This window comes from Polyodon spathula, chromosome 2 (assembly GCF_017654505.1).
Source record: "Polyodon spathula isolate WHYD16114869_AA chromosome 2, ASM1765450v1, whole genome shotgun sequence".
Taxonomy (NCBI): domain Eukaryota; kingdom Metazoa; phylum Chordata; class Actinopteri; order Acipenseriformes; family Polyodontidae; genus Polyodon; species Polyodon spathula.
Window position 1 is genome coordinate 49,247,473 of NC_054535.1, and position 115,036 is coordinate 49,362,508.

At 37.5% G+C, this 115,036-nt stretch overlaps 5 protein-coding genes across 10 annotated transcripts; 2 read left to right on the plus strand and 3 right to left on the minus strand.

Annotated features, from left to right (window-relative positions):
* The first annotated feature begins 10,564 nt into the window (after positions 1-10,564).
* On the plus strand, positions 10,565-15,483 carry ing2 (inhibitor of growth family, member 2). Its single transcript, XM_041223743.1, has 2 exons — positions 10,565-11,054; positions 14,128-15,483. The coding sequence occupies exons 1-2, from the start codon at positions 10,916-10,918 to the stop codon at positions 14,811-14,813; spliced, it is 825 nt and encodes a 274-aa protein (XP_041079677.1). The 5' UTR covers positions 10,565-10,915; the 3' UTR covers positions 14,814-15,483.
* A 5,578-nt stretch (positions 15,484-21,061) lies between these two features.
* LOC121297430 lies at positions 21,062-44,881 on the minus strand. The gene is made up of 14 exons (XM_041223754.1): positions 44,773-44,881; positions 42,332-42,663; positions 39,817-39,950; positions 37,646-37,774; positions 37,004-37,251; positions 36,303-36,471; positions 35,482-35,683; positions 34,383-34,513; positions 33,861-34,027; positions 32,918-33,072; positions 29,365-29,571; positions 28,913-29,007; positions 26,709-26,833; positions 21,062-22,216 (listed from the first exon to the last, which is right to left on the minus strand). The coding sequence occupies exons 2-14, from the start codon at positions 42,500-42,502 to the stop codon at positions 21,951-21,953; spliced, it is 2,199 nt and encodes a 732-aa protein (XP_041079688.1). The 5' UTR covers positions 42,503-42,663; positions 44,773-44,881; the 3' UTR covers positions 21,062-21,950.
* Positions 44,882-45,004: 123 nt separating this feature from the next.
* Positions 45,005-67,620, minus strand: LOC121326717 (NACHT and WD repeat domain-containing protein 2). The gene is made up of 18 exons (XM_041270132.1): positions 67,053-67,620; positions 66,143-66,270; positions 64,314-64,379; positions 63,802-63,924; positions 63,367-63,444; positions 63,158-63,277; positions 62,598-63,021; positions 61,675-61,874; positions 60,976-61,388; positions 55,924-56,078; positions 52,455-52,663; positions 51,633-51,772; positions 48,077-48,187; positions 47,805-47,963; positions 47,522-47,645; positions 47,217-47,420; positions 45,698-46,578; positions 45,005-45,155 (listed from the first exon to the last, which is right to left on the minus strand). The coding sequence occupies exons 2-18, from the start codon at positions 66,266-66,268 to the stop codon at positions 45,005-45,007; spliced, it is 3,684 nt and encodes a 1,227-aa protein (XP_041126066.1). The 5' UTR covers positions 66,269-66,270; positions 67,053-67,620.
* A 1,966-nt stretch (positions 67,621-69,586) lies between these two features.
* LOC121297439 (RWD domain-containing protein 4-like) lies at positions 69,587-78,358 on the minus strand. Of its 4 annotated transcripts, none has more exons than XR_005947171.1 (8): positions 78,235-78,358; positions 76,410-76,537; positions 75,564-75,644; positions 73,799-73,949; positions 72,780-72,875; positions 71,399-71,441; positions 71,274-71,276; positions 69,587-70,312 (listed from the first exon to the last, which is right to left on the minus strand). XR_005947171.1 is itself a non-coding variant. In XM_041223770.1 (6 exons), exons 1-5 carry the CDS (start codon positions 78,256-78,258, stop codon positions 72,816-72,818), a joined length of 444 nt encoding a protein of 147 aa, XP_041079704.1. In that variant the 5' UTR covers positions 78,259-78,358; the 3' UTR covers positions 69,587-71,613; positions 72,780-72,815. The 4 variants fall into 4 exon arrangements, 1 of the variants encoding a protein (XP_041079704.1); XR_005947170.1 differs by having other exon boundaries at positions 71,399-71,613; XR_005947168.1 differs by having other exon boundaries at positions 69,587-71,276; positions 71,399-71,613.
* A 710-nt stretch (positions 78,359-79,068) lies between these two features.
* LOC121297455 (trafficking protein particle complex subunit 11) lies at positions 79,069-107,208 on the plus strand. 3 transcript variants are annotated; one of them, XM_041223795.1, is made up of 30 exons: positions 79,069-79,175; positions 80,956-81,182; positions 83,223-83,392; positions 83,650-83,720; positions 83,992-84,106; positions 84,337-84,436; positions 85,059-85,132; positions 87,439-87,535; positions 87,947-88,080; positions 88,464-88,611; positions 89,162-89,255; positions 89,806-89,885; positions 90,758-90,836; positions 92,145-92,199; positions 92,412-92,557; positions 92,900-92,961; positions 93,419-93,551; positions 94,275-94,405; positions 96,603-96,758; positions 96,912-97,099; positions 97,447-97,595; positions 97,684-97,805; positions 97,893-98,012; positions 99,502-99,567; positions 99,833-99,989; positions 100,173-100,284; positions 101,214-101,305; positions 101,541-101,674; positions 105,544-105,711; positions 106,657-107,208. In XM_041223795.1, the coding sequence occupies exons 2-30, from the start codon at positions 80,979-80,981 to the stop codon at positions 106,693-106,695; spliced, it is 3,396 nt and encodes a 1,131-aa protein (XP_041079729.1). In that variant the 5' UTR covers positions 79,069-79,175; positions 80,956-80,978; the 3' UTR covers positions 106,696-107,208. The 3 variants fall into 3 exon arrangements, with proteins under 3 accessions (XP_041079729.1, XP_041079740.1, XP_041079722.1); XM_041223788.1 differs by having other exon boundaries at positions 79,070-79,175; positions 106,651-107,208; XM_041223806.1 differs by lacking the exon at positions 99,502-99,567 and having other exon boundaries at positions 106,651-107,208.
* The last annotated feature ends 7,828 nt before the right edge of the window (positions 107,209-115,036 follow it).

Consider the following 115,036-nt stretch of genomic DNA (forward strand, 5'->3'; position numbering starts at 1 on the left):
AGTCGCCTAGGCTCGCACCTCTACTGCCTGCTGCACCTGCCCCGTTGCTAACCTGCGCTCCCGACACAGGTGTATAAAAAAGGAATCACAGGTGTTAGTGGAAATTAATGGCGCCTTTGGTGAAGGTTAGTGTTTGTGTTGGTGATGTGTGCTGTGCTGTGCGTTAATGTATTGAATATATGTACAGTAGCTTTGTTCATGTGTTTTGTAAACCTTTTGTTTTGGCCACCGCGCCTTTTTGTTTGATAATGTGTTTTTGTCTAGTTGTTAATAAACGTGTGCAACAGCACTTCAAACCTGCAGCTTCTCCAGTCTGTCTCTCTCCCTGAAGGAAACAGCCTTGCCAGTGATGCTACCCTGTCACAGCTGAACATGTTTTCTGGCAGGGAGGAATTTAACCCCCTCTCCACCAACCCAATATCTCCCCCCCCCCCCCCCCACACACACACACACACACACACACACATGCCTTATACTGGCAAACACAAAAAGAATAATTACCAAAATGCTAATTAACATTTAATTAAAGAACACCTTTTAACAGTATTAATATAGATAGTTTTTTATGTAATTTTTTTAGCTTATTAAGATATAATTGCATTATATTAGATTTATCTTACTAAGATGCTCCTTTGTAGGGGCGGAATCATTTTCTAGGCTAGGGAAACTGAATAATTCATTTTATTACCAGCCGTGGGTAAGGGAAATTTAGTTGTTTACCGTTGATGGTAGGAGTGGGTTGTCTGAATAGCTTCAATAATTACTCAAATGTGGGTCCCTGTGTGACTCTGGTAGTCATGTGGGTTAGAGAAGGCAAAATTATCAGGGAGTGTTTCTCCTTAATATGCTACAGCAGACTCTGATGACCAGCCATCCGATGAGCTCAGACAGACTGGCCCTTATCCTGTCCAGCATCTGTACTCAAACTGGGGTGTAATTGACTTGGTCAGAGGATCGGTGGACACTCACTGACCATCGGTTCTCCTGAGCTGTTGTGGTGAATTGCTGCAGTGAGAGAATATAATTGGACAGTCTAAATTGGGGAGAAAAACAGGGGTACCACTCAAAATTATTAACGAAAAATTAAAATAATTACACACAATAGCAATGTCTAAGTGGCCACATCTGTCTAATTGTTTAGTATGTTTGATGCACTTTACATTTTCCTCACATCACTGTGCAAAGGTTTCTGAAGGTACAGAACATTATAGAGGAAATAAAATAAGGCATTATCCAAAAAAAACATTTGTCTATGTGATTGCAATTCTTACTAGTTTTACTGTTTCAAGTTGTACAACATTACAGAGAAATCTTTTCCTTCATGTTGGCTCAAACCTGGTAGTTTCCCATACTTTATTTAAAGAACAGAGAGTTGCAGTGAGAATGTCACTTAACATGATGTGCCGTCCTGCTTCACTGAAACTGTGGAGCAGGAAAATGAGAAATAGTTAAAGCATTTCCTATAATAGGAACTGTCCAGTATGGGGAGTTTTGGGAGCTAATACCTGGTGACAAGGACTGATCTTTAGCGATGTTTAACAGTTGACAGAGGGTTGGTAAAAATGGTAGAGAAAATAATAGGATGGACCATTAGAAACTGCACCAGTATCATTTCTCACATAGTTAAATAAATACATTAAAAATCATAAATTCTCCTGAAAGTAAAGCTCATGTCTTAATAAACTTTTTTTTTTTTCACTCAGATTACTGATTTCAATTAAAATGGAGGTTTTCTTCAAAGGAGTAAAAACTAGTAAACTGATGGGAAACTTCCCTGACTTAATCTTTTGCTTCTTTGAACTTTAGGTAGGGCCTACTTTCTGCAGATCATCAGTGACACTTCCCAAATGTCCAGAATTCAATATTAAGCCATATATACAACTTTTTTGAATGCCTATGGTTGAAGTCATGCCTTGGGTCTCTTCTTTTCACATTATATATATTGACAGAACTCAGATAAATAAGATTATCAAGAGAAATATATTCCATATACAATTCTTTGAAAAATCTTCTTACCTGCTGTGTTGAAATGAAAGCAGTACCATGAAGTAAACAAAAAATAATAATAATGTTACATAACTAGATTTGACAGCTTTCATAATCAGTGGCCTACATTTATATTAAATATATTATCTATATAGAGATGTGTATTCACTTCTATTACAGAGTAATTGAAGCACAATACTGTATATTATTTACACATCTTCAGTGTTAAAAAGCTTTTTAAAAAAAGACGATTACAGTGCATATATGAAGTATTCAACCCCCTTGGATGTTCTCACAGATTGTTGTGTTGAAATCTTGATGCATTTAAAGCGATTTTTTTTTCCTTTGATTTACACAACCTACTCAACACTTTCAGTGTGTGAAAAAATTGGGGGGGGGGGGGGGGGGGGGGAGTGAAAAAACAAATCAATTAAAAATTCATCCATTATCATTAACTACTTAATTCTTTATAAGGTTGTGTTGAGCCAGAGCCTAACCCAGCAAACACAGGACTCCACCCTGGAGGGACATGAGGAGTATATGCAATATCCAGACAGACAGTCTGACTGACCCCTATGCTGAAATTGAACCCAGGACCCTGGTGCTGCAAGATAGCTGTGCTAACTGCCACGCCACCATGCAACCCATCAATTAAAAATAAAAACCTGAAAAGTCTTCATTAGATAAGTATTCACCCCCTTGCTATGACTCCTAAATAAACTCAGGTGCAACCAATTGCCTTCAGAATTCACACATTAAGTTAAACGGAGTCCATCTGCGTGCAATAAAAGTGGTTTACATGATTTCAGATTAAATACACCTGTCTCTGTAAGGTCCCACAGTTGGGTAGTGCATTCAAAGCAAAGATACTACCATGAAGACCAAGGAGCTTTCAAAACAACTCTGGGATAAAGTTATGGAAAGGCACAGATCAGGGGAGGGGTATAAAAAGATTTCAAAGGCATTGCATATCCCTTGGAGCAAAGTCAAGTTGATCATTATACAGCACCACCCAGAATCTTCAGATGGGAGAAACTGTTCATGTGTCAACAATAGCTGAGGTACTCCACAAATCTGATCTGTATGGAAGAGTGGCAAGAAGGAAACCATTTCTGAAAAAGTACATGTAAAACCCCACTTGAAATTTGCAAAAAGTCATGTGGGAGACTCTGAAAAGATGGGGCAAAAGATTCTGTGCTCTGATGAAACAAAATTGAACTATTTGGCCTAAATGCAAAGTGTTATGTCTGGCGCAAACCCAACACAGCACATCACCCAGGTAACACCATCCCTACTGTGAAGCATGATGGTGGCAGCATCATGCTATGGGGATGCTTTTCATCAGCAGGAACTGGGAAAATGGAAGGAGCTAAATACAGGCAAATCCTTGAGGGGAAACCTGCTTCAGTCTGCAAAAGACCTAAGACTGGGATGGACATTCAACTTTCAGCAGGACAATGACCCCAAGCACACAGCCAAAACGACACTGGAGTGGCTTAAAAACAAGAAAGTGAATGTCCTAGAGTGGCTCAGTCAAAGCCCGGACTTGAATCCGATTGAGAATCTGTGGCAAGTCTTGAAGATTGCTGTCCACCAACGATCCCCGCCCAACTTGACAGAGCTTGAACAATTTTGCCAAGAAGAATGGGCAAATATTGCACGATCCAGTTGTGCAAAACTTGTAGAGACTTATCCCAAAAGACTCACAGCTGTAATTGCTGCCAAAGGTGGTTACAAAGTATTGACTTGGGGGGGGGGGGGAGATACTTATCTAACCAAGACATTTCAGGTTTTTTTTTTATTTTTCATTAATTGTTGTTTCACAATAAAACTTCTCTTGCCTCTTCAAAGTGTTGAGTAGGTTGTGTAAATCAAAGGGAAAGAAAATCCCATTTAAATGAAATCGGCGTATAGCCAATCAACAACGGAAAACAATAGAAAAAAAAACTACTACAAAAATATAACATAAACAACATCTTTCCCAGTGCAGATGGGCAATATCCCTAATTCCTAATTTCTATGTATCATTGATTCATTCTGAATACTTTAAACCCATCCCAACTACTGAGTGGCAGCACATTCCTACATTTCTATTGGAGACTCAGCTTGCGAGATTTAAAACAAGATTACAATTAGGAATGGAGGCTTGTTGGCGGGATTTAAAGTTGTGGCACACGCACACCTAAATTAAAATTTTGCACAATTTTTCGTCGCATATGCAACCAAATTAGTCGCACTGTAGAGCCCTGTTAGTATGTTGTTTTATTTCCGATTTAGTTCCTGAGAAGAATAGTCACTGCAGCAATTATTGATATTGAGGTGTACTTGCCACTCGCTGTGTTATTGTTTTCTCTAAAACATTGATATCCTGTCAGTTAAGAAAAGGCTTAATGCAAAAGCTTGTTTTAACATTGTCTTTATTATGCTGACCAGCGACCAGCGCTTACAATTGTATTGTCATACATTCTACATTTTCTTTAAATTCTTAAATTAATAAATCAAAACCTGAGTAGTAAAAAGCGGCTACGAAGGGGGCATGCACCGTCGCAGCCACTGCCACAGTGGCCAACACCTGGACACCAGCTTGTCCTGACTCCCTGTCTCGCTTTGCCCAAGGATGCCTGCCTCGCTTTGCCCAAGGATGCCTGCCACGCTTCGCCCAAGGATGCCTGCCTGGTATTGCCTGAGGTTGTGAGGTTCCTGGGGTTGCTGGCCGCTCCGCATCATCCGGGGATGCCTGTCGCTCTGCATCGCCTGGGGTTGCCTGTCACTCCGCAACGCCTGGAGTTGCCTGTTGCTCCGCATCGCCTGGGGTTGCCAGCCGCTCAGCGTTGTCTGGGATCACTGGAACTGCATCGCCTTGGGCTGCCTGTTGCTCCGCATCGCAGCAAGAACTACTGTGGCCAGAAACCCACCATGGGGAGCTGCCGGCCACGAAGAAGGTGGAGGAGGTCTGGAGACCACCTTTGTGTATGTGACAAAGTGTCCGCCCCTGTGTGTATTTTCTGTATATGTGGCGTGTGGTGTGTTAGATGTTGGTGTATAGGCATTGGTACACAGGATATAAACGGGTCTGTGTTTCACATTAAAAATGTATAATTGTATTTAGGCACGGGATTGTACATCACTTCACGTGCATTTAAAGTATTTAATATGTGAGCACAAGGTTGCACATAATTAATTCACGTGCTGGGATTCAAGTGAATAATTAATTGGTAATTGAATCCCAGCACAACAGTATATATAGATGCACGTTTTACTCACTCAGGGTTGTTGGGTGTTCGGTGAGTAGGGAACGGGAGAGAGAGGAGGAGAAATAAAGTTGGAGTTTGAAATCAATTGCTATTGCGTGCTGGTGGGACCAGCACGATACTTGTTTATTTAAAACTCACCGTGTTTGTTAGTGTGTCTATCTGCTCACCATTTGTTAAGGGTTAGTCCATTTTTGTTTGTATATTTGTTTTGGTGTAAAGTGCTGTGTCCTGTCTTCTGTTTGTTTAAACCTTTTATTTACAATAAACCAGTGCAAGCAAGCGTCCTCATCATTTCACCTCATCTGTCCTGTCTCTGTGTATTCATTTCCTTGTTCTGACGTCACCACTCGGCCGTCTTTGTGACAGGGTGTCACAAAGACGGCCGGAGTGGGGGACATCAGACCAGAAACAGGAAAATAAACAAAGAGAGAGGTGGAGTTTGGTGGAGCTGAGCGAATGGCTTTGCTTAGCATTTAAAGAGTGAACAGAAAGACAGAAAATAAACGGTTGTATTAAACAAAAAACACAGGACACGGCACTGGTATCCAAAATAAACAGACAAACAAAACGGACTATACAGACAAAACACGGTGAGCTTCTTTTTAATGATTATTACTATTATTCTCTTTACCTCCGTCTCCAATCCCGTTCTCCACTCACCGAACACACAACCCTGAGTGGGTGAAAACATGCTGCTTTTAGGCAGCTGTACCGAGACTTGACTGCTAATCAATCATTCAGTTGGAGTCTCGGTACAACTGCACGTGAATTAATAAAGTGCAATTCCCCGTGCTCACATACTACATTTTACTTGCACGTGATGTGCTGTGCAATCCTCGTGCCTAAATACAAATATACATTTTAAACACTCGTGTTACACAGACCTGTTTATATCCTGTGTACCGATGACTATACACCAACATTAAAACACAACACATAACACAAAATATACACAGGGGCGGGCACTTTGCCACACAGGGTTATAATGGTCTGTCAGTCTTCCTTTATTGATTGCTTTTTTCTCGCCATTATGTGAGCAATATACTACTTCCTGCAGTACAATACTGTCCAAATAATGCTTAAGAGCGTGTAGTAACACAGTCTGTTCCAACACTGCTTTTATACAGACAGAGGGTTTGTAAGTAATCAACAAAAGTTGGGACACCTGTAGGAATTGTTAGCATCAACTTTCAAGGCCTAATTTACTTCCATTGCTGCAGAAAAGCTGTAAGTTGTTACTTGTTCCCTGAAAAGGGCCTTTTTTTATAACTCTGAAATGTACATTATTTTTCAGTTTTTGGTAACCTGAACTTTTTTTTTAACCTCTGGCAGTTTACCGCTTACCTTTGTACCATTTCAGGTTATTCAGTGGGCTTAAACTGCTTAAATTTAAATAAAAACTGGAAAAATGGGGGTGTTCTAAAACTTTTGACCGGTAGTGTATATATATGTTGTGCTGCGGGGTTGGAGAGAGCTGGAGTAAGCCAGGGAGTAAGACTACCGAGATGGACAGAAAATTGGTGTCAGGACTGGAGGTCGTACAGAGAGGGGAAATACAGACGAAATAAAGGCAATGCTGGTGCAGTTGCTACACAGTCAAAATGACTTAAAATCCGACATACAGAACAGCACTAAGGAGGTCCAGCAGATTTGCCGAAAAAGTCGAAATTGCAAAAACTGCAAGCCAGCTCCGCAACGAAATGGAAGAGGGTCACAGAAAAATCGGGGAGAAATTGGAAGGCTTCGAGTACAAATTACAAGTGGATCGTAATGCCGCCGTTGGTGAACAGAACCTGCTGAAGGAGAGGAAAGAGCAAATAGAAAGACTGCCGACTACAGCGCGCTCCAACCCCGCTGCACAACAGAGTCCGCGGACCTCGCTTCCTGCTGGTGCTTCAGGATCTGCACAACAGAAAGTTAAACCAAGCAAGTTTAACGGGAAAATGGACTGTGCAGCATACTCGGGACCCTGACTCACAGCACCTGAGCCGGTAGCCACTTTGGGGTAGAAAAAATCCATGGGGAAGGTAAGGGAATGCTTCTATTGGGTAAAGTGTTGGCAGGACTGTGAGAGGTGGTGTAGGAAATGTACAGACTGCGCAGCGAGGAAGGGTCCACGGATGTGGGGCCATGCTCCAATGCAGCAGTATGTAGTGGGGGACCGGCTCCAGCGTGTGGCGGTTGACATCGCTGGCCCATTTCCAAGGTCTGAGTCTGGCAATCAGTATCTGCTGGTTGCTATGGACTACCCAACTAAATGGCTGGAAGCCTTCTCCATTCCTACCCAGGATGCCAACACAGTGGCCCAGACACTGGTCTCTCAGATGTTTACTCGATTTGGCATGCCCGGTGAACTGCATTCAGACCTGGGTTGCAATTTTGAATCAGAGATTTTGTCCAAGGTGTGTCAGCTGATGGGTGTGCGGAAGACAAGCACCATGCCACTGAGGCCTCAGTCTGATGGCATGGTGGAGAGGTATATAAGTACTCTGAAAAACCAGTTAGTCCTTTTTGTAGAGCAGAACCAGCGGGATTAGGATACTCACATCCCCTTACTGTTGTTCGCATATAGAACGGCTAAATATGAAATGTACACCTGCACTACTGATGTTTGGAGAGGAGCTCTGTTCACTTGTGAGGCTGGTTTATGGAACCCCTGACACCTCTCTTAGCTTTGAGGATCCCTTGGACTATGCTGATTGTCTGCAGCAGTCTCTTGAGCGGGTTCACCGGTTTGTAAGGGAAAACTTAAAATCAGCTGCTGACCAGGTAAAGCGGCGTTATGATGTAAGATGATATGAGCTGTGGATGATACTTATGAAGTGGGAGACAAAGTGTGGTTTTATAACCCGGCAGGTACAAGGGTAGGTCACCTAAATTGCAAAAAGATTGGGAAGGGCCATATACAGTGTGTAAGAAAGTAAATGAGGTGGTGTATGGCATTAGGAAAGATAACAGGTCCAAGCCTAAAATTTTTCATCAGGACCGCCTCTGGAGGTACAATGGGGAGTGGCCCTGTAGGTTAAAATAAACAAATAAATCCATACAAAGGGTAGCAATGTGGTGTGAATGCAATTGGTGTCATCGGGATGATTGACCCTTAAGGAGGGGGTATTGTTATACTAGTGGGGTCTAGTGTATGTGACTATCCCAATCCCGTTGGTTCTGCTCTACAAACAGGGCTAACTGGTTTTTCAGAGTGCGTATATACCTCTCCACCATACTGTCAGGCAGGATCCGATATGAAGACTGCAGAATCTGTAAAGCGTCAAAAGGAGATGACAGTAGAAGCATGACAGAGACTGCGATGGTTCACTCTTTAGAGGGGGCAGTGTAACGACCTTGGGATCTCCGTGACTGACAGGTGGCGGAAGTGCTGACTGGAAGGGACGCGAGCACTATGAGGAGGTATCTACTAAACGAATTCTCGGAAGCAAGAGGGGGCGGGATCCTATATAAAGTCTGCAGGCTCTGTAAAGTGTAAAAGGAGACAACAGGTGAACTTACCAGTAAAGAGAGGCCAATAATAAGAGAAAGAACCAAATAACAACATTAGCTGCTGCACAGTCCCCTTATTCACGGCTGCATGACCCCACTGGAGCCTCCACTGAGGGAAGCGAGAGAGAGAGGGGGAGAAGACGGACAGTCAGACAAGGATAAGGGTGACTGAGAGAGAGAAGGTAGACCGGACTGCTTTCTGAGAGAAGGACTGACTGTCTGTCTGTCTGTCTGTCTGTCTGTCTGTGTGTGTGTGTGTGTGTTGTGATCCTTCCCCCATCCTTCTGTTTACTCTGTGCTCTTCCCAACTCTATTTATTCACAATTAATTAGGGCTGTTATTCCCTTTTCCCCAGTGATTAATAATAATTATATAATATAAAAATCACCTGTGGAAAAATAATTGTACATTCATTTTTTTTTTTTTAAATCTACCAGCTTTGGTTCCACTGACATGCATGCAAACTGTGTAACCGAAGGAAAAAATAAATAAAAAATGCTACAAATCAAAAGAGGAAAATGTGCTATTTGCACTCACACAAAAGTTTATTATAACTGACAGTATACACCTTTTAGCCAGAAGAATCAGTCCATAAAAAAAAAGATTTAAAAAAATTTGCACTTCAGAGGGACCGCTTCAAACTTACCCATGATCCTCCAGCTTTCATAATCTTAACCGTTTATGATAGAAATGTAATAATATATTTTTTTTTCAAACGATAATACTATAATAACCTAACGTTACGATGAATAATCTAATATCCAGCTTGACACTTTAACAGTTTCCTTCTGCATAAACGGACATACATAATTGTGTGGTATTTGTATAATATATTCCTAAACATGCTCTATTGCATTTTGTCGAACTAATTCTTAAGAAAATAAGCCAAATTGCATTATGTACATTGTATTTCAAAGATTACAAACTACACCAATGTCTATCATTCAAACGGAAGGAAAATATATGACTTACTTTTACAGTATCTCTCACCACGGCTGCAATATTTGCACTATTGTTGGGGGTATTTAAAAAGACAGAAGGTTTGTGTTTTATTTTTTTACAGGCATTCTCACGTCCTGTTAACTGGGCTACTAACTGAGAACGTTTATCTCAGTAACTCTGCCTTAGGGGGAAAGTCCGCGGACCCGTGGCGTGGCAGTGTGTGCCATGTTTAGTTGCATTTGATCCTATTTTCGTGCTTGCATCAACAGCTAAGAAGTCCTTGGGACTGAGCAGGTGAGAGCAAATAGGATCCTGTCAATGTAACGCAGTAACACAGGTGATGTATAGTTATACCAAATAAATGCATCAACAGAACGGGGCTCACTCCCAGAATGTTGCTTTTGAGAAAATGCTACTAACATGCTTAGTTGTGTGGTGATGCATTTAGGGTATGTTGAGTTCCTTTTCAGAACTGAAATGTGTTTACAGTATGAAGTATTTTGACACTGCTATCTTATGGAAGTAATTTGCAGACAACTCCTGTATTATTTGAATCAAAAGTATTACAGCGCTATATTGCAGTACTTTTCTAAGGGTTAATATTTACAAACAAACATCTGGTATTCAGACTTTAAATGTCGGTATTTCACTTGCACGGTGAAATATGTGATTTTTTTGTTAAAATATAGAGGTTTGTTTACAGAGTTCTAGCAATGTGCAGTAGTGGATGAATTTCCCATTTATGACTAAGAACATTAATTTTGCTTGCGCGGTGCTTCCAACTTTTGTGTCAGCTTCTCCTTTCTATTATATTACTTGTCTGTAGTCATACTTGTGGACGATTTAATTCATAGAACGTCTAAATTTATAAATTGCATTACCTATTCGATAGTTGTTAAAGTACGCCACTGCTCCTAATATATTTTACGAACACAAGTAGGCGTTTACTTTCCCTTTAAGAGAGTGGCATCTGTGAACTTTAACCCGAAAGAGTACAGCCCAACCCCCTGTCGGAGAAGCTGCGGGAAAATGCAAAAACGCGGTGCATTGCCTTATAAGGCATTTCCCAGAGCATGCGTAGAAAAGAGAGTGTTGTTTGAAGTGAATTGCAGTTAGTCAAGCAGATTGGGCTGCATAGAAGCAATAGTACAGTATCCTTTTTAGATGCGTTTTTGTGAAGTTATTTGCTCCTTATTTTCTATATTTGTTTTTTTGTTTGATGCATAACTATAAACATGTTAGGGCATTATCCAAACGTAGAAAAGAGCCAGCTGGTCAGTTATGTGGAAGATTATCTCGAATGTGTGGAGTCTCTCCCTTTGGACATACAGAGGAATGTGTCTTTGCTACGAGAGATCGATACAAAGTATCAAGGTAAGTGCCAGTTTTAATAAATAGATGATGTTTGCATCGACTGGTTTGCTTTATTTAAATTTTTAGTATTCTGTGCTTTGTTTTCTTTTTGTAATGCGGTGCAGACTACACTAGTACCGATCTGTAGTCTGGATACTTAGAAAGGGACATTGTGTTTTTTTTTGGTTTTGTTTTTTTTTCTTCTGTGACGAATTGCAATGTAAACCCTTGTGTAAACTCCTTTGAGAAGCAATAGTGTAGCTTTTGAAAACGCGACTCTTCTGCGATTTGAAAAGGAGGTGTTTTCCAAAGTGGAAGAGCGATCAGCCATTTTGGCAAGTGGGGGGAAAATAAAACAATACAGAATAATACAAACTACAGCGTTGAAATACTTATAAATTGGCTCGATTGACGTGTTTGTTTAAATCGAAACGTTATACGCGTAAATGAGTAATTTATGTATTCTTTGTTTTGATTACTACTAGATGTGTGTGGGAATGCGGTGTGCTTGAAGTATATATTACTAGGATCCTGGGGAGACTGCTGAGTCTGCTTCAGGAATCCAGCCTTAGGAAGCAAAACGTAGCCTACCCGTTAGCAATTCAGTCGTTAAACAAAACAATCCTGGAGAAATTAAGTGAACCGGACAGCAGTAAAGATATTTACTGTTACTGTTTGGCTGCTTGTCTCGGGGTCATTCTGGTTTTTAAGTGCTACGAGAAAGTTGTTGTTTTTTTTGGTCCTTGGATTTAACGATCTCGTTAGGTTTCGAATTTAATTTCATAAGACACAAGGACAGCCTGTTTTTTTACAATCTTTTTTTTGTGTGCTTTTAAACATATTTGAATTAATTTGCTTACAAAGCAAAAGAAAATCTGTCGTCACTTCCTGGATGTTAACAAAACCTGAATCAAGGATAATAAAGTATCTGACAAAGTGGGCGGGGCTTAGATTGGAGCCCACCGTGCTCAATGTAAGTCTGTTGCGGACAGAAACACGTTGAATGGGCGTTTCGTGTTTGATTTATATTATTAAACCAGATTTAAGTTTCGCATCTGCTTTTACAACGCAGGCTTTGCATACGTGTAAGAAAGTTGAGGGTTTCATAAACTCTGTTACTGTTTGAAGTGGTTGGATGCTGAAACATTGTGGTCATTACTTTTACAATAACATGGCTGCCCCTAACATTTATTTAGTTGAATGTGTTGCATCCGACCTGGCACTTAAGCTTGAAACAAAAATGAAGGCACACCTTGCATTACGAACACGAGTATGTTTATTTTCTACTGGGCGAAACAATCAACAGAACGCTTCCCTTAACGCAGCACATTTACAAATGTGGTAGGCAGCAGTACAAACACAACTAAAGCAAGGCATAAACCACACAGTTTTACACTGGTAAGTTAGTTGTGTCAAGCCCTAGAAATAATCATACATTTAAAAATATTTAGGAGTAAAAAAATATAAATGAAACGGACATGTTTTGTGGTTTAGTTGTTGTAGATTAATATTGAGTTTGAAAAGAGATTGTCCGTATAGCGAATATGGTCAAGTGTAATAATTGGCGCGTAAATCGTTATTACTGCCCTCGCGAAAATAAATACTCATATCAATTTATAGTAGCCCATGGTTGAAAATCATTGGTTACATTTTGTGCATTTCTTAAGATCGTTATTATATACACGCACAGCGTACACATTCAGCATTGCTCGGCAGGATAGTCTGAATGCTTTGGATTGTGAAATATTTATTATTGTTGTTATTGGAGGCGCTGTACTCCAGACACTTGTACAAATTGATCACTACAAGTAACACCATGCACAAAGTTAACGTTGAAGTTCGGACTTTTAAATGTTTGATCTGTTACTTCATTTGAGGAATTTGTGTGGATTCAGTGGATACGTTTTCATGGATTTTTATTATTATTCGCAAACTGTGGATACCCAAAGGTAAGTGCCACTTTACCTTTCTGCTGTGCATTACTTTAGTATTATATATTAATAATGTTGTGTTATGTTTTACAAAGCCTGTACTAATTATTCGATTTTGTGTTATACTGCAGTTAGTATTTTTTAAATAAGTTCTTTTTTTCTTCAATTGCTGTGCAGCTTTTAATCTTAATATTTATGACATTTTTTGTTACAACATAATTTTAGTGTCTTTTCTGGATGAATAGTGTGTAAGTTAAGTTTGTTAATAGCGAAGTAAGTTGATAAAAAAAACCAAACAAACAAACACGTTAAAAGCAAGTCCAATTAGTATTTTCTTGTTTATTCCCATAGACATTATTTATCAAACAGATGCAAATTAAAATTATCGCCTCACACATAAAAATCAGATAAACATAAAACTTGAACATAAAAAATTGCATAATACATAACGTTGAATGTTTTATTTATTTTATTTTATTATATATTTCCGTGTGCTCCCATTGACTTCTACACACAAATGGGCTCCAGTAATGGCGCATGTGATTTTAAACGCATAGAATTATGGTTAAACTTGCTCGGAATTATGGGAGTCTGTCTGATCCTTTTTATTATCTTTGCCTTGAATACGGAAGTGGATGTGAGCGGAGCACACTGGTGTCTGTAGAAATCGCACATTCTGTTCATTGACTAACTACAATAACAATGCATATAAAACAGTTTGCTTTTCTGTTGTATGTTTAGAAAAAAAATATTGATCACATTGAAACGACACGTTTTGTTACAAGCCACTATTTTTATTTCTGTTCTCAATTTACAGTAAGAGGCAATTAAGTGCGTATTTTAAATACAAACTCCAGAACATCTCTCTGTAATCCGTTCATGACACTAACCCTATCTCTAGTCTGACGTTAATGCCATTTACACCAGTGTTTTTTTTTTTTTTAACTGATGCGAACTATAATTTAACCAGTTGCTTCCCCTGCTCTTACTGTTTCTATAAGACATTTATAGCAAGAGAATGCGTGAATTTCTTGGAGTAATAGTAAAGTACCAGGTAAGGTGTTGGGACCTTAATAGTCTTACAAAATTACAGTGCAGGTAATAAGCTGTAAAATTGTACATCACTTTGAAACTATGTTGTACTTTTTTTTTTTTTTTGGCAGAAGTTTTGAAAGAAGTTGATGATGTCTACGAGAAGTATAAAAAAGAGACTGACCTGAGTCAGAGGAAGAGGCTGCAGAATCATCTCCAGCGAGCACTGATCAGCAGCCAGGAGCTGGGAGATGAGAAGCTCCATGTGGTTACTCAGGTGATGGAACTGGTGGAGAACCGGGCTAGGCAGATGGAGGCCCATTCGCAGTGTTTCCAGGAGCCACAAGAGGTCGAAAAGCCTGTGGAGAAAGTGAAACCAGAGGCTGTCCTGCCAGAGAGGCCTTCAACCAGACGTATCCGCCGGCAACGCAACAGTGAAAGCCGCGAATCGTGCCACATCGCCAACGGGGTGGCAGTGCAGGAGGAGGCCAGTGAGGAGCAGACTCCCAAGGAGAAGAGATCAAAATCGGCCAAGAAGAAAAAACGGTCTAAAGCCAAGCAAGAGCGAGAGGTCTCTCCGGTCGAGTTTGCCATCGACCCCAACGAGCCCACTTACTGCCTGTGCAACCAAGTGTCTTATGGTGAAATGATAGGGTGTGACAATGAACAGTGCCCCATCGAGTGGTTTCATTTCTCATGTGTTGGACTCACCTATAAGCCAAAGGGAAAGTGGTACTGTCCCAAATGCAGAGGGGATAGTGAAAAGACAATGGACAAAAGCATTGAGAAAACTAAAAAAGACAGAAGATCGAGGTAGTGACGTCCATCAGCACTTTTTTTTTTTTTTGTATTGTTGCATTTTCTTTGCAGGTAAAACATTCTTTTAGAACAGGTGCATATGACTATGCAATACTTTTTAATCTATAGTATTAATGAAATATTAAAGTTGTTGTACTTTAAGTCTTGTGGTTTGTGTGTTGCTGCACTTGTCCAAAATAATGCAAGTTGTAACGGGGTGCTGTTGCGACAAAATAGAACAATGCATCATAGCACAGACCAGAAAGAAAACATCTCCATTTAACCTTAAGATTACAGAAGGAGATGTTTTTAAAAATAAAGAAGTGCTGCCATTACTTTCTGTACAGTAGGAACTATTTGTTTGGTCAGATTCACTTTTTGTTTAAAACTTTATGAAGAGGCAGTAGATGAACACAACTGTATGGGCAGAACAGAAGTAACTCTACACAGTGTACATTTGTTTGTGTACTTCATTATTGGTGGAAAGCACAAGGTTACCAACTAACTTGCATTCACAGTATTTATAGATCATGATCAAAAGACAATACTCCACTTTTTTTTTTGTAACGTTGTAAAACAAATCATTGGCAATTTTTAATGTCTTCTGGCAAACGTCACTGTTTTAGTGTATTGTTTGGTATTCACTAATTTAATTTTGTAATTTTTTGCAGTATTTAAATAAAACTGTGCCAGTGATACATTTTTCTTAAAATTATATATATATATAACACAGAGGTGGGTTTTGTTTTTCAGAAGCCATATTTCCATTAACTAACCTTGCTTGGCTTTACCCAGATTCATATAGGACTTCTATTGGTGAATTCTAGGTTTTCCTCTCCTGTCACTTTATCCAGTCTCATTTATTTTACTTCAAGCGGTCACTAGAAGGAATGCAAAAGACACTGAAAACACAAGAATTGCTACTCCATGAAAGTAATTTGTAGGCAACTCCAGTGTTATTTTTTGTGTCCTAGTAGGCATAGGGCAAAGCAGTGATTCCGTACTCTAAGGGAGAGCTAAATTGTGGGAATTCAAGGAGTTGAAGATCCTACAGATTGCAGTAACCAATTGCATTTCTGCAAATTGCATTTGTTTCAATTGTGTGCTCCTTTGTATTACTTTTATTTGAACTGCAGGACTGGAATATGTACAAAGATGCTGGCTAATTGTATGTTCATCAATTGCCATTTAAAAAATGCTAATGTACAGTGTTTCACATAACTTATCATTAGGTTCTCACATGAATAACAGCAGAAATGGTTTTGTACTCACCAAAATGAAGGGTCATTGTCCAAGCTGTCTCGCTCCATCACCACTTTCTCCAACATTTCAAACAATTGTGATGTCAAGGATCAGGGGTGTAAGTGTGGATCTAGATTCTAGTGTCGGGGTACCTCCAGTAGCGCGAGTGACAATTCCAGACAGTTCTGGTGCCATTTTTAATTTATTGTTATCGTTATTTTTGTATTTGTTAGCAACAAACAAGTGATAGTTTCTCATTGGGTCTGGACTACTCAAATGACTCGCCGACACTCCTCCACAAACACAGGAGAGAAGGTGTAAGGGAGGCTTGATTAGGGTGTTATCTGGTTCTAAACTTTCAAAATGATTGCACCTGTCACAGAGGCTGGATTCAGGATCAAAGGTTTCAGTGGTCATCTTGCACATGTTCATATCTATCAGAGCAGAAAGGCATGAGGCCGATACGTGAGACTGAGTTACAGTACCAGTCAAAAGTTTGAGTACACTTGCTGGAAACTTGTTTTTTTTCATATTTGACAGAGTTTTACGTTGTATACGTTTCTGTAAAAACTTGAAAATGAAAACACGTTACAATATACAAAACATAAGGAGTATCAAAGCAATGTTCAAGAAAATAGAAAATTGTCTCTAAATCTTGGATTCCTCAAAATAGCCACCCTTTGCCTTAATAACAGCCTCACAAACATGAGGCATTCGGTTAACAAGTTTCAGCAGGAAATCACCCGACATGTCTTCCCAGCTCTTCTGCAGCAATTCCCAGAGATGTAGGGCACTTGTGGGTAGCTTTGCTTTGACTCTTCTGTCCAGTTCATCCCATACAAGTTCTATGGGATTGAGGTCTGGAAACGGCAGGCCAGGTCATTAGATTGAGTTGCCCTTCACTTTCCTTCACCAGGTCTTGCACAACTTTGAGATGTGTTTCGGGTCATTATCTTTTGCTGAAGAATGAAGGACTGCCCAACTAGCCATAATCTTTATGGAATGACATGCCTCTGAAGTATGCTATGATAGCCATGCTGGTTGAGCTTGCCATGTTAACGATCACCAACTGTCACCAGCAAAGCAACCCCAGACCTTGACACTGCCTCCTCCATGCTTGACGGTGGGAACCATACATTCAGAACTCATAAGCTCACCCTCTCTGTGTCTTACAAATACTCAGTGGTTGGACCCAAATATTTCAAATTTTGACTCCTCGTTCCATAAGACCGACTTCCACTCCCCAAACGTCCAGTTTGTGTTTTTTGGCCCAGGCAAGTCTCTTCCTCTTATTCTGCAATCTTAACAATGGTTTCTTTGTAGCAATTCTTCCAGTTAGGCCAGGCAATCTCCTCTGAACAGCTGATGGTGAAACATCTGTACTTCTAGTAGCATTTAGGTAAGCTTGTATTTCAGAGGCAGTTAATCGCTAGTTTCGCAGACTTGTGATTCAAATGAACTTGTTCTCTGATCACCCTTGGTCTGCCTGAACTTGTTCAGTCCTCATGAGTGCAAGTTTCTTCAAATCATTTGATGGTCTTGGCCACAGCAGTTAGAGACACTTGCAAAGTTCTTGCAATTTGTCTTAAAGATTGACCTTCATTTCTTAAAGTAATTAGTCTTTTTTTCTTTGCTTAACTGAGTGTATTTTGCCATTTTCTGCTCCCTTACATTCAAGAATGACAAACTTGTGCCTATACTACCTATATTTATAGTAATCATGGACCCTCACCTGTTAACAATATTTGGAATGACAAAAGGTTAATTGGGTAATATGCTAGTTAACTCAGAGAACATCTAACAAGGACACTTTTATACGTAGGCCAGTGTTCTAACACTGTGTTATACACATTTCAGACTTTTAACTGGCTTTGGCTTCAGACTGAAATCCCTGTGCTTTGGGTGACCATTTCGTTGAAATTGACAAGATTTACATTTTTATTTAAATTTTTTTTTTTTAATGCAATTCACTTATGATTACACTATGTAACACAATTTTTGTTCCTGGGTAGTAAGTGTTATTTCCTAATTGCTTATGCCTCAAAAGTATAGAAAATGGCTATTATTCCCCACAAACTTTGCTTTTGTGACCAGGACAGCGATATTTCAAAATATCACTATTTCCAGTGGGAAAACGGGCAAATGTGTGTCTTTTCGTTCACAAAAAGTCAGAAAAACAACATATGAATCCAAATTAACATGTATTTATACTAAAGTAATACAAAAATGACTACAAAAGATTTAGAAGCGAGTAGTTTTTCGAGATTTACGATTATACTGTAAATTTACAGTATAATCGTAAATCTCGAAAAACTACTCGCTTCTAAATCTTTTGAATCCAAATTAACATGTATTTATACTAAAGTAATACAAAGATGACTACAAAAGATTTAGAAGCGAGTAGTTTTTTGAGATTTACAATTATACTGTAAATACAGTAAATACAGTATAATTGTAAATCTCGAAAAACTACTCACTTCTAAATCTTTTGTAGTCATCTTTGTATTACTTTAGTATAAATACATGTTAATTTGGATTCCTATGTTGTTTTTTTTCTGACTTTATGTGAACGAAAAGACACATTTGCCCATTTTCCTATTGGAAATAGTGATATTTTGAAATATCACTGTCCTGGTCACAAAAGCAAAGTTTGTGGGGAATAATAGCCATGTTCTATACTTTTGAGGCATAAGGAATTAGGAAATAACACTTACTACCCAGGAACAAAAATTGTGTTACATAGTGTAATCATAAGTGAATTGCATTAAAAAAAAAAAAAAAAAAATACATAAAAATGTAAATCTTGTCAATTTCAATGAAATGGTCACCCAAAGCACAGGGATTTACCCTGGAACAAAAAAAAAAAAAAATTGTTACACAGTGTAATAATACACTAAATCATTAAAATACATTTGTTTTTGCATTTTTATTTCTTTGCTTTAGGCTCTATTTATTGATGTTGTTGAAGTAGTGGATTCAGACGCTTGCAACCACGTGGTGTCTGGACTAAATCCCATCAGAACTGAACAGCTACAAAACGACCATGTTACACACAATTGTAGATTCATATTGAATATAAACTAAATGAAAACGCATGGCGCACTGAGGAATTAGCATATACGCCTGTGTGAATCACTTTACAAAAATAATGTTCTTTATTACCCTGGTACCTGGTACCTTGTTTTTTATTTTTGTGTGTTCAAGTGTTGTTTATGTTATTTTGACTAAAGGTATTTAGAGTGTGTCGCGCTATGCGAAGTGGCCGAGAATAGGGAATTTTTAAAGATTTTGAGGAAAATGTTGGGACACAGGGACGTCATCCTAGTCACAACCAGATTATGTAAACAACGCTTTCCTGTTAAAAAATGTACTGACGGTACGCATTTGCATCTTTTTATAGGTGCGCATGTGTACCTGGATACCAGTTGTGGGAACCCCTGCTAATGTAAAATGCATACCTGCCAAGTCTCCTGATGACTTAAGAAACTCCCGATATTGTATATTGCCAATTGTAAAATGTTATCTAACAAATGCTCCACCCTGCCTGCTTGCTGTCAAAACTGAAAGATCATAATTGGATAAGTCTCCATCCCCTGAGTCAATACTTGGTGGAAGTACCTTTGGCAGCGGTTACAGCTGTGAGTCTGTTGGGATAGGTCTCTACCAACTTTGCACACCTAGATTTGGCAATATTTGACAATTCTTCTTTACAAAACTTCAAGCTCTGTCAAGTTCCTTGGGGAGCGTTGATGGACAGCAATCTTCAAGTCATGCCACAAATTTTCGATTGGGTTTAGGTCGGGGCTTTGACTGGGCCACTCAAGGACATTTACCTTTTTGTTCCTTAGCCACTCCAGTGTAGCTTTGGCTGTGTGCTTTAGGTCGTTGTCATGCTGAAAGGTGAAATTCCGTCTCAGTTTCAGCTTTCTTGCAGAGGGATGCAGCTTTTCCTCAAGGACTCTGCACTTTGCTCCATTCATTTTCCCTTCTATCCTGACAAGTGCCCCAGTCCCTGCCAATGAGAAACATCCCCATAACATGATGCTGTCACCACCATGCTTCACAGTAGGGATGCTGTTCTTTGGGTGATGTGTTGCGTTTGTGCCAAGCATAACACTTTACACTTAGGCCAAAAAGTTCAATTTTAGTTTCGTCAAACCACAAAACTTTTTGCCACATGGCTACAAAATCTCCTGCATGTTTTTTTTTTTTTTTTTTTGCATACTTCAAATGGGATTCAAGGTGGGCTTTCTTGAGTAATGGCTTCCTTCTTGCCACCCTACCATACAGGCCAGATTTGTGGAGTGCTTGGGATATTGTTGTCACATCCACACTTTAACCAGTCTTGGCCATAAAGGCCTGTAGTTCTTGCGAAGTTGCCATTGAAAGGGGGTGTAGTCTTTCTGTAGGCACTGTATATATCTTAATAGAACCCTCCCACCCCCCCTTGCTTGCTTGTTTGCTCAACAGCAGAAACCCCCAAACCCCACCCCTAGCTGGCTCAGGGGATACTATAAAAAAAAAAAAAGGTATGTATGTATCTTAATTCAGCACCCACTGTCGCATGAAAAAAAAATCCCGATTTTGTATTTTCAAAAGTTGGCAGGTATGAACATGTATGTGTGTCTGGCCATACAAGAGAATTGTTAGGTCTGTGTACTGTGGCTTTTGAAACACTGCATATCGATGACTGAACAAGGCTAGTAAAGACCATTCAGACCGTTCCATCAGGATAGCTAATTCCACTTTGTTACATTTTTCAATCAAATGTGGCCATTTAAGCAGGCTAGCTTTACACACTGTTACAGCCTGACTGCTGTAAACCTTTCTGAATTGCAGTATTTAAGTGGATCATAACCATATACGCTACTTTTCCATTTGTTTGCACTAAACATTGTATGGGAATCTTGTAAACACTGCAGCAAGGACTGTGGTTAAAGGTTTTTATTTTACTTAAATAGGTGTTGATGCTGGTTTTGTTTTATTAACATGCTGTAACACAATAGCAACCGAATGCATGGCTTTTACAGTTTTGTTCAATGGCTTTCAGCACCCCCACTATAAAAATTGTTCCAGTGCCACTGTTTGAATCTGTCAGGATATCCTATCTCTTGTATAACATTTTTGTCCCAGTATTGCTCACTGTACAATTACAGTACTTCTGTTTTAGAACTCCTGTGACCATGAAATGACTTGTACCTGTTGACAGCACAACTCAAAACCGACTGCCAAATGGCAACATGCCTCTAATGCAAATACATTGTGTACAAGTACACAGTTTCTGATGTGTTGCAGTCCTCAAAGCCCCACTGCTCAATAGTGCTCACGTGTAGTTAAGGAAGATGTAAGCCTCTACCTGGATCTATGTGCCTGTTTAAGCAGTAACATAACTTTATTTTCATATAATTTAAACATATAATTATTTGTTATAGTAATTTCATATTAAATCACAAATACAGTGTGTATGAATTATACATCCAAATACTATCATATACAGTAATTCATATTCAGTATTGTCTTTTTATATAACATGAATGTATAAGGGTTAGTCCTGCAAATTTTTTTAATGTAGTTGTGGATGCACAAACCATAATATATATATTTTTTTCTTTTAATAGTATCTCAGTACACAAATAACTGTTACAATTCATGGGCTTAAGGAAACAAAATGCTGTAGAATTATACAGACACATACACACAAAAAGAAATAATCGGTTGAAAAATACCTCATCCCATTGTAATGCTCCTCTCCATGGTACCAGACACACCACAAGTTCACAGTTTATATTTATGAAACTGAACAAAAATGGGTAGAATACAGCAGAATATGGCAGTTCCATTTACTTTGCATTTGTTGTTGTTGGTGTGTGCTTGAATGCAGAAACTTGAGATGAAAAAGCCAACACAGGATTCTTTAGGCACTCAAGGCTGGGTCTTCGCCACTCTCATCTTCCTCTTCATCACTGCTGCTCGATATTTCCCCAAACAAATCCATTCCCTTTGAACTTGTTTTCATGATTTCCTTTGACATCAGCTTCATGGTGATTAGGGCCGGGTTATCGCTCATACCAAGTAGAATCGTTTCCTTGTCATGTGTCAGAGACAGACATTGGATTTTGCTGTCTGGAGTGAAGACAGATACAACAGTGCCACCCTTTAGGTCCCACAGGCTGATGTCACCTGTGTGAACAAAACAGTCCTATTAATGAAACCCACGAATGCTGTACTAAACAGGTAATTCTGCAGTGTAATTAATCATCACTAGTTGTTACTTTCAGGTCACTTACCACTTCTGATCAGTTAACCCTTTCAGACAGGTCTTTTAATGAACATCTAGAAATGGTTGACATAGAACAGCGACACAATTTAAGCAAGACTTACTGATACAACATATAATCGCACACAGTGGTAAAAAAAAAACAAAAAAAAAAACAGGTAGCATATTAAAAGTTCAAAAAGTGAGTCATTAACAAAATGACATGCATTTCAAATTAAAACATGCCTTGTACCACACTCTGTTCCATTAATCTCTGTTTCTTGCTTTGATAACCTTACACTTTTATGGTCTTTTCACCTGGAGAATAAAATGGTCCCCACTCCTTCAGGTCCCTCTTTCCTGTAATGACCCCACTACAGCTGTGGACAAACGTTTTTGCATCACCCTATAGAATTAACACATGATGCTGCATGAAGTCGAATGAAACCTGCTGAATAATGTTACGTTAACAAATTGAATTACATACCGCTTTGTAGTTTTCCAAATGCTTAATGAAAAGCTGACCAATTAAAAAATGTGACTTTGAAAAGCGAACATGAAATACTGTACTACTATCATGATTTCCGCTAGATTTTTTTGCGATATCACTTAATTATTTATTTATTTATTTTTATTTTGAGGTGAAATGACCCAGGAAGTACAAGTGTAACAAACTTCCTGAAAGGAAAGGCAAGAAATCTTTGAACTTTCTATATCCTAGTTCCAAATATTATGTTCTAAAATAAAAATAAAAAAAAAAAAAATAGAAAATGTACCTAGCAGCCATATCTGCTTGCCACGTTCCCATCGACTCAGTATCCTTGTGCGGTCATATACTGGCGACCCGTTTTCTAAAGGGTGCTCAGTGGTTACGTCCTCATATAAAGGACGTCCTCCCCGAATGGAGTCTAGACATGGTACTGGAGGCTCTCACTAAGGCCCCGTTTCAGCCCATTGATACCATAGAGCTGAAATATCTCTCTATGAAGACAGCCTCTGTACACTGTTCCTGTATGTGTGTTTGGGACAATGGAAAAGGTATCGTTGTGCAATAACCATGTTTAAGGAGATTACAGCTTTTCACTTGAATCAGTCTGTGGAACTAGAGGCTTTCCATCCCCCTCCCTTGGCGGAGGTCTGGGCAATGAGATGCTATGTGGATAGAACGAGGTCGCTGCGCCAGTCTGACCAGCTCTTCATTTGTCATAGCTAATGGACCCGAGGTCAAGCCCTCTCTAAGCAGCCACTGTCCCATTGGATTGTGGACACAGTTTTGACTGCATATACCAAGGCCGGCCTACCCCCACCACTGTAGTGGGCACTTAAAAGGGAGGTGGTGGATACTGATGAAAACTGACTGAAGTGCAGCATTAGTTTGTTACCAAAATTGCTACTACCAGCTGTATCAACCAGCTTAACAACAAAACAAGGTGTTCAGGAATCAGTGGCTGCCTGCGAGACAGACGGAGAAGGTTACCAGTGTTGCCAAGTCTCACAAGAAAACAAAAGTAGCACTGCCTTTAAAAACAAGCCAAAAACAAGTGAACCCATGTTAGAGTATGGGTGTTTATGCACATTCCGACCCGTGACTATAACTGTGACTTGGCAACTGTGAAGGTTAGCTCAGCCGCCAGTTTCAATTGGACAGCAGCGATCTGAGGAGGCTCATACAGTCAGATATTCTCTCCTTACTTTCAAGTTGTGTTGGATTTACTGTTGTGTTAAATATTACCTACAAGTAAAACACAATCAGTACGATCATTTGCAATTTTATTTAGTCAGTTCTGAGAGGGCGTCAACTTGTTGGAAGATGTTGTGCTGTTTTGGGCGACTGAGCTGGCTCATGACATCCAGTTCACCAACTATATCTATTAATGTGGAGGGCAGACACATGTTGTCTTTGGACATAGCTGCACCTGCTATCAAATTTGCACTTTGCCATCACAAATCCATTAAAATTATATTGAAATACATTCAAAATGAAGAAAAGAGCATGAAATTGGGTGGGATCTGGATACTAAGCGGGTGCAAGCATTATAATGTGATACAAGGATTTTGTCTTGCACTTGGCAATTGCTGACCATCCAAAAACTTTACACCTCTTCTTACAATGTGCAAGGCACTGTAGAAGTGAGTAACTAAGAGCTGTATAAAAGCACACACCTGCAGAGACCTGTCACTGGCTTCAGGATGGCCGATGTCGTACACTTCCTGATGCAGGGACACTTGGCACTTGTTAAGGAGACAGGAACACGTTCGGAGGAGAAGGGCAAGACGAAGAAGACCCCACATATTCAATCCCAGGGTCACTTTGTTTGGGATGCTGGAGGATGTGGTGCTAAAGCATCATCATCTCACTCTGCAGGTCATCCTTGACTTCATAGCTGAACTGAGGGATAAGCTTAACCCCAGCGTCGATCTAAGGACTGCTATCCCTGAACATGTGAAAGTGCTTATTCTCTGCACTACTTAGCCTCTGGTTCCTTTCAGACCACAGTTGGAATGTCTGGAGGGAGAGCCCAAACCACCTTTTCCAGAGTGCTAGGCAAATTTCTGGATGTCATGCTAAAAAGGGCAGGCCAATACATATAATATATACAATTTCCTAAGGATACCAGCACAACTGATGTTGGCTGAGGGCTTTTCCCAACAACTGTGTTTCATGCTGAGTGACCTCAGCCGTAAGGGCTCTCAGCTCCTTCTCAGAAAGCTTTTCTTTTCTTTTCCGTGCACCAAGAGGACTTTGCTGCGCTTCCTCTGACATTTTTCTTTGGCTTGTATTTTCGTGCTCCACAAATGTCATAAAGCGACTACTGCCCTCTGAACTCCTAACTGCAAGTGTGGCCACTACATAGGTTGATGCACTCATTGAGACCCTCATTATCATAATTGTGGTTAATTACTTGTACATATTGAGTAATTTGCATTGCTAAGGGGTGGATTGCCTGGATCAGACTATCTCAGACTGAATCCTGGACTGACATTTTTTTCCGTTGCACAGATCGAGATTCAAATTCAGTCATAGATTACATTCCAATCGTGGTAGTAGGTGGATTGAGTCTGGATTCCTGTGAAGATGGTTGGTTAATTTGGATGGTTACATTTGTGATCGTAGCAATCCTTTTATTGAATATAGTGATGAAAGTTTTATACAAAGAATCAGAATGAGAAAAGAAAGGATAACAGAGCTGGTTAATATATTAAAAAGACACAGAGACAAAAAAAGACCCTCTTCCTTCACTCATTAAACTGCTACTTGAGATTTCAAGTTAAGAGCCATCGTATACAGCAAATGTTTTTTGCTTTAGACTGCATCGAGACAGCAGCTGCTAACACAGTTTTTCACCAATTAAACTAGGGTAAAATAACCGATAACTATTTCACTGATACACGTGAATTTGAGCTATATTTGCACTAGCGAATTATTGGGGAGGTAGATACTGTAGTTTTTTTTTTGATTATAAACACATGTTCACCAGAATGTATTAGATTTGGAAAAAAAAAAAACATCATGTAAGATAAAATAGTTACAAGTGTACGGTATTTATTATTCTGCACAAGTTTATGTACAGTCTCTACTGCTTATTCCTCTCCCTTTTCAAAGCAGCTATTCGGCTTCAGCTGCTGCTTCTTTCAATGCGCAGATGTGCATTTTCAATGTGTGCTCTTTACGAGCTATCTCCAGAAGGGCTGCGCCAGGGTCAGCCGATTCACATCCCTGCTTTCTTACAGGCAGTGAAGCGACAGTCGGCAGGCCTTTCTCTGTGGGAGCAAACTAGTGGCTGAGCTACAGACAGTGGCCGGGCCAGTATCAATCAGTCAACTACCTCAGAAAATGTCTGGTAAATAAATAGATGTTCTAGTAGTTAATTCATAACACAAACATAAATGGGTTAATCAGCACATAGACTTACATAGACTATCAAGGTAAGTTATCTTTTTTTATTCTCTATATAATAATATCTTTACAGTTATCAAAAATTAAATCTGATAAAAGGTTTTTCTTACAGAAAGAAAACGCACAGGTTTTAGTAGTTGCCATGGTTATGCTCTGATTACCACTCAGATCAATCAGCGTCACAGACAAGCTGAATCCACGATTAACGTGTGTATTTTAGATTCAATCTTGGATCCGCAGATCCGCCACCAGTCTTGATCTGCACAACAGAAATTAATCCAGGATCCAATCTCAGATTAGTCAATCCTAGATTGGGTTGAACCTCGATTTCGATGTGCGCAATCCACCTTTAATCTTACATAGGGAGCAGTGCAAAATAATTGCCTGGCTGCAATGCAATTAGAATTTTGTATCCGCAACTATTTGCACTGCGCCTATACTTACACAATGCTGAAGAGTCAAGATTTAGCAACCTTGGTGTCAGCAACAGGAATGCAATGTTAAATGTGCCAACAAACCTGCTAGCAGAATTGCCCTTTCTCCCCCATCTGTGATATGCAGCTTGCTGTTGTCTCCAAGGGTTAAGTTTTCATATCCAAAAATCGTTTTGTGTCTTTTCTTAAAGGGATCCCAAACTTTAAGCCTGGTGACAAATAGAAGAAACATAAAATGTAATGTATTTTGCCATCTGTGTTATTTGCCTCAATCACATGATTTGCCTCTTTTATAGCTTGATGCTGACTTAAGCTTAGTAGATCTGTTCCTTCGTCTCTTCTCTGAAACGGTAATGTGGATCAAAGTGATAAAACAGTAAGTCTGTACTGAATTGCAAACTCTCCTTGTATTTATAAACACAAGCTGTATATTTCCACAGTGAGTATACACTGTAGGCTGATTGTATACCAATATGTATCTTTCTTTGATTGTACATACGACCACATACACTTCTAATAGCGGATTGCAAATTATTAGTGAGACACTGTGCCAAACAAAACTAAGAAAATCGAAATACACAAGAAGCCATCAGTCTCGCCGATACAGCATCATTAGTAAGAGCTCCTGCCATTTCAATCACGCACCTCTAGAGGTCAGCAGAACAATGGGCAGAGAACTGCCGAGAAGTTTTTTTCCCCATTTCACCACAACACTGTACAGCTGCCTGAAAATCATTCCAAAGTCAATTCTTGGGTAGATGTTTTCAGTGTTTTGGGGAGGAACTATGACAGCAAAATATGCTTAATAGAGTAAATATTTAAACCTTTGTGTAAACACAAAACCATTTAAAGTATTATACACTTTTCAGTGAAAAGATGTAGCTTTTTTTTTTTTTTACTTTTGTATTTACTAAAAAATGCATACTGGTTGTCACACATCAGTTACAATGGTTTGCAACGCATCACACTGAATTAATAAATTCCGATATGTGAAAATCAAGACGAGATTCTAATAAAACAGAACATTTTCAAATAGATGTTTACCGGTTAAACATTTAAAACTTTACAATTTAGTTGCCAATATCTCTGCTTCTTCTATTATTCAGTATTATGAAATCCTACACAAGTTGTTCACAGAAACAAAAGCAAAGCATGCATAAAATAAAGTATCAAATTAATTTATATTTTAAATTTTGTTTATTGAAATAAGGGTATCATGTGAACAGTCCCATTCTTATCTATTTTATTCAATACAACTACAGCGAAGTCTATCGTGAATATGGGAAAATTGGTAACAGCAGAAAGTCATAGGTTGAGCAATAAATCATCCAACATACATACCACTTCACAGAAAAAACACTCACAAAAATAGTTATATAGGCAGCATGGCTTCCTCAAAGTACTTACTGTCTTTGCCATTTCTATTGTATACAAGTGTAAGGTTCTGCAAGCAGGCAATACAAATGTCCATTATAAATACCATATGGGAGACACTGAAATTGAAGAAAGAATCTATGAAAAAGATCTAGGAGTTTATGTTGACTCAGAAATGTCTTCATCTAGGCCAGTGGTGCCCAATCCTGGTCTTGGAGTGCCGGTGTCCTCCTGGCTTTTGTTCCAACTGTCCCTCATCTAGAATATTTCGCTCAGTTCTGGTCATTTTGCTACAAAAAGGATACTGCTACTCCAGAAAGAGTTGCAAGGAAGAGCGACCAGAATTATTCCAGGTTTAAAAGACATGCGGCGATCTGATTCAAGCATTCAAAATTCTAAAAGGTATTGACAATGTCGACCAAGGGGACTTTTTCAACTTGAAAAAAGAAACAAAGTCAGAAATGGAGATTAGATAAAGGGGCATTCAAAACAGAAAATAGGAGGCACTTTTTTTACATTGTGGAGGTCTGGAACCAACTCCCCAGTAATTTTGTTGAAGCCGATATCCTGGGATCTTTCAAGAAGCTGCTTGATGAGATTCTGGGATCAATGAGCTACTAACACACAAACGAGCAAGATGTCCTGAATGGCCTCCTCTCATTTATAGCCTTTTTTATGTTCTTATGACCTTCATTCACACACACACACTTGAGTCATATTTTATTAATTAACAAGTCATTTATAATAAGAAATATAGCCGTTATTTATTTGTTCAAAGAAAACAAATGAAGCTGTGTTATAATTAATTATCTGAAGTGTATAATATTCTTTTATTTTAATTAATTGAACCATAGTTCAGACAAGAAAATGCAAACAGCTTGTCAGCTCACAGGAATGTTGTGTTTGCAACTTACTTGTTTGCTTCCATGACACCAAAGACAACGCGGCTTGCATCATCAGTGACTGCCACACAACAAACACTGGGCTCATTCTTCAGTCTTTTTCTCACCTAAAAAAACAATAGTTGACAAAGTTGACAAAAGTACTGCTATAATTAATATCGCAAAACAAAATATAGTTCTATAAATTGTATACCATTGGAAAACTTATTAAGAAGTACTGTATCTTAAAGAACAGAAAAAAGAAACCTAGTATTGTTGGTATAAAAATATTATAAAAAATGTAGGCGTCTTAAATACAATGCATCCACAGAACAAGCTTTCACCAACATAAAAACTGCCGTGTGGGTAATTTATTTGAAGTTAATGATGACCTCCCTCTCCATATGGCGTTTCTGTATCTTATACCAGCTGCCTTCTGAAACCCCCTTACATTACAGGTGGTGAACTTATTTGGATATGCATACCTTTCCATTCAGTGTATCCCATAGTGTCACGTAGCTGGTTTTCGTCTTGTCGCTATAGTTTGAAATGGCCAGATAGTTGCCACTGTAACTCAAAGCAGCGTTGTGGAGGAAAAGCATTGAAGTTCTGTCCTCCAGCATGTGGATGTGAGAATGAGATTCCAGGCTGAACACATTCAGATGGTGTGCATAATAGGAGCACACTAGTACCTAAACAAAGAAAGAAAGTCAAGATTAACCATAACAGCTTGGAAAACAGCAGAACAGATTCCACTGGAAAGGGGCATGCATGTCTTTTAAAAATGTTTTAAATGTTGTGCACATTTCTAAATGATTTTATAAAGGGTGATTGCTACTATAAAACACTATTTCCTTTTTTGGGGACAGGTGGTGGGGAGGGTGGATGCATTTAAGATCCTGTTGATGTGGTTTTCTTGTGTTGCAGTGTTACTGTGTCTATTAAACTAATTCATAACTGGCAGGTACCTGTCATACATAAAATAAGCTCTTGTGTCATAGTAAGTAGGCAAGTTGCTTTGCTGGAGACTGTCCTGAATGCAAGGCTATAATGAATGCTATAAATGAAAAAGTTAAAGATAAACATTTTGTGAGAATAATATTAATTACCATTGCCTTTTGGATTGTTTGCCTTGGTGCTTGTCAATAGATCAAAGCGTAATTGTCTGAAACAATCCAAGCTAGATATCCATGAAAAAGCAACGCCAAAGGTAAACTTTTTTGTTTGAAAGGTAAACGTTTGTTAAAGTGTCTTCAACATACAGTGCCTATAGAAAGTCTACACCCCCTTTCAAAATGTTCACCTTTTGTTGCCTTATAGCCTGGAATTAAAATGCATTAAAATAGTTTTTTTTTCATTTATCTACATATCCTACCCCACAACTTCCAAGTGAAATAAAAAAATTCTAGAAATGTGTAGGAAATTAATTAAAAATAAAAACTGAAATAGCTTTGTTGGATGAGTATCCACCCCCTTGTAATAGCAATCCTAAATTAGCTCAGGTGTAACCTATCACCTTCAAAATCACACACCAAGTTAAGTGGCCTCCACCTGTGTTAAACTGTAGTGATTCACATGATTTCAGGATAAATTCAGCAGTTCCTGTAGGTACCCTCTGCTGGGTAGTGCATTTCAAAGCAAAGACTCAACCATGAGCACTAAGGCGCTTTCAAAAGAACTCCGGGACAAAGTTGTTGAAAGGCACAGATCAGGGGATGGGTATAAGAAAATATCAAAGGCCTTGAATATCCCTTGGAGCACGGTCAAGACGATTATTAAGAAGTGGAAGGTGTATGGCACCACCAAAACCAGGCCGTCCCTCTAAACTGGATGACTGAGCAAGAAGGAGACTGATCAGAGAGGCTACCAAGAACCCAATGGCAACTTTGCAAGAACTACAGGCTTTTATGACCAAGACTGGTCAAAGTGTACATGTGACAACAATATCCCAAGCATTCCACAAATCTGGCCTGTATGGTAGGATGATAAGAAGGAAGCCATTACTCAAGAAAGCACACCTTGAATCCCATTTTGAAGTATGACAAAAAAAAAAAAAAACACTTAGGAGATTCTGTAGCCATGTGGCAAAAAAAGTTTTGTGGTGGCAGCATCATTTTATGGGGATGCAAAAACAGTTTTGTGGTGGCAACATCATTTTATGGGGATGTTTCTCATCAGCAGGGATTGGGGCACTTGTCAGGATAGAAGGGAAAATGAATGGAGCAAAGTACAGATAAGTCCTTTAGAAAAACCTGCTGCCCTCTGCAAAAAAGCTGAAACTTGGACAGGCGTTCACCTTTCAGCATGACCCAAAGCACACTGGAGTGGCTAAGGAACAAAAAGGTAAATGTCCTTGAGTGGCCCAGTCAGAGCCCCGACCTAAACCCAATCGAAAAGTTGTGGCATGACTTGAAGATTGCTGTCCATCAACGCTCCCCAAGGAACTTGACAGCTTGAACAGTTTTGTGAAGAAGAATGGTGAAATATTGCCAAATCTAGGTGTACAGTTAGTAGAGACCTATCCCAACAGACTCACAGCTGTAATTGACACCAAAGGTGCTTCCACCAAGTACTAACTCAGGGGGGTGAAGACTTATCCAATTATGATCTTTCAGTTTTGTATTTTTAATATATATATATATATATATATATATATATATATATATATATATATATATATATATATATATATATATATATATATATATATTTTTTTTTTTTTCTCAATAAAAACTTTTTTTCCCCCTTAACAGTGTGGAGTATGGTGTGTAGATAAGTAGAAAAAAAATCCTAATTTAAATGCATGAAACTCTGAGGCACTGACACAACAAAATGTGAAAAAAGTTCAAGGGGGTGTAGACTTTCTACAGGCACTGTATGTGCTTTTTGTCAGCTACAACATTTGTGAAATATAAAAAGCTCCAATGTTGGCATGGTGGTTAGTTATTTATGACTTATTCAGTGTGAATGTTCTTGGTAGTGGTACAAATGTGCTATTGTTGGCATGGTGAGGTCTCCCAGAGCATTCTGCTGTCTTATTTCCTATTCATTATCTCAGGTAAATCAATAACGTTTCTGTCTACTATAAAAAGACAGCTGGAAAATTAAATAGCCAACAGTGCTACATTAACGTTAAGAAAAATGTAAACAAACTTGCTCAAGCAATGCTTGCCAGTATGCATTTGTAGTACCTTATGTAAAATTTTTGTTTTGTGAATGTAGTGCTCGTGAAGGTGACAATGACTCATTACAATTAGGCAAAGTACAGTTAGAGACCACAAGTTCTGTTAGTGCACCTCATGGCTGACCTGAACATCCAGCCTGCACATTTGTTAAGGCTTTTTTTTTTTTTTTTTTTAAACTTTAAAATTTAGTAGCGGGCAATTATTTTTATTATTTTCTCCCAATTCAGTATATCCAATTATTTTTTTTAGGCTCAGCTCACCGCTACCACCCCTACACTGACTCGAGAGGGCGAAGACAAACATATGCTGTCCTCCAAAGCGTGTGCCATCAGCCGATTGCTTCTTTTCACACTGCAGACTCACCATGCAGCCACCTCAGAGCTACAGTGTCAAAGGACAACGCAGATCAGGGCAGCTTAAAGACAAGCCTGCAGGCGCCCGGCCAGACTATAGGGGTCGATGTTGCGCGGTGAGCCAAGGACACCCTGGCCAACTTCAGCCCCACCCCCCGGGCGGCGCTCAGCTAATAGTGCGCCACCCCCTGGGAGCTCCCGTCCACGGTCGGCAGTGGAATAGCCTGGACTCGAATTGGCGACATCCAGGCTATAGGCCGCATCCTGTACTCCACACAGAGCGTCTTTACCGGATACGCCTCTCAGGAGCCCGTGTCAAGACTTTTTGATGTGCACTAAATTCAAAGTGGACGCCTGAACTGGATTTAAACCCAGACCATATTTATTTGCTACTCTTTCTGTTAATACTTACAGGACAGAATTCAAAACCCATCCATAGTCCACATTCTGTTAATCCAGCACCATTCTAAATTCAGCGTCTGTGTTGCTTTACTTCTCACCTGCTCGTCCCCACTGATTAAGTACTGATCAATGCCGTTGTGTTTCTCATTATCGATCTGCTGCAGTTTTTCAATTTCCCTCTTCATCTCCTTCTCCAGTCTCCTGTTTTTAGCTGTTTTGGTCTCATTGCGTCTTTCCCAGGGGGTCATGTGGGCTTAAAACATGATAGAAGAAGAAGAGTTAAACAATGACGGAATTTTGTAGCAGGAAGCTTTTCTGCAGCGCTGTGGTAGCAACAACCAATTATCCAGGTATTATCCATGACCACAGCAGCTGTTTATATGTAAGTGCTGTAATCTGGTGGGTGGGGAACAAACTCTTATAGGCTCATGAACCTCTCTGTCAAACATATTGTAGTTCTCCCTAACAACATAAGTTTGGTAACCACTGTAGCATACTATGATTAAGGCTTCTATTTAATAATTCAATTGACACCTGTTAAGCCATTTGTGTATCTCAATCACAACAGAGAAATGTATTAGTAGTAAAATTGATTTCATTTACAGGTTTTTATTTTTTTTTTTTTACGTGAAACAACCAAATGGGCTTTTAATTGGCCAAACAGAACATACAAACAAGATTGCAACATGTTAATATAAGTGACTGATCTTTCTTAAAGCTATAATGAAAAATAAAGTATTTTAAGCTGGACACACTTTATTACAATCGTTTTACGTAGCTGTATTTACATTAATAAAGATCAGTCACTTCTGCTTTTAAATGAAAAAGTAAAACACAATTTAAAAGCCTTTTTAGTGATTTCACAGAAAGAAACCTGTAAATGAAAAATGTTTTACTATTAATGTGTTTCTCAGTTATGATTAAGACGAATGGCTTAACAGGTATCAATATAATTTTTAAAAGGAGAGTAAAAAAGTCAGGGCAAAACACCGAAAATCAGAAGCCCTAACTATGATGAATGGCATTCATATTATCCCATACCTTTGACTTCTTTTGTACTGCCCATTTTAGACAAGAGTTCCTTATAGTGCTTGTCCTTTGGCCCAAGTGATGTTTGAAGCATGTTTGACAAGAGTTGATCTTTGTAGATTGGTCTTATTCTGGTTTTAATAAATCCTGTTTCAAGGCTCCACACTACCATGTGATCTCTAAAATGAGAAATTGCATTAAAGAATAGGCTTTCAAGATTTACTGTGCGTTTTTGAAACTCTACATTAGTGGAAGAAACAAGAAAAAAGAAACATGTGGCAAGGTTTTTGTCAAAATACAGCCTCTGTTGTTCTTCATAATATTCTACACCTGGGAAGAACTGCATTGCTCAGGTTCTGTATGTTCTGTGGCTATAACATGTTTGTCTCATGGGCTACCATAATTACTCAATAACCTGAACAGCTTTTCTGGTTTCTGGTAAAATTCCAGTGCTGATGGATCAGATTGGAGATCTACCTGACCCAGCCTTAGGGTTTTTCCTTCATGCTGTATTTTATGCAGGTAAATCCTCACCTGTTCTCAGAAAGCCCCAGTAACAGCCCTCCCTCAAGAATCTGGTATTCATGCTTTTGACAAGGAATGATATACAGCCCAGTCTGCTTTTTAATATACTTCTTCTTCAGGAGATCATAGACCAGCAATGTCTAAAGGGGTACAAGAAGCAGGGGAAAAACACTGAACTCAAAACAGGAAAACGTCATAGTTGGGGCTGTGGGTGGGGGTCAAACATCTTAAACTGTGCCATTTATGTCAAATGACAACTCCCCTTTAAACAACACATTTGTCAATTATATACGTACAGGTCTGCATTTCATTAAGGGTGAGAAAATTACCTTAATTGTTCGCTAAACACATATATGCCAAAAATGAAAGAGTACATACTGGTGCTAATTTCTGTTATGTAGGGGCACATCTTGGGGTCTATGTTAATGCTCTATACAACAGGGGATCGAAATACAACTGCCCTTTAACTTTCCCCAGGCAGAGGTTTATTGAATACTTTATTACCATTAGGGTGGAAGTATATCCGCTGACTGCTTTTTCAGTCATTAACCTAATAGGAGAGTCTTTTCATTATGTTTACACAAGAGTCTTCAAAATACAGACAGATTCATTCTGCAATCCATGACAGATCATTCCCATCATGGCAACCTCTTGTCTGGATTTGAAATTAGCTTTCCTATTCGCTTCAGCAGCCATATTTATCGAAGGGTCTTTAATATTTTCAAAGCAGAATTAAACCAGGTATAGGCAATCACAAGTTACCATGGATACTCATTTAATTAACGACAAATGGTTGATTTTAACTAGACAGTTGACTAAGAGTCACAAGAAGTGCTATAATTATCACAGTGACTTCACTATTCAGTTCCCCACTGCAGACAATGGCCTGCATGTGAATCATGGAACAATGACAAAGGCGTATGAGAAAAATCAGTCATATCCTTTATTTATCTAGAGCTAACCTAAGAAAACAGACTTTGAGCATTGGCGCTACTAGAATTGCTTGTATGAACACAGTAATATGAAATTACAATTATATTTTAATTCTAATTTAGGAATGAATGACTAAATAAAAGAAACATTTTAGAACTTGTAAAACAGTTCATACCTGGAAAATTGGCCTTGGTGTCTCAGTGAAGGCTGACACGCCTTTGTCAGTAAGGATATACAGCTTCATATCTCTCACTATTACGACATCAGTGTTTTCATAAAGTCCACGCTCCACTCTCACTGCTTTGCCTTTATAATTTGATTTCACTATGTTCCAGACTCTTACAACTCCAGGGTTTAAACTTTTGCACACGACATAGCTATAAAAAATAAAAAATAAATAAAAAAAGTATGATGCTGTTATGTTTTCGGACGGGTAGTGGATTTGTGTCTGAGTTACGTTACAGTATGTAAAGGGTTGTGTGTTTTCAAACCTACAATACAGACAGGAGTAATTCCATGGTGAATGCATTCAGGGAATAGATATTCAGTCTTATTTAAGGGTTTATTAGCAATGAAATGTTTATTCCTAATTTATGATAAGCATATATATGCCAATATGGGCCAAAAGGGTGACATATGAACGGATGTAGACAGGCAGATACAACCCTACATATCTCCAGAATCTAATATTCTGAATAACTTAAATATAATAAATGTTAATATTAAGTTTCAAGACAATTGGATAGGTGGTTTTCCAGATATATGTTCATCTCCTTCTCAAAATATACCAAGCACTTATTCTTTTCAACTAGATGTCCATATTTTGCAGTAGTTTCGCTGTCTTTGATATTAAAAAAAAAAAAAAAGTGATGTCCGTCATATTTAAAGGTAATAGTGTATGTGTTCTTGAACAAGGTTCTACATAATCTAGCAAAACACTAAACTATAGATGTTCAATGAACTTCAGCCACCTTTCCCCAGTTCTAGTGAACCCACCTAGAATAGTTCTTCATGGGAATGATTTCCTCTGTTCCATCAATGCTCTTTACTTTGTGCGAATTAAAAGACAGAGACTGGTCGTTGATCTTTGAAGCTAAGTTCCACTTGCGGATGTGATTTTCTTTCCTACAAACAGCCAGGCAGAATCTCAGGTCAATGCAGGAACCTAAAATTACAAAACATTTTTGTTAAAATCATATGTTCGTATTTGGTGGATGTTTAGATGTTACAGTCTTCAAGCAACAGACGGACGCAGGTTTTTAAAAATGATTTTGCAGCAGGGTCGCAGCAAAAAAGAGACTTGGAGGCAAGGAAGCTGCAGTTTAAGCGTTAAAGCACACATTTAATAAACAAAATAAAACAAAACCCAGGAACAAATAAACAGGCAACGGGCCAAAATAAACAGTTAAACAAAACATTAAAATCACAAAAAACTGCTGTCAGGCTGGGCATTCGCCTTCACGGAAAAGAGCTACAGAAACACAGATTTAATTAATAAATAAATAAACAAACAAACAAACAAACTCCCTCTCAGACACAGAATTTCTGGCTCTTTATGTAGGTGTACCACTCTGCACTAGCTGGCAGAGACATTAACCCTGTCCCTGCCAAAGATTTTAAAATGTTTTTTCTAATGGGTACTAGATATTAGATACGGTACTGAGAGAGCTTGGGTTTGCTCCTTTGTTATTACTGACCTCCAGTTACAACAGAGGAGGATTTCACTATGTGTTTGTGGTCCTCAGTCTCTAAGTTCCAAGTGACAATCTCAGTGGTGCTGGTGTCAGCGGAAGAGCAGAAAGTGACAACATGAGTGCCCGCTCGGGTTACAGACAGGACAGAGATGGGGTCATTGCAGCAGCCCTTTACAGAGCGGAGATATTGAAAACTCCCAGTGCTGAAGAGTTCAATATGGACGATTTCATGGAGTCTCATGTATGGGTATCTGGAATGAGAATTTATTACAGCAATACTGCCATCGTTACTTGAAGTTTTAGAGCACACATTTGTTTGACGAATACAATATAGCATTACACGTATTTGATACCCAATGGATATTCTACCACTGTGTGCTATGATGTTTGGGGTACATTAGATTCCCCCGCCCCAACATTTGGCTGCTCTTCGAGAAATGGAATTATTCCCAAAATTACCATCCACAGGATATCCAGTAGCAATATATTCAATAGTACTTATTAAACATAATAAAACATTTTATAATAACTAAAATACTTCAGTTACATTTTAGAAACTAAATACTAAACAAACAATATAGAAAAAAAGGAATTACAAACACAGTAAACTGTTTAGGCAGTGAGGACCCATTTTGGAATATGTACCTGCATATGAGAAGGAAGTATTCTCTAGTCATATCAACTCCTTGTACAGAGGCTACAGGCTCATTGGCTGGTAATTTTGTAATCACCTCTCCCTTCCTGGCACTGAATACCATGGCTTCCTTACCACTCCTGACACATTGAAAACAAAAGAAAAAGAGCACATCAGAAATCACTTCAAAGGGACCCCTATTAAAAGTGGATTACCATATATCAGTTCTTATTGTGGCTGACACTGTGAAAGGGAGTAGCTTGCATGTAAAAACTTTTACAGAGCGCTGACTGCCACGATTTCTGCCCTCACCATAGCAGCGGCAGGGCACCCAACCATCAAAGTGAAAAAAAGAACACGGCAGATCTATATTATAAATGATTCAATAGAAATCCAGTGCACTTATGACATTTAAAAATTGTATTGCATCCCCATAGGTATAAAACAATGAACACTGTCTGTTTCTGCTGAACTGAAACTTCTCAAATCATAAAATCAGATAGGAAAGTCACCTTAGCTCATGGACCCTATTCACAGAGCTTTAACTCACAAGGTATTTAGAGAAGGGGGAGAGGGGTCCTAATATAAAGATCTAATGTGGTTAGTGATGATTGCCGCCACAGCCATGTATGTTTAAGCAAAGATCTGGCAGGCTTTCTTTGATAGGGGACAGCTATAGACAATAATGAGTTATTGCGCTTCTTATAATATCCTTCCTCTAACCCCAATACAAAGATTAGCATCTATGATTTTAAAGTAATTTACCAGATGACTGTAGCTTCAGTTACCTAAAGAATGTGATCCATTACTTTAATCATATTAAGTGTTGAAAGCTGATAGCTGATGACAATCAGGAAAATGTGCCTCCCTGGCCACGGTGCTCCTTGGACATGAATGCAATGCCACTCTATTCTTAGCTAAACACTTTGGAGATACAAACTTTGTTTCCAATCCTCTATTACATCGCTGGGATGCCAGGAAAAAAAAAAATCAGTATTAATAATTTAGCATGTATTCTCTTACTGTCAAAAATTGAAAATGTTTTAGCTGTCAAAGGAATCAGATTGCTTGCTTCACACCTTTAACAAACTCAGCAGTAATCCTATCTCACAGCAAGCAAATTATGCAGCCGAAAGACTGTATGTGTGGGCTGGACATAGTTTTACTTGCAGATTTAGCTCACTTCTTTGACAGTTTAGTTGTGGCATTGTGCGACTGAGCCATTTATCATTCACCACCTGTCTCAGACGATCGCTACGAATTTCATAAAGTTTCATGTCCTGTGTTTTGAAGTAGAAATCAATTGGAATCAAGCCGTTGCACAATCTATACATCTATATTTATCTATCTATTTATCTCAAATTTGCTTGCCATTCTGGGGACTAAAGCTATTGCTCTTGTGCATTATAATGTCACCATAACCTTGATGCAAACAATAACCTTTATCACCCAGAAACCAGTCACATAACCCCCAATATAGCAGCTATCTTGGTCAAAGTGATGGGTGCCATTGAATGGATTCCTGGGGTTTCCAGAACATTTTGAAGTTGGATGCTATTCAAGTGACAGTGGTGGCTACAGATATAAAAAAAATAAATAAAAAAGTATATCAGCTTACCTTCACAGGGATGCTTATACAACTGTTAGGCAATACATTTAAAACCTTTTTTAAAAAAAAATAATATACAAAATTACATAAAACTGACTGAAAATACTACTGAAACTAGACCCATGGGGCATGCTTTAAACAATGGAGTCTTAGCCTGTCACCCAATTTATCTTAATTGCTGTCAACTTGCTGCCTTTGTTTGGATACAGAAAGAGTGTGAAGAAAGCAGGCTCTTTTGTTTGAGATGTCAACTTTCAGTGATGACGAATTTGAGCAAAACACCTCCCAGGCTACAAACCGGTTACATGTGTGCCAAAGAACTGTACTTAGGCCCCTTAAAATACTTTTATGTCGTGTAATTTGACAAGTGCCTAACAAAATGCCTCTAGAAATAATACAGCAATTGGTGGCAGGAATTAAAATGTAATTACATATTAGGTGAAATGACTGGCCCTATTGACAAAACTTTGACCGATAAGAAAGTCTAGTCATATTAATGTCAATGCTAAGGTCACCTGAGAATTCTGTCTGAGCCCTATAAATCATTGTTTAGCTAAGAGCTAATTTACTGACCTGTAGGCAAACAGGACATAATCTTTTACCGAGTTCTGTGATACCAAGACGGAGCGGTCTTTGTGAATGGGGTTGTCATCTGGAGTGATCTCCACCTGATGGAGCTGTTTGCAGGAGGCAGCCAAATCAAATACCTGCAAAGTCAACCACAAAGCTTCAGGAACTGTTTTTCCTCATCTATGCACCAATCATTTACCTCTATTCCTTGTATATTTTTGACTTTCCACGAGATGCAATAATTTACTTAAAAGTTAGTAGAATGTTCAAATAATTTAAAACCACAGATGGTTTTATTATGATGTGGCGGATACAATGTGTTAGTGTATATTGTATAGGTTATAAGGATTCCACCAAATCTAAATGTAACCATTGCACTGGCGAATTCTCAGACAGAGTGCAGACTCCTTACCTTCCTGAACAAGCAATAACCTTATGTAACAGGGCGAGCAGCCCTGTACAGTGTTTATTTTGTATTGATGTATTATGAATTATTTATTGTATTTGTAACTGTTAGCTGTTAATTTGTTTTGTTAATGTTTTATTTTTATGTTTAAACGTGTTCTGGCAGAGGCGAGGTTAGTAAACTCGTCCTCTGCCAGGAATGATTAAAAACCTTGTGCAGAAGGTGGACAGCTCCCGAATGAATTAAGTGGTTAATTTGTTGCTAAATCTGGAGGTCACCTGTATATAAACCTGCAGCTCTCTGCACTCTGGGTGGGTGTTCAGAGGAGGAACGGGAGAGCGAGAGGAGAGAGAGATTTAAAAACAAAACTAAAAGAAACTCAAAGGATCAGTGAAGGCGATTGCCCAGCCTGACTTGGGCTTTCTCATTATTTTGTGTTCGAGATTTGTTTTTGTTTATTTCTTTTATTTGGGCTCTGTGAGAAAGTGCTTTTTTGTTCAACCTTTTATTTTATTTTTGTGTTTGAATAAACGGCGCACAGTGCGTCTTTTGCCCTGCAGTACTGCCTTTGTGTTCTTCCTGCTTCTGGCCTGAAGTCACCACTCAGGCATAACCTGTCATAACTTCGTTCATTAAGTTATCCTTTTCATTATGTATATTTATTTGGTTTTATCCATAATCTAATAATAACATATCATAAAGTCAAGACACTTAGTCAACATTGGTCATTTTTGCCTGTCCAAACAACCTGGAGGCGCTATTTTTCAGATTAGATTAGTTAATTTGTGCTACTGGTAGGCCATTTTGAGCACAGGTGCAGCGCATTTAAACATTTAAATGTGTCAGCTTATGCCGTGCCCGATTGATTTTGGGCCAGTTAATACATTCGGGATGGGGTAAAATTTGTGCCGCGGCAAAGCACTACTTTACACTCCGCTCAATTTAGCGCTGTGTCGGTCCATCTTGATACATGTCCCCCTGAGTCTTTGGAAGATTATTCAAAGTCTGGCTCACTTGTGGGCTGAAGATATCTGTTCACATTAACAGACTGTATAGAGCTGTATTCTGAGTCTAACAGACAATGATCAATTCTGTTTATTTTCAAAGTAACCAATGAGTTGGATGCTGTGGTGTAGGTTTGTTTTACAAACACCCCAGATTCGATTTGAACCAATCACTGATATGAGTTCTGAAGCCACCGTAGCTACGTGATTGGAAGATCTGGACAGAAAACGCCTGTTTGGGAAGTTTAAAAAATCCCTGTACGAACAGGATCAAACTCTTCATTCTCTCTTGTTCTCTTGCTGGCTGTACTCACAAGGAACATGACCACCATGGAAAAACAAAATGTCCTTCTGAACACCACTGCAAGCTTCCAGCCTGCCACCTGACCTGCCTGTGTCCAACTTCCAACTAAAATGAAGCTTCATCCTTGTATCTTGCTGGACATTTCTACCAACTATCTATCTAACAAGGCCACCACCAGGAAATAATTTCTTTGAGGAAATCAACAAAAACAGGAAAACTAAACCTCACTCTTTGGAATTTGCACAATCTTTTGAACCACAAGGAGTGAACAACTTACGAGACTCTTTTAAACCTATTTCTAAATTAAAGTTTGGTAACTATACGAAGATTTATTGAATTTTTTGGTGCATAGATATTTTGTAACATTGAAATAAACAAAAGTAAATTTACTTTTAAACCGAGTTGTTTGATTTGTTTTTGGATGTTAACTGTTAATATATTAAGTTAATGGAGAATATTGTTTAAAATATTAAATTAGCTATATACAACAAACATAAAAAAATACGTATCACATAAATCATGGTATTTTAATTGAATGTATACAAATTGACTAATACAAGTTGGATAACATTTCCTTTTGAGATGCTATAATTAATTTATATACTAACCTATGTAGTTAATATCCTCTACAATGATAGCCACAGTCTTATCTTTTATCTCTTATTTTGAATGCTTGGTATGGATATTTATCATTTATTAGTGGACTTAGTTCACACAGATGGAGTTTATTAAATAGATAACTATAAAGATGTCAGCATTTTAAGAACAGGTACATCTTGAAGCTCATTATTTTACATGGCTTACTTTCATTGTATGGCTTCCATCATAGAATGCCACAAGGAACTGGCCATCCATGGCTGTCGTTAACACTGGGATGTCAAGTGAATCGTTTTCTGAGTAGATCATCCTCCCTGAAGAAACCTCCCAGACCTGGAGACAGTGGTCCTCTGTGACTGCCACCAGAGTGTTGTCCATACACAGGACAACTGACCTGATGTTTCTCCCGACTTCATGAACAGTTTTCACTGCTCTCCCTGAGGCCAAATCCCATATCTTCAACGTCCTGTCCCTGGAAGCAGTGACTGCAATAAGGTCCTTATTTGCCCCTGTGAAGGCAGTGATCGTATCTGTGTGTCCTACAAATGAAAAAAGAAACCCTAGTCTGTCAAGTGTTACTCAAATACAATATAATAATTAGTTTAAATAATGATAACATATTTTGCTAAGGATTATTGTGAATGCTCAGGCACTGCCAGGTGTACATTTTCTAGATGCTAGCATGTTCACTGCTTATGCATGCAAGGATGTTGTTTTTGCTTGGATCAAAGTGTTCTGTGATGTCAGCAGGCTATGCTCCAGGTTTTTGCTGAACATAAGGTAATGTTCGGTAACTATTGCTGGTTAGATTTCTGATAACAGTGGCCATATAAAAAGTTGCTAGAATTTATTTTACTGTCTTTGTTTGTTTACCTTTCTAATAAGTTATTTTTTTTTCACCTCTGTTTATAACAGTCATAATAAGGTTAGAGATCTTGTTTTACACAACCCCAGGACGTGTGCATACAAAATAGGGGATTTACAGCTTAATCCTTGCATTCTACTTTTTATACTAGGAATGCATTCAAGATCACCATTCAACAATCATAGTCTTCAATAGGGCTGCTACAAACCTCCTGCAATCTTGCATGATACTAACTGATCTTGAACGCACCACAGTTATCTTTTTAATAAACATGCTATAAACTCTACCAAGTTCCGTGCGAGGCAGCTCATCTGAAATCATGCACAACAGTTATTTGATTAGATATGTGTGTCACTACTCCAAATACTGAAAGGAAATTTAATTAATGTAATAGCCCTAAGCTTTGTAATAAAAAATAAATAAAAGGAAAAAAGTCAGATGTCTATTCTTTAGCCAAGTTCTGAGAGAGTGCCATAGAGGCAGGTACTATCAGCTTTCTCAATCAAGCTAAAATGTTTTCCTTTTGCCAACTGCTGTAACTACTAGATGAACTGTCTTCTAATCTACCACAATCCAAACAGCCAGACTCTCTAATATAATACTTCAGAATGCTTATACTTTACAGCTAGTTCTTCAGATTTATAGATAGAAGACAGGCTTTATGATATCTTTACTAATCACTGGTTTAGTTCCGTGGATGCAGAGTTTCTTTTTAACTACCATTCCAAGTGTAGCCACCATTCAGAGTAAGAGCAGAAACGGATATATACACAACAATGGTAAATAGACTGACTTTAATTCCCTTGGTTGTGATTACTGATTTAGCACCTGATACACAAGGTAAAGGGTAACATGCAGAACATTTGGTATCTGAAATCAATTTACTTCTTCCTGCAGTCGGTGCTTTCTTCTGTATATTAGCATCCTTTACATAGGTCAAGTGTCAACTTTGCTTCAACTCACTGTAGAGTGTTATGAAAAGTAAGTTTTTTTTTTTTTTTACATTAATGTTCAAGGGCCATTTCATAGTTATAGATCTGATTAATAGATTCATTTTAAATCTGGCTCCACTTAAATATGCTACATGTCTACAACCAATAGCATCCATCAAGTCTGAAGCAATGCCACACTTACTATCAGCTTGATGTAGCTTTGGTACAACATAAAGAAACATGATGTAATTACTAATGTTAGAATTATCATCAGCTATAACAAGCCATTCTACCAGAAGAATTGCTTACACAGGTCATTTAAAAAAAAAATAATAATAATTAAACAGTCCTATTTTGTTGAGAGTACAGCAAGTAATTAAAGGCAGAGTTTGAAGCGTCTTTGTCCTGGTCTCCGATGACTGAGGAGAACCATCTCATTAATAATCTGTAATGACCTTTGCTGTAAAGTCATTTAACAGCAAACATTTCACCACACGTGAGTTTAGAACGCTCTCAATAACCCTACATTCCTCCACTTGTCATTTTGAAAGGCATACAATACATGCTGAAAGAAATGGTTACATGTAAGATTTTGTCCGTGTTTTTCTTTCTTGTCAAGCATCACGTGTACTTTGATAAGAACATTTAAGATAACTGAATGTAATATTAACTGTACCACATGGAAACAGTGAATAATTCAGTATCAGTGCCTAAGCGTGTATTATAACACTCATGGTATGCACATGTGAGGATTACATGAGAGCCACCACAAGTTTCTAAGAAAATAAACTGCAAATAAAGAAACTTCATGTGCCTTTCAATTATAACAATTAGAAATTATTTTGTCTTACCTGCCAGCAGGTCATACAGCAGCCCCCCTGGAGGGAGAAGACAAGTGAAAGAGGGTACCAGAACAGGAACAGATGAGCTGTAGCACTGTGACAGCAAGGTGTGAAGATAAGAGAAAGGATGAAGTCAAAAACATACTTCAAAATGGTTTACTTCAAATAGCAAAATAAATAAATACATAAATAAAATAAAAATCATATGTATATCTGACCCACATGTCATCTTTACTATGGATTAGGAATTACCTGGTGCCACTGGTATGTCAGTGGAGATTATCTGATTCAGACGGCCAACTAGCTGAGAGGCCAACTGACATGGGTCCTGAAGAAGGACCTTCTTTGACAACTGGAGAGCCTCGCTTAACACATCCAGGTCAATAAGTTGTCTGTAAAAAAAAAAAAGTACAATTTTTTTTTTTTTTTCCCCTTTCCCCCCAAAAAATCTTTACAATAAAACTGTAAATTAATCAATACATTTGGCCAATTGGGTTACTACATTTTTAATTGAACGGCAAAATAACAGCCCCATACTTTTCAGGTTATGGTTGCATTAAAAAGTGAAATAGCTTAAAATGTTATTTAAATATAATTCTTATCCATTTCTCTAAGTATTTTATGGGCTGAAGCTGATCTGGGTCATTTTAGTTTGTTATACTTTTTTTTCTAAATCTCCTGTTACTTGGCTTAAAGCTTGTTTTGAGCTGGGCAAGAGATTCTAATTACCTATACTGAACACTTTTCCTCATTTCATTAAAAACATATGACAATATGACCTTTTTAACTCACCGAGCCCCATCTTTCTATAAAAGCAGAAATTGACTTGATTAGTAACTTTTGCTTGTGTTTATAATAAGGGTTAGCTGCAGAGGTAGAATTCTCCCAGGATTCAGGATTCCCAAATAACATTGTTTTAATTAAATTAACTTACTTCTCTGGTGTTAGTGCTGCTTTTATGTCCTCCTCCAAGTGAACCACAGACAAGCCCCAGGCTTTGTGCAGGAGAAATTCATAGTTAAACAAGCACTCCGACACCAGAGTTGAAATGGAATTGGATTTAATCAGGTGGTATGTAACTCCATGAAGTTGTCGGATGTTGAAAATGTAATTCTTCACCGAGTCTTTTTCCACGACCCATGCCAGTGGCTGAAAACCATGGCCATTAGCATTGCTGACATCTGGGGAGGTCCTCTTACCTAAGTAGTATCTGGCATATTCTGCATGCAATGCAATTTGGACATCTCTTGTTTTCAGGTACCTCTCCTCACAAACCAGCTCTAATGTGGAGTGTGCCCAATTGAAAACATATGTGTTGTCTGTTTTTTGCTCCACCAAGTGATTCCCTAAGTCGTGCTGAAGCCTAGCCCACAGGACAAAGGGAAACTTGGACACGGTCAGCCCATGAGACTGTTGTATTTCCTGCATAACGCCGTGATCCTGGGACAGCAAGTCTACCAACTCCTCCAAAGTGATGCCATTTCTAGATAATGTTATGAAAGAGGCAGCTTTCTTCACAAATTGCTCTCCATGTTCCTTCTCCAGCCTGGCTAGTATGGATGTGTACAGTTTGCAGAGGTCTGCAGGCAGGTATATCTCATCTGGTGAAGTGAACGAAGCCCACTGTTTGGTCTCCTGATAGGCACTCTGAAGATACAGAGGGGAAGGGCAAGCCAAACAGGCCTCAATGATGAGCCGCCACTGACCAGCTTGTAATCTCCTGTGGTCTCTCTCCAGCCAACACCTCAGTATCTGAGTGACCTCTGTAGGACTGAGCGCTGTGATGTGCACAGTGTCTGACATTATTGTCAGCTTCTGTGTGAATAAATTGGTTCATTGTTAGTTCACAAAGTTTTTTTTTTTTTTTTTTTTTTTTAAATGCTGAATATTGTTCCACATAGATCAAAATGTAGTATCAATATTTAGTGGTAAAATATGCTAAACAGTAATTTAACAATATGAGTTGTTCATTATAACAATAGTATACAGTACATAAGATAACAATAACACACTACAGGGTGGGCAAATATGGCCCAACATCTGCATGCCTTGGGGTGTTGTTTGGCCAAAGGTAAAGCCCTGGAGTGTGTTATTGTTAAAATGGCTCCCTCCCCCACCCAAAGTGAATTTGTTGTCACGGGAATCATGGAATGGTACTAAAAGTTCCAAGCTGTGGCGGTATGGTGACATGACTACACAGTCTGTAAAAGTTGCTATCCAATGAGATTGCTCTCTCTATTATTGCATTACTATAAAGCACCACAGACATGAAAATTATATACAGTAGTTTTCATCCTTCCTTTTTAAAAACATAATTATTTGCAGCTTACATTGAACTGCAATTTTGAATATTATTCTTCTCTTTCCTGTGACTTTATACATGTACTTGTTACATATCTTAAGAGAAACCATGGAAAATATTAATAAAAATACACAGTAGAGCAAACAATTACCTCTGATATTTTCAAACTGCTTGATTCCATTGATGTGGATACTATGAGATACACATGCTGAGGTAGGGTAGAAGGAAGCCAAGAGACGTCGGTATTATGCTCTTCAGAGAGTTCATCAAGACCGTCAAGAATGATTAGCAAAGGGCTGTCTTCAGATGCAAACTCAAGAAGAGCAATAAACTCATTCATGAGTGCATGCAGACTCTAAAACCACATACAATGGCTGATCTTTATTAAACAGTACATATTGATGAATCAGAAAATGCATGGCTTGTTACAATACATTCATATAGTTGCCTAAATACCTCTGATAAATTGGCCTTCCCGTGATAAATCTCTGCAAGCTGGAAACATAAACTCTGAAGAAGCAAACGGACATTTCTGCTCTCTCCAGTAGTTCCCACAAAGCGCACAATGGTCTTTAGCTTCCTGGGAATAGAATAAAAGCCAATAAAACATTATACATGCAGCTTAGTCATCTCTACCAGTGCAGAGTGAAGTTCAAAAATGTTTGCTTTACATTATTTATGAGTCACAGGGCTAAAGCCGATAGTGATATTTCTAATGAAAAGAAATGTAAAAACTTACCCTGGTATCCAGTTAGATGCCAGAACTGCAGCTTTGGCCATTAAGGTGCTCTTCCCACATCCCTTTCCTCCATGCAGTACAATCAATTTCTGCTGTGAATTTTTTATCACTTCACTCAGGTCAATCAGGACTGACTCCCTCCCAATGCAATGCCCTGCCCTGGATAAAGTTTGCATTTATAAACCACTAGTTTACATATTTCAAAATATAAAAACAGCCTAGCAGTTAGGTTCATATCAAGAAATAGGACACTGAAATACTTTGGAACTTACAGTGTTTGACAGTGGCAAATGTGTTCTAGAATCTCTTCCTTCACTTGATTTTGACAAACGTCTCTTCTTCTGACATCAGGTGGATCTTTACATGCACCTGAACTGAGGAATCTGAAACAATTAAGAGAGCTGAACTGTGAAGCCTGTAAACAAACCTACCTATCCCACTCCAAAAGCTATCCCGTCTCAAAGAAAGTATTATTCAAGCTACTCCAATTTTACCTACATATCTATCTATCTATCTATCTATCTATCTATCTATCTATCTATCTATCTATCTATGATCTATGCATTATAGATGGGCTTAATCAAACTGGGTATTATCAGGTATTTAGCATTCAAATGATTTAAAAAAAAAAAAAAAAAAAGAATTTTTATAACAGATAAAGGACTTTGAACTAATATGTTCATCTACTCCAGTGGTCCTCAATGTGGTGCCCGCGGGCAAATTCATGCCCGCGAAGCCAGGCCATCGTGCCCATGGCAGCTGTTCTTAAATTATGCATCGTGGTCGCAGCGTGGGAAAATAAATAAAGCTTTAAACACGTTTTCCAATAAAAGCGTCACAGTAATCTGTTGACAGTGCTGCTCGCTTATGCTGTGCTTGTACGTACTCGATATTTATTTATTTTTTGTGTGTGTGAAGGGCCTCTGTGATACGATCAACCAATTGAAAATCTACATTTTCTCTGCAGAAGCCCAATCATAAGTTAGCTGGATGGGTCATAAACTCTGTCTGTTTCAGTTGCAGACACTGACAGTAAGTTTAACCAATAGTAGAGTCAAATTTCTACCAGGTTTTACACAGCTGTCCAGTCATAAGCAAGCAGAGGCCTTCAAGAAATGAAAGAAAATTGAGTAACCAATGGGAAAGTGACAGATCTGACAGCTGTCCAATCATTCGTGAGCAGAGGCAGGGTGTTAATATGCCGGATAAGCACTGAATTTCGCCACTGTTATTGAGAAAAATAATAGAATTTAGAATTTAATTTTCTCTCTCTATAATTTTTAATTTCACCAGAGAAGGGAAACATAGTAGTATATTTAGTTATGAATCCACTTTCTCTGAATAATTGTACTGAAGATGAGCGATTTGTTGACAAATGTGCCAAACTGAAACAAAAGCGAGACACTATCTATTTAGTTTATTTGTGGTTATCTGTGTAAACATGCTATTTATAAATATTTGAATTGCGTATTTTATATAAATTATTTAAACAATAAGCACAGCATGCACAATTACTGCCTGAGACTTGGCCTTATCAGAGTGAGCCAAGAATAACCCACTAAAACTCTTAATATAAGAACCTATGCAATAGTCAGCGTGCCCGCAAACAGCCAAGTAAGATCAATTTATGCCTGTGCCCAAATTACTTTGAGGACCACTGATCTACTCAATGTGTTAACATGTTTGTAAATTACTGATGGCATTAATCATATCTAATACTACAACACACTGGCTTCTTTCAACATCACTGTAACTGAAACATGCTGTGAAAAGTGAACTGAAAACAGTTCAGTAAATGTAGAAGTTTTGCAGATGGATGACATTTCATTGTTGTTTCTTGGTTTGCAAGTAAAAATTGGTTGTAGGCTTAAGGTTTTTATATAAAGAACCAGCTCAGCTTTTTTTGGCAGAATATAGTCCAGCCACACACAACAGTTTACCGCATAGCTATAGAAAGTCTATACCCCCTTTCAACATTTTCACCTTTTGTTGCCTTATAGCCTGGAATTAAAATACATTAAAATAGTTTGTTTTTTTTCATTTATCTACACATCCTACCCCACAACTTCCAAGTGAAAAAAATATTCTAGAAATTTATAGAAAACTTATTAAAAATAAAAACTGAAATAGCTTGTTTGAGTAAGTGTCCACCCCTTTGTAATAGAAATCCCAGATTAGCTCAGGTGTAACCAATCGCATTCAAAATCACACACCAAGTTAATTGGCCTTCAAATTCAGCCATAGGTTCCCCTGCTGGGTAGGGAATTGCAAAGCAAACACTCAACCATGAGCAGCAAGGCGCTTTCAAAAGAACTCCAGGACAAAGTTGTTGAACAGTACAGATCAGGGGATGGGTATAAAAAAAAAAATCAAAGGCCCGGAATATCCCTTGGAGCATGGTCAAAACAATTATTAAGATGTGGAAGGTGTATGGCACCACCAAGACCATGCCTAGATCAGGCCGTCCCTCCAAACTGGATGACCAAGCAAGAAGGAGACTGATCAGAGAGGCTACCAAGAGGCCAGTGGCAACTTTGCAAGAGCTACGGGCTTTTATGGCCATGTCTGGTCAAAGTGTGCATGTGACAACAATAACCCAAGCACTCCACAAATCTGGCCTGTATGGTAGGGTGGCAAGAAGGAAGCCAATTCTCAAGAAAGCCCACCTTGAATTCCGCTTGAATTATGCAAAAAAAACACTCAGGAGATTCTGTAGCCATGTGGCAAAAAAATTCTGTGGTTGACGAAACTAAAATGGAACTTTTTGGCCTAAAAGCAAACCTTTATGTTTGGCGCAAACCCAACACAGCGCAACACCCAAAGAACACCATCCCTACTGTGAAGCATGGTGGTGGCAACATCATGTTATGGGGATGTTTCTCATCGGCAAGGACTGGGGCACTTGTCAGGATAGAAGGGAAAATGAATGGAGCAAAGTACAGAGAAGTCCTTGAGGAAAACCTGCTGCCCTCTGCAAGAAAGCTGAAACTGGGATGGAAGTTCACCTTTCAGCATGACAACAACCCAAAGCACACAGCCAAAGCTACACTGGAGTGGCTAAGGAGCAAAAAGGTAAATGTCCTTGAGTGGCCCAATCAGAGCCCCGACCTAAATCCAATCGAAAATTTGTGGCACGACTCCATCAACGCGCCCCAGGGAACTGGACAGAGCTTGAACAGTTTTGTGAAGCAGAATTGTCAAATATTGCCAAATCTAGGTGTACAAAGTTGGTAGAGACCTATCCCAACAGACTCAGAGCTGTAATTGCTGCCAAAGGTGCTTCCACCAAGTATTAACTCAGGGGGGGTGGAGACTTATCCAATTATGATCTTTCAGTTTTGTATTTAATATATATATAATTTTCTTCTGAATAAAAACTTTTTTCCCCTTAACAGTGTGGAGTATGGTGTGTAGATAAGTGGGAAAAAAAATCCTCATTAAACTCATGAAACTCTGAGACACTAACACAACAAAATGTGAAAAGTTCAGGGGGGTGTAGACTTTCTACAGGCACTCTATATATAAAAAAAAGAACAGATGAAAGCATGCGACAAGACTACAGTGTCTATAGAAGATAAGCGCTAGATTCACTGCAGAATCTGTGACAACAATAATGAAGAATAACACTCATAACAGTTTAAAACCAAAGACCTCTGCGCTCAAAATAAAACCTGAATAGGCACTTTGGAGTAGGCTTGCACTGTATCTCATACTGTGAATCATTGCATTGCTCTTTGTATGGGAGTCAACTGAGAAGGTATCTATTAAACAGTACGTATTAAATGTTTACATTTAAATGTTTAGCAAAGTAATTCCAGACAATATTACCTGTTAAAGTGGCTGATGACAATTCTCTGGAAATCATTGCAGATTCGCTCGGTATAATACAAATGTGACGAATTGACTTTTGAATTGACTCCATCCCGTCCCCAGCCAACATTGTGCTCATAGATATTAGTATGCCGTAGCTGAGAAAAAACAGAATGGATTCAAATTAATGGATACAGGAATGCCAAAGTATATTTAAAAGATTCAGCATGCATAAAGCAGGGGGTTCTTGCTATTGGGTCCCTCATACTAATGCACAGTACTGTCAGAAAGGAAGCTAAAAGTGCTTGAGCCAATGACATAAATCAGTGCAAACTAAATCAATGATCTTATCTCTTAGTAGCTCTACAACAGTATTACTGGCCCCTTTTTTATTGTACTGAGAATCTTTTTTACTTGTTTAAGATATACAAATATACAACACTACAGATAAGCTGCTACATTTTTTCTGTTGGTCCCATGGTCTGACTGCAGCTAGACCGCTTCGCTTTGAATTACAACACATGAAGCCTTGGGAATAAGAAAGCTACAGCAACTTTTCCTCAATAGCGTGGTCTTTAAGGCCATTCCTTCCTATGTGTCAGTGAAAATATAGATTCACTATCCAAATATATAATTTGTCTTACAACAGATCTAAATGCAATATACATTTTAACTGTACTAAAAGTTAATTTTTAAGTGTTTTTATCTGGAAATATGAATTGTTTATGTCAGCTTGTATTATTATTTTGCATACTGTGTTATAATTTGTGCTAATAACAACCCTTACACAAAAGAAATGACTAAAAAAATATAAATAATACAAACAAATCAGAATGGAACCTTTGCGTGAATGTTGTCCATAAATTTCTGATGGGCTGCATACAGCGTCTGATTAATTTCTGGTTGCGCTGGGAGGGTATCTATGTAGTCTGATGCTTTTATACTTCCAAGGTTGTATTTGATGTCAGTGATGGTTCTTTTAAACCAGTGACAGTGTCCTTCAGGGGGGCCACTTGTCTGAAGTCCCTGTTCAACTTCACAGTCGAGAACTAGTCAAAGACATTCAAAAATGAAATGCACAGCAAATGGTTAACATGTACCATTTGAGTTTAAAGGGAATTTCAGTATTGCAGCTTCCACATTCAAATTCCTTTTAATCTTGATGAAACATTCAGACAACTGCCTTCAATGTTATGTGTGCAATAAAACTGAAAATAACATTTTTAAAAACGCCTATAGTGTATGCAAACAAATTTAGTTTTTATTTTTGCACTTTGACCATATATTTATGTAAATTTCCGCTTTCCTCTGCAGCGACAGCTGTGAATATATCCATGACTTTGCACCTTTGTAAAATGTTTCTATACTAAAGAACAACAAATGCATTTCTATTTACTATTTATTATTGTTCATTATATAGGCAGTAACACCTGACTTTTTTTTTTTTTTTTAAACTACAAACACATTTATCAAGTTGAAGTAACAGAGCACATGCAAATCAGTAGGGGCCCAATTTTGATCACAGGGCAGGCACTAACGCCAAGCCAAAGGCCATTAGCTCTTAATTATGGGGTGCTAGGTGGGGGCAAACGGGCACAATCAGACTTTGCCCTGTGAAGTGAATGTGTTACCATGTTTTGCCTCAGCTAAAAATTTTAAAGACAGGGCAAAGGTTTGCCTTTATGAGTCATACAAACCTCTTTCAAGCGGGTCTTTCTAAATAATAAAAGATATCGCTGGGAAGCTACTGGACACACAATAAATAAGCAGCTTGTGAGGGATACAGCTAAGGAAACAATGCAGAGAGAACTAACAAGTAACTTAAGTTGAAATAATGTATTATTTATTTTAATGAAAACATATTTGTTTGTCAAAAAATTACCCTCTTTGTTAAATAGCTGAATGTAAAGTGCATGTGTAAAATAATAATATAACATTTCACTTTAATACATTTCCGACACAAGACAGACATACATGTGCTTTACACTACAATGTCCATTTTGTACCTCTCAGAACAGATTGCAATTTGCATCCATTTCCACTGTGAATTTTATTTACAAACATAATATAACAAAAAATGTTTAACACAGATTTTCTACATTGATTTTCAGAAGTTTTACTTACCGGAACTATTCTAAATCATAAGGAAAACTAATGAAAGTGAGATAATTACTACATCTTTTCTACTCTTGGTTTTCTGGAAATGTTGCCGCTAGGACATAACATAATACTACAATATTTGTATTAAATGGAAAAAAAAAAAACCCCTCTTTTTTTCTTTCTTTTGAATATATTTGTAGTTTTTATATATCTTTATACAGCATTGACCATCTTCTGCCTAGCATCATATTGCACTAGTCTAAGGTTTACAGCAGTGTTCTTCATTGCAAGGCCTGCGAGCCCCTGGCGGCCACTGGTGGACTTTAGTGCGGCCCCTGACAATACACAAATGTGAAAAAGGCGGTGTGGCGGCCCTCACACTGATGTCTTATCGGCGAAAGTGGGCCCCCTTTGAAAATTAGTGAAGAACACTGGTTGATAACATTTATTTATCATGTTCAATGTGCTGTCACTCAATACTGGACACAAATTCCTCAGACTTTTTTATGCTATACTTTACAAAAAATGAGTTGGTCTTATGTTAAAAGAGACAAAATAAAATAAAAAATGATGCTGTTAAAAAGAAATCAAGAAACTAGAGGGCAAATATTCAAAGTCATGTGAATTCTCATATTTCTCGCAACTCTGCTTGCGTTGTGAATGTTAATCGCAAGCCAGTGACATCTAAGAGTTGCACAGTAATTGCAATTACAGCAGCGCTGCGGAAATTAAATTAACTCATGTATTCTACATCATATATGCAAAGCAGTAGTATGTGCAGAAAAATAAATTAAAGGCAAATGCAGGACAAAAAATATGTATAAAAAAATATGCCTGCAGGGCCTATACGTAGGCACGTAACCCATAGAGCAGAGCCAAAAAGTGGAAAGGCATTCAGATGACTCCAGAAGGCCGACATTAATTAAAAAAAAAAACAAGATACATGCACCCTACACGAACATTGGTTGGACCCATGGTCCGCGCTGTAGTAATATTTGCCTATATCTAAAAACTGAGACTGTCCTGAAATACATCCTGCAAAATAATTAAAAGGTGTGTAACCAGTATTCCATACAATATAACATAGTGGTTTGCGAGCAAATTAACTTTTGAATATAGCTTGTGGTGGTGAACCTGCAGGATTATTCATGACACCTCTCCCAAATCTGAGGGAAAAGCACTTGCGAGAGAACAACTCGCAAACCCGTTTTTTCCAACACAGCATCTATTTTGAATGTCACTCAAAAGTGCAACTTTTTTTCGTAAAAAAAGACTTCAACCTCTATAACAAAAATCTCTACAACCCCCCTTGCGACACACGCATATTTGGCACTAGGTTCATAAGAAAATTAAGAAACTACTTTGGCAGGGTTTTTCTGGATTAACAATGCAGCTAAGAAAAGAAAAAAAAAAAAGTTTTATTGGGAAAGTGTTATTAGTGTTCTAAAAACTGCAAGAGACTTGTGGAAAACATGCAACTGTTGTTTTAAAAGGGATTTTGTCCTATACTACTATTTGAGGAACTGACACGTGTGGCATTTAATAAGCGCTGACATGATGAAACATATAATTGTACAGTATTAACAAAAGAAGCAACACAGCTATATATATATATATATATATATATATATATATATATATATATATATATATATAATATATATATTTGACACAGAAAACACATGTGCAGTAAGAAGTACTCTACATTAAAGAGGAAGTCAGTTTCATTTTGCCTCACACTTTCCATGGATTGGCCAGCGCCAACTACATCGTGCCAGTGTACGGCGCTTGCTCTTCTCAAAACAACAACATAGGGGATATGGCAGGAAGCAACACAAACCCTCTTAAGTTTGCACGTTGACTTCCATTTTCTTTTAGCATTCATCAAAATCGGCCTACATGTAACCACCAAACAAAATTCAACACTAGAGCAACAGAATCAAAACCCACTCAGAATGATTGCAAACATCACAGAAAAGGGGAATGACACAAATAAAATTAAATGACATTTGAAGCTTCTAGCTCATTAAGTAAACATACATTGCTGTTTTGAAAGTTACAATGGCATGTAAAAACAACCATTTATACAAGAAAGACAGAGCATATCTCAGTAGAGGCTTATTTACAACAAATAAGTATTCATGACTGCACTACAGTATTAATAGTCAAATTGTCATTCCGCAGCGTCCAGAAGTCAATGCCCCCTTACCTGTTCTTAGTAGAGCACAGGCTGCTTCCTCTCCCACAGCTTCAGAGGCATTCTGCTGTAAGATGGTGTGGAGTTTCTGAGAAGCACTCAACCAGTTGTTTTTTGACTGTTGCCTCCTTAAAGGATCTTTGCTGTGGAAATCTCTGTTGTGGGTGCTGTTTGAAAATAAGTCAATATTTCAACAACATTACCTCTATGTAACAACATCCAGACTACTGGGGACACAATGTGCATTACATGCGCACCAAACCAACATGCCCATTTACAACATTGTTTTTTTATTTTATGTTCAGTATATAGCAAATACAGCAATAACATACAGTACCAGTCAAAAGTTTGCGTATACCTGCTTGAAACCAGGTTTTTCATGATTTTCTATATGCTTTTTAACTGTATAAACTTGTCTATAAACACATAATATTTCATTATATGATACGTGTACTTATATAAGCTGATAATCATAAGTGAGTTGCATTCAAAAATTTAATTTTTAAATGAAAATGTAAATCTTGTCAATTTCAATGAAATGGTCACCCAGAGCAAGGGGATTTCAGTCTGAAGCCCAAGTCAGTTAAAAGTCTGAAATGTGTAATACACGGTGTTAGAACACTGGCCTACTTATAAAAGTGTCTTTGTTAGATGTTCTCTGAGTTAACTAGCATGTTACCTAATTAACCTTTTTCACCAATTATTGTTAACAGGTGAGGGTCCATGATTACTATAAATATAGGTAGCATAGGCACAAGTTTGTCATTCCTGAATGTAAGGGAGCAGAAAATGGCAAAATACGCTCAGTTAATCAAAGAGAAAAGACTGTATTACTTTAAGAAATGAAGGTCAATCTTTAAGACAAATCTCAAGAACTTTGCAAGTGTCTGTAACTGCTGTGGCCAAGACCATCAAACGATTTGAAGAAACTGACACTCATGAGGACCGAACAAGGTCAGGCAGGCCAAGGGTGACCTCAGAATCAGACAACAAGTTAATTTTAATCACCAGTTTCGCACATTTGTGACTCACTGTCCCTGAAATACAAGCTCAGCTAAATGCTACTAGAAGTATAGATGTTTCAACATCAACTGTTCAGAAGAGATTGCATGAAGCTGGCCTAACTGGAAGAATTGCTGCAAAGAAACCACTGTTAAGAGTGCAGAATAAGAGGAAGAGACTTGCCTGGGCCAAAAAACACAAACTGGACATTCTTATGGACCGATGAGCCAAAATGTGAAATATCTGGGTCCAACCGCTGAGTATTTGTAAGATGCAGAGAGGGTGAGCGCATGAGTTCTGCATGTGTGGTTCCCACTGTCAAGCATGGAGGAGGCAGTGTCATGGTCTGGGCTTGTTTTGCTGTTGATAGATTTGGTGATCTTTACCAAGTCCATGGCAAGCTCAACCAGCATGGCTATCATAGCATATTTCAGAAGCATGCCATTCCATCAGGATTACGCCTAGTTGGGCAGTCCTTCATTCTTCAGCAAGATAAAGACCCAAAACACACCTCAAAGTTGTGCAAGAACTATCTTGCGAAGAAGGAAAGTGAAGGACAACTCAATCTAATGACCTGGCCTGCCCAGTCTCCAGATCTCAATCCCATAGAACTTGTAAGGGACAAACTGGACAGAAGAATCAAAGCAAAGCTACCCACAAGTGCCCTACATCTCTGGGAATTGCTGCAGAAGAGATGGGAAGACATGTCAGGTGATTTCCTGCTGAAACTTGTTAACCGAATGCCTCGTGTTTGTGAGGCTGTTATTAAGGCAAAGGGTGGCTACTTTGAGGAATCCAAGATTTAGAGACAATTTTCAATTTTCTTGAACATTGCTTTGATACTCCTTATGTTTTGTTTTGTATATTGTAACATGTGTTTTCATTTTCAAGTATTTACAGAAACTTATACGATGTAAAACATTGTCAATTATGAAAAAAACCTAGTTTCCAGCAAGTGTACTCAAACTTTTGTCTGGTACTGTACACCCCCCACCACAGCTGCAAATATAACACAAGCATGACAGTGACATTCATCCCCACTGCGGCTGTACATTTAAAATTAGAGCCATCAGTAACATGTAAAAGTATATCACCATGACATATACATGCTGTTTTCACATGGAAATGGTAAGTTTGACATATAGACTGACGGACAAACGCCGTCATATAATTCAAGACTCAATAGCTTGTGCTAAAGTAAGACAATGTTTTGTCGCAATTGTGTGTGTGTGTGTGTGTGTGTGTGTGTGTGTATATATATATATACACACAGCCTCCATGTAGTTGTGCAAAAAAATGTCATCACAATTGGAAAGGTTGTTCTGTCTTTTCTGTTTCTCTCAATAACTTGTGATAAAGTATGTTCTACTGACCATATTATCATAATTGCATGGTGCTCTGTAAGTGACACACATCAATTCAACATACTACACTGAACACAAATACAAACACAACATGTAAAGTGTTGGTCCCATGAGCTGAAATAAAAGATCCCAGAAATTTTCCATACGCACAAAAAGCTTATTTCTCTCAAATTTTGTGTACAAATTTGTTTACATCCCTGTTGGTAAGCATTTCTCCTTTGCCAAGATAATCCATCCACCTGACAGGTGTGGCATATCAAGAAGCTGATTAAACAGCATGATCATTACACAGGTGCACCTTGTGCTGGGGACAATAAAAGGCCACTCTAAAATGTGCAGCTTTGTCACACAACACAATGCCACAGATGTCTCAAGTTTTGAGGGAGTGTGCAATTGGCATGCTGACTGCAGGAATGTCCACCAGAGCTGTTGCCAGAGAACTGAATGTTCATTTCTATACCACAAGCCGCCGCCAACGTCGTTTTAGAGAATTTGACAGTACGTCCAACCAGCCTCACAACCGCAGACCACGTGTAACCACGCCAGCCCAGGGCCTCCACATCCGGCACTGTTCGCTCCACCAGAAGAACAAGGTGTGCCGAGACTGACTATAGGACAATGTCAGGTCGAAGGGTAGTTGTAGCAATCTCAGGTGGGAATATAAGGTCCTGGCTAACACCTGCCTGCATTCCCAGTCTCTAGCAGCATCCAATTGTCCCAGGCAAATCTTCTAATAACCTTTCCTGGATGGAGGGATGTCGTTCTCTGGTTGCCAGTTTCAGATGATATTGGCGGCGATCTGCTGAACTTATTGCATCATTCTTCCAGTGCTAATGCCAAGCATTACAGTACCTGATCCTGACGCCAAGTGACCCCAACTCAGAGCCACCTTACATCCTGTAAGAATGTACTTCAGGGTAGCCGGTGATGAATATAAAGGCAGGGCACGAAATAACCGGCAATTGCAGCAGTGCCCAAGCTGACTGCCGCAATACCTCTCAAATTAAAAAAAAAAAACTTTCGGCAAAAATTGCGTGTAAGCCCGCCTGTCATTGCCGCCTGTCATTGCCGCCTGTGTCCCTCAGTACCAGCACATCTGATCTACAACCCATTCACAAACTTGCTGTGTGTCAGCTGGCCTGTACGGTCACAATTCATTTTAATTCTGTCTAATCTCGTCCAAAATTACCCTTTGTATTTTTTCATTGTGAAAAATTTATGTTGTTTTTAAATTGGATTTTTTTATACCATTTTATTTTTACAATGCAAAAGTGACCTACATTTTATTTTAGTATGTGAATTACTCAGAAAACATTGATTTGTGTTTTTTTTATTTAAAATTTCATCAACATAACAGACTCGCTGTATTTCTTTTTTGTTGTTTTATGAACTGCCTCGGTGCCCCTGAATCTTCATGCCCAACAAAGGCAACATTGCCTTGCCCTACAAGACATTAACACCAGACTTTATCTTGCCTGGTAGTTCCTTACTGTTGATCCTCTCCAGCCCTTGCACTGCCTGCTGTCTCACCTCTACCACTCAGACCGTGTCCTTTAAATCTTTATCGTACCACCTCTCAAGACTCTTTACAGGATTTTCTGACACTGTTGGAATGGCCTCACCATCAATATAGAAATACATTGTTGAGTAGTTTCACAGCTTACCGTAGGACCAGAAATACAATAAACACTTGCTAAATATATTACTTCTGCCACTGAAGTTTCCTAATGGTGTTAACTAAAGCACCTTTGTAATAGAAGATAAACATAGCTTGGGGCCCTAGCAACCAAAGCAAACATTTCAGACAATACTTTTTATGACATTGGCGATTGTGTTACACAACAAAACACTTCAGAGAATCTTTCAAACTGCTCTGCATGCACAAGTCAATCTCAGCTAATGTAACATATTTTCTGATTGCTAATATTGCTTCAGAGCAATGGTCTAACTTACAGATGTGGTAACCTGGATTTCCATATTCTTACTATTCTCAGTGCCATGTTGTTCTGCTGTTAATCTTTTTGTTTCCCAGACTTTATTTTCACTTTTACTCACACAGCATAATACTGTCATATCATGGGGTCTGTTGCTTTAAACAGTAGCATGTTGCCGTAGGGATAATCAGAATGTGTGTTCTAATGTCATGAAAACCAAACATCTAACAGTGTCCGTAAATGTCTTTTGTGCATTTGTGCTTGTAAAAATATGTAAAATGCAAGCAAGGTTCCTATTAGTGACGTGAAGGATGGTGGTTTTTAAATTAGTCAACATTTAGATGAACTGAATATATCTCCATGTATTAAAGTTATAGGACCCCATACTGCCCAGGCTTATCCTTGCATTCCTAGTCAATGTTGTAAACTATACGAAATAGAGGACGCTAAGGCACAGACTACTTCAAAGTCAGACTTGTATAAAAATCTACGTACTGAAGGAAAGCGTGTCACTGATTAATCATTTCCTGTGTATAAATTCTCAGTTCATTTATCTACTTAGATTCTTTCAGAATAAATCAAAAACAGTAGGTTTTTCTTTTGGTGCTGGACCTAGAATCCATTTATTCCATATGGAGGCATCTCTCGTCTTAGGTTCCGGCACCAACAAATCCACCATACATGACAATATGCTAGGAATAAAGGAAACTCTCAGCATCCATTTAAATTAACACAGAAAATAAGAAAGATATTGTGTCACTAACCTGATTGGCACAAGACGGTATATTGCAGGAACAGAGTTTTCATCCAGTTTGTACCACAGCTGAAGGAGAGCAATCTCTTTTTCATAATCTAACCCAGACTTTTCAGTTTGGGCAACACTGCATACGTCACCATTAGAAAAGGAGGCATGAGCAACGCTGCTGTCATTGGAAAGAGCAGAGGCATCTTCAGAGCCCTCATTTTTATTAAGATCTGAGGATATGCGTTCTGCGTTGTTCACTGAAGCATCTGACTGTAAGCTTAAACCTGCCTCATCCTTTGCTCTGAGGTGTAAGCGCTTCCTTTTTGCTGCTTTTAGTCTCTTGGACTCTATAATGTTGAGAATGGCTTCAAAGTCTTCCTTTAAGATACTGGGGGGCAATGAATGTATATCACGCTTCTGACCTGTGAAAAGCTTTAGAAAATAAAGATAATACAGAATATGTTAGACAGTTGTTGCGTTTGGTAACAAAAACAAAACTAAAGAATCTCAGTTCACAATAAAACATTCCTAAAACTATATATTTCTGATTCTATTGTGTTAAGTTGTGAATGAATGTGTTTTCCCGTGATAACTGCAAGTCTAGAGCAATAACAAGCATATAAGTATTTTTACAACTTTGCATAGTACAGCGACAGAGAGAAGGAAGAGTTAAAAGTATCCTTTTAAAAATTACAGATACAACACATGGATAACTCACAAAAAAGTTAGGTCCCTCTGAGTCCTTGCACTGTCTGAGCATCTCCAGGTGCAGTGCGGCCGTGTTGTGGCTGTTACTGGTTCCATCCTGCACTCCCCACCGCGGGTCCACCAGCCTGAAGTCATACCCTCGCTGCTTACAGTAATCGTAAAGCTGAGGGTATACTTTTTCCATTAAGGTGTTTCTTTCTGGCGCTGTATCTGGACGGTCAAAAAATAAATATCATTTTTAAACAACATTTTTAGATGTGAGTAAACTGTTTTTATACATGAGTAAACTTAAGTTGTTCCTATGGTGAACTCAAAGTTTCCCTTTTCCATCTCAAGCATGAAGTTAAAACATCTGTAATTTGTATTTTGTGAAGTGTCAGTTATTTTGCTTCTCTGCTCGTGGTAATAGATGTGGAAGAGTCCTCATGTTCCCTCATTAACAAAGTCATCCATAGTGGCAAAAATTAATACCACAATGAGGTGTTTCATTTTATATTTTGTAAGTTTAAATCACCCCAGAAATCATTGCCTTCAGTCATATCAACGTCACAACTCACTAAACGATTTTATTTCTGCTTCCTTTGTGATGTGCATAGCAGCCGCTATGTCACTGTTGCTGTAGAGCCACAAAACATGGAAGGTGCCACCAGACGATGGTCTGCAAGAATATGCTACCATTTTCCTGATGGAAAGAAGCCCTCCCTAAAGTATAACAGTGGCCATATTGATTAGATGAAGCTTCCCCTGTGAATTATGGTGGTGGTGTTCTTAAGAGTCTTGGTGTCTCATCATCTCTGGTGTCTTGCCAGACCAGCCAGATTTTATAGCGCTGTATAATGTTTGTTTCAACAGGCCAAAGTGTCAACCTTCTACAAAACTGTGCCTGAACTGTGGTTCACACCCTGAACAAACTGTTTTTACATGAACACTTACCGCTGTATCCACCACAAACATAGATCATAAACCGTTTCTTCTTTGGAGAATATTGCATGTGGATGTCTCCTTTCAGCATTTTATTGATTTTATCACTGTCTGACAACAGATTGTCACATTCCGAGTCCTCATTAACAAGCTGGTTGGAAAATGCTAATTCTTTTGGATTACTGCTTGTGGTAATGGCTCGGGTGTTTGAATTAGAGTTGTCAGAGGATATTCCATGGTTGGCCTGGCTTTTGATCATGCTTTCTGATAAAACTTCTGCTCCTGACAATGCTGTCCTCCTGGAGCTGGAAATGTGTTCGCTGCTGGTTTCCTCACTTTGCGCCGCCTGTCTCTCCAGCTTGTTCGCTTCAGTCTGAGGATTTTCCAAAAAATTGATGTGACGTTCTTCATCTAGTAAGGCTGTTAATTGCTTATCCTGTAACAAGTTTTGGAGCAGATCAGTCACTGAAATGAATCACCTATGTTACCAGTCTGTTGGTTAGCAAATATAACTATTCGGTTGAGACATATCCCTTTTTTTAAAAAAAATAAACCATGTCCTAGTGCCTTACCTTTAATAAAAAGCCTTCAGTTTTGAACGTGTGAGGAGGTTCTTTTCCCTTGTCTCTTAATGGTGTCCTGCCTCCTCCAAAATACTCTGTCCTCTTGCCGTGCCGGTTGTGTAAATGGTGCTAGAATTCAATGTGAAACAGTTAATTATCACAATTTCACCATGACAGGTACTAAACTGTCTAAGCACGTGAAAACACACTTTACTTACTTTTAAATAAGTTTTGATCTGCAAGTCTGCTTCCTCACTTACTTTTTTATATGGTACATTCCAGTGACAGTCAGCTGTCTAGCGATAAACAAAAAGAATTGTATTGAAATAAATTAGAACAGTACAGAACACAGTATCATTATTCTGACGCTGAACATGCAAAGGTTTTTTTTGTTTTTTTTTTTCCCCTCCTGTTATCAATTATTTATTTATTTATTAACAGCCCATTGTGAAAGATTTTGTACTAAAATGTGTCAATGCTTTTAATTTCTCCTCTCTATTAATAAAGACTTCTATCTTTTAGGCTACTAGATAATGAAGTAACAGGCACAGGACTTTTCTTTTGTTTTTTTTAAGCTCCTTCTACCTACATATCAACTTCTCTTATTCTAAGATCCAACTTATTTATTTATTTATTTATTTAAATAAGCTTACTTTACTCCCAACTTCCTTCAGATCCAGTAGTTTGTAGGCAGTCCTCTGGGAGCCACAAATACGAGGAGCGAAGAACAAGTCTTGAAGTTTCTGGGATGAATTACAGCTACTGCAACTACCTTCCTGTGAATCAAATCCTAACTCATTCTTTACATTGTAAATACCAGTATAAAGCATTGTGTCTGCATATAACAATAAATCACTTCCTTGTAAACACAGTGTACAATACATATTTTTTGATTACTTAAGAGTTTCATATTGCAATGCATTTATTGCTATTTGTATGGTTTATCTTCAAATGTCAGTGTTATAAAGAAATATAATGTAAGTGTGGGCAGGTTAAATTTTAAATCAATATATATATAGTATTATATATCTATATATATTATTATCTATATTATATATTATATATATATATATATATTATTCTTATATTTAAAAAATCTTTACGGATCGTATATATAACATTGCATGCCGACAGGCTGTCCCTCATCTATACGAAACCTGAATACCTGAGTCTGAGAGTTTGTAGATAAGCCTTTTGCAATTGGTGGGAAGGCTAGGACGTCGTTATATTCCTGAAAAACAACACAGCAAGTTTAATCTTGGTACAGAAATCCCCTTGGAAATATAAGAGTGAGGAAACAATATTATTATTTTTTCTTAAATTAACTTTCAACACATAACTGTTTAAAAATATTTCTGGTGTCTTCTGTTTCTGTGACATATGAAATTGGGAAGGTTCTTATAGTAGAAACATTGCTATAGATAGATGTCAAAGAACTCAAATAATTAGTTTGGAAATTGAACCACTCTGTTGATGTTATCTTATTGACTCTGGTTTCTACTGTTGTGGCTTCAGTGCTGAAATCATACACCCCACCATACATCTGACAGACATACACAACCCTTTAAAATTCAGTCGAAGAAATTAAACCACACCTTCAAAATCTTTATTTTACTTTATATTTCTTAACAAAAACGACTGCCCATGTTCCCACTGGGAGCCTTACAATGATGTGGAACATGCTTTGATTTACCGTGTTGTAAAATAAACGTTTGTTTTAGTAACCTGGCAATTCACAATGAACATCGGCTAAGCTTTTCTAATTTATGAAAACACCTATACAACACACTTTAACAAACTTTAATTTACAGTACTGACCGCAAACTGTATCGACACTACTTAAATTTAAACAATACAAAACAGAATAAACAACACTGACAACAATACTTTCTCTATTTTTAAGACTGAAGAAATCAAACGCTACGAAAACCCACATATGCGTAATGATTTTAAACAATACCTAGGCTAAGAAAATTATTTAAATACACCTTAATGTTTCCAAAAAACATTCCCATTTAGCATACTGTAATTTAAAGCAACAGTCGAGAAAATAAAACATTTTTCACACAGAAAAGCTGATTTTTTCTTACTTTGGAACTTCGTTTCTTCTTTGAAGAAATAACACCGTTTGTATAAACTGTCCACATTTTTACAACATCGTCACAACAAATTCGCCTTACTGACGTGCATAAACATCTGTGACCATTTGTGTAACTTTGTCAAATATATACATATACTTAATTATGAATGCCGGTTTGTATACAGTTTGCATGGAAACTGAAGTGCTTGTGCTATTGACACCTGTGTCAGACAACGAACAGGTTCGGAATGCCCTGAGCATTGTCTTGCATTGTGGGTGTGCACTGAAGATCCCTCCCAGTCAACGCAAACACGCAGAACACTTATCCCCAACTGTATGGCCGACGAATTGTCCTATTGTTCATTATGCTTTATATTCATTACACCAAAAGTTTTGTCTGATGAAGAGAAATACAGTCTCGAAATAATTGTATGCCTAAAACGTTTTCTGTATCATACAAAACAGTGTGTGTGTGTGTGTGTGTGTGTGTGTGTGTGTGTGTGTGTGTGTGTGTGTGTCTATATATATATATATATATATATATATATATATATATATATATATATATATATATATATATATATCAGAAATAAACATTCAGTAGTTTCATTACAATATTGTAATTGCTGTCACCAGCAAAATATTTTGTTGACCATGAAAAATAAACTTAACGTGGGTAGGTGAAATACTCTTTACGGTCAAATACTTGATGTTTAATGCAATTTGGAACTCATTTTTTAAAGCATTTTATAAGTGCATTTATTATTCCAGTAAAGTAGCATTTGCGCCACCTAGTGACTGACACTATTAAGCGCTTCAAAAACGGAAACACAGTATGCACGACTGCCGTGTGAATATAATTAGGGTTCAGTATGTTGTACATACACAGTACTTAGTTGCATATTTTATCTTACCTTTTTCTTTTGCACAGATACGCACCGTCTCACCACTGCACCAACAGTATGTTCACGGAACAACTTAACATGTAAGCCTTTTCTTCTGTTTGCATCAGCAGTTTGACTTCTCAAAACAAACTCCATTTCTGTTTGGCAAGAAAAAAAGCCTTTTAAAAGTGTAACAAAAAGGATTCGATTAAAGTCATTTAAGAAAAAAAGCCTTTTAAAAGTGTAACAAAAAGGATTCGATTAAAGCCATTTCATAGATTATTATTATTATTATTATATGGAAGGGTTGACTTTATTCAGGATGAAGGGTGTCTGACCGAAAAAATTGAATTTTTTTTTTTTTTTTTTTGGTCGTGATTCTTGCGTATGTTAACCTGCCAAATCAATAAAATAAGCAACACAGGCTTTGAATTTAAGCACTCTTGCACACACCATTTACCAGTTGTTTAATTCAGAAGTGTTTTAAGAACAGTAATCTCCCCCCCCCCCCCCCCCCCCCCCCCCCATCAAGAAATATACAACATTTCCTATGTACAAGTGTACATTTTCAGAACCTGTACTTCACACAGATATTTCATGCAATTCCTTCTACAGATGGCTGCTATATCCTGGATACTTCATGGCATGTTTTAATTAGAAAGGAAAACAACTTGGATAATGGATTTTCTTGAAACCCAAACTTATCAGTTAATTAATATGGTGGCACATTGCAGTCATTCTGTTTTCTTTATTCTGTATGATATCTGTGTCGTTAGCAGCTATTTTCTGTTCTTTACTGCATCAATGGTGTCTCTGAGATCCTGTACAGCTGGACAAACGCGCTAAGCCTTTAGAAGCCGTATTTAGGTTTGTTGTGAATAATGGGATGTGTCAAACAAAGAAGATTGTTCATGTCTGGGAAGACAGAAAAATACAGTACCTTGATCGCCACAGTGACTCAATTGTTTAACTAGTGATAATTCATCTTGTAGACATTCATCAAAAGTGCCTAAAATACTGAAGCAAATGAACTTTTGCACAATGCCATCACAATTCAGTCTTCCTTTCGGGTTTAGAAGTATCCAAAGTGCAGTGAAGCGAGAGAAGCTGCTGTAGACTGGTCAGGAGAAACACATATTCCAGGCTTTCATTTTCCAGGGAAATGTCCCAGACATTCAGAACCATTCAGCTGCTCTATATCATCTGCCGCACATGTGGCTTTATTTGTAGACTTTGCCGCCAACTCCTTAACTTTACAGTTACATAAAATAATAATAATAAAAAGCTCTGATTCCTCGAGAAACTTACTCCAACTGGATCCCCCTACTATAAACTGCAAAATGTTTTTGTGCAACTCTGATCCATTCAGATATGTTACCATGGAAACCAAATTTATACACCAAGGAGACTGGCAGAGACAAATGAACCCTGGGTTAATCACAAGAGGCTTGTGTAGTCACAAAACTAAAAAACTAATAGAACACCACCAATCACTTAATTCATTTAAAACTGGCTGCATGAAGCATCACTGTATGATTTTATTTATTTTTTTACACATACAATAAACACAATTGTAATCCAAAACAAGACCAGGGATTAATTTAATGTTTTTAAAGAGAAAAGCAGGGAATAAAGCTGGTTACTTTGGCAGCAAAACTGCTAGGAACACAGTACAGTGACACCGACAGCATTTACATGGACAAGTCATGACAGTTTTCCTCACAATATTTTTGCCATACTTTTCAGGAAATTCGTTGCTATGCTTTTGTGATTTAGGCAGAAAAGTCGGTCATACCAATGCAGATTACTCAATTCATAGTCATTTAGGGGAGGGGATATTTAAATGTATGTGTCTGCCTAGTAATTAGGAAAAAAACGACTGTGAATATCAGGAGAGCTTCATGCGTTGCCATGAAGATTTAAAGAAATTAAAAAGAATGAACTTGTTGTTGCGCACATTCTGAATTACCACGCATGACTTGTGTGTGTGACTTGGTAACAAGACACAAACAAGTATATAAAATACAACTTCTACTAAATACAGGTTTTACTACTTAAAATATATGCATAACATCTAAAAGTTTTATTTAAAGAAGTCTATAAATGTATGTGTAAAATGTGGGGGGTTAGAGTTAGGGTTAAGGTTGGGGGGGGGGGTTACACTACAATACAATAAAAAACGGTATGATCCTTAGGCCTATATGAATATAAGACTGAGAACAGGAGGATATGTAAAAATACATGAGGTTCCTGAGCTGCTTCACGCACTGGCAGTTCTATAGGCAGAGTACCAGGCTGCGCATTTTAATGTTCTGTACACATTTGCCAGTTCCTATACCCTGCCTCTGCTCTGAGAAGCCAGTCACTGCTGGTCTGCAGCTGCGATAGAATTGCCAGGCGAAGAATCATCTTAACACACACACATTCTAATGAAATGTGGATGTCTTGTAATATTAGAAACATTCAAACAATAGTCTTTATCTAAAGCGATACGGTACATTTACATGGTTTGTTAACTATATCCATTACTTACTGCACAATATGCCAGTTTGATGATAACAATTTATTCCAGTTCTGTGCGGTGGAAGAAGAGGTGGAGCTTTGTTGTTCCTGGGACATCTTAAAAGAATTATAGAAAGAAAATACTACTACGACTACTACTAATGTGAAGCGAAAACTTTGGTTAGTTAACAACAAGCAATTATACAAATAATAGGCTATACAAGAGGTTTACATTTACAGTGTGTTTTGCGTTCTTTCTTCTGTGTGTGTGTGGTTTGGTGCGGCTTTGCTGAGGAATAACGTGAGATTCCACCAGTTAAACGGGATCTTGACTCCTGAAATCTTGTGACACAGAAGCATGATTCCTGCTCCGGTTTACATGGGTTTGTACAGCTATATTTATTGCGAGATAGTCGACTGACCCTGCCCTTAAAGTCGCGCTGACCAAAGGACGTTCTTTTGCTGTTTCACGATGTATTCACATGACAATGTCACACAGTCATGACTGCAGAGTCGATTTTCACATGCATGTAAACCCAGCCAATGTTAACTCTGTGTAACACTGCTTTGTTTTAATGATCTAATCAGTAGTGAATCTTAGTATAACAACCTTAAAATCATCAAAACGCTTCAGCAAAAATGCTTAAGTGAATCTACTGCCTTTACTGGGTTTCAGACACGAAAACTATTACATTTGCTATCTTTATTAGTTATTTTCTGTTATTGTTAAGTTATGGGTACTGACGAAAGAGGTAAAGGCATGTTTCTTTTTATGTCCTGTTGATTTTTTTTTTTTTTTTTTTTTTAGATAGGTAGACAAAAAGTACAGATAAATAACTGTAAAGTTGTTTCAAAACAAAATGTATTGTTTGAGAAAAAAAAAATCTTAAAATTAGCAGTAACCCATTTTTTTATTTTTTATTTATTACTTCAGTTTTTAAGTAACATTAAAAAACAACCAACAGCACTTAAATAAAAAAGATGGAGAAATGTGTTGTTTTGAAAACCAACATATGCCATTTAAAAGGAAATAATCAAATCCAGGTTCTGATTCAACTGTACAGGGTTGTCACTCTGATCAATGTTATTATTCTCTGTTAAGTGAAGTATAGCATTTGGTATACCTTGTGAATATCTCTACAGTTAAAAGCAATTGGAATGGTGTTGCCCACTAATTCTGCCTATCGGAAGGCTTATTGAAACATCATGATCTGTACACAACTTCTTTTAGTTACAAAGAAGTGAACAACACATGTAACAAGTTCTAAAGTTTACTGTATAATAATTGGCAAAATGTAGATAAATAACTTACAATTTGCAGTTGGTTACATGTTTGCATTGACAGTAAAATAGTTTATCAAGGTTATGTTCTGGTAACATGGACAAAAATGACAGAATATGGAAATCCCAACAGAAACAAATCAACGAACAGGGGACTTTTTTGTAAAATATATTTAAATTTGGCAATGTAAAATTAATTTGTAAAAGTGGAGTTTTTCATTAGAAAACTTGCTTTGTTGTTATCTTCTGTTCTTTTAAATACTCAAGACTGGGAAGACTCAAGCTAAAGTCAAGCAGCACTGTATAGAACAGATCTGAGGTCCTGTCTGGTCATTGCACTTTACTTTAAAACAATAAGAAATCCACTTCACAGTCCGGAGTCTGTTAATCGTCATCTTTACCACCTGTTTTGCTTAGCTTTGCAAAGAAAAAGAAAATAACATTATACGATTGTTGTTGCTTTAAAATTCTGGAGTCTAAAGGGTTAACCAACTTTCTCAAGACTACCCCCTTATACTGTGATGTTAATTCAGGATACTCAGCTATTATGAATACAACACACAGTGTGATTGCAGCTAGACCACTGGAGTGAGTTATTAGTTACCAGGAAACAGCAAACATTTTTTCATATACAACATTGCATTTGAAATACCGGCATAACCCAAATTAAGTTTAGAAGTAAAAGGCTTTCAACACAAGACATAGAGAGGGGAGCCAGGATTAATGATGTAGGAAAACTGATTTTAAAACTTTGTTTAGCACTTATTAAACAGTTTGAAATCTCTATGAACATAGCACAAACTGCATGTGTGTAAAGATACACCTGGGCATTTGTATCAGAGCTTTTTACTTCATGATGTAATTTGACCCATTTTTTTTGAAAGGGAAATAATACACAACAAAGGCTGTTATCTTGTGCTCAGAAGTGCAGATAATGACTATTCCTAGCTTATTAACATATTTTTTTTCCTTTAACACATGGTATAAATTGCACCCAGGAGTAAACAGCATTGATACACGTCATGCTTTATCATATAGTAAGTGAACGAAGCCTATGTTTCTGATAACGCTGTTCTTAATATTCTAGCCAGCAGTCTGCAAACAGGTCTGACACAAAGCTATCAAACATGCACAGTGGGAGATTAATGCACGGAAAGGGCACAGCTATAGGAAACTATTTCCAGTCTGTCTGCCATCTCTGCAGTTAATGGATATCAGTGAAAAGTAAATCAATCATACAGTTTCACGTGACAGGTGCACACTGGCCTTTTTTCTATTGTAAACATGAAACTAGAATTTAATATCCCGCTGAATAACACTACAGAAAGTTGATACATAATTAGCAAATAAAAAATAATAAATAAAAAAAAAAACTTACATGCTATGAAGTTGTCAGGGTTGGTTGAAAGAAAGAAAAAAACAACACAACAATCATTTCAATACAAATTACTCTTTCAAGAGAGGATATATTTAATATGTCTATTGTCTGTAAAGGCAATGTACCTTGATTACATCTGCCCAGTTCCAGCCAGCTCACCCTTGTTATCTGTTGATTAAAGTACATACAAATTTAATATAAAGGGAGCAACAACTTACATTTTGTTTATAAATCGATCAAGTAGTCTTTCTTTTTCAAGACATAACATACAAATAATTGCCGGGTCTCAAATAATCGCCTGTCTCCAATACGCGCCGGGTCTCTGTCATTGCCATTGAAGCTGAGGAAGATGAGGAGGAGCTTGAGAGTAATGAAGTGACAGCAATGAAAGTGACTCTCAGGATTAATACATCATAATAATAATAATAATAATAATAATAATAATAATAGAAAACACGTAAATACATGTAATGCATATTTGTTTAATGCAGTTATTACGTTAAACGTTTTGATATATCATAATTTGATAATTTTAAGCGTGCTGAAAGTAGGCCAGATACAAACCTATTTTAACGTTTTCTGTTGCATAAAAAATGTACAAATTTGAAATTAAACAAATAATTTTTTGATAATGACACATTGATTTAAAAAAAAAAAATTGTACAAGTTTGTATTATTATTATTATTATTTATTGTGCTGTAAATGTAGTCTACACGCCTGGTTCTGATATCTACAGGCTGTCTTAGTGGATTTAATTGTTATTATTATTATTAACAATGGTAGATCTAATTAACTTTTTAAATACAAATTCATACTTCTGCTTGCTCATTTTCCAACATTTTGTACACCGTATCCTTGTTAACCAGTGCAAATAAAAAGACTGTATAATTTAGCTTTATATTTGAGGGTGTACAATACAATGTTACTTAGTTTCCACTGACACACACTATTTAAAAAAAGTTGCTGGAATGTTTAAATTGAGTTATGATGTTGCTACAAGGTTGTGTATTAGCGGCTTCTCAATGGCCGCATGAAGCATGTGAAGCTAGTGATCTAATATAAACGCCAGTCTCAAATAATCGCCACTCTGCAATACACAGCGGGTCTGCTGGCAAATACTGTAAATTAATGGCAGAGGCGTTTAATTGAAGTTTTAGGGTAATACCAGTTTGCAATCTGCGTAATAGCAGTTTGAGATTGACACAATACATTTTTTAACCCTTTAACTGAAAATGAAACAAATGAAAAATTGTTGTTTATTTCTAAGGCATTGCTTTTCTAAAGAAAGCTTTGGGGGACTAATCAGAATTGGTGTAAAATAGATCAACAGAAACCTTAAAATATAGCAACAGAAACCTTTTGTTATGTCTGGAATTTCTGGCAAATGACATGGTAGGAAGGCACAACAATAATAATAATAATAATAATAATAATAATAATAATAATAAAAAAAATGCCTTGTTTCATTAATACCATTTTTTTTTATAATTCTGAATTGTGCAAACCTGTTTTTCCTGTTAACTTCCTCTTTTGTGATTTTGTTAACTGCTCTTTTTTTCCCTTTTTCTTTGAAGAGAATTCTCACTGCTGGTTTTCAAAGTCTGCAAATAGAATAAGAGTGTTACTTTTAGAACACTTTTGATTGCCGTTTTAAAGTGTTAACTCTCGCTGCCCTTTCTGAATTGTCTAAAATATTTTTATTCAAAGATGAAAGCACCGGAATGTTTAAAAGATAATGTCAGAAATGCTCAGAGGGTTGCATTTAGGTACACATTTTGCAGTCTTTGATATCTCAAATTAGTGGTTGTTGTTTCTTGTGATTTATGTAAATGTATGTATCCACCTGTGGCAGGAAATGGCTTTGCGGTGACTCAGACCAGAAGGAAACACACACAGGTCAGGTAAGTGCAGTTTACCAAAAAAAGACAAATAACAAAAACAGTAATGAAAATACGGTCGTAAAAGAATTGTACGTCTTCTCCACTTCAGACAACCACCCAGGAGTGCAGGCAGGCAGGTATTTAGATGCGCATGTCATCTTCCAAAATAAAAAAACAGATCCTTTCAGTTTCGTTTTTAAATTAATCTCGCTCTCCACTTCAGAACACCCACCCAGAGTGCAGGCAGCTGCAGGTATTTATGCAGATGGCCATCTCCCGATTAGAAGCAAATTAATCACTTAATTAATTCAAGAGATGGCCACCTTCTGCACAGGTTTTATAATGTGGACGGGGCTTCCCATCCACGCTGCAAAACAATAACAAAACTAAAACACAGCTACGCCATCATACAATAAATAATAAACAAACAAAACACACAGCGCTTTGCCGTCATCTATAAACAAAATAAAACTCAATACAATAAACAAATACAAAATAACACTGGGGAGGAGGGGGAGCCCCTGTCTAAAAATAAACAAACAATACGATTAAACAGCAGGGCTTTCCTACCGCCCTGCTACACCACCCAACACCTAATTTCTCCAAGGAGCTTTCTTTCACAAACAAGGGGAGAGCAGACTTACCAGTGCATTGTTCACAGGATGATGGGTTTCCATAAGCTGTTGCTGGTTTTCTTTTGCCCATTCAAACAATGTATACACCATGGCAGTGCCTAGATTTGCTTCAACTTGCTCTTCTAGTTTGGAGACAATGGTCTTCTTTACCTCTGGGCAACTGGTGTATATATATAAAAAAAACAAACACACACACAAACCATCATGAACAATAAGATGGGATCCTACTGCTATTTCTAATGCAGGATGACTGGCTGATGAAGAATCGTATTCTGGTGTTCATAGCTTCCTCCTGACAGGAGGCAAACTACAAAACAATATTTCCCCTTGGCAACGTCCCTTCTGATTGACAGACTAATAGATGGAGCCTATAACCTTGCAATTTTAACAACTTTTTTGCCTGCTGTCCCACAGCGAAGTGTACCCCGGTTAATGGCGTTTAGGTTTAAATAGGTGGACAAAGTTTAGTTTTCATTTGTCGGTCCTTTGTGTAGAGTCTGATGCCGGTCCTAGGACATGAGATCCAGAGTGGTTGTACCGTTGCAGTTGTTTAGTCGGCAGGCAGATATTTTCGTCGTTTATATTTATGTGTTTTGATTCCAACCGTTTAATTATTGTCCATGTGACCTGTAATATATACACTTAGGATACAGATTTATGTTGATTTGTTGACCTGACATAACCATCGTCCAAAAGCTGATATGATGGGCCGATGTGGTGGGTTGTGGGATTCAATTGGAATGGTCTGTCTGCGAAGAAAGGTCACTGCCTTTGAAGCTAAGGTGTTTGTTCCCCGTGGCTCGTGTTGAATGGTACGTTTTCCACCAATGCTTCCTAACGGTAGTACCCAAAGGTGTCGGACAACGTTACAGAGACAAAGAAAATATTAGTGTCTTTTGAACTGGTATTAAGTGGGTACATAACGGCCTTCAGGTTCTAAAAGAACAGTTTTTTGTAAAAGTGGGTCTACCTTACCCCTCGAAGATGTCGAGGTAGATGTCCTTGTGTAAAAACTCATGTACCATATAATTCGTATTCAATCTTGAATGGAATGGAGAAATTTTTTTCCCATGTGTCTGAATTTCTTTTTAGACAGTGTTTTGAGAATGGTCAGTCTGGTCCGAACATTTTGACTGGAACAGGATTTAAGTGTGTCAGAAGGACTCCTCAAACTACAAAACAATATTTCCCCTTGGCAACGTCCCTTCTGATTGACAGACTAATAGATGGAGCCTATAACCTTGCAATTTTAACAACTTTTTTGCCTGCTGTCCCACAGCGATGTTTACAAGTTTGTGTACTCACATTCTGTTATTAAAAAAAAAGCATGCAGGGAGATTTGGGGGGCTGTTTCTGGATATGTTTCAGGCCAGGAAATATCCGGTAAGAACGCTTTTGCATCTTCTAGGTCTCCTATCTGCAAAGTTTCAAATCACTCTGAGACTTAAAGCTGGCAAATGTACAACATATGACATTATATTAATGAATCTTTTTTTTTAAATACAACATTAAAATGAGCTGTTAGGGAGCAATTCCTGGACTATCTTACCCAAAACAATGTGTGGTGAAACAGTTACCTTTTACCAGACAGCACCAGTAATAGAACGTGACTGAAAAATTCATACAATGCAACAAGGCAATTGGTTGCACCGAGACTAACCACACTTTTCAGGTGGCTGAAGGCAAGAGCGTTGCCTCATATCGAGCCGGAGATGAGGAATGTCTCTGTACATCTGTGTTATTATCACAGAAAACCCAGCCTGCTGTAACTCACCCTGTATTGAAAAGAGACCGGGCCGAGCTCTTTAAAGCAGTCATCTCCTTCAAAGATGGAATGAAGAGCTTCCAGCTCCATCTACAAGGAGAAACAGAATTTGAAATAAACAGTTATATTAAGCATGCATTTTTCATTTAAAAACAGGGTACTACACAAAGTTAAAGAAATCTGTCAAAACCACCAAGTAAGACAGCATTGTACCTGACTTGGTCATTTCACCTGGAGGGTGAAATTGTCCCCAGCCCTTCACTGGTCTATTTACTGCCATTAACCAACCAGTTGCTTCATTTCTTGACTGACATGCTTTCAGCTAGTAACATGCTTTGACCCAGAAGATACTGCCAAGGTGAAGTGACCCAGGGAGCACAAGTGTAACACATTTCCTGAGAATATGATATTTCCAGATAACATATAATGTAAATAAATGTTTTCTTGAACATGCATTTATTTTATACTGCACACTTCAGACCAGAAAACACTGATAAACAACAACATACTGAAACAATGCAGTACATTCACTTATTACCATATGTATAGGAACACAGCAGTCTGTGATGGCATTTACCTGGACAAGTCATGACAGTTTTCTTCACAATGTTTTTGCCATACTTTTCAGGAAACACATTGCTATGTCAGCTGTACCAATGCAGATTACTCAACTTATAATAATTTAGGGGAGAGGATATTTAAATGTCAGTGTCTGTCTAGTATTTAGGAAAAAAGAACAACTGTGAATATCGGGAGGAGAGCTTCATGTGTTGCCAAATTAAGAAGAGAAAAAAATTAACTTCTTGTCGTGCACATTCTAAATTATCACGCTTTTTTTTTTTTGTGTCTCGTTACCTTTCCAACACACACACGGGCAGTTCTATAGGCGGAGTACCAGGCTGAGCATCCCAATGTTCTGTACACATCTGCCAGTCCCTATACCCTGCCTCTGCTTCGAGAAGCCAGTCACTGCTGGTCTGCAGCTGCGGTAGAAGTGCCAGGTGAAGAATCCGCTTAACACACACACACTCACACACACACACACACATTATAATGAAAAGTGGATGTCTTGTAATATTGCAAACATTCAAACAAAAAGTCTTTATTTAAAATGATACTGTACATTTATGTTGTTTGTTAATTATATCCATTACTTATTGCACAATATGTCAACTGATGCTAACAATTCATTCCAGTTCTGTGACGTCGAAGAAGAGGTGGAGCTCTGTTGTTCTTGGGACATCATGATCACCAGGGAGGGTCTCTTTGACTGCAAGGCCATGTTCAGGGCCCTTCTCCGTTCCAGGGTTAATTTGGGGCACGCCCATAAGGAGTCCACTAGCGACATGATGGCCTTTGTAGACCAGTGGGCTCTGGGTGGCGTGCTCCGTGCCACCCCCCCTTGTTCTGGGAATTTAATTTGCAGACCTTCTATCTGGCTTTTTTGTTTAATTAGTTAAATGTCTATCTATTTAGCATCCTCTTTTACGAGGATGCTAATTTGAATTTTTTTCTACAGCCATCACTTCACAGCTGGAGTAGTTCAGTCCATTTTTAGGCATTTAAATAGGGCTACTGAAATGACACGCTTTTTGGAGCTCCTCAGTTATCACTGTAAAAACTATTAAAAACAGTGGTTTAAACTTTTTTTTTTTTATTTTTCACATCTTTTTATAATTTGACTACTACTAACAATAATGTTTATACAAACATTAATAACAGACTATACAAGAGGTTTACATTTGCACGTCTTTGCATTCTTTCTTGTCTATGTGTGGTTTGGTACGTCTTTGCTGAGGAATAACGTGAAAGTCCGACACTTAAATGGGATTTTGACTGCTGAAATCTCGTAAGACACAAGCACAATTACTGCTCCTGTTCACACAGGTTTTTACTGCTATTTTCATTGTGAGGAAGCGATTGACAGTGTCCTTCAAGTCCCGCTGACCATAGGATGTGCTTTTGCCGTTTCACGATGTATTCGCGTGACAACGTCACACAGTCATGACTGTAGAGTCGATTTTCACGTGCATGTAAACCCAGCCGAGTCCAAAGTTGTCAAAGCTCTGTGGCCAAGGCGGAGGCTATATCAAGAGAATTCAGAACCCCCAAAGGTCCAAATGATGTGAATTCTACAGACAATAAAGTCTGTTGTAAATGTTGTATTCTAGTAGCTATCAATTAGGTTTCCATATTAAGAAATTCCATAAAAAAACATAATTTGGAATTGACAGTCGAATGATATCATGTTTAGTTTTGTTCTTTTTTTATATGAAGCTTCTGTCTAATTTGAGAGGCGAGTACTGGCAAATCAAGGCATTTGCTAAATTGCTTGCTATGTTTTTGATTCGTATTTGTTTTAACTTATATTTAGTCTTTACATGCTGGGTTCGGGATACTATGGAATTTAACACCAAAGCTGTGTAACTTGTTTACTAGGCTCACATAAATAATAAATTATTACACAGCAAGAGTCAAGGTACGTTTTGTGACAATCTGTATAAATCAATACAGTCTTTCTGCAATGTCTTTTTGTATTCCAAATTAAACGTATTTTCCAAATAAATGTGTGTTTCACTATCCACTCTCATTACAAGCACAATGAAAACAAATGTCAAAACTCAACATACATCTCACGCGTGTTACCTGATCTTATCAAAATTTAAGTGCAGTAACGTACCTCTTGATCATCGTTGGCTGTCATGTTTTGTACAAACCCCCAAGGCTCACAGTGCACTAGATTTATTTAAAGTTGAAATGCTTCAGCTCAGACTCCGCACATGCAGCTAGCACCCTGCCAGTCATGTCGGCGGTCAACTTTGACCCCCACCCTCGGACCTCCTCTAAAATGATGTCACGGCCCTGTTCTCGTGATCTGGGTGGAATGGAATATTTAAAAAAAAGAAGGTTCTGATTCAGTGGGAATGAGGGAAGTGACGAGTTCATGTTTTGTTTACCTGGGAGGGGTAATGAATAGATGAAGTGTTGTGTGCAAATACATTAATGTACTTTTCAAGAATTGTAGCTAACAGTGACCAATACATTTTGAATGTATTTATGTTATACATTAAGTTATGATAAAAAGGCACAAACTTAAAACACACGCTATAAAGCCGCCCCCCATGAGCATGGAGTGAGAAACGACATCACCTGCACAATAACTTGCAAGTTTGCTTATTTATAGGGTAATAATGTGTGTGTGTGTGCGTGCGTACCACTCCCTCCTCCTCCTTGGGAATGGGCACAGCCCTCAGACTGTCACTTGTCGTTTACTACTTGATGTTAAAGGTCACATGACAGCCCTGTTGGAAGGAGCATGATTGGATTGTGGATTGGCTCGACACGGTGCGTTCACGTAGATCATTCTGCGCAGATAATGTGCAAAATCTGACCAATTTAGCCAATGAGCTAAGAATCATCTCCATGAACGCACCCATTGGCTAAATTGATCAGAATATGCGCAGAATGATCTCCGTAAACTCAACCTCCTCAGTCTGATTTGCCAACTGCAGTGTCAATCAGCGTTTTGGGTTCAGCTTCCTGGGTCGTGTCGTTGGAAAACTGACTGTCTACTTATTGGATCTGCGGATGAGGACGGAAAATCACATAAAGAAAAACCCAGTAAGTACAGAATGTGCACTGTACTGGATTTTGTACTTAATAGTATATCTTAATAGCTACAGTTAATCACGATGTGATATGGAACTGTGTAATGCAATGCAAGTAAATGTCCAGTTCAATAATTAATGTTCTTCGCCATGGCAAGAACTAGCTGTAAACGAGAGCTTTTATTTATATATTAAGAAAACGGGATGCTTACGATAAGACAACGATTACTATTTGTTGTATATGTGTCTGTTCTTGAATATTACATCTCTAAAGTACAAAAATACGATTGAAGATGCATGGCCTTGCATTTTTTTTTTTTTTTTACTGTGAAAGAAACACTGTAAACAATGCAACTGCAAAGGATATTTTGGGGGGCTGTTTCTGGATATGTTTCAGGCCAGGAAATATCCAGTAGGAACGCTTTTGCATCTTCTAGGTAGAATATTCTTATCCACGAACTTTCAAATAATTCTGAGACTTAAAGCAGGCAAATTTACAACATGTGAAATTATATTATGAAAACATATTTATGACTTGCTATCAGAATTTCAGAAGGAGGCTGGAATCCAACAGTTTGTTGTTACAAAAATAAAATAATAACAGTAAAAAAACACACACACAGCATTAAAATGAGCTGTTAGGGAGCAATTCCTGGACTATCTTACCCAAAACAATGTGTGGTGAAACAGTTACCTTTCACCAGACAGCACCGGTAATAGAACGTGACTGAAATAATCATATAATGCAGCTGTGTACCAAATATTAAGGCAATTGGTTGTACTGAGACTAGCCCCACTTTTCAGGTGGTTGAAGGCAAGAGCGTTGGCTCATATCGAGCTAGAGATGGGGAATGTCTCTGTACAACGGTGTTATTATCCCAGAAAACCCAACCCACTGTAACTCACCTTGTATTGAAAAGAGATCAGGCTGAGCGCTTTAAAGCAGTCGTCTCCTTCCAGCTCCATCCACAAGGAGAAATACAATTCCCATTGAATTAGGGCAGAGTGTGTTTCCTAAGGACACATTTAAAGTGATAGGGCTCAAATGTGCAATTTTGAAATAAATAGTTATATTAAGCATGTATTTCTATTTAAAAAAAAAAATATTAACTAGCTATTGATTTTATATATAAATTATGCTAAAATTGATGCTTGTGCATTTAGTTTGTATCATAAAATAGTACCTAATATTTCAAAATAATTATATTGAAAAATAGATACTGACCAATACAAGTCAATACTTTACAGGTAATTACAGCACCTTACAGTTATATTGTCTGTGTTTTGTGAAAACCAGAATGTGACATCCAGCATACAACTTTATTAGTTGTGATCATTATTATTGCACTGTGACATTTTATAGGTAAGTGTTCCATCAGCCAGCTTTAGAACAAAGTGAGGGGGTGGGGGTAGTTCTCATACTTCCCTAGAACATCTAAGTCTCTAGAATGCCAAGGACAATGAGTGCCTTGAAGTTCCATATTTATTTACTATAGGTTTTACTTCTTCAACAAGAAAAACGAGATTTTTTTCCATTTTTTGACTACTAATTTCTCATGTCTTACAGTGATAAGTGTCTAGATCTGTACAGAAACATAGTTTTAAACAATTGGGATAGCTTTCCCAAAAAGTTTGGTCCTATATAGACAGTCACGGTTGTTGCTGTGCCCATTATTCTAATTTGACAGGAGCAACTACTAGGATACATTGGGTTAGATTATAAATAATATAGCCCATATTATGCAAGTGTGCAATACTATCTATATATATATATATATATATATGCATTTCAGATTCTGCTCCTGATCCAGGGAAGATGAGTCCAACACAGTGGGATCTGCCTCCAGAGTTGTGCTGTCGGCCCATGGCCTTTGTGGCCCTGACAGGTCTTGACATGGTGTACAACGCCGTGCACAGGGCTATCTGGGATGCATTCTGTGCCAACCGCAGAGCTGACAGGGTCCCCATTTCCTTTAAAGTCCTTCCTGGGGACCATGAGTATCCAAAATGCAGAACTAAGGTAAAGGAGTTATTCTTCAGAAAACAAATGATTTTATTTGCCTATTTTTAGGTTCAGTGCTGGCCAGGTTTCAGGTAGCTGATAGCTCCCGGAACTGTGTCCTATCCTCGACTGTCTGTCTCTGCACAATTTTCAAGTGTCTTCTTATTCTAGCCTCTATTCTGCTCTTGAAATGAATTGGGTTAGCAATCAGGGGGGATTTGCTCAGGGCTGCTCACTCTTATCACAGTCTTATTTTTAATACAGTGGTTCATGGATACACCAACATATAGTTTCTAGACCTAATGGTTTTTTACTTTCCTTTTCCAAATTCACCGCCACTCCAACTGCTAATATCTCATAAACCATTTCAGTTAGGAACTTCATATTTTCAGTGCTTTGGAAACTCCTTGGATGTTATTGAGAGGGGCACGAGAACTGCCAGACTGTATACAGCAAGGATAGGTTACGTGTTTTCAGGGTATTGGTGCAGAAAAAGTAAATCAGTCAAAAGCACCATTTCACTTTTAATTTGTAGTTCCCAACAATCTTAGATGAAATGTAGAAAAAAAAAGTCAATACCTATCTTACAGTAAGAGAAATAAGTCGCCAAAGTAAAAATGTTCTTCTTTTTCTCCCAACTTATTTTTTTGAAGAACCCAAGGAGTTTTATCCATGACAGTTAACTTCTTTTGTCAAAACAGAAATATACTAAGCGGTCAGCTGACGGCACACGCTTCGGAGGACAGCGCGTGTTCGTTTTTGCCGCTCCCAAGTCAGCACAGGGGTGGTAGCTGTGAGCCGAGCATAAATAAATAGTAATTGGCCATTTCAAATTGGGAGAAAAAAAATAAAATAAATTGGCAATGACTAAATTTAAAAAAAAAAAAAAAAAAAAAAAAAAAAAACACAGAAATATACTAGAACACACTTATTGTGATGTCTATATCATTTATATTAAATGATTTATTTCTGTTTTAAAATTGAACGAGAATTATAAATTATAAATTGTATTTATTTTTTTTGTAAATACAGTATAATCGTAAATCTCGAAAAACTACTCGCTTCTAAATCTTTTGTAGTCATTTTTGTATTACTTTAGTATAAATACATGTTAATTTGGATTCATATGTTGTTTTTATCTGACTTTATGTGAACGAAAAGACACACATTTGCCCATTTTCCCATTGGAAATAGTGATATTTTGAAATATCACTGTCCTGGTCACAAAAACAAAGTTTGTGGGGAATAATAGCCATTTTCTATACTTTTGAGGCATAATCAATTAGGAAATAACACTTACTACCCAGGAACAAAAAAAAAAAAAAAAGATTACACAGTGTTATTTACAAAATCTTGTTCATGTAAAAACTATACCTTTACTGCTGTACTACTTTCAAATGTTGTAAAATGGAAGGACAAACTTTGGCGTGAAAGCTAGAGCATCTGCATTAAGCTGATTTGGAAGCATTGGGTTCGATTCCCACACAGGGTTTAAAAAATAATTAGAAATGCGAAAAGACGCCAAGTTATCAAAAGTGCCCAGCCATATATGTGGAGATATTGGCTTCTTACTCGATTTGCAATTGTAGGCCTGTTCTGTGATTCACTTAGACAAGTCTGATTGTGGGTATCGTGCAAGATAATGAACCCATTCGAAACCATTGGAGGTAGTTTCTTTCTATAAACCCAGCATGCTAAATGACCAGAACATCGACCTCTTGCCTTACATTGAACTCATGTAACTTTTAAAGTTTCTGTAAGGAGACCGTATACTTTGCTTTATTTCTTAATGTTTTGTACACAACTGTTTTGTTATTATTTTTTAATAAAGGTGCATCACTGGTTCTGTCCAGTAAAATTCAACCTTTCCTTTCTGTAATGTTCAAACAATTTAATCTAAGAAAATATTTATAATTGGTGTTGGACTTATCAGGGATACAGATCTTTTTCACATATCAGTTGTACTTCAAGTTTATGGACCATTTGGTCTGATATGACATTACACTTTGACACCCTGGTGTGGGATTTCTAATTTTAAGTATGTTTTATGTTTTTTAGAGGACATCCTACGAATGGTACATCCCCAAAGGAATTCTTAAAACTGGTTGGATGAACAAGCACTTGAACCTGGTGCCTGCACTAGTGGTGGTCTTCTATGAGCTTGACTGGGATGAGGTGCAGTGGAAAGAGAAGCAATCTGAGTGTGCAACCAAAGTGGAAATAGTCAGGTATATATGTTCTAATCAAAATAGGGTTAATGTGTGAATACGCTCTGTTTAATTTCATATTCCTCTGGATTTATTAAGTTAGTTAATTTAGTGATTTGGTGACATTATGATTAAATATTTCATCGCCAAGTCATATTACTGACTAGCCATTAGTAGAAGGGAGCCTGGGTACATATATACAGTATATAAAATATGGCAAAGGATTTTGTGTAGAAAAGACAATTCGCCTTTTAAATCATTAAACTTTTTATTTCTAGGACAAGTTTACAGGGAAGAAACACAAAGGTAGCAGTGGTATTAATTCAGAAGAAAACACCTCTGCCCCCAGGTAATTTTAACCAAGGAGTGGCATATTTGTTGCAAACCCATGTTTGGAAATTAGTTTGAGTTGTGTAGTGTAACGGAGATAACACTTGTCTTTTGTACGATAAAGTTGAGCCAGATAGTAATTTTCTCTGAATATCTTTTTAATATATAATACATGCACATATTGGCTTGGCTCCATGAGATGTGTAATACACTGCGTTTTTAGCTTTCCGCCATTGTTCTGTACCTCCCATAAAGACCAGTTATCTGTGTCCTTTCCTTGGTGTCAATAGGTGAGGACCTGATTGCCTCTGAAAGGGCAGCAGCTCTATGTAATGCCTGTGATCTCTCAGGAAAGTCTCTTTTTGTCCTTCCACACACTGATCATCTTGTGGGTTACATTATTAGGTGAGCTGCACAAGTTTTTTGGGTCTCCCCCCGAAGCACGTGGAAAATGTAGATGTGAAAGTACATTTTGCAATGCGCCATTAAGTCACTTTGTGTTTAGGTATGCACATCCTGCATCCCCCACACTGTTAAAGTGTGTATATTTCGGGGTGTTTTGCTTATAACCACAGAAATTAAGCAGGCGTTCCCTGTTTCCTTTTTCTGACTTGCCTTCAATTGTTTCTTTGCAGATTAGAGAACGCTTTCTACGAACATGCGCAGACCTATTACTATACTGAACTAAGGAGGGTGAAATCGCATAAAGAATTTCTGAATAAAACAACTCACCAGGTCACTACAAGACAAGTTTGAATACAGTTACCTGAATTTAACCCTGTACATTCAGTTATATTGCATTTTCTTCTTGCCATTCTTCTTTTGTATGTTGTCTGTAACTATCTGTCTAGATTTTAAACTGTTTGAGTTAATGATTCAACACTGATTAAGCCGGAAATAACCAAAGTATTGCTAACGCTGTGAAGTGGCAGCAGTGTCAACACTTACTGAAACCGTACCGTGTATATGGATCACTTTGTGCCATGTATAGCATTTAAAGTTCAAACAGTTTCTCAATGGAACCAATTCATTTGAACATCATGGGGGTGTCATATACACGATAGACTGGTTTCAGAAATGCTCATTTAATTGACTGCATAGTCAGCTCTATGTACATAGCTAAGGGTTTAAAGATCTTAGTCAATTCTAACATGTCCTGCCATGCATGCTGCTCTTTTAGAGTAAGCCACGCTTTTCTACAGCTTGCATGAAGGCATTATCTTTGTATATCTCTCCTGTAAATGGAGCAAAGCCCACACAGTGGACACAGGGAGCCTGGTTTATTGTAGCTATGCAGAGAAAAGTTCTTGTTGGGGTGTATTTTATTTTTTGTTTAATCAAAACTTTTGCATTGCAGCTTTTGTTTGTCAGACATCAGTTCAAGATAGCATTCTTCAGCGAACTCAAGCAGGATACACAAAATGCACTTAAGTAAGGACCTTCTCAATTAAACTTTGCTAATAATTCATAAGATAGAAGATTCTAAATATACAGAGATCGATAGATACAGTAGATAAAAACTGTATAGGGGTGGGCAACGATATGAACATTTGTGTCGATATCAGACACGTGTTTCAATATCGATAATATCGAAGTCTTCCAAAGCACAGAAAAATATAATTCAAATTCAATATGAAATATATAGACTAACACACATGGAAAGCAATAACTTACTTTAACTTAGTAGTGCTTTGCTTCACAAAAAACATGGATAAAAACAAGGTTGTCTTATATTGTTTTAGTATTCCATCATCAGCCACCTCAAACCGAAATATTTCTATACTTCACTGCGCACAGACTTTGGGGTTGTTCATTTTCTAGCCAATCTGGAAATAATTTAATCTTCATCTGCTCTGTGTGTAAATGCTGACTCATGACACCTCTAAAAGTATTAAGTATGGTGTCATGCTGAATTTTGCATTGTTTTGAGATGTGTGTTGATGTTTTTAAAGTACATCTCATAATACTTAAAGTTCACATTTTAAAAGTACAGTAATAGCGTAAATGACATGAACAAAATGCAATGAACCACTGACGCAAGGATTTATCTCCAAATAATGCCAGTAGTGCTTATTGCAGCATACAAATAGGGTTTGGTACCTAAACGCCAACTAATGGAATAAAATGGTTAAGTAATACTTTAGTATGTGGTATTTGCCTAAGAGACTGACAGTGATTGATATCTATAGGGTTTGTTGTATCTTAATATAAAATAAACTTGATTATGTACAGGTAGTGGACAAAAAAATGGAAACACCAAGGTAAAGTCACTTAATAGGGCGCTGGGCCACCACGTGCGACCAGTACGGCCTGTATGCGCCGTGGCATAGAGTCTACCAGCCTCTGGAATTCTGCAGGAGGGATGCGGCACCATTCTTCCACGAGAGAGTCAATCAACTCACCCCTGGTTGATGGAGGGGGAAAACACTATCTCGGACGTCGTTCCAAAACATCCCATAAATGCTCGATTGGGTTCAGATCTGGTGACTGAGAAAGCCACACATGACATATGGGTAACGTCGGTGTCATACTCATCAAACTATTGGCCGACCACCCGTGCTTTATGGATGGGAGCATTGTCATCCTGGAAGACACCGCCCCGGCAGGAAAGAAATCCTGTAACATGGGGTGAAGATGATCACTCAGTACCATTAAGAAGCGATTAGCATTGACCTTACATTCAAAGGGAATGAGAGCACCCAAACCATGCCAGGAAAATGCGCCCCACAAATTTACGGAACCACCAGAACCCATCACTATTGGAACCAAGCACTCAGGGCTGTAGAGTTCTTTAGGTTGGCGCCACACGTGCACTTGTCCATTTGTCGAGAACATGGTGAAGGGTGATTCATCTGACTTCTCGTTAGTCCATTGCCTGTGCTCTTTGCACCACTGGACTTGCAAACGTGCATTGCCAGGTGTGATGAGCGGTTTGTGCACTGCAACCCGACTATGGTATCTCGCTCTGTGGAGCTCTTGGCAGACCGTTTTTGATGAAACTGGCTGCTTGCGCCCCAGGTTGAAATTTGCAATCAATTGATCCTGGAGTATGCTCTTCCGCCCACTGTTGCCCTTTTGCTGATGATGTTCCATGCTGACATCAGCTTAGACACCGTTTGCTCGTGAAACATCAGCAAGTTGAGCTGTCTTGGTCACTGAAGCTTCTGCCAAACACGCCCCAACAATCACCCCTCTTTCACAGTCACTGAGGTCTCCTCTTGTAACCATGCTAGTCATAGCCAGTCCAGCATTTTTATACATGACCCTAAGCATGCTGGGATGTTACTTGCTTAATTAACGCATGAGCCACACCTGTGTGAAAGCCCTTGCTTTCAATATACTTGGTGTCCCTCATTTACCCAGGTGTTTCCATTTTTTTGTCCACTACCTGTATTTTTAGCAGTATTAGCAAAAAAAAAGTATGTCTCTGCGAGTGTATGTGAATTTATTTTTTAATCCCTCGATACCGCGATATGGAAATTATCGATATCAAAAAATATCGATATCATGACAAAGTAGCGATATTGGTCCCCACCCCTGATTTTATATATATATATATATACTTAGCTATATATGTATATATATACTTACCTAGATAGTATTTTTATAGGAATGCTGTATTATATGTACAGTGTATGTTTGTTATTGTAATGTACATAATTTTTTAATATGTTTTTTGTCAGAAAAGAATAATGTGACCCGTCCGCCTTAATTTTCTTTCCATTGTATTTTAATAGATATTACAGAACTGCGTATAACCTAGTGCATGAGCTGAGAGCCCACGAGACCAACATGCTGGAGATAAAGAATATGGCTGGGTTTATTAACTACAAGGTGAGTGAAGCAAGATTAATTCCTCCAGTTGGCGAAAGCTCCCTTTTTTTTAGTACTGTACAATACAGACTAGCATAAGCATTACCAACCTTTGTGAAAGTTAAAAAAAAGTGTATAACTAGTTACAGACAGGCACATTACATAATATAATATTATCATATGTATTTTACTTTAACAAAATTGTTGCATTTTGGTGTAAATACATAAATAAAATCTGGTCCATTGAGTTAAAGAGTAAAGTCATTTACTCTACCCTCCCTCCAAAGGAAATGGTCCCAAGACCATGTTTCCACAGGCATTTGTAAAACAAGACATAAGTCTGTAAAATCGGTACTCTTATTATTTGAAAGTTATAAGTAGTATACAATATGTGTGGTAAATCATCTTTATAATGATTTTTTTCTATATCAGATATGCAGGCTCTGTTTCCAGCACAACACTCCCTTGGATGCCATCGCCCAGTTTCGGAAGCACATTGACCTCTGCAAGAAAAAGATCGGGAGTGCCGAGCTTGCCTTTGAACATGCTGCTTGGATGTCCAAACAGTAAGTCGAGATGCATGTCACTTGCAAAATGCCCATTGTAACTAACATGGCACAGGTCATTTTTAAGAGGGTCAGGCTGTAGGTCTTCAAAGGTTACTAACCACTGTAACGCTATTCTATAATGCTAACGTGGAATGTCCCAGGCTGTGGTTCATGCTTGAAGTGACGAAATTGTACTAAATCTAAATATGTACTTTGGTTTGTCAGTGGGAATGTATTCAGGATCCATCCAAGAATGTACAGTCAGGAGGTAGGCGCTCAAATGAAACACCTCACATTATTATTGACTTTTAATATAATAAGAAAAAATTTTGATGGAGCTAGACTTGGGTATTAAGCCACTTTGGATATTTAGAAACAACACTTGTTTGTACTTTCTGCAGGTTCCAGTCGTTTGGTGATTTGTTTGATGAAGCTATAAAGCTGGGTCTAACAGCTATCCAGACTCAAAACCCTGGCTTCTACTATCAGCAGGCTGCTTACTATGCACAGGAGCGGAAGCAGCTGGCTAACCAGCTCTGCAGCCACGATGTAAGTCACAGTGCTTGTGGTGGTGAAGGTGCTTACTGTTATGTTGTCACACCAGACTTCAGTAGGGAAGAATAAAGTTTCAGTGCTAATAATAACGTAATGCATACATATAACAGATATATGTTCAGAGGTGCTGTTATACAAGCAGTTTTACAGTGTGTGTGTATATATATATATATATATATATATATATATATATATATATATATATATATATATATATATATATATATATGCAGTACTATTTGGATTGTCTTGTTTTTTCTAATCATGAGTAAAGTGTGTTACATTCTTAATCGCAAGTGGCGCCGAATTAATGATTTTACCATACTAACATGTTAAAAGACCAAGTCATTTCTTTGAATGTGCATTAAATTGGTATAACACAGAGTAAAATTAGACTGCAGTTTAACACTGCAACTAAAACTATCGACTTATACTTGCAGTCAGATTGTTATGATTCTCTGGTAGCACAGTTAGTAAAGGTATAGTAAAGCTAGCTTGTAGTGATTGGTAAAGGATTCTTTATTTATTTTATTTTTTTTTGTAGCCGTCCATCAACTACCCCAGTCCTGACCCTCTAGAGACTTCCAATGGATCACTCGATTTCTATGGACAAAGACCATGGAGACAGGGACACCAAAGTAGGTAGAAATGTGATTAATTGAAATGCTGAGCCAATTACATTGTAGACAGGTTTAAATGTATTCTTTTGCAAGACTTGGAAGTATAATGTTTGTGAAACAAATTGCTAAGACAATTGCAAATGAACCATTATACTGGAGTCTGGTATTTGTGCCACTAGATGTCAGCATAGGTAAAGAAACAAATAATAAAAGAAAATGCTCTTGAGGCATGTAAATAGCATTTTTTATAGAAGTCAGTTCCATAGAGAAGCAAGAATATTGTGATGATCATAAATTAATTAACTATTTGGCATATTGTGATAGCAGGAACCTTGGTGGTAGGCATGACTGGAAGAGCAAGATAAATACATCTCCTTACAATTTTATTATTATCGGGAATCTTACAAACTTTAATTTAATAAACAATACGAAATTATTATTTTATATTACATATTTACCTGTACTGTAATAAAGATAAGTGATACTTATAAATATTGAGCTGAGGCAAGACAATAGACACAGACTAGGCTCCCCCATTGTTTTATGGATTTTAAATTAAATTTTGCAGGTATTGATCCCCCAGACCCCGAGAAGGAAAAAGGAGGTATACTTGCTCTCCAACGTAAAGAAAGAGACGTTCTCCACTCTGTAAGTATTCCTAGTTCATCTGTTTTTTTATACTCCAGTCTGACAGTGTTTTTGAAAGGTTTTACAAAACTAGAACCAAACAGCTTAAGTAATATTCAACATCTTTAAGAGTTTTTTGCTTCTCAATTTTGTAACAGTTACGTAGAATGTTCTCCTAAATCAAGACTGGAGTAAATACGTTGAAATTGTGGCCCAAAGTATTTGGGAATGGGTATTACTCAAGTAACATAAACAATACACCTCATCGTTTCATAGCATATTTTTTGTATTTACTTAGTTGTTATAAATATGTTACTGATTTCTGATTCTCTTCTCTTATTTGAATTGGCTCCTATGTAGTACTGACTTTTTTGTATCTTATGTAACAGAATTGCACTCACTTTGTTCATTCGCCCCTTTAAAAACTTAAACCCCACACAGAAATTGTAGGTTTAGGCTGATGCGCACTTTTAATAATACAAAAACAAAACCCCTAGCTCTTCTGAGCTCTTGATAAACAATTTCAGGTCCCTGACTAACTTGAAGGATGGCTAAGCTGTTTTACCTGACTTACAAACAAACACTTTTTACACAGTTTTAACCAAAACAGTATTGTTTCACACAAGACATTTTGTTTTCTTCCCAGCTCCCTGGTGATCTCTGTAATGGAGCTGCAAGCTCTGTTTTTATATTTCCCAATTGACACCAATTATCTTGTTTGGGAACAGCCACATTCTCGCACGTTTTTTGGCAGGGAGGATTTTTAACCCCCTCCCTGCCTTGCTACACTTAACTACTCTTATCTGTAATGTGATATTTTGTAACAACTGTAAGTCACCCTGGATAAGGGCGTCTGCTAAGAAACAACTAATAAATAATAAATGTTCTTTCAGGAACTCATAATTGCTCTCCTAAGTAATGCTGTAGCTCAGTTCAAGAAGTATAAGTGTCCACGAATGAAGAGCCACTTGAGTAAGTATCTTCCTATATAAAAGTTAATTAAAGTGGATAACACCGAATAACATTTTTTATTTTTTTGTTTCCTGGGTAGTAAGTGTTATTTCCTAATTGCTTATGCCTCCAAAAGTATAGAAAATGGCTATTATTCCCCACAAACTTTGCTTTTGTGACCAGGACAGTGATATTTTGAAATGTACCTATTTTCCAGAACATTCCAGATAGATTCAGTGCTGAGTAAACTTGGAGTAACTTCTAGAACTTTCCAGTAATATAAATAGTAGTATAAATACAGGGGCCTTAAGCCCACCAGTTCAGTTTAGTTCCAGCTGTCTAAGTGGATACATATCTGCATTTTTCTGGGAGGTCATAGGAGACTTCAAAATGGTGGCATTCCTGATGGGTCTCCAAGGCGGTTTTACCAAGTTTCCCTGCTGTCTTTGCCTTTGGGACAGCAGGGACACCAAGGCGCACTACCACAGGCGGGACTGGCCACAGCGGACCGAGTTCTCTGTGGGAAGGAACAACGTCAAGTGGGAGCCACTGGTGGACCCCCGGAAGGTGCTGATGCCACCACTGCACATCAAATTGGGCCTTATGAAACAATTTGTCAGAGCTCTAGATAAGGAGTCAGCAGCCTTCAAGTACCTTCAAGACTTCTTCCCTAAGCTGTCTGAGGCAAAGGTCAAAGCCGGTGTCTTTGTTGGACCACAGATAAAGAAGATCCTGGAGTGCAGTGAATTCCCCAAGAAGCTCAATAGTAAGGAGAAAGTGGCTTGGAACAGCTTTGTCGCAGTGGTTCGGGGCTTCCTGGGCAATCACAAGGCTGAAAACTATGTGGAGCTGGTTGAGACTCTGGTGAAGAACTACGGCACAATGGGCTGTAGGATGTCCCTCAAAGTCCATATCCTTGATGCTCATCTTGATACATTCAAGGAGAACATGGGAGCGTACTCGGAGGAGCAAGGCGAGCGCTTCCACCAGGATATAATGGACTTTGAACGCCGCTACCAAGGACAGTATAACGAGTATTTACAGTATAATCATAAATCTTGAAAAACTACTCACTTCTAAATCTTTTGTAGTCATTTTTGTATTACTTTAGTATAAATACATGTTAATTTGGATTCATATGTTGTTTTCTCATTGGAAATAGGTACATTTCAAAATATCACTGTCCTGGTCACAAAAGCAAAGTTTGTGGGGAATAATAGCCATTTTCTATACTTTTGAGGCATAAGCAATTAGGAAACAAAAATTGTGTTACATAGTGTAATTTTTTACCTTTTACATTTTGAAAGGTATTTTTATTTTTTTCTTCAGTGGTACAGATGGGTGAAGAATACTTTCATGCAAAAGACTATACTAAGGCATTGAAGTAAGTTGATTCGTTTGGGTTTCGTTAATAGTTACTGTACGGACAACAAAAGTGTTACAGTGGGGTAAAAACTGCATTTCTAAAACTAGAATTTGTAGCTTAAACAGTTAAACCTTTTCAGTAAATGGTGGTTTACCACCTACACATTTTGAATAAAAAGCATTTAGCATAATATTTCTGTTTCTTTTCAATAATCTTTCTTTTTTTCCAAGATTGCTAGACTATGTGATGTGTGACTACCGCACAGAACGGTGGTGGACTCTGTTGACTTCCATCCTGACCACAGCTCTCAAGTGTTCCTATCTGATGGGACAGGTGAAAGACTACATCACCTACTCTTTTGAGCTCATCGGCAGGGGTATCCTTTGTTTGGGACTGCAGACAATAAGGCTTGTTATGTTAGTTTTTTTGTTATGTTTTACTTAAGCAGTAATGCTAACAAATGCTTTTTTTTTATCCCCTTTGTAAAAATGACGATTAAGCTAATTATACAAATGCATATTTAATACAGAGCATGTAAACTGTATCTGTTTCTGAGTTGGAGCCCCTGAGTGACACTTAGTTATTCCAGTTTCAATCGCAGTCTTCTTTACAAGCATGTTCTAAATTGCATGTTTTTTCATGCCTTTGTGGATCGGAAGAAGGGTGTTTTGAAATGTAACTGTCTGTTATTGTTTGGTTTCCTTTACTTAAAACCCAGCTTCCACCCTTCGAGAGGTCCAGAAATCTCGAATTGAAAAAAATGTAATAAAAGTGTTGATGGTACCAACTTTTTTTTTTTTTTTAAAAAAAAAATATATATATATATATATCCTATTAATATATATCTATTCTTATATATATATATATATATATATATATATATATATATATATATTTTTTTTTTTTTTTTTTTTTTTTAATGCGATATTGTAAAACAATCCCTGAATATTAGTTCACATTAGTGCTGTCCAGGAATTATTTTTTTTTTTTTTAATTAGTTGGCAAATCTAATCTGACATAAACATCTGTGACTGTATTGTGAAAAATGTATATGGGGAGGCATTATGACATCTTCATATTGTCATAACTGTGCCTTCAATTCTAGCTGTAGTCAATGCAACTTTTAGAAATCTAGAAAGGTTTCTTCACTCACAATTTTTCCTCTCTACTCAGGATACATCTGCCTATAATACACATTACCATAACACTAGTTAAGACTTCCTCTATTTCTCTACAGAACGAGTGCCCTGACCCGGAGCCGGACTGTGATTCGTCCTCTGTGAAAGCAGCACAGAACCTCTGGGCGGATCGTGTTTCTCTAGCAGGAAGCAATGACTTCATCATTGAAGTGCAGGATTACGTACCTTTTGGTGAGCAGGGCTGTGTTTTAACCCAAAAATGCACGGGGTAATTTGCATATTTACAAATTCTTTCTCATTAAATGAGGCACTTTAGTCCAGAGGTTAAATTTCAGGGCTTGTAACCAGAAGGTTACTGGTTCAAATCCCACCCCTGCCACTGACTGACACATTGTGTGACCCTGAGCAAGTCACTTAAGCTCCTTGTGCTCCATCCTGCGGATGAGATATTAAATCAATGTCCTATTGTAAGTGACTCTGCATATAATGCACAGTTCACAGCCTACTTCTGTGGTGCACTATGAAATGTGCTATATAAAAATAAAGATATTATTACGTAAACATTTCAACACATTTTAAAGTACTTTGAAAACAAAACATTTTTTCAGATGTATCTCATTTATTGTTACATTGATGTTTGATTACTTGGAACTATTACACGGTACAGAATTCTCTGGATAAACATTATTCCATGCAAATCTGAACGGAGGTGTTAATTAATTAATTAATTGATTGATTCATAGATTGATTGATTTATTTTATATATACTGCATATAGAGATTCTTGGAGTAGGTTCCCAAAGATTTGGTAGGCTCAGGATACCTTTCTCAATGAGTGTTTTTTTTTTTTTTTTTTTTTTTTTTTTTTTTTTTTTTTTTTTTACTGCCATGTGATTTCTTAACTTGAGCAGAATCAATCTTGTGTTCATTTCGTATTATTTCTGTTTAATTACAGTGCAATGCAAAGCCAAGTTCTTGTATCCAAGTTTCCACATTGACATTCCTGTTCAGCTGCATGTTTACCTAAAGACAGACTGCCCTCACCCTATCAGATTCTCTAAGCTCTGTGTGAGCTTTAATAACCAGGTAACTCAAAATAGCCAAGTTGTCACAGTTCGTCTGTCATTGTTTGTAGTGCATGAATTACAAATTCCTAGCTGTGAATGATGTTACTGCACATGCATATTGCTTGGCAATGAATAAACAAGTTTCTCGCCTAAGGAAAAGCTGTGTTTATTTAAAACAAATATTAGGGTTAAATGTTACGTTTTAAGACTGGCACATATTTGTATTTATGATCTCAGAATATTTTTCTTTGAGATTGAAAACTATGCCAAATTGATGGTAAATGTAAAATAGTAAAGTAAAACTTAAAAAAATATAAAAGGGCCTTATTTTGAACAAAGTCAACCAAGAACTAAAACTGTAAGCTAATCCATTCTAGTTCATATTTTTATAAAATCAGGAACAAGTTTTCACTTAATTCAATCCAATATTTATTATATATATATTTATATATATATATATATATATATATATATATATATATATATATATATATATATATATATATATATATATATATATATATATACACAGCTCTGGAAAAAATTGAGACCACTGCAAATTTTTCTTAAATCAGCATCTCTACATGTATGGCAGCCATTCCATTCCAGTGTCTGTTGAATTCCAACACAGGCACACCTCATTCTACTGAATGAGGTACTGATTAGGGGATCACCTGAACCAAATCTTATTTAACGAGGAAAAGTATAAAAACCACTCCTGTGGTCATCACTATCCTCTTGCAATAGGACCAGCTGGATGGCAAAACAGTGCTAGTAGTACCTCAAAAGTAATTGGAATCAAAAAATAACTATTGACCATGCCCAAAGAGTTGAAAAGGAAAGTTTTGAGTGAGGAAAAGAAGGGTTCAGTTCTGGCTTTACTGGCAGAGGGATACAGTGAGCGTCGGGTTGCTTCCATCCTTAAAATTTCAAAGACGGCGGTTCATAAGAACAAGGTCAAGCAGCACACATTGGGGACAACAAAGCTACAGACCGGCAGAGGGCGAAAACGACTCTCCACTGACCGGGATGACCGCCAACTCATTCGAATGTCACTCAGCAACCGTAGGATGACATCAAGTGACCTACAAAAAGAATGGTAAACGGCAGCTGGGGTGAAGCGCATGGCGAGGATGGTTCGAAACAGGCTCCTAGGGGCAGGGCTGAAGTCGTGCAAAGCTAGAAAAAAGCCATTCATCAATGAGAAGCAAAGAAGAGCCAGGCTGAGGTTTGCAAAAGACCATAAGGATTGGACCGAGAGGACTGGAGTAAGGTCATCTTCTCTGATGAGTCCAATTTTCAGCTTTGCCCAACACCTGGTCGTCTAATGGTTAGACGGAGACCTGGAGAGGCCTACAAGCCACAGTGTCTCGCACCCACTGTGAAATGTGGTGGCGGATCGGTGATGATCTGGGGGTGCTTCAGCAAGGCTGGAATCGGGCAGATTTGTTTTTGTGAAGGGCGCATGAATCAAGCCAAGTACAAGGTTGTCCTGGAAGAAAACTTGCTTCCTTCTGCTCTGACAATGTTCCCCAACTCTGAGGATTGGTTTTTCCAGCAGGACAATGCTCCATGCCACACAGCCAGGTCAATCAAGGTGTGGATGGAGGACCACCAGATCAAGACGATGTCATGGCCAGCCCAATCTCCAGACCTGAACCCCATTGAAAATGTGATCAAGAGAAAGATGGATGGTCACAAGCCATCAAACAAAGCCAAGCTGCTTGAATTTTTGCGCCAGGAGTGGCATAAAGTCACCCAACATCAATGTGAAAGACTGGTGGAGAGCATGCCAAGACGCATGGAAGCTGTTCTTGAAAATCAGGGTTATTCCACCATTATTGATTTCTGAACTCTTCCTAAGTTAAAACATTAGTATTGTGTTGTTTAAAAATGAATCTGAACTTATTTTCTTTGCATTATTCGAGGTCTGACAACACTGCATCTTTTTTGTTATTGTGACCAGTTGTCATTTTCTGCAAATAAATGCTCTAACTGACAATATTTTTATTTGGAATTTGGTAGAAATGTTGTCAGTAGTTTATAGAATAAAACAAAAATGTTCATTTTACCCAAACACATACCTATAAATAGTAAAACCAGAGAAACTGATAATTTTGCACTAGTCTCTTAATTTTTTCCAGAGCTATATATATATATATATTTATAAAATAATCTCAGCTGTAATCTACTCCGATTTTATGTTTTGCCCTCAGGAGTACAACCAGTACTGTGTGGTTGAGGAACCCTGTCAGTCAACTGATATCCTAGAGCCTTCGGCACAAGGGAACATGTGCCTGGTCCCCAGGAAAACAAGAAAATACACTTTTAAATTTGTGGCAAGGACTGAAGATGTGGGAAAGAAAATTGAGGTAAATACCATTGTAGATGACCAAAGAAAGGTAGTGGATTGTAAACATCTAAAATCTGTCAAATACATTTATAATGACCCCCAACCCCCACAAGAATGGGGGGGGGGGTGGTGGTTAGCTTCAGTAACACTGTACGCAATCTCTGACCATCAGATCACTGCAGTTGAGCTGATGCTGGGCAGTGAAAACGGAAGGTGTGTGTTTATAAACTGGCGTGGAGCAGGTGGAGATGCAGCTTCTTCCCAGGAGGCTTTGCAGGCCGCTCGCTCCTTCAAGCGCAGACCCCGGCTTGCTGAGAACGAGATGGACTGGGACACAGTCTCAATCCAGGCAAACACAATGTGAGTGCTTTGGCCCAAACCCCCCCACCCCTGAAATGTCTTCAGTAAGACAAAGTGCTTTTTATCATGTAAAGTATTGGTCCTTTGCATTTGTAATAAATACCAATACGTTGGAAGGCAGGCAACCAAGTACTTTGAACCACCTGAGCAAGGGAATAGTGCACACCTTCACATGTTTAGCAAGGGATGTACATATTATATATAAATGATTGATGATATTAGTGTGATGAGGATAAATAGTACAATTGTATGGGTTTGAATTATTTTCTGCTAATTGCAGCACTTTTAATTTTAGTATGTCATGTAATTGACCAGTTTGTGACTATTTGACCTGTTCTACCTGTTAGGGTAATTTCCAGAGTTCCAAGGATTTCTGTGCAGATTCATCATGAACCTCCGGCACTGACCAATGAAATGTATTGGATGGTGGTCAGCATCCAGTCCCAGGAGGAAACTGTTGCTAAAGATGTCAAGCTTACAGCCGGCCTTAAACCAGGTCAGTGAATTCCACTTAAACAGCAGTTTAACATTATTTTTTAATGTTTTTATTGAAACTAAAGGCAATGTAACCCTTATTTATTCAGGTCAAGATGCTAACCTGACACAGACAACCTATGTCACATTAAATGGCTCTGAAATGTGTGATGACTCCCATCCTGCTTTGCTGCCTGATATTTCTATTGGAGAGCTGCAGCCAGGACAGAAGGTAAAATAAAAAACACCTTAAAAACCTGGTCGCTAATAGTGAGAATCAGTCCGTTTAAATGTAATGTTTCTAACGTTTCAACTGCAGGTTGAAAAATCATTGTATGTCCGGTGTGGAACAACAGGAACAAGAATATTCTTGGTCCACGTTTCCTATGCATTGAACACAACTGTAGAAGATAAAGAAATTGTCTGCAAGTGTCATAAGGTATAAGAATGATTTTGTAATTTTTATTTGTCTCATTCATTTTTTGTTTTGATCTGTACTAGCATTGTATGCTGAGTAAAACTGGTTAATGGGTGATTTGTTTGTTTTTATAACCTATTTTTTTTAACCAATTTGGTTTTGTAATTGCAAAACAAAACAAAGTGAACTAAACCAACAATACCTCTAATTTCAAACTAAGATACAGTATAGAACAGTGGTCCTCAAAGTAATTTGGGCAGGGGCATAAATGGATCTTACTTGGCTGTTTGCAGGCACGCTAACTATTGCATAGGTTCTTCTCTTACACTGCCTTCTCGTGACATATACAACATATACAACATATATTTTTTTTCCTTTTATAATTTATATAAAATACGTAATGCAAATATTTGTAAATAGAATACACAGATAACCGTGAATAAAAGTGTAGATAGCTTCTCGTCAACCCTACTCTGTTTTAAAGATCGCTCATCTGCAGTACAATTACTCAGAGAAAGTGGATTCGTAATTAAATTTCCTACGGTGTTTCCCTTGTCTGGTGAAATAAAAAAAAAAAAAATAGAGATAGAAAATTAAATTCTAAATGCTGAAATGTATTATTTTTCTCAATAACAGTCGACGTAATTCAGTGCTTACCCGGCTTTGCTCACGAATGCCTTCAATTTTCATGCAGAATACCGTGAACGGTCTTTGCTTGCTTGTATTTGGACAGCTGCGTAAAACTTGGCAGATATTTTACTCTCCTATTGGTTAAACTTACAGTCGGTACATGCACCTGAAACAGACACAGTTTATGTCCCACCCAGCTAACTTATGATTGGGCTACCGCAGAGACAATGCAGATATTCAGTTGGTTGATCGTATCGCAAAAGCCATTCAGAAAAAATAAATAAATAAATAATTGTCGAGTACGTACAAGCACAGCATAAGCGAGCAGCGCTGTTAACAGACTGCTGTGGCGCTTTTGTTGGAAAACGTGTTTAAAGCTTTCTTTATTTTCCCACGCTACGACCCGCCAGAAATGTATTCATGACCCATAATTTAAGAACAGCTGCCGCAGGCACGAATTTGAGGACCACTGGTATAGAACCTTAAAAATCTAATCCTCCAAATTGTTTTGTCCCCACGTGTTGCTACAACTGTTTGAAAAGCACTTTGAAACAGACTTTAAAGTTGTAAGTGTGAAAAGTTGTAAAGATGTTAACAATGAAAAGAAGAATTACAATTACATATTTTTAAAACAGTTGTAGCAACACATGGGGACGTATAACGCTATATTTTTCTGAACCCCACTACTTACTCTTTAAGTAGTAATTGTCCTTTAGTCATAATTACCTTTTTGTGTTTTTTATTTCTAATTTTCTCCTTGGGAGGAAAATAATTTAATTGAAGTGTAAGTTAAATAATTGCTAGTAGTGGTCAGTTGTGAACTTATTTGTCTTTGAGATATTCAGTAGTAAAGGTAATCGTAATGTTTTGTGTTTTGTAGGATGAAACTGTTAACATAGAAACCGTTGTCCCATTTGATATAGCTGTGAAGTTTGTTTCCTCAAAGGTAAGTGTGTTGAATAGATAATTTGACTAAGTTGTATGGTCATTTAGAACCTTTTACAAAACCTGTTTTCCCTTTTTATCTGAATTCACTTTATGCAAGTAGTTCAGCACGCTGTTATTAGCAATGCACTAAACAAGCATTGGGACAGTATTGCAAGGGTTTATCCAGTACTTGTTGAAGGAGAGTGATGTATTAGTTAACGCAGGTAGAAACACACAGATAAAGGAAAGTTCCCATTGGTTTCTTGTCTCCTCTTCCTCTGCAGTTTGAACATCTAGATCGAGTGTATGTGGACCTCCCCTTCCTCCTAATGACTGATGTCCTGAGTGCTTCTCCCTGGCCTCTCAACTTGGTCTCCAGTGAGCTTCAACTGGCGCCGTCCATGGCAGCAGTAGATCAGCTGGACTCTCAAATGGAACAAGGTACAGTTCAACAAAAATAACATGATGAGAAGTCTTTGTTCCAGATCGCTTTCATTATTATAATTTTGTGGAGGTTATGTGTGCTATACAAGGAGGGAGTTTTGCATGAACTTTCTGTTCATTATTGATTTAAGGTGCAAGTATGTTTGTGTTAACAACAAGCCTCGTTTGTCTTGCCTCTAGTTGTTCTGCAAACAGGAGAGAGTGCCAGTGAGTGTTTCTGCCTGACTTGTCCACCAGTGGCCAGTGGTGCAAATGGAGTAGCATCAGGTCATTATGTTCTCTCCTGGAAAAGGTAGGTGCAGTAGAATAAACGTTACCTGAGGGGCTACTAAAAAAAGACATTTGTCATTGTTTGCACCATTTAAGAAAAGTAAAAAAAAAATAAAAATCATTACTGTTGTCGCATACTAGTAGTTTTTAAGAGAGAACTCTTGCTTGCTCCAAATTTATTTTTATTTTTATTTCTACTCCCCTTTCTCTTGTTGTTTATAGTGTTTGCAATCATTGTGAGTGATTCTGGGTTCTGATGCTCCAATATTAAGTTACTCAAATGTTTCTCTAGATCTGTCTGGGTTTGAGCTTGTCTGGAGAATTCTGACTGCCACATTCCATTCAAACCATATGCCAGTGTGACATTTCAGCTGAGCTCACAGATAGGAAAATAAACATATATTGGGTCAACAGAACTCATAACATCTTAAAATAATTGCATACAATATAATAAGGTGAGAGACTTATTCTTTAAATATTTTTCCAGACTATGAAGGGAAAATATGTTCTTGTTATTTTTCAACAAGGTACTTGTAGATAGACGTTATTGGTAATGGTGTTAACTTATTAATAATCACTGTTGAGTGATTTTAATTACAATAACCATGCATCTTTTCTGACTGTCTGTTAAATTAATCTATTGTTGTTGTCCAAACACATTCTTGCTCTGTAGAAAACTGAAAATGGAATGGTTGCATGCTACTAATGCCTTAAATGTTTTAGTCCAGTTTCTTTTAAAAAATTCCAAACCTGCACTAAAACCCGACCCCATTTTGTTGTGGAGAGAAACAGTTGTTCAGTTTTAAGATGTGGCAGTAATTGTCTGTATCATTATTTAAAAACAGTGCTGGACTGAGTTCTACATCAGACCAGCTACATGAAGCATTTAATAGATTGCATCTTTTAATACAGTACAACCATGTATGTTGCTTCCATGTTTTTTTTTTTCAGAAAATCTTCTAGAGAAAATGTGCCTGCTGTAAGCACTGTGATCACTCTGCCACATGTCATCGTGGAGACCATTCCACTGTGTGTTCACGCAGGTAAGTTTCCAAATCATGTAACTTATTGATAGATAAATGTAAGCTTTATTGGATGGGTATACATTACTGCCCATTGAAAATATTAGTTTTACTAAATAATTATGTTTTGTTACGAAGTTAAAAAAAAAAAAAAAAAAAAAAAAAAAAAGTTGATTTTACTGCTGACACACAAACAAAAAAGTAGCTGTATTTACATTCTTTAAGTATTAATATAAACTCCTGTTTGTAATTCAAGATCTACCATCTTTTGGCCGAGTCCGAGAGTCCTTAGCTGTCAAATACCACATCCAGAACCGGACAGGGTTAGTGCAAGACGTGGAGATGTCTGTGGAGCCTAGTGATGCCTTCATGTTCTCTGGTCTCAAGCAGGTAGAGTTCATTTTATTTTGGACTGGTATGTTCTACATGCTAAGCTAGGGCAACATTACAGCATTTGACATGCAAGCAATGAAGGGGTCTGGTTGGATTGCGTGTTATATCATGTTATGTTACACAGGCTTAGTGTGTGATTATACGAGCTGTGTATATTAGCAGTAATATCATCTGTACTACATTAGTTAGCTTGATTGTTATTATTTGATAAAACATTTTAAGGCATATACTTTAGTGTTGCCACCTGTCCTGGTTTGACCCAGACAGTCCGGGAATTGCATATGTGTCTAGGTGGCAGGAATTAACAAGCCTGGAAGCCCTAATGTCCGGTTTTAAGTGAAATGCATAACACCAACCTTCCTTTAATAATTAATTTGTCGTACTGTGTAACGGGACATTTTGGCTGTATTGGCAATTTTGACTGGATCTGCAATAATACTTCCACCAATCAGTGTGGCATACAGTGTGCGATCCCGCAATCTGACAGACTGGTATGCAGCACAGGTTAAAAAAGCGCTGGAATGTGTCGGATGTCAAAGTGAATATGAGAAGCCAGTTTGCTTGAAAACATTAAAAGCAGACCGAACATTTCTATCAGTGGATTTAGAAAATCCGGAATTTATAATGCGATCAGGAACTCTGAGGCTATGTAAACTACGCCTGCTACAGTGGTCCCTGTAGGACTGTTAAGTTAACTTTTTGTACAAGGGGTTAATTAAGTATGAGCCTAAATTGGTTGTCAGTCTTGTTAGAAAGTCTGTAAATGGTGCAAATTTGCTTCAGATTGTTATTGTTGATATGTTGTAGATACTAGTATTAAGACACCCACCGTGCAGGTATCGCAAAGTCAGTAAACAATATGTCAAAGTAACTGTTAAAAGTTCTGCACCATAAAATTGAACTAATTTTGCCAGTGCTTGCTAGTCTATTAACCAGTTTGAAATTTAAAGCGTTTTCATTTCTGAGTTATTGTAAAGTTTTCACACGTGGCAATACTGTACATGATACTGTGATCATTCCACTGTGTTTTGTTAACGACCCTTAGCCAAGTTTTAAAACTCAGCGCTAGCAAATGCCTATCGTTAAACTGTACTGCAGTTAGTAATCCATTTTTAGAAGGCCTTTGTTGTTCTCCAAGTTGCTTCAGTGACATTGTAGGTGCTATAACAAGTTACTATAAACAAGATACTGTTTTAGCAGACAAATTTCATTAAGTAAACATGTATTTGAATGTTTTTAGAATTGAAAGTTGAAATACAAAATTGTGTGAAATTTGTCTTTTGAACATGCTAGGTGATAAATGGCAATTAAAAAAACGTCAAAATCTACCAAAATGGCAAATCCATGAATTTAATATCGGCCAAAATTTCCTGTTATACGTACGGATTAGTCACTTAAAAGATTTCCACTGTCATATTAGAAATGTACTGTTTAGAACTGATCTGGCCATACTTTGTCCCCAGCATTTGAATAATGCTTTACATTACATTGATCAGCATGTGGTTAAATACATAACCTTTACAGTAAAATATGTTTTACTTATGATATGTAAAACTATAAAGCAAGAACATTTTACGAGCAAGAGATGTTCGCTAATTGCAACAGCAGTTCTCGGTTGCCATGATGTTGGTCCCAAAGATTACTGGCTAGAACAGAACTGTTAATTGCTTTTGAATATAGTACTATTTGGTTGCATTAAATTACTTGTAATCATACTTTTCCACTGGATTGAAGTTTAAAAACAACCCAGGAACTCCTCGCTCAAATGCAGAAGAAAAGGCATCTGAAGCAAGAGCTATAGCACCTGCCAATGAAGAAGTTACTGAGGCCACCAAATCGAACAACTACCTAGAAGAGAACACATTATAATGTGTATGACCCTTCAGAGTGAGCCAAAATAGCCAGGCACTGATTTTTTTTTTTTTTTTTTTTTAAAAACACTAAGATTGTGATTTTGAGTCATGTAATCTAGGCCAAAAGCACAAACACTTGTTGCCTCAAAAATGAACCTTGAGGGCCATTAGCGAAATAAAGTTGGCGCAAAAAAATGTTTTACAATGTGTTTACATACAGTATGCGTGCAGTACAATATGTATTGCATATTTAGCCATAGCCATTAGTAACATTGAAAAACCTGATCCAAAATTGAGTACGTTTCTTTTTTCTAGCATTTTTCTTCACCTTTGTACCATATTAACTTTAATACTGGCAGCCATTTTAAGTAGTTAGTACAAGGGAGCATTGCTGTTTATTAAGACCATAATGTAAGGTTAATTTTCTTCTCGATAATATTCAGGCAGTCTGCTTCAGGTAAGGTTTAATAAAAAGAGTTTCATTCAGGAACAAGCAGATCCAAAAGTAGTACAGGATACGACAACAGCAGCAAGTAAACTCGCAGGATGGAATCTGAGCAACAGAGCTGCAGAGGAAGATTGTGATTCTGACATCGACAGTGCACCGCCACCTCTCACCCAGTGTTCCCTCTAAGTGGCTTTTTAGTCCATAGAAACATAAATCCCTACAACACTAGTGAGCTCACTATCTTAAAACTCTCAGAGATAGCAACTTCTTTATAACACCATTTAAAATAAAAAATAATACAAATGCAGGAAAGTTGTTATAGTAGTACGTGGGCTTTTTGATAACTGCATTGTTGTGTGCATCCTGCGCTTCTCTTTGTAGATCATACTGTGTGAGTGCGATATTATTTCTTTGGTAATTAATTGGAAGACGCTGAAAGGATGGAAAGTGTGGTTGGACAATGTTAAAACTTTAGTTTATTTAAAATCTTTAACATTTTGTAGTGCCTTGTTCTTGCTGATATTTTCAAGTTTATTTGTTGTGTTACATTTACTGACAGTAACGTTTGCTGGTGATCATTGTTTAGTTGGGCAGTTTATATTAACTATGACGTCACTTGTTTATTGAGCTGCCCGTTGACAGAAAAGTAGTGTTCAGAGAAGCTTGTAGTCTGCTCAGTACAAAAACAATATGAGAGGGAACATTGCGCTCACCTTAGCCCAGAAGTTGCAAAGAGTGCACCACCTTTGACAAAGTGTGCAGGAAAATGGGATGCAAGCTGTGCTGCCCCTTCTGAGGATGGTGGAGGACAAAGATCACAGCAACAGCACACAACTGACTCCTGTTTCAAATGATGCATTTAATATTTACAGGTACTGCAGTACTGTAATCATACTGTGATGTGTTCTGATTTCATTATTTTCTTTTCATTTAGAAATAAAAAACAGTAAAAAATACTTCTCTTGTGCATGTAAATTATGAATATAAATGTGACGAAGGTTAAATGCCTCTCGGTTAATTGGGACAGGATATTTTTACCGCTTTACCCGATTTTAAGCAGCGTCGACTGTGTATCACTTGAATAAGAAATAGGAAAATCGTGAGTTGGAAATTAATCAGTTTTTTAATGTTTTGTTTCCATTTTGATTATTGAGCTTCAATTAATGTGTTGCGCGTTTTCCATTTAGCAAATGTTAATGAATGTGTTTAACTTGATCTTTTTGACAGCTGTTAATACAATTCAGGTGTTGAGCTTTGTCGTTGATGTTTGATGCACTGACTTTCACAATTTAATTTCTGTTATACTCTCAGGTTTATGGTTACACTCATGATCCTGAGAGCTATATTGAGGCCATGATGGTGCTTAAAACTTTTAAACTGTTTTAACCAAACTGGGATGCAGTGACAGAAAAAGAAAATAATTTTGTCTGTGAAGGAGGCCATTTTATGTAGCAAATCACTATTAAGGTGCAGGCCTTCATTCTTGTTCACCAACAATGAGATATTTACTAAGCAAGTGTATAGTGCATTAAAGTCTATGGTGACACACTCTGACTGTGCTCCAGGTTCGATTGCGGATCCTGCCTGGCACAAAGCAGGAAATGTTGTACAACTTCTATCCTCTCATGGCTGGATACCAGACCCTTCCATCACTCAGCATTAACCTGCTGCGCTTTCCAGGACTCACTAGCCAGCTCTTACGCCGCTTCCTGCCCTCACGCATCTTTGTTAAGGTATGGTTCATAGAAGGAAACCCTCAGATGCGCAATATAATAGCCATCTTTGTTTTATCTGAAAAAAATTGTTTGTTTAGTGAAGAATTCATTACTGACACCTATATATTGTGTTTGTATTTTATTTTAAATTACAGTACCGGGATTCTGCTCCAGATGCCTTATCAAGGCTTGTTCAAGCTTTCAGTGATATATTTTAGCATTGTCTTATAAACAGTTATTTTACTGCTGCTGTTACTTTCTGACGCAAGCTATTCATCTCCCGGAAGTTTGAACACATCATGGATTCTGTTGTATATTATATTGTGACCTCTCTTTGTATAAGATAGGGAAACACACAGTGTTGGGTGAAGCTTTAAAGGTTGTTGCTCCCATGGTAAAACTGACAAAACACAAGATTGCAGACAGTAACTTACTTAAGCCACACAAGACTATTGGTTTTCTGTGCCAGAACTTGACTAACCTTTAAAATGTTTCTTTAACTAAAACCGGATAGCAATGTTTTGAAATGTACTCTATTACAAAACACGTTTTGATGCCATTTATGTGGAACGTGCCTTGTTTAAACAAGTTGTTCTGGAATTAACCCTCTGGCATTTGACTTTCAGAATTGGATTTATGTAATTCGTAGAAATGTAGATTACTAACCTTTCAAAACAAATGCCTGCAAGTGGTATTTAGGGCAGCAGTTAAAGCAAGTTGTTTATTTAAACAGCGTTGTGTCAAAGCTTGCCAATATTAAATTGGTTTTGTTTTGTGCTTTTTTTTTTTTGTTTTGTTGTTTCTTTCAAGTTCAATCAACTTTTACTTTAAAAAGCAATTGTACTGTAGATTGAACTTCAGAGTGGATTATTTTCATGTTTTGGCATATGTAGATATGCAAGAGCTAAACTGTGTTTCAGTATAATATGATGTATTCATTTCTTTCTTTTTGTTAAGCCACAGGGACGACAAGTTGATGATGCATCCATTGCTGCTGCTTAAAGACTGAAGAAGAAAACATTTGTTGCATATTGTCAAATGAACCATAGTTTATTCTGTATCAGTATGGTAGCTTTAGTTCATTAAATTTTCATTGATCCAGAGTGTGCTGGTTTGTGATTTTCAAGAAGTAGCATATTTTTGTAACATCTTTTGCTGCAAAAACATTGACAAGTTACTTGATCGTATTTAATACCCAGTCTTTGATCATGCATATTAAAAAATTTAGGGAGTGAATTTTACAAAGGGTTTCATGCTAATCCTGTAAAACTGTAATGGCATGTTGATGAAATATGGCATAATTTATGTACTTTGTCATTCAAATTCAATGTAATAAGGTTGGCGCATGTATTTATTTTAAATTGGAAATTTAAATGTATTGCTAGAATTTCACATGGTATCCTGTGTTTTTAAAAGTAATTGAGTTATGGAATCCACCCGCTCTTAATTTACAGCATTTTGATTGACATGCCATTTTTAAAGTGTAAAAATGCTGTAAAACTAATAAAGACGTACTATTGTTTTAAATGTTATCTTAAAGCTCTCAAAGTTTTTATTTATTTTTGTTTGTTTTTGCGTTTTACAATGATGTGTTTCTTGATATTTACTTTTGTTATAAAAATGATGCTTTTTATTCAGAAATGCACCAAACTTGGCACAATTGTAGACAGGAACATTTGTGGATTTGTAGAATTTGCAACGTTTTTTTACACATCATCCCGTACTGTTTATTTTAAAACGTAGCACAATTTACGAAAAAAAAATGTACATTTTCAAAAACACTGTTAAGCCAAAAAAAGAAAAGGGGAAATGTACGGTACTGGGCAAAAGTTTTAGCCAGGTGTGAAAAAATGCTGTAAAGTAAACTTTTTTTCAAAAATAGATTATATTTATCAATTAACAAAATGCAAAGTGAGTGAATAGAAGAAAAATCTAAATCAAATCCATATTTGGTGTGACCACCCTTTGCCTTCAAAATGGCATCAGTTCTTCTAGGTACACTTGCACAAAGTGTACCTAGAAGAACTGATGCCGTTTTTTTTTTGCATATAGTCAGGTGTATGATTAAACAATTATACCAAACAGGTGCTAATGATCATCAATTCAATATGTAGGTTGAAACACAATCATTAACTGAAACAGAAACAGCTGTGTAGGAGGAATAAAACTGGGTGAGGAACAGCCAAACTAAAAAAAAAAAACAGTGGGACCCTGGTACATCCATCTACTGTCTGGAGAAGTCTGGTCAGAAGTGGCCTTCATGGAAGACTTGCGGCCAAAAAGCCATACCTCCGACGTGGAAACAAGGCCAAGCAACTCAACTATGCACCAAAACACAGGAACTGGGGTGCAGAAAAATGGCAGCAGGTGCTCTGGACTGATGAGTCAAAATTTGAAATATTTGGCTGTAGCAGAAGGCAGTTTGTTCGCCGAAGGGCTGGAGAACGGTACACGAATGAGTGTAGGCAACAGTGAAGCATGCTGGAGGTTCCTTGCAAGTTTGGGGCTGCATTTCTGCAAATGGAGTTGGGGATTTTGTCAGAATTAATGGTCTCAATGCTGAGAAGTACAGGCAGATACTTATCCATCATGCAATACCATCAGTGAGGCATCTAATTGGCCCCAAATTTATTCTGCAGCATGACAATGACCCCAAACATACAGCGAAAGTCATTAAGAACTATCTTCAGTGTAAAGAAGAACAAGGAGTCCTGGAAGTGATGGTATGGTCCCCACAGAGCCCTGATCTCAACATCATCGAGTCTGTCTGGGATTACATGAAGAGAGAGAAGCAACTGAGGCTGCCTAAATCCACAGAAGAACTGTGGTTAGTTCTCCAAGATGTTTGGGCCAACCTACCTGCCGAGTTCCTTCAAAAACTGTGCAAGTGTACCTAGAAGAATTGATGGTGTTTTGAAGGCAAAGGGTGGTCACACCAAATATTGATTTGATGTAGATTTTTCTTCTGTTCACTCACTTTGCATTTTGTTAATTGATAAATATAAACTATTAACATGCCTATTTTTGAAAGCATTCTTACTTTACAGCATTTTTTCACTCCTGCCTAAAACTTTTGCACAGTACTGTATATATAACTTATATAAACTTATATAGTAACCAAAGTAGGTTCTTTAAAAAAAAAAAAAAAAAGTGCAATTTTTAATTTCTACAAACTGCACGTACTTATTATCCTGAATAAACAGATTATCGCAGCCTTGTTTCTTTAACGCTAAGCGTGGTCATAAAAACTCTTACGTGCTGCTTTCTCTCGCAGTGTAAGTCTGGAGGAGTATTTACTTCTCTGTTTCTATGACCACTAGAAAATGTTTGCTAATTTAAATTAACCACAGTTTATGAAAGAAGCACACCAATACCACCAAATGGTGGACATTTTAAAAGAATGTAGGCAGCTTTTTCAGACAAAAAAATAGGGAGGCCAAACCATATACTGGCCCTCCAGCAGAAAAAGTGTGGGGTGGCTGGTCATGGCCACCTTGGCCCTTGTATGTCAGTTTTCATTAACATTAGTTAACAGTTTTCATTAGCCATAATCAATAACACTATGTAACACAATTTTTGTTCCTGGGTAGTAAGTGTTATTTCCTAATTGCTTATGCCTCAAAAGTATAGAAAATGGCTATTATTCCCCACAAATTTTGCTTTTGTGACCAGGACAGTGATATTTCAAAATATCACTATTTCCAATGGGAAAACAGGCAAATGTGTGTCTTTTCGTTCACATAATAAAATATGAATCCAAATTAACATATATTTATACTAAAGTAATACAAAAATGACTACAAAAGATTTAGAAGAGTAGTTTTTCGAGATTTACGATTATACTGTAAATACAAATGTTGTCAAGTTTTAAGAGATGCTGGAGTTGAAGACAGGCACATTATTGTCTCTGAAACAGTGCCTTGCAGATACTGGGAGGCTTTTTGGTCCAGATAAAAGCAGAAATAATTTTATCTAGGGAAGTAAGAAGTGATTTAATGATAAAGACAGGGATACATTAGAAGAGTTATAAAAATGTAGGCACTATATTCATTTTGATTGCACTAATTCGGCAAGCCAGTGAGAGGGGCAATGTAGACCACGTTATAAGATCTTGCTTTGTATGCTCCAGTAGAGGTGTGAAATTAAGTTTAAAAAGATCTTTAAAATCATTTAAGACTGAAATAACTAAATAAGTAAGCTTGTTTGGGGCAGGTGTAAATGGTAGGTCTTCGAAGGAGCACCGTGCTGCCACAGTTAAGAAGTGAGATTGGGCGGTAATAGCCACAGTTAAGGTGATCCTTGTCCTTTTTCAGTAAAAGAGAAGTGGAAGCCTGGTGTAAGGTAGGGGAAGGGAAAGAGGAGAAAGAGTCAGCAAACATAAAGCTTAAAAGAGGGTATAGGTCAGAATTTTTTTAAAGGATGCCTAGGCGATCTCATCCAGTGAGAAGGGCTCATTGAATTATGCTTTAGAATCTAGGTTAATAATGGAAGTATCTAGATTTTGGAAGAAATTATTGGCTAAGGAAGGGTTCGTTGTGGATTCAGAAGTATAGAGATGTGAGTGCAACTGATTACACCGTGTAACAATTTTTTTTTTTTTTTTTGTTCCTGGGTAGTAAGTGTTATTTCCTAATTGCTTATGCCTCAAAAGTATAGAAAATGGCTATTATTCCCCACAAACTTTGCTTTTGTGACCAGGACAGTGATATTTCAAAATATCACTATTTCCAATGGTAAAACGGGCAAATGTGTGTCTTTTCGTTCACATAAAGTCAGAAAAACAACATGAATCCAAATTAACATGTATTTCTACTAAAGTAATACAAAAATGACTACAAAAGATTTAGAAGAGTAGTTTTTCGAGATTTACGATTATACTGTATTTTTTTCTGACTTTGGTTAAAGAATCAGTTCCGTTCTGAAAAACCACCACAGCCATTCTCCTCTAATCAGTACTTTCTGTTTTCTACATGTTAACCACTGCCTAATCCATCAGTTTGAGAATTCATCTTTTATGCGGGACTTTGTCAAAAAGCTTTGTGGAAATCTAAATAAACCATATTATATGCTTTGCAATTATCCATTGTCGATGTTGCATCCTCAAAAAAATCAAGGTGGTTAGTTAGACACGATCTCCCTTTCCTAAAACCATGCTGACTGTCTCCCAGGATACTGTTACCATATAGGTAATTTTCCATTTTGGATCTTATTATAGTTTCCATAAGTTTACATAGAACAGTCAGGCTTATTGGTCTGTAGTTACTTGGTTTGGTTTTGTTTCCCTTTTTAAGGATCGGTATTACGTTTGCAATTTTTCAGTCTGTTGGTACAACCCCTGTGTCAAGAAACTGTTGCATGATCTTGGTTAGGGTTTGTAAATAACTTCTTTCATTTATTTGAGTACTATTGGGAGGATCTCATCCAGCCCAGGGGATTTGTTTATTTTAAGAGCTCCTAGTCCCTTTAACACTTCTGCCTCTGTTATGCTAAAGTTATTTAAAACTGGATAGGAACATGTGAAAAGTAATAATTTTGTTTTATTTGTTATTTTTTTAAATCTTAGTCTATGATTTTGCCATTTGTATCTCTAAGATAGTTAACCTCCTCTTTGAATGTTGTCTTGCTGTTATAATATTGGAAAAAACTTTTTGGAAGCATTTAGTAACAGCAAGGCTAGTGAGTTGCTCATTTATTCCCATATTTATAAAGAAATTTCCGACAGATGAATTAAATTGTGCCACCAACCACTACCCCATGCTGAACCAACCCAAGCTGAAAACTAAGCTTTCAGTGCTGTATCGACACACTGAGCTACACCACGGAAACACAGCACTGTCCCTGTTAAAATCAGCCTGTGAAAATAACCAACACGAAACTGTCTGAAACTGTTAAACTTTTCCAAATTCCAATGACAACCTACAAAATGGAGAGGAGCTTTTCGAGAATCAAAACCTTTTTGAGGAGTATGATGACGCAAGACAGACTGAATGCCTTGTCTATGCTGTCCATTGAAAATTAGTTGTTAGAGAAAATGCCAGACTTTGACAAGACAGTTATTGATACAGTTGCTGAAATGAAAAACCTTTGTGCCAGTTTCCTGTTCAAACAATAGAGTCAACTATTGGTAAGTGTTACTATGAGTATCGTACTCTGTTAGATAAGATACATTGACACCCTGCACGCTGGCATCCGCTTGCTACTTTGTGTGATGCGGTACATATGTGACATTATATTTTATAGATTGAAAATCACGTAAATCGCCTTGAATAAAGAATTCAGCCAAATGAATAACAATAATACTACTGCTACTACTACTACTACTACCAATAATAATAAATAATAATAATAATAATAATAATAATAATAATAATAATAATAGTCCATGCCCCACCAATATTTTTAGCTACCGGCCTCTACTGATTAGGCCTGTATCCCTGCCATATGTAGTATTTGAATGTAAATGTTGTGTTTTTAGAGGCAGATGTGTGTTGCATTTGTGGTGAGAAGACTTCTGTGAGTACTTTACATGAAGAAGAAAGAATAGGTATGCCTTATCAAATTATGTTAAGTTGTAAAGCTCTAGACATCTGACCATATTCACAAAGTCCCCAGAACTGTTTTAAAGTGATTTAAGTTTATTTGTAAGGGTGTGTTATTTTTCTGTTCTCTGTCAGCAGTTGTATATATGTTGAGTTGTTTATTTTGCTCAGATCATTTTTGTTCACAGATTTCTCTCTCTTGATTGGGTTAGAAAATAAATATATTTTTGTGAATTTTAAAGAAGACTGACTTTGTGTTTCATGTCATTAAAGTATCACTACCCATAAAAAGAATAATTTCTGTTCCCCTCACAACACAACCTATTTTATTTTTTAATTGAGGCTTGTTTTTTTTAATTTATTAGAAAGCCAGGGGCTTAGGTCTTCCTATGGAATTCCTTATCCCCACCCCAGTTAAGTTAGCAGCAGTCATCTAGAGCTGTCTAAACATAAATGACATGATATTTGCATGACATTTCTTTTTTACTGTAGTAAGCCAAGGGGTACATATTTCCATAGCTTAAACACTGCTATTAAATTGTATATTCCCCTGCAGCTTTACTGGTATGAAGGAGTTAACCTGTCGATATATGATAGATAATTATTATGCCAAGGACAAACGCAAGCATGTGTTTGTTCAAAGTGAAAATAAAATTAGCATTGCTACCCTTTGCTAAATAATAATCATCATTTATCTTAAACTAAAAATAAAACAGCACCATTCTGAGTTATTTACATTGGTAGCAAGTACATCCAAACCTAAACATATAGCCTACTAATTCATAGTTGAGGAAAATGATTTTCCAAATAAACTTTTGTGTTTAATTAAAGGTTGAAATTGTTTTAGTTATTTTTAAATATTATTTTAATGCACAATCAAATTATTATTATTATTATTATTATTATTATTATTATTATTATTACTATTTTTATTTATTTATTTATTTTTTATTTTTGGCTGCAGCTTAATTAGCTCGCAAACAAGGAGCAGGCAATATTTAAGCATTTGATAATATTGTATATTCTCCTCAAAAATTAAACATATTAAACACTCTAATATGGTTTTCTAAACAAACCATTACCACATTCAGCAAGAAATCTATTACCAGAAATGAAAAAATAAACACTACCTGGCATTACTGTCTGTTCAAATTTATGTATGACTTATTTTATAGTCACATTTAAACAGATTCATATTTGGTAAAATTGTGTCATTGTTTGTTTGTTTTACATGTAACTAAGGCTCATAATAATAATAATAATAATAATAATAATAATAATAATAATATAATAATAATAATAATAATAATTAGAACTGCCAGGCAGTTATACGTCTTCCAAGCTCAGTACCAGTTGGAAATTTTGGCAAGCTGTAGCATTGCAGCACAAGTGTCAGCAACAGATCAGTTTTATGAAGCAGTTTCAATTCAAAATACTGCATTAGTTCATTATCTAACGATGCTTTATAACTTTAAACACCATAGTAACCATGACCCTAGCTACACACTGTAAGGAGTTATAAGCTAATTTTACATTTAGATTTAGCCTTAAAGAGAGGTCAAAGGTATTTTTTTTTAATAGTGCATATGTGGGTTCCTATCTGTGTTCCATAATAAGTATTGACCTATCTGCACTTTGTAAGGAGTTATAATCTAGTTTTACATTTGACCCAAGATTTCGAATTGTTTTTTAAAGAATTGTGTCAGATGGCCATATTAGTTTATGCACAAGCACCAATTTTGAAAAAGTCAGTTGTATTGACACAGGGATGATGTTTGTCAACTTTGGAGTTAATCAAATAAACCATTTTTCAACTGAAGCGATTTTAAATTTAAGAAGAAAATGTAGGTCTGGCAGCCATCTTGTTTTACAAAAGAACACAGTTTGTCTCTATTTGAATTCCATTCTCCCCAGGATGATGCTTACCAAGTTAAAAGTTAGTTGGTTAAACTGTTTGCAAACAGAAGCAGTTTGATGTTTGGGTTGCTTTTTTGTGAATTTGGTGGCAGCCATTTTAACAGTAAAATTTATCGCAGCAACTTCTGCTTCACAAACTTGAAGCGGGTTTGGATGCTGATGACATATGCAAAGTTTCAGATCAATCGGTTCACCACTTCCCAAGAAGAAGATTTTGAAAGGTTTTTAAATAAATGTGTCAGATGGCCATCTTGCTTTACACACAGACACCATTTTTGAAAAAGTCAATTGTATTGACACAGGGATGATGCTTGTCAACATTGGAGTTAATCAGTTAAACCTTGTTCAACTGAAGCGGTTTTAAATTTAAGAACAAAACTTAGGTCTGGCTGCCATCTTATTTTATGAAAGAATATTATTTTGTCCCTATTTGAATTCCATTGTCCTCAGGATGATGCCTACCAAGTTCAGAGTTAGTTGGTTAAACGGTTCGCAAACAGAAGCAGTTTGATGTCTGGATGCGTTTTGACAAATTTGGTGGCAGCCATTTGATATAAAATTTATTGCAGCAACTTCTGCTTCGCAAACTTGAAGCGTGTTTGGTTGCTGATGACATATGCAAGGTTTCAGATAAATCGGTTCACCAGTTCCCAAAAAGGGGTTTTCCAAAAAATGCGTCAGACCGCCATCTTGGTTGAAGCAGGAGTGCATTTTTATTTATTTTTTTGCATCTGAACTGTAATCATCACGGGATGATACCTGCCAAGTTTTATGTTTTATGTTTTACGTGCAACCAGGAGCAGTTTAAAGTTTTGGACAGAAAAATTACAATAATGAAAAAATCTTTACAATAACAATAGGATTTCCAAGCCAGCTTGGAAGCCTAA

What these genes read in the sequence shown, in the direction of transcription:
- LOC121297430 (XM_041223754.1), bottom strand. Translation starts at nt 42,502, where the DNA reads ATGGACAACACTCTGGTGGCAGTCACAGAGGACCACTGTCTCCAGGTC. An exon ending in ATGGAAGCCATACAATGAAA is followed by an intron (nt 39,951 to 42,331) that starts GTAAGCCATGTA and finishes TTGACTTTGCAG; the next exon opens with GTATTTGATTTGGCTGCCTC. An exon ending in TAATCAGTGGGGACGAGCAG is followed by an intron (nt 29,572 to 32,917) that starts GTGAGAAGTAAA and finishes TTCTTTGTTTAG; the next exon opens with GTACTAGTGTGCTCCTATTA.
- LOC121297455 (XM_041223788.1), top strand. Translation starts at nt 80,979, where the DNA reads ATGAGTCCAACACAGTGGGATCTGCCTCCAGAGTTGTGCTGTCGGCCC. An exon ending in TCAATCCAGGCAAACACAAT is followed by an intron (nt 97,100 to 97,446) that starts GTGAGTGCTTTG and finishes TCTACCTGTTAG; the next exon opens with GGTAATTTCCAGAGTTCCAA. An exon ending in TCCACTGTGTGTTCACGCAG is followed by an intron (nt 101,306 to 101,540) that starts GTAAGTTTCCAA and finishes TTGTAATTCAAG; the next exon opens with ATCTACCATCTTTTGGCCGA.
- LOC121326717 (XM_041270132.1), bottom strand. Translation starts at nt 66,268, where the DNA reads ATGGAGTTTGTTTTGAGAAGTCAAACTGCTGATGCAAACAGAAGAAAA. An exon ending in CTACAAACTCTCAGACTCAG is followed by an intron (nt 63,925 to 64,313) that starts GTATTCAGGTTT and finishes TTTGATTCACAG; the next exon opens with GAAGGTAGTTGCAGTAGCTG. An exon ending in ATTTGCCACTGTCAAACACT is followed by an intron (nt 47,964 to 48,076) that starts GTAAGTTCCAAA and finishes AACTTTATCCAG; the next exon opens with GGCAGGGCATTGCATTGGGA.
- LOC121297439 (XM_041223770.1), bottom strand. Translation starts at nt 78,258, where the DNA reads ATGACAGCCAACGATGATCAAGAG. An exon ending in CGGTCTCTTTTCAATACAGG is followed by an intron (nt 73,950 to 75,563) that starts GTGAGTTACAGC and finishes TATATACACCAG; the next exon opens with TTGCCCAGAGGTAAAGAAGA. An exon ending in ATCCTGTGAACAATGCACTG is followed by an intron (nt 72,876 to 73,798) that starts GTAAGTCTGCTC and finishes TTCTATTTGCAG; the next exon opens with ACTTTGAAAACCAGCAGTGA.
- ing2 (XM_041223743.1), top strand. Translation starts at nt 10,916, where the DNA reads ATGTTAGGGCATTATCCAAACGTAGAAAAGAGCCAGCTGGTCAGTTAT. An exon ending in GATCGATACAAAGTATCAAG is followed by an intron (nt 11,055 to 14,127) that starts GTAAGTGCCAGT and finishes TTTTTTTGGCAG; the next exon opens with AAGTTTTGAAAGAAGTTGAT.